This window comes from Bufo bufo, chromosome 3 (assembly GCF_905171765.1).
Source record: "Bufo bufo chromosome 3, aBufBuf1.1, whole genome shotgun sequence".
Classification (NCBI taxonomy): Eukaryota; Metazoa; Chordata; class Amphibia; order Anura; family Bufonidae; genus Bufo; species Bufo bufo.
This window is the reverse complement of record NC_053391.1, coordinates 196,226,383-196,370,561: the sequence shown is the minus strand read 5'-3', so window position 1 is coordinate 196,370,561 and position 144,179 is coordinate 196,226,383.

Here is a 144,179-nt window from a genome sequence, read left to right as displayed (position 1 = left end):
AAATGGAAAATCTCAGAAATTCTACCCGAAGAGGTAAGTGATCTCCTACGTACATAACATACATGTTCTGGTACCTACCAATCACCGGCCTCAGGTGAGATTCTTGGGGAGGTATTTGGACTTTTTAGTCATTTATATGATGTTTTGTTATTAGGACACAGATCGGGAAGATCAGCCCCAGAAGGTGCCGCTCGTACCCGCGGTCTTCCTGGAGGCCAGAATTCCAGAGCACGTCAGGCTCGACCGGCGCCATATGGACAGCGGACAGCCATGACTGGAGAAGAGCGGGCGTCCACTCCAGGGAGACGCAGAAGAACATCTACTGCCCCCAATAACACCACTGGCTGGAGGAGGACACGGCAGGCAGTGCGCCAGTTACACCAGGCGCTGGAGGAGCTGCCCATTAACATCATGGGCACAGCCGGCTCCAGAGGAGGTTGTGTCATCTGCCTCCTGGAGTTCGAGGTGGGAGAGTCGGTCACCACTCTCCCCTGCTCCCATGATTTCCATGGAGCCTGTATAAGACCTTGGCTCCTGGAGAATCCAGTCTGCCCCCTGTGTCGCTCCCCGCTGCTGACCAGATAATGGAGGACTGATATGGTATGTGGATTGTGTACCCTGTATAGAATAAGCCCCTTACACAGAAGTCACCTCATCAGCCGTCAACCAAGGAGCTGGAGGGTTGTCAGGTGAAGCATTCGCAGAATGCACGGCCGGGCGCTCTATTTCGCTTCCTTGTGTATTGGCCCCTGGACCAGTTATTGGGGTCTTTTCCCTGATCTGGTAGCGCTGGTTCTGATCCTTGATTTTGTATTTGATTTTAGTTATGATCCGATCTGTTTTGACTATGATTTTGGATGATCCCTCTGTACCGCGCACTCGGCTCTGATTGACCCTGGACCGTACGACTATTCTTCTGCCTCCTGATTCTGTACCACGCACTCGGCTCTGCTTGATCCTCGTTGATGACCACTAAACCGTACGACTATTCTTCTGCCTCCTGATTCTGTACTGCATACTCAGCCCTACTACATCTTCATTGTTCCTCTTCGGGTTGTCTGACCATCCTCCTGATCATTGCACCTGTTCTACGATCTCAGCCTGCTAGTCCTATACATCATAGTAGGTGAATAGACTTTCCATTCGGTGTCCCTCATTGTACTCGTACCTCTAATCCTCCTAATGAACCAGCGGGCAAGTGACAAGAACCAAGTCCTGGCCCCAACACAGAGCCTTACACCCCAAACTCAGTCATGAGAAGGGGGTGCACGGGAATTGTGCCATCCTGGAGGAGATTTCTCTAGACATGGGAGACGCAGATGGTGACAATTCTGCATCTTCCATCTTCATTTCAGCAGGTTCTGAAGTTCAGATCTGGAGGATCCTGTAAATGCAGACGTTACTCCCAGGAGATGTTGTCGCGTCTATAATGTTGTCTTTTCTATTTTTCAGATTCTTTGGGGATGATTCGTGGCTTCAAGGGGAAGATCATCTCCAGTTTTCACCAGTCCCTGCTGTGGACACAACGCGTTCAGCTCGGCCACATCCAGTGACTTCTGCGCCATCTTGCTATCTGCTCCATGTCGGCAGCTGCTCCAAAAAAGAGCAAATATAAATGTGGACTTTGTAATGTACTATAAAGACATTCTAGGCAAATACGTCACATATAATATATTTATATCACTGGTCTGAGTGAATAATGGGTGTTGACACTTTTCGGTGCTTGACGGGGAAACATGGGCGACAATCATAAGTAAGGGCAATAAAGTCCATGGCAAGTAATAAAGAGTCCCAATAAGTATTGGCATATATCAAAGTGCAAATATAGTATTTTAGCATATAAAACGTTTGAGAGATAATCACAGAAAATGTCCTTCTGGGCATATGGCTTAAAACATTATAAAACATCCCAAATCAACCTGAAAAAAGGGTTAAAGGGAAAACATGTGCAAAAACAGGCACAAACGTGATGAAGAAAGTCTTGTCCGACAGAAGATAATAGGTCCAATGAACGAAGCTTTCTCCTGGTAGGTGGTTCGGATGGGCTCCAGTGGGACCTCTTGTTCAGTCTCTGGGAGACAAGTTTCATCTGAGTCCTCCCAATTTTCTGACTTAGGCTGCAGCCTGGTCACCGCTGTAGCGTACGGACCTCTCAGGCCCTCAGCAGGGGTGAATTCCACTTGTTCCCCCTCCCAGAGTTTATGCATGTACCCAGGTAAGTAATTCCGCTTGACGGACCTTCGATTAACATATAGGTCCCGGCCTGTAGTGTGATCTTTGATGAATCCAAAACCCCGGTTCTTATCAAAAGTGACGACCGTGCCCGACCTCCGTTCCAAGCGGGGCTGACAGTCTCTAGGGTCCTCATGGATGGTTTTAACGACCTCCTCAAAGTAAATTTTTGTTTCAGTCGTCTTGAGCACCGCAGCGGCGCCTATCTCTTCCATGAGAGCAGGCCACAAGGAACTCAGCCTGAGAAAACTCTCACATGGCTGCCGGCAGGGGTAGGGCGACATCTCCGATCCCGGAGAGTAGGCAGGTGGCTCACCCATCTCTTGTCCTGTCCCGGGCTGTGGCCCCCTAAGCGCAGAAGTCTCTCTTGTTGCTCCGCTCGCTGACATGTCCGGCAAAGCAGTCACTTCCAGTATCTCCGAAGGCAGACTCCGCCTTGTCTCTAGCACGCCCCCTAGGTACTCCAGTATAGGGGTGGCGGCGCGTATATTGTCCATGCAAATTAGGTTATGGCACAGCAGAAATACCATTCCCGCTTCTCAGCACAGTGGCGCCAATATTTTCACGCTTTGAGGGGGCTGTGACTTAGTTTTTACCGCCAAGCTTCTCTGTGATGGCGCAGCAAACAACCACAAGTACTTCAGGCGGCAATTTTAAGTGTAAAACAGTCCATTCAAATAAAGCAAGCAGCGCTATTGACTTTTGAAAAATCCACAATTTTGCAGTTTTAAAGATGCGGTTTTGTAGTAGAAGTGTAGCGCAATACATGCAGACAGTCTCTAAACAGCCTAAACAGGTTTTTTTGGGCCCAATAAAAGCAATCCAACAGTTGGGGCTCATTCACAATAGGCAGTCTGTAATGGCGCAGGGGTTTTCAAATCCTGTTCACACAGTTCAGTAAAGGCACAAAGGAATGAATCCTGTTCGCGGTGACGCCAAGATTAATTATGCGGTATGTCAGATAGAGATGGCCTTGCGGTTCGCCCGGTGGTCGTTTTGCGGCGAACTTTGCGTGTTCGCAATTCGTCGAACATATGGAGAAATTTGCGACCGCCATATTCTTTTACATTATGAAGAACTTTGACCCATGACACATCCATCAGGTGGTACAGGACAGCCAATTGAGACCTTTTAAGCACATGGACATACCCCTTACCTTATAAATAAATCTGATCTGGCTGCCATTTTACATTCAGTGTTTTGCCAGTGTAGGGAGAGGTTGCTGTGTGGAGCAGGGACAGGCTGTTAGGGACACCAAACGCTAGCTAATAGGGCCACAAAAGTCTTTTTAAGTACTAGTATAGGTGTGCTATCAATAGGTGTGATACACAGAGGGGTGCGATATACTTATAATATACTTTAATAATGAGTCAAAAACACATAGATCTATATAGTGATCACCTGGAAGTCAGGGGCTAGGGTCTTACTCCTTTTTTATATAGGGTAAGGTTCCAGACAGGGTCGCTCTTATTAGGGCGGGTGGTCTCTGGTTAGGCTATCAGGGCCAGAATACCACCCCCCTGTAGGGCAATATCAGGGACAGTTCTTTGCCCACCCTGTCCTTCAATACCACATCATTATCTAACCCAGGGATGGATGTTTTTTGCTTTCCCTCCGGGATTCATGGATGTGCACTGGAACCCCCCGGATTGTGGTAGGACATATGGTTTCTGATTTGATGCAGCCGAGCACTTGTTATTGCCTACCACATCTATGCTTTTTGCTTAACTTTAATAATTAAATTTATTTTCATTTTGAGGGATATCTTTTCCATTCACACGTCCGCAAAATGGGTCCGCATCCGTTCCGCAATTTTGTGGAACGGGTGCAGACCCATTCATTTTCAATGGAGCCGGAATGTGATGTCCGCATACGCATTTGAGGATCCGCATCCGTGCTTCCGTTTCCGCAAAAAAAATAGAACATGTCCTATTCTTGTCTGCAATTGCAGACAAGATTAGGCATTTTGTATTATAGTGCCGGCAATGTGCGGTCCCCAAATTGTGGAATGCACATTGCCGATGTCTGTGTTTTGCAGATCCGCAAAACACTTACATTATTAAAGGTTATGTTTTATCTTCATGTATATTCTAATGGATTGCCTTCCATGTACAATGTTATAATATACTTTCTATGTTAGAAAGTATATTATAGTGCATTTGTATTGTGCGGCAGTTGTGTGCGGTTCTGCTGCGATACTGCAGGTATATAGAGGGACAAGAGTTATTGGAACAAATCATTTCTACTGGTGTGATATACCAGTCGCCCCCCCAAAACTGATTGAAGCGGGGTGTTATATACCAATATAGTTTCTTTATAGTGCATTTCGGTACTGTATAGTGCATTTGCGCATGCGCGTACGCGAAAATTATATTGCCGATATTTCGCACTGAAAAAAATAATAAATGGAGATTGCAAATTTGAATAATACATCTGGTATGTCACTGTCCATGTTGTGGGACTATTTGTGCACTTCTAGTAATTATTTCTTGGCTGCAAATATGAGCTGAAGGTTTTTCAGGTTTGCCTGCCATTAAAATGAATGGGACCCGCCGTGAACTTGCGGTTCGCGAACATTTGATGGCGTTCGCGAACCGTCCCGGCAGATTAATGATGCCAGACCAACAGGGGAATTATAAGTGAGGTACGGTGTGAGCAATAGGTGGGCCGAGGTAAATACAGTTCTGGTTACTCACAGTTATGTCGTCCCTGGGCAGGTCTGCACAAGTGATGAGGAGAACTGCACAAGAATTCTCTGGGGCACACTCTGGTGTAAGGGACACAGGCCAGATGGTGGTTCATGGTGCCCTTGTTGTTCTGTATTAACCACCTCCGGACCGCTGTACGCACAGACGCGTCCTGGAGGTGGTTGATTCATTCCTCCTGGACGCGCCGGCGCGTCCTCTCGCGAGACGCGAGATTTCCTGTGAACGCGCGCACACAGGCGCGCGCGCTCACAGGAACGGAAGGTAAGAGAGTTGATCTCCAGCCTGCCAGCGGCGATCGTTCGCTGGCAGGCTGGAGATGTGTTTTTTTTAACCCCTAACAGGTATATTAGACGCTGTTTTGATAACAGCGTCTAATATACCTGCTACCTGGTCCTCTGGTGGTCCCATTTGTTTGGATCGACCACCAGAGGACACAGGTAGCTCAGTAAAGTCCCACCAAGCACCACTACACTACACTACACCCCCCCCCCGTCACTTATTAACCCCTTATTAGCCCCTGATCACCCCTAATCACCCCTGATCACCCCATATAGACTCCCTGATCACCCCCCTGTCATTGATTACCCCCCTGTCATTGATCAACCCCCTGTAAAGCTCCATTCAGATGTCCGCATGATTTTTACGGATCCACTGATAGATGGATCGGATCCGCAAAACGCATCCGGACGTCTGAATGAAGCCTTACAGGGGCATGATCAATGACTGTGGTAATCACCCCATATAGACTCCCTGATCACCCCCCTGTCATTGATTACCCCCCTGTCATTGATCACCCCCCTGTAAAGCTCCATTCAGACGTCCGCATGATTTTTACGGATCCACTGATAGATGGATCGGATCCGCAAAACGCATCCGGACGTCTGAATGAAGCCTTACAGGGGCATGATCAATGACTGTGGTTATCACCCCATATAGACTCCCTGATCACCCCCCTGTCATTGATTACCCCCCTGTAAAGCTCCATTCAGACGTCCGCATGATTTTTACGGATCCACTGATAGATGGATCGGATCCGCAAAACGCATCCGGACGTCTGAATGAAGCCTTACAGGGGCATGATCAATGACTGTGGTGATCACCCCATATAGACTCCCTGATCACCCCCCTGTCATTGATCACCCCCCCTGTCATTGATCACCCCCCCTGTCATTGATCACCCCCCCTGTCATTGATCACCCCCCTGTCATTGATCAACCCCCCCTGTCATTGATCAACCCCCCTGTCATTGATCAACCCCCCTGTCATTGATCAACCCCCCTGTCATTGATCACCCCCCCTGTCATTGATCACCCCCCTGTAAGGCTCCATTCAGACATTTTTTTGGCCCAAGTTAGCGGAATTATTATTTTTTTTTCTTACAAAGTCTCATATTCCACTAACTTGTGACAAAAAATTAAATCTCACATGAACTCACCATACCCCTCACGGAATCCAAATGCGTAAAATTTTTTAGACATTTATATTCCAGACTTCTTCTCACGCTTTAGGGCCCCTAGAATGCCAGGGCAGTATAAATACCCCACATGTGACCCCATTTCGGAAAGAAGACACCCCCAGGTATTCCGTGAGGGGCATATTGAGTCCATGAAAGATTGAAATTTTTGTCCCAAGTTAGCGGAACGGGAGACTTTGTGAGAAAAAAATAAAAAATATCAATTTCCGCTAACTTGTGCCAAAAAAAATAAATTTCTATGAACTCGCCATGCCCCTCATTGAATACCTTGGGGTGTCTTCTTTCCAAAATGGGGTCACATGTGGGGTATTTATACTACCCTGGCATTCTAGGGGCCCCAAAGCGTGAGAAGAAGTCTGGTATCCAAATGTCTAAAAATGCCCTCCTAAAAGGAATTTGGGCCCCTTTGCGCATCTAGGCTGCAAAAAAGTGTCACACATCTGGTATCTCCGTACTCAGGAGAAGGTGGGGAATGTGTTTTGGGGTGTCATTTTACATATACCCATGCTGGGTGAGATAAATATCTTGGTCAAATGCCAACTTTGTATAAAAAAATGGGAAAAGTTGTCTTTTGCCAAGATATTTCTCTCACCCAGCATGGGTATATGTAAAAAGACACCCCAAAACACATTCCCCAACTTCTCCTGAGTACGGAGATACCACATGTGTGGCACTTTTTTGCAGCCTAGGTGGGCAAAGGGGCCCATATTCCAAAGAGCACCTTTTGGATTTCACTGGTCATTTACCTACTTACCACACATTAGGACCCCTGGAAAATGCCAGGGCAGTATAACTACCCCACAAGTGACCCCATTTTGGAAAGAAGACACCCCAAGGTATTCCGTGAGGGGCATGGCGAGTTCCTAGAATTTTTTATTTTTTGTCACAAGTTAGTGGAAAATGATGATTTTTTTTATATTTTTTTTTTTTCATACAAAGTCTCATATTCCACTAACTTGTGACAAAAAATAAAAACTTCCATGAACTCACTATGCCCATCAGCGAATACGTTGGGGTCTCTTCTTTCCAAAATGGGGTCACTTGTGGGGTAGTTATACTGCCCTGGCATTCTAGGGGCCCAAATGTGTGGTAAGGAGTTTGAAATCAAATTCTGTAAAAAATGACGAGTGAAATCCGAAAGGTGCTCTTTGGAATATGGGCCCCTTTGCCCACCTAGGCTGCAAAAAAGTGTCACACATCTGGTATCTCCGTATTCAGGAGAAGTTGGGGAATGTGTTTTGGGGTGTCTTTTTACATATACCCATGCTGGGTGAGAGAAATATCTTGGCAAAAGACAACTTTTCCCATTTTTTTATACAAAGTTGGCATTTGACCAAGATATTTATCTCACCCAGCATGGGTATATGTAAAATGACACCCCAAAACACATTCCCCAACTTCTACTGAATACGGAGATACCAGATGTGTGACACTTTTTTGCAGCCTAGGTGGGCAAAGGGGCCCACATTCCAAAGAGCACCTTTCGGATTTCACTGGTCAGTTTTTACAGAATTTGATTTCGAACTCCTTACCACACATTTGGGCCCCTAGAATGCCAGGGCAGTATAACTACCCCACAAGTGACCCCATTTTGGAAAGAAGAGACCCCAAGGTATTTCGTGATGGGCATAGTGAGTTCATGGAAGTTTTTATTTTTTGTCACAAGTTAGTGGAATATGAGACTTTGTAAGAAAAAAAAAAAAAAAATCATCATTTTCCGCTAACTTGTGACAAAAAATAAAAAGTTCTATGAACTCACTATGCCCATCAGCGAATACCTTAGGGTGTGTACTTTCCGAAATGGGGTCATTTGTGGGGTGTTTGTACTGTCTGGGCATTGTAGAACCTCAGGAAACATGACAGGTGCTCAGAAAGTCAGAGCTGCTTCAAAAAGCGGAAATTCACATTTTTGTACCATAGTTTGTAAACGCTATAACTTTTACCCAAACCATTTTTTTTTTACCCAAACATTTTTTTTTTATCAAAGACATGTAGAACAATAAATTTAGAGCAAAATTTATATATGGATGTCATTTTTTTTGCAAAATTTTACAACTGAAAGTGAAAAATGTCATTTTTTTGCAAAAATATAGGATTACACTTACCGGTAATCATTTTTCCTTGAGCCTATGACAGCACCCATGGATAGCATCCGCCCCCTTCCTCAGGACAGGAAACAGGAAGCACAGCTTCTTCAAAAGGGAGGTACAACCCCCAACATGCCAGTCCTATTCCAAGAACTAAGGAGACAAAAAACCAGACTACACCGCAACAAATCTACAACAGAACAAATGCTTATATCCGTGTGCATATAGAAGTATATGTAAACACACACGTACATATATAAATATATATATATATTTTTTTTTTTTTTTTTTTTTATTTGGGAGGGAATTAGGCGGGTGCTGTCATAGGCTCAAGGAAAAATGATTACCGGTAAGTGTAATCCTATATTTCCCCCCTCGCCTATGACAGCACCCATGGATATCTAGGCGAGATTATCTAGGGTGGGACAACTGCTTGGAGGACTTTACGCCCAAACCCTAAACCTTCCTGTGAAGGAAGCTGCAGTCTATAGTGCTTAAAGAAGGTATGAGAAGAGCTCCACGTAGCAGCTCTACAAATCTGGTCAATAGAAGCGGAAGCTCTTTCTGCCCAGGTTGTAGACACCGCTCTTGTTGAGTGTGCTCCAAACCCGGCAGGAGGAGGAACCCCTTTAGAGGAATATGCAAGATAAATGGCTTGCTTTATATATCTGGCAATGGACTGAGAGGAAGCAGGGGAGCCCTTCTTCTGTCCCTGAAAGGAAACCACCAGTTTAGAGGACGACCTCCAATCCCGAGTGGCAGAAAGGTATTGAATTAGACACCTTCTAACATCAAGGCAGTGGAATTCCTTTTCCTTCTGATTCCTGGGTGAGGAACAGAAGGAAGGTAAAACTATATCTTGAGACCGGTGAAAGGATGATGAAACCTTTGGAAGGAAGGCAGGGTCAGGAGATAAAATAACCCTATCTTCTAAAATATTAAGATATGGTCTCTCGATTGAGAAGGCCGATATCTCACTCACTCTTCTAGCTGAAGTAATGGCTAGCAAAAAAACTAATTTATAGGTTAGGATCTTCATTGAGATATCCTCAATAGGCTCAAAGGGATCCCTGGTTAAGGCAGACAAGACTAAATTTAGATCCCAGGGGGGAACTCTAGACTTCTGGACGGGAGCAAGTTTAGAAATTGCAATTACAAATCTTTTAATCCAGGGGTGGTCTGCTAACTTATACTCAAAGAGAGCACTTAAGGCAGAGATATGAACCTTCAAAGTACTAGGCCTTAGTTTTTTATTCCAGCCCTCCTGGAGGAAGTTAAGGACTAGAGGTAATTCAGGGGGTTCCAAGACATTAACTGGCCTATCTGCAAATCTAAGGAAGGCCCTCCAAACCCTCAAATAGATTTTAGAAGTGACAGCTTTCCTACTGGACAAGAGGGTGTTTATCACTTCCCCAGAGAGACCCTTCATCTCTAGGATCCGCCTCTCAACAGCCAGGCTGTCAAGTGCAGGCTCTCTAATTCTGGATGAAGTATCGGCCCCTGCACTAGTAGCCCCGGGAAGACAGGAAGTACCCAGGGATCCGCTACTGACATCCTCCTTAGCCAGGAAAACCAGACCCTCCTGGGCCAAAAGGGGGCTATAGTAATTACTAGGGCCTTCTCCTCCCGAATCTTCCTCAGGACCCTTGGGAGTAGTTTTATAGGAGGGAAGGCGTACAGGAGGCCTACTCTCCATGATTGGGCCAATGCGTCCACTGCCGTGGGCCGCTCTGATGGGGACAGAGAGAAGAAACTTTTCACTTTTCTGTTCCCCCTTGTGGCAAAGAGATCTACCACCGGGAGACCCCAAAGAGCCACAATGTCGCTGAAGACCTGTTGATTCAGGGACCATTCCCCCTGTCGAACACAATGCCTGCTCAAAAAATCCGCCGTCACATTCTCCTTTCCCTTTAAGTGTACTGCTCTGATTGATGGAAGGAAAATCTCTGCTAACCCGAAAATCTCTTTGGAGAGGGACATTAGGTCTGGAGATCTGGTCCCCCCCTGACGATTGATATGAGCTACTGCCGTCATGTTGTCTGAGTAGACCAAAATATTTCTGCCTTTTAAGAGGTGGAGGCTCCTCTTCAAGGCCATGAGGATCGCTAGAAGCTCCTTGAAATTGTGAGATTTGGGAGGCTATAGCGGGCCTGAATGAGCCAGCTGTTGCCTCCCAGTTCTTTTTTAAATAAACCTCGGCTCTTCTGTCCATTGGATCCTTCAGAGTACCTGAGTCTTCAAACGGGAGTGCTGCTTTCTTAGAGATTTTTGCTACCGGAGCATCTAGCTTCGGGGCTCTATCCCAGTCAGCTGAGGCTTTGTCTTCGAAGGGATACTTTCTTTTTAAGGCAGACGGCACAAAAATTTTTCTATCTGGCCTACTCCATTCACTCTTAATTACTGAAGTTATGTTTTCATGTAGATCAAAACACTTCAGCCTCCTAGGCCCTAAGCCCTCAAACATGGAATCTCTCATGGACTGGGGTTCTGCCTGATCGTCAAGCCCCATAGTTGCCCTGACAATCCCAACTAGGGAATTAATGTTCTCTGGAAGGAACAGAGGTCTCCCTGCCAGTTGCTCATCCTGGGAGTGATCCGAGGACGGAAGTTCTCCTTCCTCCTCTAATCCCGATAACAACTCCTGATCACTTGAAGCGGGATTAGAGACAGCAGTGGAAGTGCAAGGGCGATCTTCAAGTAGATTACTCAAGGACTTCCTCACTGATTCTTTAACCTCATCCTTGATAATCTTTTTCAGGCTTGACAAGAGAGAAGGGGCCTCATCCTCCAGCAATTTGCTTACGCAGGCCTGGCAGGCAGGTTTACCCCAACCGGACGGTAGCTTTCCTTTGCAAATAGCACAGCCCCGTTCCTTGGACCTTGACCCCCTTTTCTCTTTGGAAGTCTAAACATATAAAATAAACAAAAGACTCCCATCAAGATCTGAAATGAATGAAAGAAAACAGGGCATTCACCCCTCTTACCCCCACCGGTACCAAGGAATCGTTGGTGGTTTCAGTGGGTTCTGCGCGCTGTGTGGGCTCCATTTTCTGCCACTGGCTTTCATCTATGGAGGTCACTGCAGGCCAAAACACCAGCCTGTAGTGAGAGCTGGCTGGATTTGAACTTGCCGGGCGCGAACCGGCACCCTCCTCTTCCGGCCCAAGGCCACGCCTCCTCCCACTGCAGAATCCGGAGGCCAGGATCCGGCGCCAACTAATGACGTCAGCGCCGGCCTGACCTACCCGGAAGTGATGGCGTCGCGCTCCACGCGAACGCCAACCGCAGCCGAACATACAGCACGGCCGCAGCGGTTCGCCGCGCTGGGGACACACAGGGCGGCCCCGACGGGGGGAGTGACCGGAACGAGGGGGGAGTCCAGAGGTCCAGGCTTCAGCAGCGGCTTCCAAGGAAGGCTTACGCCGCTCGGGTAGGCCCTCCTCCCACGGGTAACAAAACCAAGGGGCTCCCGCAGCTCCGTCTCTTAATGCTGTGCATCCACCCTGTCCCTTAGGACAGGAAACAGAACTGGCATGTTGGGGGTTGTACCTCCCTTTTGAAGAAGCTGTGCTTCCTGTTTCCTGTCCTGAGGAAGGGGGCGGATGCTATCCATGGGTGCTGTCATAGGCGAGGGGGGAAAAATCGTTAAATTTCGATTAATAACAAAAAAAGTAAAAATGTCAGCAGATATGAAATACCACCAAATGAAAGCTCTATTAGTGAGAAGAAAAGGAGGTAAAATTCATTTGGGTGGTAAGTTGCATGACCGAGCAATAAATGGTGAAAGTAGTGTAGGTCAGAAGTGTAAAAAGTGGCCTGGTCTTTCAGGGTGTTTAAGCACTGGGGGCTGAGGTGGTTAATGTGCCTATGGCAATGTCCCTTGTAGTTGTGATGCCAGTAACTTTTGTGGTGGTACAACCATTTACTGTAGTGTTAATTGAGGAACCGAAGACTGAGACAAGGATGGTGCAATCCAACTTATAACTTTTACTGAACTTTGCTCCTGGTAACATTACATCTAAGTAATAAAGAGTCTGTTGGTACATCCAAGTATGAAATACAGTCTCATGCATACATGTCCTCAGAAGAAACAGGCTCTTAGTCCTATATATATATATATATATATATATATATATATATATATATATACAGTACAGACCAAAAGTTTGGACACACCTTCTCATTCAAAGAGTTTTCTTTATTTTCATGACTATGGAAATTGTAGATTCACACTGAAGGCATCAAAACTATGAATTAACACATGTGGAATTATATACATAACAAACAAGTGTGAAACAACTGAAAATATGTCATATTCTAGGTTCTTCAAAGTAGCCACCTTTTGCTTTGATTACTGCTTTGCACACTCTTGGCATTCTCTTGATGAGCTTCAAGAGGTAGTCCCCTGAAATGGTTTTCACTTTACAGGTGTGCCCTGTCAGGTTTAATAAGTGGGATTTTTTGCGTTATAAATGGGGTTGGGACCATCAGTTGCGTTGAGGGGAAGTCAGGTGGATACACAGCTGATAGTCCTACTGAATAGACTGTTAGAATTTGTATTATGGCAAGAAAAAAGCAGCTAAGTAAAGAAAAACGAGTGGCCATCATTACTTTAAGAAATAAAGGTCAGTCAGCCGAAAAATTGGGAAAACTTTGAAAGTAAGGGCTATTTGACCATGAAGGAGAGTGATGGGGTGCTGCGCCAGATGACCTGGCCTCCACAGTCACCGGACCTGAACCCAATCAAGATGGTTTGAGGTGAGCTGAACCGCAGAGTGAAGGCAAAAGGGCCAACAAGTACTAAGCATCTCTGGGAACTCCTTCTGGGGACTGTTGGAAGACCATTTCAGGGGACTACCTCTTGAAGCTCATCAAGAGAATGCCAAGAGTGTGCAAAGCAGTAATCAAAGCAAAAGGTGGCTACTTTGAAGAACCTAGAATATGACGAATTTTCAGTTGTTTCACACTTGTTTGTTATGTATATAATTCCACATGTGTTAATTCATAGTTTTGATGCCTCCATAGTCATGAAAATAAAGAAAACTCTTTGAATGAGAAGGTGTGTCCAAACTTTTGGTCTGTACTGTATATATATATATATAAAAGCTACTGCTTCAGAACAGGCTTTGAAGTAATAAAAGTCTTTGGCTGGTAATAACTCTCGTCTGATTCTAACCTGACTTGAAGGTGGTTTTCTGAATCTTTGAACTTCTATTTTCCAGTGTTTTTCTGACAGATGGCCTATCTGTCCTCAGGGATTTGTCACGGCCTATGGTGTGCGCTGTGACACTGTTGCTACACTTGTGGTTGCCCGTGGCAACGTGTTGCTGTGTGAGCATGCGGTGGCAGTGTCTCGGCCATCTGCGTGATTGCCGTGACATGGTTGCCACGCATGTTGTTGCCTGTGGCAATGTGTAGCTTTCTATGCTTGTGTGTGAACTTCCCCTTTAAGTGGCTTCCTTCCTTTGTCTGGCGTTGGAAGGGTTAACTCCCTTCCTAGTGTTTTGTTAACACTGGGTTTATGTTTGTGTGGGTGTGGCTGCTTGGGCTATTTAGCCTCTGCTGGATGCCTGAAGCTGTGGGTTACTCCAGCCATGGTGTATGCTGGAGCTATCCTCCTGGTCTTCATATTCCATCTGTCCAGTGAGGGCCACCCTTGTGGTCATAGATGTTCTTGTGGTGTCTCACGTTATTGCAGCTATGGTGTCCTGGGTTCCTGTGTGGTTTGTGGTGTGTGCTGTGTCCTTTTATGTTGGTGTGGACATCATCACTTGTGCACGGGTTCCAGTCAGTGTGTCTGTGGCAGGTAAGTGTGTTATGGGTGTCGCTTACCTGCCATCTCCATATGCTGTATGTGTTCCCCTCTCCTTGCAGCCTGGCCTTAGATAGAGACTCCCTGTTCCTCCATTACTGCGATGAACAGGTCGTCTCTCCCCTGCTCCTAAGTGAGGGATTTCCAGGGAGACTCAGGATATTAGGTATCCAGGGTATGAGCCGTCCCACCATCGGGGTCCGCTCATACGGTGAGAGGATTAGGGATGTTGTAGGAAGTGACCTGCTCCCTTATTACTCCTTTTTGGCCTGGCTGATCCCCTTTACCCTTTGACACCGCATGGTGGGGGGTTTTCCCCACTCCCCACCGTGACAGGTTTAAACTGGAAGGTGTGGATGCCAGAAGCTTTGTCCTACACCTGCTTGCAAAGGTGCCTGGGAAGCCTTTAAGTATGGCCGTCTGCTATGCTTTGACTTTAAGACAATATAAAAATCCCCTTGAATACTTGCTTTAGTAGCTGGACACTGGTCACCCCGGAGGAGTGAGCTGTAGAAGTGGACTTCTCACCTCTGGGTGGAATCTTGTAGGCTTTAACCCTGGACTGTGGAGCCAACAGGGAGAGAGTAGAGAGGCAGGAGGACGCCCTACAGCAGGCAGCTACATCATGGCTGCACACTGACTAAACTTCAGGGAGACCTAACTAGGCCAGAGCTAAGCTATATATATACTGTAACACTGCCCCATCTAGTGGAGAAACTAGTGTAGTGCACCCTAACTAGGCCTGTGTAAAGGTTCTTACACATAGAATCACATAGTGACATGGGAGAATATGACATGAGATGAAGTGCAGCATACAGGCATAATATATGACAATAAAAAAACAATAAAACAAGTTTTCGGTGCCCACAATCACGTCGTGGGACACTGCACATGTGAGGGGGTGAGTTGGATCTCAGCTCTTCTTACTGGACCTCCACAGCGGACAGAAATGTCGCCAAATATTTGTGTGGATTTGTAAACCCGGTAACAGCAAAGTGGATGAGATTTTACTGAATTCCCTCCACGCTGCAGATATTTTCCTCCTGGACATTGAGGGCAGGTTTATAATTATTTTCCTCATTGAATTCAATGGAAATGAAGAAATCTGTGGTCAGGTGGTAGAGCGGAGTATTTATCTGTAGATTACCTGCAGACACTGTTTTACAATCACTAAACCCGATTCCTTAAGTTCCCAGGGTGACTCTTGCCCGATGCTTTCTGTATTCTGGCCCCCATAAGTGTTTTACTTAAAAATGTTTTTTTTTTTTTTTTTTTTTTTTTTAAGCTAAATAAAGGCTAAAGAAGACATTCTATAAAGGTAACCAAGGTATCGATACATCAACATCTATTCAGCTATGCTGGTGATTTCATAAGCATAACATATATGACAGATGCACTTTATTTGTTGCGTTTTTATTTTCTATAAAAAGGCCCATTAAAATCTTCAGCACCAGGCCCACGATGCTCTTAATCCGGCCCTGCCTCTCCTGACATGTCTGTTTTCGTGACTATTTGTATTCCCATAATCTAATTCCAGAGAATATTTCTAAGAATTCTGTATTGTTCTGTTACTCTTTTATTCCTGCTAGAAATGTATAAAAAAATAGGCATTTATAAGGCTGTTACCAGGTGGAGTTTACAATTGCACAGTCTGACACTGGGAGCTGTGCAATCAGTGCTGACAGTATCAGACTGTGGGGACACGCACCTTTGGCATGAAACATGGTAGCATCCAGTTTGTCATTTATTAATACGTTTCTAGGTGGAATAGCAGAGGAATGACACAACATAGGGATAAAGAAAAGATTCTCCAGATAAGTTACTTCATGGGGACATGTCAGGAGGGGTGAGGGCTCCTCTGTGATGTGCTGTGGGTGTATCTGTACTTGGCCATATAAGACACTCAGTTTATAGAACTCAGTTTCTAGTATTTATTATTGGAGTAAATCTCCAAAAAGCTGATGAGGGAGCGGCCGCCAGAGATTTAGAGGAAGGAGCGGAGTGGGATGGAGAAGGGCAGGGACCATTTCATCCCCCAGATCTCCGGCTCTGGTGTTAATTTCCCAAGACAATTAGGAACAGGCTGACAGCAAATGTGGGGGTGTTCCAGTGGTGGGACCTCCATGAATTAGACCCCTATGCTGTATCTTGTGGATAGGCCATAAATGTCTGACATGGAAAGACCCCTTTAATCCTTGGGACTGTCAAATGAATGCATTTGGAGGCGTGGTCTTATAAATGGGAGTGGTCTGTGTGAGTTTTGTCTCGCGGTGGGCAGGGCCGTCTTTAATATTGATTGTACCCTGGGCAAGAATTTACTTGGGCCCCCTGGATCCCCCCTTCCCACACCCTAGCAGGCAATCACACCCTCCACCACAACACACATACAACTGTAACGGTCGCGTACACACACACACAGGGGGGAGGGAAGTGACCACTGCGCTCCACCCTTACCCCTGGCCCTGCCTACTTGCCTCGCGAGTCCTAATGACAGGGGACAACTGGACGGCAATCCCTAACTTGGAGTAAGTGCAGGGATGACAGACAGACAAACAACAGGACGTGAACGGACCGAGTCAATACCAGGAAAGCTACAAATGGAGCAAGCAGAGAATTGTCAGGAGAAGCCGGGGTCATAAATACCAGGAGAGCAGAGAAGTACAAGAGGAGTCCTAAGAGAGTAGTCAGGTGGGAGCCGAGGTCACAATACCAGGACGGATGCGCAGTACAGGAGGATCAGGCAAAAGGATGGTCAAGGAACAGGATCAGGTAAGTATTCAGCAGTCCAACAAATACCAGGAACCTAGAAATTAACAGGCAACCTGTAGCCAGCAGGCTGCCTGTATTTATAGTGGGGAGTGAGGGTCATGTGACGTGGCCAGCGTCACATGACCGACAGACCAACCAGTCGAGCACCGAGTGATCAGCTCGGCGCTCAAGGCAGACTTAGGAGCAAGGAGCCACCCAGCTAGTAAAGCCGCCCTGGGAATGAGGTCAAACACAGAACCTCATTCCAAAAGCTAAGCAACAGTTCTGCGGGCAATGGGGGACCGAGTGCACCTTCGGAACCCCGTGACAACAACCTCATCAATACAATGCACAGGAATGTGCAGTGTGTGAGTATATCATTGCCAACCCACTGCTTTCCCATAGGGAAGCATTGGGAGGCTAATGCGCATGCGCGGCTTCATAGAGATGCTTTGAAGCAATGCATTTCTATGAGGAGTGTTTAGCGTGAATGCCAGTGTTGGACGTTGTGCAGCACTGGGCTAGGAAGCACCTCTAGTGTCCGTCTGATGAGTGGCCACTAGATGTGTTCCTTGGCAGTAATGTAAATAATGCCTTTTTTTCTGAAAAGGCAGTGTTTACATTAAAAAGCTTGCAGAGACATGCTATAGCCACCAGAACTACTACGTTTAGCTGTTGTGGTTCTGGTGACTATAGTGTCCCTTAATATAGAGGGGGAAAAGAATCAGCACAAAAGTATCAAATAATATGGCTGTATCATTATTCTAAAAATTAAAAAAGCACAACTTTTGACACAAATATATAGTATTTTTTTTTTTACAATGTGCAGATAATACTGTACTACTAACCCCTCCATCCACTCCTCCACCCACCATCTCCAACCACCCAGCACCCTTACTCACATAATACAAGTAATATCTATAATATAGCTTACAGTGAATGACTGTAAATACTCACAGTTCTGAAGACTCCAGCGGCTCCGGATCAGTGCTCTGGGCAGCTGGGCTCAGGGCTGGAAGAGGGCACCGCTCTGCAGTTCAGGAAGGAGACCGGGGCTCGGGTCACCCTAGCGTTGCAGTGCCTCTGTGCAGTGTGGGACTGGGGTACTTAGGGCCCACCAGTGTAACTGATTCTTGGGGCCCACCTTAGGGCTCCTGAACACTAACTTATTTTTTTTTCCGACATGTCTGTACAGTTCAATTGACTTCAATGGGGCTGAAAAAAATAAATAAAATAAAGACTCAGTGTGCATTCTGTGTCTGTATGTCTTTTCCATCACATTATACACAGCACATATTCGTGGTTATTATCACCGTGTAATCCAGCAGCGGTGGCCGTGCTTGCACACTATAGGTAAAGGTGTTGGCCTATGAGCACTTCCAGCCTTTCCCTATAGTATGTAAGCACGGCCACCACTGACGGATTACATGATGGTAACAACCACGGATACGTGCTGTGTATAATGTGATGGAAAGGAGGCAATATGGAGTATCACAATACATTAGTAAGTGCCTTTTATTAACTGCATGATAAATGCCATTTACTGAAGTGAGACAAACCCTTTAACCCATTTAAAGAGGACCTTTTATGGGTCCAGACATTATAAAATAAGTGGCACGTTAGGTAGGGCATCAAACAGGGATCTAATAGAGCTTACTATTATTCCTGGGTGCGGCTCCGTTCGCCCGCTGTGCCCCTGTTTAATTATCGCACCTGGTATGCAAATTACTAGCATCGGAACAGGGAGCAGATGCCAGGGTTTCTCAATTTGCGTCTCCTTCTCCCTGGCTGTAGCGATGTCCAATCACAGCCAGAGCGTCACAGCCAGGGAAAAAGAAACCTTCAGAAACATTACATCATATGTGACCGATATCAGCCGCTCCTCTTATAACGCTCCAGTACTGATATAACTTCCAGGGACATTACATCATATATTGGGCAGACTAGATGGGCCAAATGGTTCTTATCTGCCGACACATTCTATGTTTCTATGTCTGATATAAGCCGCTCCTCTTATAATGCTCCAGCGCTGATATAACCTCCAGAGACATTACATCATATGTGACCGATATCAGCCGCTCCTCTTATAACGCTCCAGTACTGATATAACCTCCAGAGACATTACATCATATATTGGGCAGACTAGATGTGCCAAATGGTTCTTATCTGCCGACACATTCTATGTTTCTATGTCTGATATCAGCCGCTCCTCTTATAACGCTCCAGTACTGATATAACCTCCAGAGACATTACATCACATGTGACTGATATCGGTCACTCCTCTTATAATGCTCCATTACTGATATAACCTCCAGAGACATTACATCCTATGTGACCGATATCAGCCGCTCCTCTTATAACGCTCCAGTGCTGATATAACCTCCAGAGACATTACATCACATGTGACTGATAACGGTCACTCCTCTTATAATGCTCCATTACTGATATAACCTCCAGAGACATTACATCATATGTGACTGATATCAGCCGCTCCTCGATATCGGCCGCTCCTCTTATAACGCTCCAGTACTGATATAACTTCCAGAGACATTACATCACATGTGACTGATATCAGCCACTTCTCTTATAATGCTCCAGTACTGGTATAACCTCCAGAGACATTACATCCTATGTGACCGATATCAGCCGCTCCTCTTATAACGCTCCAGTGCTGATATAACCTCTAGAGACATTACATCATATGTGACTGATATCGGCCGCTCCTCTTATAACGCTCCAGAGTGGATATAACTTCCAGAGACATTACATCCTATGTGACCGATATCAGCCGCTCCTCTTATAATGCTCAAGCACTGATATAAACTCCAGAGGGCAGGGGGTGATGTCAGAAGGTGAGATGGTTGGTGGGCAGGGATCTGTGATGGGGCAAGGGACACAGGGGAACACTAGAGTTGCAGGGGCTCTGTAAGGTCAGGGGGGCACAGAATTGGACTTGAACACGGGTTATAGGTAGCACCTTCAGGACTGACTGCTAGGGTGACCACATTTCCAAACTGCCATTCAGGGACACCCGCCCCGGCCCCCCCGCACCCATGTCCACTCCCCAAAAAATATGATTTTTGATACTTTTTAAAAAAAATTAAGTCACTTAGTGATCAGTTGATGCTACTGTGCCCCATCAGATGCTGCCAGTGTGCCAATCAGTTGATGCTACTGTGCCCCATCAGATGCTGCCAGTGTGCCGATCAATTGATGCTACTGTGCCCCATCAGATGCTGCCAGTGTGCCGATCAATTGATGCTACTGTGCCCCATCAGATGCTGCCAGTGTGCCGATCAATTGATGCTACTGTGCCCCATCAGATGCTGCCAGTGTGCCCATGATTTGTCGCAAACTGTGCCTCATCAGATCCTGCCAGTGTGCCTATCAATTGCCGCTACTGTGCCCATCAGATCAGATGCTGCTAGTGTGTCAATTAATTGTCACTACTGTGCCCCATCAAATGCTGCCAGTGTGCTAATGAATTGTCGCTACTGTGCCCCCATCAGATGCTGCCAGTGTGCCCATGAATTGTCGCTACTGTGCCCCATCAAATGCCAGTGTGCCCATAAATTGTTGCTAGGCACAGTAGCAACAATTCATGGGCACACTGGCATTTGATGGGGCACAGTAGTGACAATTTACGTGCACACTGGCATTTGATGGGGCACAGTAGCGACAATTCATGGGAACACTGGCAGCATCTGATGGGGGCACAGTAGCGACAATTCATTAGCACACTGGCAGCATCTGATGGGGGGCACAGTAGCGACAATTCATGGCACACTGCATTTGATGGGGCACAGTAGTGACAATTTACGTGCACACTGGCATTTGATGGGGCACAGTAGCGACAATTCATGGGAACACTGCAGCATCTGATGGGGGCACAGTAGCGACAATTCATTAGCACACTGGCAGCATTTGATGGGGCACAGTAGTGACAATTAATTGACACACTGGCAGCATCTGATCTGATGGGCACAGTAGCGGCAATTGATAGGCACACTGGCAGCATCTGATGAGGCACAGTTTGCGACAATTCATGGGCACACTGGCATTTGATGGGGCACAGTAGCGACAATTTATGGGCACACTGGCATTTGATGGGGCACAGTCCATCAAATGCCAGTGTGCCCATGAATTGTCGCTACTGTGCCCCCATCAGATGCTGCCAGTGTGCCCATGAATTGTCGCTATTGTGCCCCAAATGCCAGTGTGCCCATAAATTGTCGCTACTGTGCGCCATCAAATGCCAGTGTGCCCAATACAGCCCGCATCCTGCTGGGGGTTGTAGTTCCACAACAGCTGGAGTCCATGTATCATTGCTGGCACTGCACATGGAGTCTATAGATAGAAGTTTCTCTCCGGTAGTATTAGGACACTGGAGCAGCACTGTCTTCTCGGTGGGCTCAGTATCAGAACACAAGGTCCTTACCTCGGGGCCGCAGCGTCTTTCTGCCGTGCAGTGTGGATGACAGAGTCGGGTGACAGAACCGGGCTGCTTGTAACGTCAGTGTGGAGAGTGGCGGCACTGCGCATGCGCATTCCATTCAAACTCCAGAGGCGGCGAATAGTAAAAGTTCTTTTCGAAAGTAATCACCCGGGGCCGCCAGTGAGAGCAGCCCGGCCTGGTAACCGCTGCCTGACGCTGGGCCGGGAGCAGACAGCCTGTAAACGCCTCATGTAGTCTGTGGACTGCTGAAATACCTCTCCGGCCTGGGTGAGGAGGGAACGGCTCACATGGCAATTCCCCCGTTATACTGCAACTCCCTATCTGCACAGCTACCTGCATCTGTAGGGGCTGCACTGGGAGGTGGGGGTGGAGTCGGAGCCGCAGAGAGAGCGGGACATGGTGACGTCACTGGTTGCTACACGCCAAGCGGGGCAGCCGTAGCAACCAGTGATTTAGGATGAATTAATTACAACAGCACTGCGGCAGCAGCGGCAGTGAATGTTGCAGACTGGCAGGCAGTTGATTCCGGGACTCTCTATTGTCCCGGTTTGAAGGCTCCCGGGACACGGGACAAAAACGTAAATTACGGGACGATCCCGGGCAAACCGGGACACGTGGTCACCCTACTGACTGCCCCCTACAGTAACTTACCCTCCTGCTGCTGTATGTAAGAAGGAAGCAGGGGCCAGTGAGGGGACTTCATACGTGAACTTCCAGCACCACACAGTGACATGAGGCGCACTAACGTTACCTGAGGTGAAGTCTCTGCAGGCCAGCTCTCATCTTTTCCTGCAGTCACTGAAGGTCTGGAGGAGTCCCCGCCCCCTCCTCACACGGACTATCACACTGCAGAGAGGAGGGGGAGCTGCCTTCTCTTGGGGTCAGTAAACTTTAAAATGGGCTGCCGATGGGGGCAGCTGTGAGTGGCCCCTATTTTGCCTCTTTGCAGCAGCCAGCAGGGTCCCTGACAGCGCTCAATTACTGCCCTGATGGTGACCCTGCTGCGCTGCTGACATCCACTTGATGATAATGTGGACCTGTCTGCACTGACTACACAGACATCGCGAGCCGCCTGCCCCCCCCCCCCCCCCCCCCCCCCGCACTTTCTCATTATTATGGTGACATTGGTTGGTGAGACTAGCGCAACAGTGCCGGAAGCTTGTGATGTCAGTGTCACATAAGAAAGATGTCCTTCACTATGCGAGCCATGCCGCTCTGCTCGCATAGTGAAGGATAGGGTTAGGATCGGGACGGGACAGGGAGCTGCCTTGGGCCCCCCAGGAGCAACTGGGCCCAGGGCAGCTGCCCCTTTTGCCCCGCGTTAAAGACGGCCCTGGCGGTGGGCGACCCCGCTACAGGAGCATGTGATTGGTCCATTATAGGAGAACATGTGTGCAGATTACTGATCTCTGAAGACGTTATGAAAAATATTATGTTATATATTATTTAATATTTATTTATTTTTTACTATATTATTTATCAATTTATTTGTATTTATTTTAATCACTTTGCACATTGTCTATAAGGTCAGTCACATGACTTCCTAGCCCCGGGCCCTGCATAACACATATCATTCAGATAGAACACCCAGAGGTTGGGGCTATGCTGGGAGGAGTAATTCCTTAGAAGGTAGAACATCATTGGTTGCTGTATGTTATAAATCCAGAGGTACGAGCTCTGCTAGGAGTTGTAGTTAGAATGTACTGGTTTATAAAAATAAAAATATTTTTTTTTTTTATATTGTTTAAAAACTTCCATTAACTGGACTGAGCCATTGGCTGCCGATACTTGTGATGTCATCACCTTCTAGAATGGCTCCGCCCCCAAGTGACTGTGACATCACTCAGGAGTTCTATGTCTGGCATTGGAACCATCATTTCTGTGCAGTTGTATTGGTATGCTCAGGAGACTGCAGCATATTATTGACTGCTCCCCATTTTGGAGAATCTCATCGCGCATATTTTGCATCCAGAGTCTTTAAAAATGGAAAATCTCAGAAATTCTACCCGAAGAGGTAAGTGATCTCCTACGTACATAACATAAATGTTCTGGTACCTACCAATCACCGGCCTCAGGTGAGATTCTTGGGGGGGGTTATATGGACTTATTAGTCATTTATATGATGTTTTGTTATTAGGACACAGATCGGGAAGATCAGCCCTGGAAGGTGCGGCTCGTACCCGCGGTCTTCCTGGAGGCCAGACTTCCAGAGCACGTCATGCTCGACCGGCGCCATATGGACAGCAGACAGCCATGACTGGAGAAGAGCGGGCGTCCACTCCAGGGAGACGCAGAAGAACATCTACTGCCCCCAATAACACCACTGGCTGGAGGAGGACACGGCAGTCTGTGCGCCAGTTACACCAGGCGCTGGAGGAGCTGCCCATTAACATCATGGGCACAGCCGGCTCCAGAGGAGGTTGTGTCATCTGCCTCCTGGAGTTCGAGGTGGGAGAGTCGGTCACCACTCTCCCCTGCTCCCATGATTTCCATGGAGCCTGTATAAGACCTTGGCTCCTGGAGAATCCAGTCTGCCCCCTGTGTCGCTCCCCGCTGCTGACCAGATAATGGAGGACTGATATGGTATGTGGATTGTGTACCCTGTATAGAATAAGCCCCTTACACAGATGTCACCTCATCAGCCGACTACCAAGAAGCTGGAGGGTTGTCAGGTGAAGCATTCGCAGAATGCACGGCCGGGCGCTCTATTTCACTTCCTTGTGTATTGGCCCCAGGACCAGTTATTGGGGTCTTTTCCCTGACCTTGTAGCACTGGTTCTGATCCTGGATTTTGTATTTGATTTTAGTTATGATCCGATCTGATTTGACTATGATTTTGGATGATCCCTCTGTACCGCGCACTCGGCTCTGATTGACCCCCGTTGCTGACCCTGGACCGTACGACTATTCTTCTGCCTCCTGATTCTGTACCGCGCACTCGGCTCTGCTTGATCCTCGATGATGACCCCTGGACCGTACGACTATTCTTCTGCCTCCTGATTCTGTACTGCATACTCAGCCCTACTACATCTTCATTGTTCCTCTTCGGGTTGTCTGACCATCCTCCTGATCACTGCACCTGTTCTACAATCTCAGCTCTGCTAGTCCTATACATCATGGTAGGTGAATAGACTTTCCATTCGGTGTCCCTCATTTTACTCGTACCTCTAATCCTCCTAATAATCCAGCGGGCAAGTGATGAGCACCAAGTCCTGGCCCCAACACAGAGCCTTACACCCCAAACTCATGAGAAGGGGGTGCAGGGGAATTGTGCCGTCCTGGAGGAGATTTCTCTAGATATGGGAGACATAGATGGTGACAATTCTGCATCTTCCATCTTCATTTCAGCAGCTTCTGAAGTTCAGATCTGGAGGATCCTGTAAATGCAGACGTTACTCCCAGGAGATTATGTCACGTCTATAATGTTGTCTTTTCTATTTTTCAGATTCTTTGCGGATGATTCGTGGCTTCAAGGGGAAGATCATCTCCAGTTTTGTCCAGTCCCTGCTGTGGACACAACGCGTTCAGCTCGGCCACATCCAGTGACTTCTGCTCCATCTTGCTATTTGCTCCATGTCGGCAGCTGCTCCAAAAAAGAGCAAATATAAATGTGGACTTTGTAATGTACTATAAAGACATTCTAGGCAAATACGTCACATATAATATATATATATATATCACTGGTCTTGGTGAATAATGGGTGTTGACACTTTTCGGTGCTTGACGGGGAAACATGGGCGACAATCATAAGTAAGGGCAATAAAGTCCATGGCAAGTAATAAAGAGTCCCAATAAGTATTGGCATATATCAAAGTGCAAATATAGTATTTTAGCATATAAAACTTTTAAGAGATGATCACAGAAAATGTCCTTCTGGGCATATGGCTTAAAACATTATAAAACATGTCCATAGCAAAATCCCAAATCAACCTGAAAAAAGGGTTAAAGGGAAAACATGTGCAAAAACAGGCACAAACGTGATGAAGAAAGTGTTGTCCGACAGAAGATAATAGGTCCAATGAACGCAGCTTTCTCCTGGTAGGTGGTTCGGATGGGCTCCAGTGGGACCTCTTGTTCAGTCTCTGGGAGACAAGTTTCATCTGAGTCCTCCCAATTTTCTGACTTAGGCCGCAGGCTGGTCACCGCTGTAGCGTACGGACCTCTCAGGCCCTCAGCAGGGGTGAATTCCACTTGTTCCCCCTCCCGGAGGTTATGCATGTACCCCAATAAGTAATTCCGCTTGACGGACCTTCGATTAACATATAGGTCCCGGCCTGTAGTGTGGTCTTTGATGAATCAAAAACCCCGGTCCTTATCAAAGGTGACGACCGTGCCCGACCTCCGTTCCAAGCTTGGCTGACAGTCTCTAGGGTCCTCATGGATGGCTTTGGCAACCTTTTCAAAGTAAATTTTTGTTTGAGTCGTCTTGAGCACCGCAGCAGCTCCTATCTCTTCCATGAGAGCAGGCCACAAGGGACTCAGCCTGAGAAAACTCTCACATGGCTGCCGAAAGGGGTAGGGCGACATCTCCGATCCCGGAGAGTAGGCAGGTGGCTCACCCATCTCTTGTGCTGTCCCAGGCTGTGGCCCCCTAAGCTCAGAAGTCTCTCTTGTTGCTCCGCTCGCTGACATGTCTGGCAAAGCAGTCACTTCCAGTATCTCTGAAGGCAGACTCCGCCTTGTCTCTAGCACGCCCCCTAGGTACTCCAGTATAGGGGTGGCGGCCAGGGGCGTAGCTAAAGGCTTATGGGCCCTGGTGCAAGATTTCAGCTTCGGCCCCCCCTTCTCTCAGTGCTTTGTGGCCAGGGAGGCAAAAATTGAAACAGCACCCCCCCCCAAGTTCTCTCCATGCCAAATTCTTGACCTAACCCCTTCCCTCCAGCCAGGGGCGTAACTTGACCAGCATGCACTTTCTATAATACCGGTGTCTTCTTATGTGGCACAAGGGTCTTTGGGCCCTCTCAGGCTCCTGGGCCCGGTAGCGACTGCTACCTCGGCACCCCCTATAGCTACGTTCCTAGTGGCGGCGCGTATATTGTCCATGCAAATTAGGTTATGGCACAGCAGAAATACCATTCCCGCTTCTCTGCACAGTGGCGCCAATATTTTCACCTTTGAGGGGGCTGTGACTTAGTTTTTACCGCCAAGCTGCTCTGTGATGGTGCAGCAAACAACCACAAGTACTTCAGGCGGCAATTTTAAGTGTTAAACAGTCCATTCAAATAAAGCAAGCAGCGCTATTGACTTTTGAAAAATCCATAATTTTGCAGTTTTAAAGATGCGGTTTTGTAGTAGAAGTGTACCGCAATACATGCAGACAGTCTCTAAACAGCCTAAACAGTTTTTTTTTGGCCCAATAAAAGCAATCCAACAGTTGGGGCTCATTCACAATAGGCAGTCTGTAATGGCGCAGGGGTTTGCAAAGGAATGAATCCTGTTCGTGGTGACGCCAAGATTAATTATGCGGTATGCCAGATAGAGATGGCCTTGCAGTTCGCCCGGTGGTCGTTTTGCGGCGAACTTTGAGTGTTCGCGATTCGCCGAACATGTGAACATATGGAGAAATTCGCACCCGCCATATTCTTTTACATTATGAAGAACTTTGACCCATGACACATTGATCAGGTGGTACAGGACAGCCAATTGAGACATTTCAGCACATGGACATACCCCCTACCTTATAAATAAACCTGATCTGGCTGCCATTTTACATTCAGTGTTTTGCCAGTGTAGGGAGAGGTTGCTGTGTGGAGCAGGGACAGGCTGTTAGGGACACCAAAGGCTAGCTAGTAGGGCCACAAAAGTCTTTTTAAGGACTGGTATAGGTGTGTTATCGATAGGCGTGATAGGGGCCTAGGGGCTAGGGGCTTACTAGGGCCATTTTTATATAGGGTGAGGTTCCGGACGGGGTCGCTCTTATTAGGGCGGGTGGTCTCTGGTTAGGCTATCAGGGCCAGAATAGCACCCCCCTGTAAAGCAATATCAGGGACAGTTCTTTGCCCACCCTGTCCTTCAATACCACATCATCATCTAGCCCAGGGATAGATGTTTTTTGCTTTCCCTCCGGGATTCATGGATGTGCACTGGAACCCCCCGGATTGTGGTAGGACATATGGTTTCTGATTTGATGCATCCGAGCACTTGTTATTGCCTACCACATCTATGCTTTTTGCTTAACTTTAATAATTTTATTTATTTTCATTTTGAGGGATATCTTTTCTATTCACACGTCCGCAAAATTTTACGGAACGGGTGCAGACCCATTCATTTTCAATGGGGCCGGAATGTGATGTCCGCATACGCATTTGCGGATCCGCATCCGTGCTTCCGTTTCCACAAAAAAATAGAACATGTCCTATTCTTGCAGACAAGATTAGGCATTTTGTATTATAGTGCCGGCGTTGTGCGGTTCCCAAATTGCGGAATGCACATTGCCGATGTCTGTGTTTTGCAGATCCGCAAAACACGTACATTATTAAAGGTTACGTTTTATCTTCATGTATATTCTAATGGATTGCCTTCCATGTACAATGTTATAATATACTTTCTATGTTAGAAAGTATATTATAGTGCATTTGTATTGTGCGGCAGTTGTGTGCGGTTCTGCTGCGATACTGCAGCTAGATAGAGGGACAAGCATTATTGGAACAAATAATTTCTACTGGTGTGATATACCAGTCGTCCCCCCAAAAACTGATTGAAGCGGGGTGTTATATACCAATATACTTTCTTTATAGTTCATCTGGGTACTGTATAGTGAATTTGCGCATGCGCGTATGTGAAAATTATATTGCCGATATTTCGCACTGAAAAAAATAATGAATGCAGATCGCAAATTCGAATAATACATCTGGTATGTCACTGTCCATGTTGTGGGACTATTTGTGCACTTCTAGTAATTATTTCTTGGCTGCAAATATGAGCTGAAGGTTTTTCAGGTTTGCCTGCAATTAAAATGAATGGGACCCGCCGCGAACTTGCGGTTTGCGAACATTTTTCATCGCGTTTGCGAACCGTCCCGGCAGATTAATAATGCCAGACCAACAGGGGAATTATACGTGAGGTCACGGTGTGAGCAATAGGTGGGCCGAGGTAAATACAGTTCTGGTTACTCACGGTTATGTCGTCCCTGGGCAGGTCTGCACAAGTGATGAGGAGAACGGCACAAGAATTCTCTGGGGCACACTCTGGTGTAAGGGACACAGGCCAGATGGTGGTTTGTGGTGCCCTTGTTGTTCTGTATTAATGTGCCTATGGCAATGTCCCTTGTAGTTGTGACGCCACTACCTTTTGTGGTGGTACAACCATTTACTGTAGTGTTAACTGAGGAACCGAAGACTGAGACAAGGATGGTGCAATCCAGCTTATAACTTTTACTGAACTTTGCTCCTGGTACATCTAAGTATGAAATACAGTCTCATGCATACAGGGGTAGGGTAATGTAAGTCCTCAGAAGAAACAGGCTCTTAGTCATATATATATATATATATATATATATATATACAGTACAGACCAAAAGTTTGGACACACCTTCTCATTTAAAGAGTTTTCTTTATTTTCATGACTATGAAGGCATCAAAACTATGAATTAACACATGTGGAATTATATACAGTACAGACCAAAAGTTTGGACACACCTTCTCATTCAAAGAGTTCTCTTTATTTTCATGACTATGAAAATTGTAGATTCACACTGAAGGCATCAAAACTATGAATCAACACATGTTGAATTATATACATAACAAACAAGTGTGAAACAACTGAAAATATGTCATATTCTAGGTACTTCAAAGTAGCCACCTTTTGCTTTGATTACTGCTTTGCACACTCTTGGCATTCTCTTGATGAGCTTCAAGAGGTAGTCCCCTGAAATGGTTTTCACTTCACAGGTGTGCCCTGTCAGGTTTAATAAGTGGGATTTCTTGCCTTATAAATGGGGTTGGGACCATCAGTTGCGTTGAGGAGAAGTCAGGTGGATACACAGCTGATAGTCCTACTGAATACTGAATAGACTGTTAGAATTTGTATTATGGCAAGAAAAAAGCAGCTAAGTAAAGAAAAACAAGTGGCCATCATTACTTTAAGAAATGAAGGTCAGTCAGTCAGCCGAAAAATTGGAAAAAGTTTGAAAGTAAGGGCTATTTGACCATGAAGGAGAGTAATGGGGTGCTGCGCCAGATGACCTGGCCTCCACAGTCACCGGACCTGAACACAATCGAGATGGTTTGGGGTGAGCTGGAACGCAGAGTGAAGGCAAAAGGGCCAACAGCATCTGTTGAGCCTGTTTCTTCTGAGGACTTACATTACCCTACCCCTGTATGCATGAGACTGTATTTCATACTTAACAGTGCTAAGCATCTCTGGGAACTCCTTCAAGACTGTTGGAAGACCATTTCAGGGGACTACCTCTTGAAGCTCATCAAGAGAATGCCAAGAGTGTGCAAAGCAGTAATCAAAGCAAAAGGTGGCTACTTTGAAGAACCTAGAATATGACATATTTTCAGTTGTTTCACACTTGTTTGTTATGTATATAATTCCACATGTATTAATTCATAGTTTTGATGCCTTCATAGTCATGAAAATAAAGAAAACTCTTTGAATGAGAAGGTGTGTCCAAACTTTTGGTCTGTACTGTATATATATATAAAAAAAAAAAAAAAAGCAGACTGATGTACCAGCCCTAAAAAGGGCTTTTTGGGGTGCTGTCAGGACGCTGTCCTTACAGCAGATGAGTCTGTGGACACAGAACACTGCCCTAGCTAATGCTTTCCCTATTAAATCAGCAGCAGCAGCAGCACTGTCCCTCCTCTCACTAAGAATGCAGCTTTCGAATGAATCTAAAATGGATGCTGTCCAGGAGGTGGGAGGGTCTGGGAGGGAGGGTCTGCTGCTGATTGGCTGGAATGTGTCTGCTGACTGTGAGGTACAGGGTCAAAGTTTGCTCAATGATGATGTATAGGGGTGGACCGAACATCGCATATGTTCGCCCGCCGCGGCGAACGCGAACAAGCCATGTTCGCCGTGAACTGTTTGCCAGCGAATAGTTCGGGACGGCACTACTGGAGATGTGGCGCCTACATCTCATGGCCACATAAGCCCTGTGGGGGCTGAACTGGTGGAGAAGGAGGAGGACATTGGAGCACAAGCAATGTGTAGTGAAATGGGTGGTTTTTCTACACAGGTCACAGGAGAGGAGGAGCAGGAGCATCTGGAGGAGCAAGAGGGAGATGAGGAGGAAGAAGAGGCAGATGAGCCAGGCACACAGTGGCAGTATGCAGTAGTGATGGAGGCAGGGAGTCCCTCCAAGTCACTTGCGCAAATGGCCGCTGCATGCTCACTTGCTTGGGTAGTGACAGTCGAATTGTCAGCTTTCAGCAGAGGGATATGCAGCATACGGGTAGGTTACCCGACACTGCTAGATTATATGTGTATTTCCCCTTTAAACCAGTTAGGCCTGTTGCAAGCAATTCTTGTTCCTGTCAGCAGAGGGAGCTCCCAGTTGAGTATAAATAGGCTAGGGCCTAGCCTAGGAAGGGAGTTCAGAAGTTTCTAGAGTCAGTGCTGGGAGAGACAGAGGCAAGTCCAGAAAAGCAAGAGGTACTAAAGATAACAGAGGAGGTACTTGATCATTATAAAACCAAGGATATAAGCCAGAGCTAGGGCATTGGGCCTTGGAGAAGAGTTTCTATGTTCCAGGATCAGTCAGGAATAGAGTGCAAGCCGCCTGTACTACAAATCCTGTGTCTAACACTCTGAATGTCACCTTGCTATATATATTGCCTGCATCAAATGTACTGCAACCAACTGTCTGCAAAGGAACTGCGCTTCCATCTATGTCCATGCATGATGACTACTAAAGTTTGAGTACTGTTTTAACATCACGTGGTTCCTCAGTTATTCCTGCTATCAGCAAACGGCGTGCCACCGTTTAATTGGCACTGGCGTCACGAACATTACTTATCATCACCTGCCCTTGCAGAGAGTCAGCTGTCTCAGGTTAGTGTCACAATTGCACTACAACACCCAGGAACATTTCTACACCTAACTTGAGTATGCTGCACCTCTCTTTTGGCGTCACGAACAGGATACACACGCTTTCTAGTGCAAGAAGCGTGAACTTTGTGCCTTATACAGTTGCCCTGTGACCAAAGTGACATATTGCCTGTTTTATTAAAGTGGACTTTGTGGACAGAAAAACATACCAAAAGTGTCCCTAAAACCTCCAAAAAAGCGCTGTGCAGTGTTGCGCTATCAAGAGGAAAGAAATCGCCACATCGGAGTGTGGTTTATTGGACTTTTTACAACCCTGCTTGCTGTCAGGGAATGGTGACCAAGATGGCCACCGGCCGCCTGGAGTAAAGTTTCCCGCGCTGCTGAGGACCTTCGTGGGCGGATCCCTTCAAAGACACAGAAAATCCCGCCCCTCGTCATCATCGCACCGCCGCGGCCCGTTTTCTTCTACGTCACCGCGTACTCAGGACATCCGGGATCTCTCGAGACTTGGCCTGCGCAAGCCCGGCGATACCGGTAAGAACTTGTAACCGGAGGGAAGGGGATTGTTCCGGCCCCTTTAGTCACCAGCGGCCACATCTCAATAAGCTAACATGTCAGAACCGGGAGTGCCTGAGCAGCCGGCCCCGGGAGAGCTTGCGGCTCTGAATCATCCTATAGCCCCCAGCATGATGCCCTTTACCATGCCTTACTATTTTGGGGCCCCATGGTTTCCCCGCTATAAAGGAGAGACCCATACCCTAAGAGACTTTAAAGAAAAGTTGCTGGCATTATTCAAACTGTACCCCATAAATGCCGATCAGCAAATGGAAATCCTGCTAGCGCAGCTGGAGGGAGCTGCCCGCAGGGAGGTATTATCCTGGCCTGCTACTGAGCGGAGTACTCTAGAACAGATATTCACCCGCCTCAGGGCCACTTTTGAAACCAATACTGCCTCAGAGATAAAGATGCACTTCTTTGGCAAGAAACAGAAGTCCGGTGAGTCCCTCCGTGACTATGCCCTATCACTTCAGGAGGCTTTAGGGGCTGTAATTCAGATAGATCCCAAAGAGGCTGATAATCAGGACCAGACCCTAAGAGAACAATTTATCACTGGGGTGTCTAGTGAGCAAATAAGGACCCAATTAAAGATGCTGTCCGCCCAGCACCCTAACAGTACCTTTCTGGACTTTAAAGAACTGGCTATAAAAATTCTGGGGTCAGCAGTATCTGCGGAGTTGAGCACCCCACCTGAGTCATCAGCCTGCAGGCCAAAACCGCTTATCACTAACCAAGCTCAGGCCGGTCAAGCTGTTCAAGCTTCAGCTACCGATACTATCGCCATGCTGACAGAGCAAGTAAATCACCTCACTAAAAGTCTAGAGAGAGTGTGCAGAAAAATAGAGGAATGGGAAAAACCCATAATGTCAGAAGAAGAGTTCCTGTCACCTCTTTGACCGTTCCCACCTCCATACCAAGAGACTCACCCCAGGGATCCTGGGAGGCGTAATAGAGGTCGCAAGAGGCCCGTGTGTACATGCTGCAAAAAGCTGGGACACACTGAATCCACGTGCTGGCAGTTAAACGGGCAACCCCTGAGGCTGAGGACCACCCCTCGGGAGGTAGAACACTAGGTCCAAAAGATCCAAATTGAATGCCACGGTATGTAGGATCCCATCCTAAAATCAATATAGAGATCAATGGGGTCCCCTTTGAAGCCCTATTAGATACTGGGTCCCAGGTCACTACCATTCAGCTGCCTGCATTTGAAAAGTTCTGGGACACCGACCAATTGATCCAGCCGCCTGAATCCTGGGTAGAGATTATCGCCAGCAATGGCAAACCAGTAAAGATTCACGGATACTGGGAACCCACCCTGCAGGTGGGAGAAGTAACCTTACCGCAACAGGGCGTGATAGTAGTACAGGCCGGCGACAGAGGAGGACACCCTGTCATCCTAGGCACCAATGTCTTCAAAAACTGTTATTCAGAAATACTTGCCGTATTACATCAGACTTTGCCCACTGCTTCCTCTGCATCCAAGAGGGTAATTCAAAAGACTATTACTGTGTTTAGTGCCCAGCAGAGGTTTGCTAATGGGAAAGGAGAAATTTGTACTGCCAGGATTCGTGATATTAAGCCTGTGACTTTGCCTCCTAATTCTCAAACTCTTTTATGGTGTCGTGCTGTCCTGGGAGTCCAAGGCCGAGATTATCCAGCCCTGGTGGAACCAATCCAGATGGAGGATTACCCTTATGTGAGAGCTGCCAAGTGCCTGGTGAACGTCTCCCAAGGTAAAGTACCTGTCCGTCTGATTAACCTGAGTGATCATCCTGTGGCGCTTACTAAGCATTGCCGTGTTGCCCAGCTCTCTCAGGTGTCCTTCCAAGACATCATTCGTCTTCCAGTGACAGAAAAGCCGCCAGCTGCAGGCAGTGGACGCCCGTCAGTGACCCAGCCACAAGTGCCCTGGTGGGAAGAGCTCCATGTAGGGGACGAGACTACCCCCCAACATCAACAAGAAGGGATCCTACAGCTTGTCAAAGAGCACCACCAGGCCTTCAGTAAGCATGCTACTGATTATGGAGAGGTTAGTGCCATACAACACACCATACCTACTGGCTCTCATCCTCCTATCAAGGAGAGATACAGACCCTTACCGCCTACTTCATATCAGACTGTAAAGGAAATGATCCAAGAGATGAAAGACTCTAATGTAATCCGGGACAGTCGTAGCCCGTGGGCGGCACCCCTGGTCCTTGTAAAGAAGAAGGATGGTGGTATCCGTTTCTGTGTGGATTATAGGAAAATTAATCAAATAACCCACAAAGATGCATACCCACTGCCCCGCATTGAGGAGTCACTAACTGCTCAGGGCTCCTCCGCCTATTTCTCCACATTGGACTTGACCAGTGGCTACTGGCAAGTACCCATGGCCCCTGCAGATAGGGAAAAGACTGCTTTCACCACTCCCATGGGCCTGTTCGAATTCAATTGTATGCCGTTCGGGTTATGTAATGCCCCAGGAACTTTCCAGAGCCTAATGGAGCGGTGTTTGGGTCACAAAAACTTCGAAACAGTGCTGCTGTATCTAGATGACGTCATTGTGTACTCAAAAACATATGAAGACCATCTGAAACATTTAGCAGAAGTATTTGAAATCCTTATCAAATATGGCTTGAAGGTAAAGCCATCCAAGTGTCACTTGCTCAAACCTGCAGTAAAATACCTGGGGCATGTGGTAAGCGGAGAGGGCGTGCAACCTGACCCTGATAAGCTAGCAGCTGTCCGTAATTGGCCGGTTCCTACTACCGTCAAGGAAGTGAGGGGTTTCCTTGGTTTTGCAGGCTATTATAGACGGTTTATCCCCCATTTTGCTCAAATAGCTGATCCTATCCAGGAACTCTTGAGGGGGCAACCCAAGAAAAGTCCTAGAACTCCTGTGCCCATTGAGTGGAATGAGGAAAGAGAGATAGCGTTCCAATTGCTAAAAAAGAAACTGACTGAGCCTCCTGTGTTAGGTTATCCAGATTATAGCAAGCCTTTCCATCTTTATACCGATGCTAGCAAGCGAGGCCTGGGAGCTGTGTTAGCCCAAATCCAAGAGGGAAAAGAGAGAGTGATAGCATATGCAAGCCGCTCCCTGAAAGGAGCTGAGAAAAATGACCAGAATTATAGTTCCTTCTAACTGGAGTTCCTTGCATTAGTGTGGGCAGTGACGGAAAAATTCTAAGATTATCTAGCCGCCACCCCGTTCATTGCATTCACTGACAATAACCCTCTGGCACATCTAAATACAGCTAAATTAGGGGCCTTGGAGCAGAGATGGGCCTCTCGCCTCGCCAACTATGATTTCTCTGTAAAATATCGTGCTGGACGTACTAATGATAATGCTGATGCTTTATCCAGGCTTCCCACAGAGACAGCTCCTGATGATGTGCGAGATGCTTGGGAAGATGTAAAGATGCCGGCCTTCTATAACAAATTTGCTCAACAGGATCAGGCTCGAGCTACCAATGACAGAGCTGCAGTTCCTTCACCCTCCAGTAGGCCTGAACCTAAAGAAGAAAGGTGGGTGAAACTACAGTCTGAAAGTAGAGTGCTGGGTGAGTTGTTGGACTTCATTACTAGTGGCAGAGCCCCTGAGAGGATTCGGCGTAAGAGTGCAGATCCTGAGCTCATCAAACTGTGGAGACAGCGCCATCAACTCTTCATACAAAAGGGCCTATTGCTACGGAGAAGCCTAGACCCAGTGTCCAACGAAAGAGTGCACCAGATTCTCATACCCCGACGAGATGCAGGTATGGTGTTGGAGATGTACCACAATGAATCCGGTCACTTTGGGGTCCAAAAGACTGAGGCTAATATCCGCCAGCGGTTTTACTGGGTGGGCATGAGAGAAGACATTGAGAAGTGGTGTCGGGAGTGTGTAGCCTGTGCCTTAAAACGAAGTGAGCACCATGATCAGAGGGCACCACTGAGACCCATTGTAAGTACCTGTCCTCTTGAACTTGTCGCCATCGACCATGTGAAACTGGAGCCTAGTCGCTCAGGGTATGCTTATGCCATGACTATTATTGACCATTTCACTAAGTTTGTTGTAGCGGTGCCTGTGAGAGACCAGACAGCCAAGACTACAGCCGAACTGTTCTGGAAGCATTTCCTTCTGCCCTACGGATGTCCAGAAAAGATCCTCACCGATCAAGGACCTGCTTTTGAGTCCCATCTGTTCCATGAACTGTGCCGCTTACACAACTGTAAGAAGATCCGGACAACGGCCTACCATCCTCAAGGTAATGGATTATGTGAAAAAATGAATCAGACCTTGATAGAGATGCTGAGGGCCGTACCTCCTGAAACCAGAGGAGATTGGCCTAATCTGTTGCCACAGCTCATGTTCACGTACAATCATACCATCCATTGTTCCACTGGGTATACCCCTTTTTATTTGATGTTTGGGCGCCAAGGGACATTGCCTGCTGATCACTCCTTGGACATACATGTACCTGATTGCATCAACCCATTACCTAATACCGACTGGGTTGCTGAGCACCAAAGGCGATTGAATGCAGCCAAAGCCATTGTTCAGGAACGGATGGACAATGTTAGAGACCGACAGCAGAGAGACTATGATCAGGCAGCCCATGCAGAACCCTTGACAATAGGGGCTGTGGTATGGTTAAAAAATAACCGTCGTACAAGTAAACTGGACAGTAAATGGGAGCAAAGTCCCTATGTTGTCACTGCAATCCCAAATGTTGGGACTCATACTTATGAGATCACCCGGGAAGACAAGGGATCCCAAATTGTACACAGAAACCGGTTAAAACTCTGCCTGACACCAGAACCCAGTGCCGAGAGTTCTAGATCTGAATCCCCTGTGTCAGAGTCATCAATACAGCCCGAGGATCCTATGCAGGCTGTCAGTAATCTAAGGTATGACGCTGATCCCATGCATTGGCTTCTGACACCATGGTTGAACTTGCTGGTGCCTGCTCCGGCACCTACTGTATCTTCACCTCCAGAAGAGCCGGTTCAAGATGCCCCGGATCCAGTTTCCCCTCTAGTGGATCTAGTTGTTCCTGTTGTTCCTGTTGTTCCTGTTGTTCCTGACCAAGGTCTCACTGATGGAGACCCTCCTGTTGCTCCTCTCTCTTCTACCTCTTTGCTAAGGGAGGAGGAGACCCCTGTGTTGAGAAGGTCCACCCGGATGACCAGGGGACGTCCGCCAGTCCGTTTAGGAGACTTTGACTATACTGGTGGTGTCTCCTCCCGGGCAGATGCTACTGGTAATACTTTACTTGACATTTGTGCGCAAGAATGGACTCCTCCACGTGAGCCCTTGCCTGTGATACACCCACAGGATACTCCTGGGTAGTTCCGTTATTATACTGCCACCAAAGAAAATGGATTAACTTGGTTCACCCTAAATCCGCTGTGCCAGGTCAGCGGCAGTGCCTAAGAAGCAAGAAGACGCCCCTTTTCCTTACGTCATTTGTTCATGAAGTTACCAATGTTATGTTTTCTGTGTGAAATAATTATTTATTATATTTATAATGTAATGCTTATGTTATGTACCATGTCATGCCGGTTCAGGAAGGTGTGTGTGAGTACGAGGCCTTACTCACGTTACAGTCTGGGGGTGTGCAGCATACGGGTAGGTTACCCGACACTGCTAGATTATATGTGTATTTCCCCTTTAAACCAGTTAGGCCTGTTGCAAGCAATTCTTGTTCCTGTCAGCAGAGGGAGCTCCCAGTTGAGTATAAATAGGCTAGGGCCTAGCCTAGGAAGGGAGTTCAGAAGTTTCTAGAGTCAGTGCTGGGAGAGACAGAGGCAAGTCCAGAAAAGCAAGAGGTACTAAAGATAACAGAGGAGGTACTTGATCATTATAAAACCAAGGATATAAGCCAGAGCTAGGGCATTGGGCCTTGGAGAAGAGTTTCTATGTTCCAGGATCAGTCAGGAATAGAGTGCAAGCCGCCTGTACTACAAATCCTGTGTCTAACACTCTGAATGTCACCTTGCTATATATATTGCCTGCATCAAATGTACTGCAACCAACTGTCTGCAAAGGAACTGCGCTTCCATCTATGTCCATGCATGATGACTACTAAAGTTTGAGTACTGTTTTAACATCACGTGGTTCCTCAGTTATTCCTGCTATCAGCAAACGGCGTGCCACCGTTTAATTGGCACTGGCGTCACGAACATTACTTATCATCACCTGCCCTTGCAGAGAGTCAGCTGTTTCAGGTTAGTGTCACAATTGCACTACAACACCCAGGAACATTTCTACACCTAACTTGAGTATGCTGCAGATAACTTCTGGCTCTCCACCTTGTTTGGGTGGCCTTTTTTACACCCGTTGAGAGGGAGGACAAACTAAACTACTATAGAGACATCCTATGCAGTCAATTGGCCACTGCCTATCTGCGCCATCATCCATCCTCTCGCAGGTCTGACTGAGGGGCCCTCTGCGCTCTCGTTCCACTTTCATGGCTGCTGTGGGGGGTTTAGTAAGAGCAGTACTAGCTCCAACAGCAGCAACTTGAGTCTAGAGTCGATGATGAGCAGCTTTCTTAACCTACCTAGTGAAGATACTACTCACCAGCAGCAGCAGCTACACCTGGAGCAGAACCTGACCCAGCAATGCAGCCACTACTGGGAAGCCAAACTGGATTTCTGGCCGCAACTGGCAGAGATTGGAAAAGCTGTCTTGCCCGTCCAATTGTTTGGCATCAGGGCAGGTGTTTAGTTCAGTGGGGGCCATAGTTACCCCAAGGAGAACTTGCCTGTCCACCCAAAATGTGGAGAGACTGACTTTTGTGAAGATGAATCAGGCGTGGATCAGCCAGGAGTTCAGCCCACCAATGCCTGATGCATCGGATTAGTTCATCCCTGTTGCCAAACCTTGACAAAAGAGACCAGTGTCATGGTCTTACCTTCTTGCTGTTCTCCTTCGTTTGACATGTGCTGGCGGCCATCTTGGTTTCTGGGTTTCTTGTAGCCTCCCACCCTGCGGCTTCTCCTTCCCACTGGGAGGAGCTGGATGCCTAGCTCATATATATAGGAGGTCTGTGGCTTCAGTTCCTTGCTTGGTCCTCCTGTGTTCACATGCTTCTAGACTGCTGCTGCTTCTGGTTCCTGATCCTGGTTTCGTCCGACTACCCTGCTGGTTCCTGATCCTGGTTTCGTCCGACTACCCTGCTGGTTCCTGATCCTGGCTTCGTCTGACTACCCTGCTGGTTCCTGATCCTGGCTTCGTCTGACTACCCTTCTGGTTCCTGACCTCTGGCTTCGCAAAGACTCTGCTTCGGTTTCGCCATCCGTTTGGACTTTTGCTTTACAGCTTTATTTTCAATAAAGCCTTCTTATTTTCACTTATCCCTTGTTGTACGTCTGGTTCATGGTTCCGTGACATTAGGACCAAGCCATGAATTCTGACGGTACAGGGCCATCCTCGCTACCCACGCTGGTTGCCAGACTTGATCAGCAGGATCACCTGTTGGGTCGGTTCGCTGTGGCGTTGCAAACCCTGCTTGAACGCACGGCTCATTTCGCTCCCGTTGCCGATGGGTCGGTTGTCGCTCCTGGGCCCGCTCCTACTGCCGCTCCGGTTGTTGCGCCAGAGTCTACCCCGACACCTGTTGTTGCACCTGCGGTGTTTCGGGGTATGACCGGTTCTGCCCCTCTTCCACAGCGCTTTGGGGGAGAGCCAACTCAGTGCCGAGGTTTCCTTAACCAGGTGGGCATTTATTTCGAGTTGCTGCCACATGCCTTTCCCACTGAGAGATCAAAGGTGGGCTTCTTGATCTCGCTGCTCTCGGACAAGGCCTTGGCCTGGGCCAGCCCTTTATGGGAGAACAACAATCCGGTGGTTGCCGAGTTTTCCGGTTTTGTTGCTTCTCTTCGGAAGGTATTCGATGTGGCGGCTCGTGCTGCCTCTGCTGCGAAGCTCCTTATGTCCATCAGACAGGGTTCACGATCCGTAGCTGAATACGCCATTGAGTTTCGTACCCTGGCAGCAGAGGTGGGCTGGAATAATGAGGCTCTGGTCGCTGCTTTCTCTCATGGTCTCTCGGATGCCTTGAAGGATGAGGTTGCAGCTAAGGACCTACCAGTGGAGCTCGAGTCTCTTATTTCTTTCCTGATTTTGATTGACACCAGACTCAGGGAGAGACCTTCCTTTAAGGAGAGCCTGCGGAGGTTTTCTAACAGATTGGCGCCTTTGTTTGCTGTCCCACCCGTGCCTCCCTTTCCTCCCACGCCTCCTGGGGATGACTCGTCTGGGGGTGAACCCATGCAGCTGGGGTTTGCTCGCCTGTCCGAGGGGGAGAGGGTACTCCGGAGACGCGAGGGCCGATGCATGAACTGTGGTCTCGGTGGGCATTTTCGGTTGGCATGTCCGAACCGTCCGGGAAACGCTCGCACCTGAGATCCTGTCGGGGGCAGATCTTGGGTGGAGTCTCCTCGTCCGCGGTTTCCCGTGTTGACAAACCACTGATCACTGTTGTCCTCTCCTGGGTCGGGGGCTCGGTGACGACCCAGGCGTTGGTGGACTCTGGTGCTGGTGGTTTGTTCATTGATAATGTGTTCGCTGCCGCCAATTCCATTCCTCTGCAGGCTCGAGGTTCCCCACTGGCTCTTGAGGCGATAGACGGCAGACCCCTTCTGCCGCCACACGTGACTCATGAGACCCTTCCAGTGGGGATAGCCATTGGTGCCGTTCACAGAGAGTCGGTCTGCCTCCAGGTTATTTCGTCTCCACACTACTCGGTGGTCTTGGGGTACCCCTGGCTCCGGAAGCATAATCCGACTTTCGATTGGAGATCGGCCGAGATCCTCTCGTGGTCACCGCAGTGTGGGGCTAGTTGCATCCATGGGTCTGTCAAGTTGCTGTGTACTTCCTCGGACTCTCTGTTGCCTCCTGAATACGAGGAGTACCGGGATGTATTCGATAAGGTGCGCGCGGTTGCCCTACCTCCGCACCGCCCATACGATTGTGCCATAGAGTTACAATCTGGTGCCGTTCCTCCTCGTGGCAAAGTCTATCCACTGTCGGTAGCGGAGAATGAGGCCATGGAGGAGTACGTGAGGGAGGCGCTTTCACGCGGACACATTCGCAAATCCTCGTCCCCGGCAGGGGCTGGATTTTTCTTTGTGAAAAAGAAGGGCGGTGAGTTGAGGCCTTGCATCGATTACAGGGGTCTCAATCGCATCACGATCAAGAACGCTTACCCGATACCCTTGATTTCCGAGCTGTTCGATCGCCTTAAAGGGGCCACGGTCTTTACCAAACTCGACCTGAGGGCGGCATATAACCTGGTAAGGATCAAGGCGGGCGATGAGTGGAAGACCGCGTTTAACACCAGGACCGGTCATTATGAATCCTTGGTTATGCCCTTTGGGTTGTGCAATGCGCCCGCAGTCTTTCAGGAATTCATCAACGATGTTTTCCGTGACCTGTTGCAGCAGTGTGTGGTGGTCTATTTGGATGACATCTTGGTATATTCTGAATCCATGGAGGCCCACATTCTGGATGTCAGACGAGTGTTGCAACGGTTACGAGAGAACAAGCTGTTCGGTAAGCTTGAGAAATGCGAATTTCACCGATCCCAGGTAACCTTCTTAGGTTACATCATTTCCGCTGAGGGGTTCTCCATGGATCCTGAGAAGGTTTCGGCTGTCTTACAGTGGCCCCAGCCCAGTGGTCTTCGTTCCCTGCAGCGCTTTTTGGGCTTCGCCAATTATTATCGGAAGTTCATCAGGGACTTTTCCATGCTAGCCAAGCCTCTCACGGATCTGACCAGGAAGGGCAGTAATTCCCAGGTCTGGCCGCTCGAGGCCATCCGAGCTTTTGAGGCTCTAAAGTCCGCCTTTGTGTCGGCTCCGATTCTGTCGCATCCCAACCCTGGGTTGCCGTTTGTCCTCGAGGTGGACGCGTCTGAGACGGGAGTAGGCGCCCTTCTGTCTCAGCGTAGAACACCAGAGGGTCCTCTGCTTCCTTGTGGGTTTTACTCCCGGAAACTGTCTTCCGCGGAGTGCAACTATCAGATTGGTGACAGGGAGTTATTGGCCATCGTGCAGGCCCTTAAAGAATGGAGGCACTTGCTCGAGGGTTCGGTGGTTCCGGTCCTCATCCTGACGGACCACAAGAATCTGACCTACCTTTCTGAGGCCAAGAGATTGACACCACGTCAGGCCAGATGGGCTCTGTTCTTGTCACGTTTTAATTACGTGGTCTCCTACCTACCCGGTTCCAAGAACATCAGGGCGGATGCCTTATCACGGCAGTACTCCGAGCTGTCCAGGGAGGAGTCGATTCCGACTTCGGTCATACCTCCGAATCAGATCTTGGCCGCCATTCGCACCAGCCTGACCTCTCCCCTGGGTGAGCAGATTTTGGCGGCTCAATCTGGTGCTCCCTCTGGGAGACCCAACGGCAGATGTTTTGTGCCTGAGGAGTTGCGCACTCGGTTGTTGCGAACCTACCATAACTCCAAGACCGCGGGGCATCCTGGAAAGAATCAGCTGTCCTGGGCTGTTTCACGTCTGTTCTGGTGGCCTTCCCTACGTTCCGACATCGCCGCATATGTAGCGGCATGCTCCGTTTGTGCCCAGAGTAAGTCCCCTCGGCACCTTCCGTTGGGCCTTCTGCAACCCATAGCCACCGGGGAGCGCCCATGGTCACACCTGGGGATGGATTTCATTGTGGACCTCCCTGCATCCCGAGGCCATACGGTCATTCTCATGATTGTGGATCGGTTTTCCAAAATGTGCCACTGTGTTCCTCTCAAGAAGTTACCCTCTGCACAAGAGTTGGCCACGATTTTTGCCAGGGAGGTCTTCCGGTTGCACGGTTTGCCCAAGGAGATTGTGTCGGATCGGGGGAGTCAGTTTGTGTCCAGGTTCTGGCGCGCCTTTTGCTCCCAGTTGGGGATTCATCTCTCCTTCTCCTCGGCCTACCACCCTCAGTCCAATGGGGCCGCAGAACGATCCAATCAGGCCTTGGAGCAATTCCTTCGTTGCTATGTCTCCGATCACCAAGACAATTGGGTTGACCTCCTGCCTTGGGCTGAGTTTGCCAGGAACACGGCGGTGAACTCTTCCTCTGGGACGTCTCCCTTCATGGCCAATTATGGGTTCCAACCTGCCGTGTTACCGGAGGTATTCTCTCCCCAGGATATTCCGGCTGTGGAGGATCACCTTTCCGTCCTACGTGCTTCTTGGGTACTGATCCAGAAGTCCCTTGAGGTCTCTGCGCAGCGCCAGAGACTCCAGGCTGATCGCAGACGAGCGCCTGCTCCTTCCTACCAGGTCGGAGACCGTGTATGGTTGTCCACCCGCAACCTCAACCTTCGAGTGCCCACTCCCAAGCTGGCGCCTCGCTTTGTTGGTCCCTTCCGAGTGCTTCGCAGGGTAAACCCGGTAGCCTATGCCCTTGCGCTTCCTCCTGGCATGCGGATCTCCAACGTGTTTCATGTCTCCCTGTTGAAGCCACTGGTGTGTAATCGTTTCACTTCCTCGGTTCCTCGGCCTCGTCCGGTCCAAGTGGGTAATCGTGAGGAGTATAAGGTGAGCAATATCCTGGACTCACGCCTGGTCCGCGGTCGGGTGCAGTTTTTGGTCCATTGGCGTGGTTATGGTCCAGAGGAGCGTTCCTGGGTTCCCTCCGCAGATGTCCATGCTCCTGCCTTGCTCCGAGCCTTCCACGCACGCTTCCCTCAGAAACCGTTCTTTACTCCGCGGAGGAGGGGCCCTTGAGGGGGAGGTACTGTCATGGTCTTACCTTCTTGCTGTTCTCCTTCGTTTGACATGTGCTGGCGGCCATCTTGGTTTCTGGGTTTCTTGTAGCCTCCCACCCTGCGGCTTCTCCTTCCCACTGGGAGGAGCTGGATGCCTAGCTCATATATATAGGAGGTCTGTGGCTTCAGTTCCTTGCTTGGTCCTCCTGTGTTCACATGCTTCTAGACTGCTGCTGCTTCTGGTTCCTGATCCTGGTTTCGTCCGACTACCCTGCTGGTTCCTGATCCTGGTTTCGTCCGACTACCCTGCTGGTTCCTGATCCTGGCTTCGTCTGACTACCCTGCTGGTTCCTGATCCTGGCTTCGTCTGACTACCCTTCTGGTTTCTGACCTCTGGCTTCGCAAAGACTCTGCTTCGGTTTCGCCATCCGTTTGGACTTTTGCTTTACAGCTTTATTTTCAATAAAGCCTTCTTATTTTCACTTATCCCTTGTTGTACGTCTGGTTCATGGTTCCGTGACAACCAGTTTCTTCTGGCTACCTGCCTCAGCTACTATTCTGATGCTGCCACCTGCCTGATGCCACATATCTGATGCCAAGTGCTCCTTCTTACACCCACCATCGTCAGCGGATATTGTTATTGCCACACACCTCCCCACTCTGTCACCAGGTCATTTTGTGGTCTCCTGATGCTGCTGCCACTTCACCACTCAGGTCTCCTCATGCTGCTGCTGCCACCTCCACACTCTGTCACCTTACCACTCTGTGACCTCCTCATGCTGCTGCTAACTCAACACTACCGTATATTACTAGGCCACTCTGTGGTCTCCTCATGCTGCTGCTAAATCAACACTATATCACTGGGCCACTGTGTTACCTCCTCATGCTGCTGCTAACTCAACACTATGTCACTGGGGCAACCTGTGGCCTAATCATGCTGCTCCTGCTGCTGCCACCTCCACACTATGTCACCTTGCCACTCTGTGGTCTCCTCATGCCTTTGCCAACTCACAACTCTGTCTCTGGGCCAATCTGTGGTCTCCTCATGCTGCTGCCACCTCCACACTCTGTCACTGTGTCACTCTGTAGCCTTCTCATGCTGCTGCCACCTCCACACTATGTCACCTTGCCAGTCTGTGGCTTCCTCATGCTGCTGCTACTGCCACCTCCACACTATGTCACCTTGCCACTCTGTGGCCTCTTCATGCTGCTGCTGCCACCTCCACACTATGTCACCTTGCCACTTTGTGACCTCTTCATGCTGCTGCCACCTCCACACTATGTCACCTTGCCACTCTGTGGCCTCCTCATACTGCTTTTGCCACCTTCACACTGTGTCACTTTGCCACTCTGTGGTCTCCTCATGCTGCTGCTAAATCAACACTATGTCACTGGCTACTCTGTGGCTACCTCATGCTGCTGCTGCCACCTCCACACTATGTAAGTGGGCCACTTTGTGGTCTCCTCATGCTGCTGCTGCTGCCACCTCCCTACTATGTCACTGGGCCACTCTGTGGTCTTCTCATGCTGCTGCTACTTCAACACTATGTTATTGGGCCACTCTGTGGACTTCTCAAGCTGTTCTCCAACCCTCCTCACTCCATGACTGGGCCCCTATTTTGGCTTTTTGGCATGACTGACATCATTATTTATTTGACACTTCTTCTGATCTGTTAAATGGAAGGAAAAATGAGACGCACAACGGATCCTGTCTGTGTAGCAGCTGTAAGGCCTGTATGGTCCCATTAGAATTGGCTTATGATTTGGTAGCCAAAAGCAGGAGTGGTTACAAAAACAGAAGACATGCAAATATTCCATTCACGTGTCATCTCTGTTTTGGATCCACTCCTTTTTTTTGGCTTTAGCAATACTGATGGATTACTGACCAAATGCTGACTGAGTGAAGGCGGACACCCTCTCCACTCTGTAAGGGGAGGCTCTACTTGTTTAAAGGGGACCTGTCACCTCCAAAAACCATCCCAAGCCTCCAGCAGTACCTGACAGTAGCCAGCAGCGTGTTTCCGATGATAATTTTCTTCCTCAAGGCAGATGCGGCTAAAGCTCAGAAAACGTTCTCTAGTCATGCTTGAAGTCAAGGGGGCAGCGGCCTCCTTGCTTCAAGTCAAGATAACCACGCCCCCTTCCCTGCCCCTTCGCTGTGACTGACAGCGCTTGTGCAGAGAGTTCGGCAATGTCAGCCGAACTGCCGTCTGTCAGTCACAGCGAAGGGGCAGCAAAGGGGGCGTTTTAAAAGAACGTTTTCTGAGATTTAGCTGCTTCGGCTGAAGAAAATCATCATTGGAAACACGCTGCTGGCTACTGTCAGGTACTGCTGGCAGCTTGGGATTGTTTTTGGAGGTGACAGGTTCCCTTTTAAGCATTTAATAGAACAGGTTCTGTAGACATCTATGTGAAATCAGCTGACGACGGTGTAAAAGGAATGTGCTTTTTCACATTACAGTAGGATCTTGGGCCTCTGCATGGTTCTTTATACCTGGCTGTAACATCGACCTGTAAGGCTGAGTTCACACTTGAGTTATTTGGTCAGTTTTGGCCCCCGTAAGTGCCCAACTAAGTGAAGTGCAGTGATTCTAAGAGTGACGCCTGTCATGTGCATGTAATAGTGACACACAGTATTGTTTCACTACCACATCAGACTACCTATGCATGTTACTACAAGGCACAGTGTTTTACACCCCTATACAGGCTCTCTGCAGCCAGGAAATAGCAGTTTTTTTTAACGCGATTCGCCGCAAATAAATTTGGATCAAATCTTTTCGGACTGGCCGAATCAAATTTTTGAGAAATCCTCTCATCTCTAATAGCTACTAACAAATGTAATGACCTATGCCTGTTAAACAATGAAGGTGATATTATATAAATTCTAGTCCTGGAAAACCCCTATTTGTTTAAATACGCACTATACTTTCAATAAATATGCATACATCAATGGTATAAGCAAATGTAAGAAACCTAGGGAATTTACACTCACCTAAAGAATTATTATGAACACCTATTCTATTTCTCATTAATGCAATTATCTAGTCAACCAATCACATGGCAGTTGCTTCAATGCATTTAGGGGTGTGGTCCTGGTCAAGACAATCTCCTTAACTCCAAACTGAATGTCAGAATGGGAAAGAAAGGTGATTTAAGCAATTTTGAGCGTGGCATGGTTGTTGGTGCCAGACGGGCCGGTCTGAGTATTTCACAATCTGCTCAGTTACTGTGATTTTCACGCACAACCATTTCTAGGGTTTACAAAGAATGGTGTGAAAAGGGAAAAAACATCCAGTATGCGGCAGTCCTGTGGGCGAAAATGCCTTGTGGATGCTAGAGGTCGGAGGAGAATGGGCCGACTGATTCAAGCTGATAGAAGAGCAACGTTGACTGAAATAACCACTCGTTACAACCGAGGTATGCAGCAAAGCATTTGTGAAGCCACAACGCGCACAACCTTGAGGCGGATGGGCTACAACAGCAGAAGACCCCACCGGGTACCACTCATCTCCACTACAAATAGGAAAAAGAGGCTACAATTTGAACAAGCTCACCAAAATTGGACTGTTGAAGACTGAAAAAATGTTGCCTGGTCTGATGAGTCTCGATTTCTGTTGAGACATTCAAATGGTAGAGTCAGAATTTGGCGTAAACAGAATGAGAACATGTATCCATCATGCCTTGTTACCACTGTGCAGGCTGGTGGTGGTGGTGTAATGGTGAGGGGGATGTTTTCTGGGCACACTTTAGGCCCCTTAGTGCCAATTGGGCATCGTTTAAATGCCATGGGCTACCTGAGCATTGTTTCTGACCATGTCCATCCCTTCATGACCACCATGTACCCATCCTCTGATGGCTACTTCCAGCAGGATAATGCACCATGTCACAAAGCTCGAATCATTTCAAATTGGTTTCTTGAACATGACAATGAGTTCACTGTACTAAAATGGCCCCCACAGTCACCAGATCTCAACCCAATAGAGCATCTTTGGGATGTGGTGGAACAGGAGCTTCGTGCCCTAGATGTGCATCCCTCAAATCTCCATCAACTGCAAGATGCTATCCTATCAATATGGGCCAACATTTAAAGAATGCTATCAGCACCTTGTTGAATCAATGCCACGTAGAATTAAGGCAGTTCTGAAGGCAAAAGGGGGTCCAACATCGTATTAGTATGGTGTTCCTAATAATTCTTTAGGTGAGTGTATATAATTACTTGTCATTATTTATAAAATCTGTCTTGAGAGACAAAATGGATTATCAAAGAGAGATCAATAGGTTACCTGCTGTTTATAGAAGTCGATCGAGAGGGTAGGGGGAAGTGGAGGAGTGAGATAGAAGAAGGATACAGAGGCCCAGCTAAACAGAGATGCTGCTGTTTTCTCTAGTAAGTTATTATCTCACCTGAGTGCTGGATTCACTGCAACATTGATCAGTACGGTCCTAGATTCTGCTGCTTATGAGAGTGTGTTATAGAAAGTGTGGCAATGTGAACATTGAGGTGTGGTTTCCCCAGGTTCCAGTCCAGGACTTGAGACATGCTCATGTCCAGGGATCCTATTTAATCCTGCTACTGGATCTTGGGTGTGGCTCACTCTGGAGTGTCTTGTGAAGCAGAGTCCTAGTGAGGCTCTGTGTGAGTGGTCTCAGTCGGGTGGGCTGAGGGGCCACGAGGCTAGGCGATAGCCTGAACTTTGGGGGACGCGGTGACACCTGTGAAACAAGGATCACGAGGCCAGAGTTTGGAGGACTACTGGGCCACAATCCACCAAAAGGTATTGAAGTGTCACAGCCTGGAGGTTGCTGGACTGAATGGCTGGGGAAAGACGCATTTGTGTTCCATGTGTGAACAGGGCTCTCTAGGTGAGTCAGGGATACGCTTATGTGTTTAGTTAGAGCCTAGGCGGGCAAGGGTTTGTTATTTTGTGTGGATGTCACACGTGATAAGTTGAAGCTGCGACTTCTTAACCTGTGCTTTGCTAAAGTGTCTGAAATAAAGCAAGAGTTTGGACATTATAATCGTGTCTGCGAAGAAATCTGTGAGTGTGACCCCCTGAAAAGAGACAATCCCTTACAAAAGATAGAGAAGATCTTATGTGTGCACTGTATAGGAGATATCATAACAGTATGATCAGCATTGTAAATCAATGGTTATCACTGTTACTTTGCAGCCCTGGGGCTCTGGATTTGAACTCAACCAAGGGCTACATTTTCATGGCGTTTGCATTGGTGTTCTCTGGATGCTCTGGTTTACTCCCAAATGTTTATCAAATCAGATATGTCTGTTTGTGGCTTTTTTTGTGGCATTTTGGTCACATTTTGTGACATTTGTTCTTCTTCTCTACTTTTCAAAATGTACTATGTTTAAGAGCTAAAAATGAGATTAGACTTGGATTATGGCACATTTATGTGTGACTTTTGCAAAAGTCATAAAACAGTTGCAACCTATACCAGGCACCCCCCTGATGCACTTTATCATATATACGTGTAATTGCTGATTCATATATACGTGTAATCGATTTTTCATGCGGACACAAAACATTTATTTTATGGATAGCGGCTCACCCCACTCAACTAGTGGACCTAGGTGCTCATGTTCCAGGACTGCCCAACAGTCCTCTTAAAGAATAAAATGTAATAAATTTGTGGTGAAACAGGTACTCTATCACCTGGAGTTGTTAGTACAAATTTAATATTTTATTACCAGTTAAAATTACCCCAAAATTTTCAGTAAGTTAAAAAACATATAATATACAATATGTTAAAACATATGTATGGGATATGCTCCAACAGACACCTCCCGGTAAGGGCTGTGTCTGTAGGGATAGAGACAGCAAATTGATTTGTTTAGTTGTTGCAGATAATATCCTCAGTGGACATAGAAAATAAAAAATAAAAAAATAGAAGGGGATAAGGAAATCAAAAATAAAATAAAAAAGTAAAAATTAGATAAAATTACAGGATACAATAGACAACTATAATGGGTTAACAGTCCTGCAAACTCCTGGGATCATAAGATATTGTGACAACTATACCCCCATTGGGGATATAAAAAAGACGCATCTATGTGGGATAATGTTGATAGCCACTGATGAAGAAGCAGGCAGCTTTGAAACGCGTATGGCCAATTGCGTTATCCTGAGAAACTTTGACATTTAATGTAAACACTGTGACCAAGTAGCTACCAGCCGGCAACAGCTCGCTGAAAAATTTGAACCCCGGCACACAAACCTGTCACATGGGACGCCACGTGACCCGTCGGACTACACGTGATCTGCCACTTGGAAGAGACTCGCAGACTGTGAGACAAGCCTTTTGCAGGGAGTAGAGCCATAGCAGACTGGCCGATATCTGCTGAAAGAGAAGCAGAGGACACCGTAAAAGCGAACCAATTAATCAATGTTGTAATCATTCCTATAAACGTTAACCTTGTTGGACAAGGAGGAATATCTACACAACCGCATATTGTACTAAACGGTACTAACCAATGGACTATGTGAAACCGCTAATACTATAAAAATAGACATACTGAGACACATTGGGCCATAGGAGATTTGACTGATTAACTAACTCCACATTGCCCTTGGTACCCTACAATCTGATGTATCTTCATCTTATCCCCTGTGCCAGACAGATAAGTGGCTTGATATAACTTTCATTTAAAGGAAGACCACTGGGACATAATACAACTCGGCCTATAGTTGTCAAAATTATCTTTGCAGCAGATCGTGCTGTGTAAACAACACTCTGCTGACGACATGAGTCAGTATGTGTACGTGCGATGGCATTAGCGATTGCTCCTCCCCATACCATGGAGGAGATCACTGCATTAACATGCAGTGGTCTCCTCCACTGACAAGCAGGTGCTTGTTGGGAAGGAACGTTTCATTCCCAACAATCACCTACTGTATTGTCCCGTGTATAGGGGCATCTCAACTCATTTTTGGTACTTGCACTAATATTATATTGCTCCGTATTGCGACCAACTCCTCCATTATGGGGCTAAGTACCCAAATTATAGTCCGGCTCTGTAATGTTACTTCTGCTTGTGGTAACTCTTTGTTGTCCCCTCTACAGTGCTTTCACTCACTGCATTGAGCAGGACACACTTGGTGGCCTGTTTTCCCCACCTTACTATGCAGACAGATCTCCTATACAGGTCTCTCTCAGGAAAATACTGCTTTGTGTCCTTCAGTCCATTCTGAGACAGCTTCCCCAGCAGTCCTCAAACTTTTGTTTCAGCTCCCTCTGCTGGACATTGTAGATGCAAAGGACTTAGAAACCTGATTGGCTCATCATACCCAGTGAGTGTTACATCAATGAAACTATCAGTAATGCTTCATTAGTAGCCCTGATCTCCTCATCATATGGGACCAAGCGAGCTTTTGCGCCCCAATCAGGATCTGGATGTGACCACAAACAAGCAACAGTTTTAGGATTCTAAGACAATAAGGCCCACTATTTGCTGCTGTTTTGTTACAATTACAAACCTCTATTGGATCCTCATGTAAAAAAGTTTTATTACTGTATAAAATTGTCTATTACCGTATGAAAAATATGCTGCTACAAGAGAATGGATAAATTATAGAATAAAAATAAAATGTAGGCTACTGTAATTATCAAATTGTCCATAAAGAAGAATTAGGTTAAACAAAGCCAAAATGCCGGAGTACTGTGATTTGTTAATTACCAGCAATATTGCTGTTAATTGTGATGTTTAAGCAGAATCTATTGAAACGTTTGCACCAAAAAAAAAAGTATGGTGAATTAAACAGCAATTAGGTTTATGCCCAACATTCTTATCTCTCATTGACAAGCATTTTATATCGATTAATTGATGTTAGAACAGTAAACTTTACCGCTGTACTCAAACGACCTATTTAATCAACAAGCTTAAATGCTGCAAGGCTTTTTCCTATCAAAACAGAATTACTGCAAGACGCTTACTCTAGAAATATGGGCAGAAATTAATGGTCAAACAGTACATTAATCATAAAAATGATTGGGCAACTCAGTAGAACAAGAAAATAATATTTAGAGATGGTCTTGCGGTTCGCGGAGAACTTTGCTCGTTCGCTGTTTGCCGAACGGGCGAACATATGGCGATATTCGCGCCTGCCATATTATTTTACATTGTTAAGAACGTTGACCCATGACACATCCATCAGGTGGTACAGGACAGCCAATTGAGACGTTTCAGCACATGGACATACCTCCTACCTTATAAATAAACCTGATCTGGGTGCCATTTTACAGGGAGAGGTTGCTGTGTGGAGCAGGGACAGACTGTTAGGGACACAAAATGCTAGATAATAGGGCCACAAAAGTCCTGCTATCGATAGATGTGCAGTACAGAGGGGTGTAATATACTTATAATTTACTTTCTAAATTAGAAAGTATAAATGTTACGGATGGTGTTGCAGAAAACTAGAAGTTATAAATAAACATCTGACTGACTTGATCCCAAACTAAGGAACATATGGGTGAGCCCTATAAAACCCATAGAGCTCTCCCTGACTGCTTTGCCCATGCAAAGATCTTTATGATAGATAATTGCATGCCCTTGTACCTAGACTGAGTGACACCTGAAAACCCTATAATAGTGAGGGGACACAACCACCGGCTCCCTGCACTTAATACGGAGGGAGTCAGGGTCACCTAGAATCAAGCCAGAACGGAAACACAAATAAAGGAAAAGACTTATCTGAGGAACCAGCAGTTGCAGCCTCTTGCAGTGAACACAATCCAGGAAGTAGTATAAACCGCAAAGTGAGGCAGTATGGGAGGGGATGTAAAGGGAGGCAATCAGTGTAAACAGATGACAGCTGGGAGAAGGAAAAGAGGTGACAAAGTGAAACCAAAACAAAGAACATCATGCAAGAGGTACAGAAGAACGTCTGCCACAGCTTCTCAGAGAGCTGACGGTGACAATATTATAGAGCAATTGTATTGTGCAGCAGTTGTGTGCGGTTCTGCTGCGATACTGCAGCTATACAGAGTGCCAAATGCTATTGGAACAAATAATTTCTACTGGTGTGATATGCCAGTTGCCCCCCCAAAAAACTGATTGAAGCAGGGGTACTATATACCAATAATATAGTGCATTTAGGTAGTGCAGCATTTGTCTGCCGTTTTTCTGCCTTACCGCATCTACACAGAGTGAAAAACACTATTTGAAGAAATTATTTCTACTGGTGTGATTTACCGGTTGCCACCCAAAAAACTGATTGAGACAGGGGTGTGATATACCTTCTTCCACAAATACTATAGGGACTTTTGTCACAGGGTCATTTTGAAAATGACAGGCAGAGGAAGAGGCAGGCCATTCCGCAGGGGTGGTAGGGTTCGGGCAGGTGCACCAGGCCGCAGCCTAAGTGGGAAGTTGCAGAAGGTGCGTGCGATTACGTCAAATGGCGCACCAGACTTGGTTGAGTGGCTCACTCAACCTTCCGCTTCTGCACCCTCTTCATCCTCTCTATCTGCACCCTCTTCACTCTCTGCTGTGTGCACCCCCAAAGACACCACCACCACCATATCCCCTCCACTCGAGTCAGAGGAATTATTTTCCCATCCATTACAAGACCTTACCGATGCGCAGCCATTCTTGGCATCGGATCAGGAAGAGAAGGTGTCAATGGTCGCCACCCAGCAGTCTGATGACAGTACCCAAATCAGCCCAAGGAGGGTGGTCCCTGCTGTTGCTGCCTACTCTGAGATCTTTAATATCAGTGGTGGTGAAGGTGACAAATCCGATGATGACGTGTTGATGGACGTCACGTGGGTGCCCACAAGAGAGGAAGATGAGGGGAGTTCAGAGGGAGAGACAGAGCAGCAGATGGGGAGGAGAAGCAGGCAGAACTTACAGTGCACAGGAGGCAAAAAGGAGACTGCTAATGTATCTGGAACGAGCAATCCACCATGCACGGTCACATCTGGCGTTCCCAGGACACCGGCACATGGCTCCGCAGTGTGGGCTTTTTTTAACGTGTCCGCTGCTGACAATAGTGTTGCCATCTGCAGCCTCTACTGTCAATGCATAAGTTGCGGTAAGCCCAACACTCACCTAGGGACGACTATCTTAAGAAGTCACCTGTCCTCCCATCACTGAGCCCAGTGGGAGCAACACCGTCAGAAACCACAAAGCCACACTCCTGGACTCTCCTGGTCCTGCCTCTTCTCCTTCTCCTCTCTCCTCCCAGTTGTCCTCCACTCCACCTTCCACCGTGCCGTCGTCGCATTCGTGTGGCAAAAGGCAGGCCTCCTTGCCCCAAATGTTAGAGCGAAAAAAGATGATGATGCCAGATAACCCTCTTGCCCAACGGCTGACCGCTGGCTTGTCAGAACTGCTAGCCCGCCAAATACTACCATATAAACTGGTGGACTCGAAGGCCTTTAGAAAATTTGTGGCCATAGGACCACCGCAATGGAAGGTCCCCGGAAGGAAATATTTCTCTTAGAGGGGCATTTAAGAGCTATATGGCCACGTTCAGCGGCAAGTGAATGTATCTCTGGCACACAGTGCCGGTGCCAAGATACATCTGACCACAGACACGTGGTCTAGCAAACGCGGGCAGGGAAGGTACATAACTTTTACTGCCCATTGGGTGAACCTTCTGACGGCCGTCAAGCATGTAACCCGTGGCACCCGTGTGGATTTGGTCTTACCGCCACGGATTGCACGCAGGCCTGCCTCTTCTTCTCCTCCTCCTCCTACTCCATCCTCTGTATCCTCCTCGGCTGACTCCTCCTTTTCCGCTGCTACTGTCTCTTCCACTGCGCCCCACAAGCTCCCCAGAACCTTTTCGACGTGCCAGGTGAGACGTTGCCATGCTGTGCTGCGGCTGTTGTGCCTGGAAGCTTAGAGCCACACCAGTCCTGCACTGCTTTTAGCTCTGCGGTCACAGGCCGATAAGTGGCTAGCCCAGCTCAATTTGACAGCTGGTAAAGTTGTGTGCGACAACGGTGCCAATCTGCTGAGCGCGCTGAAACAAGGCAAAATGACACACATGCCGTGCATGGCACACGTCCTGAACTTAGTCGTGCAGCAATTCGTTGCCAAATACCCCGGGGTCCAGGACGTCTTGCAGCAGGCCAGTAAAATCTCTGGCCATTTTAGAAGATCTTACACGGCCATGGCTTGCCTTGCTGACATTCAGCGGCGACACCACCTGCCCGTCAGATGTATGATTTGTGACTGCCCGATGCGATGGAACTCCACCTTGTATATGCTTGATAGGCTGCTCCCATCAGAAACGTGCAGTTAGTGACTACCTGTACGAACTCTGCGGCAGGACAGGTTCTGGGGAGATTGTTTTCACATTGCCAGTGGCTTCTCATGCGCGACACATGCAGACTTCTGCAGCCATTTGATGAGATCACCAAACTGGTCAGTCTCAGCCAGGGCACCATCAGTGACATCGTACCTTACGCCTTCTTTCTGGAGCGTGCATTGTGTTGTGTCATTGATCAAGCTGTCGAGGAGTAGGAAGATGAGGAAGTCGTAATGCTGGATGAATTCCCAGGGGGGGCTACTCCATCTGAGACAAGTCAACAGGAGTCTGAAGAGGAGTCAGAGGAGGATGGTTCCGGGGCGGAGAAGGAGCAAGAAGAGCATGCTTTAAACGTTTCTGGGATCCCTGGTGTTGTCTGTGGCTGGGGGGAGGAGAACAAGGACGACATTATCCTGAATGATGAGCAGGAGCCAGGCCACTCCACCGCTGCCAGTTTAGTGCAAATGGGGGTCTTCATGCTCCAGTGTTTCAAGAGGGACCCCCGTATAAAAAGCATAAAGGGCAAGGACCAGTACTGGGCTGCAATGTACTTAGACTTCCGGTACAAACACAAAATGGCGGAAATGTTACCACCATCAGAGAGGGCTGACAGAATGCAGCATTTCCAGGCCTTGCTTCGAGAAATGCTGCATTCTGCTTTTGAGGGCACTGGCAGAGGAATTTCCACTCACAGAGAAACAGTTGCGGGTACCAATCCAACAGCGCATGCAAGAGGGTGTTTTGAAATGTGTTGGTGACTTCGGATATGAGATCATTCTTGCAACCAACCCATCGACAGCCATCCTCCAGATCCAGCCTCGGGGAACGCCTAGACCGACAGGTGTACGACTACATTGGGTTAACGGCCGATGTGGACGTTCTGAGAAGCGAGGATCCCCTTGACTACTGGGTGTGCAGGCTTGACCTGTGGCCAGACCTGGCACAATTTGCCATGGAACTCTTGGTTTGCCCCTCGTCTAGTGTCCTGTCCGAAAGGACGTTCAATGCAGCAGGGGGGATCGTGACCGATAAGTGCACTCACCTAGCTCACAACAGTGTGGACTACCTCACATTTCTAAAAATGAATGAGGCATGGATCTCGGAGGAATTCAACATATGTGACGAGTTGACCACGTTTGATTGAATTTCCTCATAACAGCCCACAAATATCCGCCACCACCCAGAACAAATCATGGTCCCTGTCTTAGGTAAATCCACGGCATAAAAGGCCTTTTATGTCCGTTGAATGCCTAACTTTTGTGGCCTGTACTGGCCAACAGTTACATATTTATCCTGTGACCGCCTAATGTACCTCCATCTACAGAATCCAAAGTTCTTTGCTGTCAGGTGAATCCTATTGGCTAATTTTTGGGGCCTGTACTGGCCGACAGTTACATTTTTATCCTGTGACCGCCTAATGTACCTCCAGCCACAGAATCCAAAGTTCTTTGCTGTCAGGTGAATGCCTATTGGCTAATTTTTGGGGCCTGTACTGGCCGACAGTTACATTTTTATCCTGTGACCGCCTAATGTACCTCCAGCCACAGAATCTAAGGTTCTTTGCTATCATGCACACAAACGTATTTTTTTTCCGTGTCCGTTCTGTTATATTTGCAGACCGTATGCGGAACCATTCACTTCAATGGGTCCGCAAAAAAACTGCAAGTTGCTCTGTGTGCATTCCATTTTCGTATGTCCGTATTTTCGTTCTGCAAAAAAATAGAACATGTCTTATTATTGTCCGCATTACAGACACAGGTAGTATATTTCTATGAAGGGCCAGCTGTTCCGTTCCGCAAAATACGGAATGCACACGGATTTTATGCGGATCCGATTTTTGCTGACTGCAAAATACATACGGTTGTGTGCATGAGCCCTTATCTTGAGACTCCTCGCTAGTTTGCAAAGCGGCAAATAGTGTTGTACTCTCTGTGAGTAACCAATCCAGAGTTTTTCTAGGATGGTAATCCTGGGCCAGAATAAATTTGATTTTATTGGGCAGAGCGTCATAGAATAATTGGATGAAATCATGGCTTTCATAATTAGGTTCTTTCTCAGCCAGGCTATAAGCATTTTTGAGGACTGACAAAAATTATATGGCCTACACTTCAGGGTAAACATGGCCCAAACTCTGTCTTAATCTCTGACACCACCCCTGACCAAGTATCTTTGCCCATTTATCTGATGGAATTAAAGAAATAGCTGTGCTTAGGTTCAAATACATAGGAAATAAATTCAATTTTCTGTTGATCATTTTCTAAATGTAGGTTTTCATCGCCTCTTCATAGGTTTCTATATTATTTATTACAGAAGGCGATCCCTTCTTTGAACACAACCCCACAGTCTCTTTTAAAAATCTTATCTCTTTGGTCGTATCGACCATAGGTTGTTAGATCTTCCTATCACTCTCCTGAGACAACCTTTTTGGATAACTTGGGAGAAGAAATGGGTTTTAAGTTATGAAGAGAACGTTCCTTTGTAAAGAATTGTTCTTCTTCATAAGGGTTACCATCATCACTTTCTAGTAAAATAAATCTATAGTGGCTCTCCCTCTCTTTTAAACGTGGTGACGGTGCTTTAAGTGACTCACCCTGTCACAACCAAAAATTCATATAAAAAGGAGGAAGAAAAACAGGCACTCACCATCTGGATTTTGAGTTAAAATGTACAGATATCTTTATTATACTTTTCCACATAAAATGAAAATATAGAGCTACTGCTTCTTTTTGTGAACACTGGTGGGAGTAATAGCTCGTCCCTGGACTGAAGATCACTATTTCATATATACAGTACAGACCAAAAGTTTGGACACACCTTCTCATTCAAAGAGTTTTCTTTATTTTCATGACTATGAAAATAGTAGATTCACACTGAAGGCATCAAAACTATGAATTAACACATGTGGAAATACAGGGAGTGCAGAATTATTAGGCAAGTTGTATTTTTGAGGATTAATTTTATTATTGAACAACAACCATGTTCTCAATGAACCCAAAAAACTCATTAATATCAAAGCTGAATATTTTTGGAAGTAGTTTTTAGTTTGTTTTTAGTTTTAGCTATTTTAGGGGGATATCTGTGTGTGCAGGTGACTATTACTGTGCATAATTATTAGGCAACTTAACAAAAAACTAATATATACCCATTTCAATTATTTATTTTTACCAGTGAAACCAATATAACATCTCAACATTCACAAATATACATTTCTGACATTCAAAAACAAAACAAAAACAAATCAGTGACCAATATAGCCACCTTTCTTTGCAAGTACACTCAAAAGCCTGCCATCCATGGATTCTGTCATTGTTTTGATCTGTTCACCATCAACATTGCGTGCAGCAGCAACCACAGCCTCCCAGACACTGTTCAGAGAGGTGTACTGTTTTCCCTCCTTGTAAATCTCACATTTGATGATGGACCACAGGTTCTCAATGGGGTTCAGATCAGGTGAACAAGGAGGCCATGTCATTAGATTTTCTTCTTTTATACCCTTTCTTGCCAGCCACGCTGTGGAGTACTTGGACGCGTGTGATGGAGCATTGTCCTGCATGAAAATCATGTTTTTCTTGAAGGATGCAGACTTCTTCCTGTACCACTACTTGAAGAAGGTGTCTTCCAGAAACTGGCAGTAGGACTTGGAGTTGAGCTTGACTCCATCCTCAACCCGAAAAGGCCCCACAAGCTCATCTTTGATGATACCAGCCCAAACCAGTACTCCACCTCCACCTTGCTGGCGTCTGAGTCGGACTGGAGCTCTCTGCCCTTTATCAATCCAGCCACGGGCCCATCCATCTGGCCCATCAAAACTCACTCTCATTTCATCAGTCCATAAAACCTTAGAAAAATCAGTCTTGAGATATTTCTTGGCCCAGTCTTGACGTTTCAGCTTGTGTGTCTTGTTCAGTGGTGGTCGTCTTTCAGCCTTTCTTACCTTGGCCATGTCTCTGAGTATTGCATACCTTGTGCTTTTGGGCACTCCAGTGATGTTGCAGCTCTGAAATATGGCCAAACTGGTGGCAAGTGGCATCTTGGCAGCTGCACGCTTGACTTTTCTCAGTTCATGGGCAGTTATTTTGCGCCTTGGTTTTTCCACACGCTTCTTGCGACCCTGTTGATTATTTTGAATGAAACGCTTGATTGTTCGATGATCACGCTTCAGAAGCTTTGCAATTTTAAGAGTGCTGCATCCCTCTGCAAGATATCTCACTATTTTTGACTTTTCTGAGCCTGTCAAGTCCTTCTTTTGACCCATTTTGCCAAAGGAAAGGAAGTTGCCTAATAATTATGCACACCTAATATAGGGTGTTGATGTCTTTAGACCACACCCCTTCTCATTACAGAGATGCACATCACCTAATATGCTTAATTGGTAGTAGGCTTTCGAGCCTATACAGCTTGGAGTAAGACAACATGCATAAAGAGGATGATGTGGTCAAAATACTCATTTGCCTAATAATTCTGCACGCAGTATATATACATAACAAACAAGTGTGAAACAACTGAAAATATGTCATATTCTAGGTTCTTCAAAGTAGCCACCTTTTGCTTTGATTACTGCTTTGCACACTCTTGGCATTCTCTTGATGAGCTTCAAGAGGTAGTCCCCTGAAATGGTTTACAGGTGTGCCCTGTCAGGTTTAATAAGTGGGATTTCTTGCCTTATAAATGGGGTTGGGACCATCAGTTGCGTTGAGGAGAAGTCAGGTGGATACACAGCTGATAGTCCTACTGAATAGACTTTTAGCTGCTTTTTTCTTGCCATAATACAAATTCTAACAGTCTATTCAGTAGGACTATCAGCTGTGTATCCACCTGACTTCTCCTCAACGCAACTGATGGTCCCAACCCCATTTATAAGGCAAGAAATCCCACTTATTAAACCTGACAGGGCACACCTGTGAAGTGAAAACCATTTCAGGGGACTACCTCTTGAAGCTCATCAAGAGAATGCCAAGAGTGTGCAAAGCAGTAATCAAAGCAAAAGGTGGCTACTTTGAAGAACCTAGAATATGACATATTTTCAGTTGTTTCACACTTGTTTGTTATGTATATAATTCCACATGGGCTAATTCATAGTTTTGATGCCTTCATAGTCATGAAAATAAAGAAAACTCTTTGAATGAGAAGGTGTGTCCAAACTTTTGGTACTGTATATTGTAATACAATTATGTATATTACCAATATACTCTTAGGAGAATATATCTCAATGAATTGTGAATGCTTAATGGCTGAGTACATAGTAAAAAGCTGAATACATATAGTTTAGTGCATAAAAGGTTAAGTAAATTCACCGTGAATTATGAGTGCTAAATAGCGTATAGAGTACATAGTTAAAAAACTGAAATAGGAATAATATGTGCAAAAACTGCTGAGTACTTACACCATAAATTAGTAGTATTTGATAGCTGGCTACATTATTGAAAGCTATTTGCTTATATTGTGCATAAGGTAACGGCTGAATACATAGAATAAATACATAAATTGTATATTCACAAAAAGGTAAAAAAAAGTAAAAGAGTTTGTCCCGAAAAACAGAAAAATGTCACTTTAATCCACCGTACGTTAGTACAGCCTTCCCTTTGTTAAAAGAGGTAGGGTTATAATTAGGGTTGAGTTTGGTATTCGGCGAGTTAATGGCACTTTTTGAAAGGCTGCAGAGCAGCCAATCAACAAGCGTTTAACTCATGTGCCCTTAAAAGCCATTACTGCCATGCCTACTAATGGCATGGCTGTGATTGGTCAGTGCAGCATGTGACCCAGTCTCTATATAAGCTGGAGTCACATAGCGCTGCACGTCACTCTGCTCTTACTAGTGTAGGGATAGGATGCTGCTGCTGTGAGGGAGAGAATAGGAAAGAATATGTTATCAGAAGTGCTTATTAATAGTGTTGAGACGCAAATATTCGAATAGCGAATTTTAATCGCGAATATCGGCACTTCGCTAATTCGTGAATATTTAGAATATAGTGCTATATATTCGTTAATTCGAATATTCATTTTTTTTTGGCTTTTGTTTTTTTAAGTTGTTCCACTTCCCAAAAGCAGTTCTTCTTACATGTCCGGGGGACTCCATGCTCCTTGCCCGCTCCAGTCAGTGCCCGTTGCCGAGTCTGCCGAGTGCCAACTTCCCGTGCGCCTGGAGCGTCCCCATCACCATGGGAACGCCTCCATGCTAGAATGTACTGTCGGATATGAGAATCACGGTTATCTAGAACATGGTAAAAGTAGGATGCGCAATGCGACTAAACTTACTTAAATTACTTGCATTGCGCATCCAACTTTATTTTGTGTAATAGGCAACGTTCCCAATGGTTGGCTTGTTAGAATTAACGAATATAGAGAATATAGCGCTATATTCGTATTCGTCATATTCGTTAATTCTAGCAAGCCAACCATTATTAGGAAAACTTTGCCTATACACAGAACTAAGTTGTATGTGCAATGCGAGTAATTTTAAGTAAGTTTACTCGCATTGCGCATCCAACTTACAGCGGGGTATATTCTCAATAATCATTCATTCCATCAAGGCAACCAATAGGAAGTTGCCTAAGTTGCACTCGCAATATGCACATGGTGTTTCTATCGCAAGAATTCTTCATTGAAATATTCGTGTGAGCCTATACGGGCGTGGCTTTGTCTTCCGAGTTTGTTGACAGGTGGAAGTTTGAAGCGCAGTGCATTACTCGTGTGTGACTCGCTTGAAAATGGTCTTGAGCTATTTTAAAGAAGTCGAGGAAGATCTCCTGATCACTGTAAGTAATTCCACATTACAGCACTGTATTACATATGACATGCTTGTTATTTCAATGTATTTATAAAAATTCACATGTTATCTAGCTTCAGTGCAAATTAACCCTGTCAAAGCCAGAGGTTTATTTGTTAGCCCTTTATTTCGCTCACTGCCTTCAAAGAGCCATAACTTTTTTATTTGTCTGTTCACATAGCCATATGAGGGCTTGTTTTTTGCGGGACAAGTTGTACTTTCTAATTCCGCCATTTAATATTGCATTTAATGTATTGGGAAGCCAAACAAAATGCAAAATGGACAAAAAATGCTAAATAAAAGCAATGCCACCCCAGTTTTACGGGTTTTTAACCCCTTAAGGACACATGACGTACCGGTACGTCATGTGCAGTTCCGATCACCGCTGCGCGGCGGGCGGTGATCGGAACTGGGTGCCTGCTGAAATCAATCAGGTCAATTCAGACCTGCAGTTTGCGGCGTTTCCAGGTGATCGGGCGGCATCTGCAGTGGCTATCGGGTGCTGCTGTGACGGGGACCCGATAGCAGGGAAGGCATCGGGGCTGCCTTCCAGTGAAGAGCCTGTGAGATCCAGCCCTCTGGATCTCACAGGCAGGAAGCTGTATGAGTAAGGCTACTTTCACACTAGCGTCGGGGTTCCGCTTGTGAGCTCCGTTTGAAGAGTCTCACAAGCGGCCCCGAACGCATCCGTCCAGCTACCAATGCATTCTGGTACCAGAGCGGATCCGCTCAAAATGCATCAGTCTGGCAGCGTTCAGCCTCCGCTCAGCAAGCGGACACCTGAACGCTGCTTGCAGCGTTCGGGTGTCCGCCTGGCCGTGCGGAGGCAAACGGATCCGTCCAGACTTACAATGTAAGTCAATGGGGACGGATCCGTTTGAATTTGACACTATATGGCTCAATTTTCAAACGGATCCGTCCCCCATTGACTTTCAATGTAAAGTCTGGACGGATCCGTCTGAAGCTACTTTCACACTTAGAATTTTTTCTACAATATAATGCAGACGAATCCGTTCTGAACGGATCCCAAGTCTGCATTATATGAGCGGATCCGTCTGGGCAGACCCCAGACGGATCCGCTCTGAACGCAAGTGTGAAAGTAGCCTTATGCACACTGTATTACTCATACAGCCAATGCATTCCAATACAGAAGTATTGGAATGCATTGTAAAGGGGATCAGACCCACAAAAGTGTGACAAAAATGTAAGTGAAAAAATTAAGTTTCCCCCCAAAGAATTTTAATAGTTTCAAGTAAAAAAAATATGTAAAACATTATTTTCCCCAAATAAAGTAAAAAAGTTAAAAAAAATTGGTAAAAAATAAGTAGACATATTAGGTATTGCCGCGTCCGTAATAACCTGCTCTCAGAATCAGAATTAGCTTTATTCGCCAAACACGACACATTCGATCGTGCTCGGAATTGGGTTAGGCACAGGTACAGGCATAATACTAGGGGGAGGGGGGATAGGGTTATGCAATGGGCACATCAGGGGCGAGGGATTATGGGCGGGAGATGGGCCGTGGTGAGTTCAGCAGTCTGACGGCCGTTAGGAAGAAAGTGTTCAGCCTCCTCGATGTCCCTGCAGGGATGGCCTGATACCTGCGGCCGGACTTTAGACGCCTGAAGAGATGATGGCCCGGATGGGAGTGGTCATTGGATAGTTTCAGAGCCCTGGAGTGCAGTCTGTTGGAGAAGATAGATACAAGGGGTGGTAGTGGCAGTCGAGTAGTTCTCTCCACCGAGCTGATGACTCTTTTTAGTTTGCGCTTGTCACTGGCTGATGAGCCGGCATACCAAACCAGAAGAGACGAGCACAGTACCGACTCGATGGTACAGGAGTAGAAGGACTTCAGTAGGTCCTGTGCCATGCCGAGCTTCCTCAGTTGTCGAAGGAAGTAGAGCCGCTGGTGAGCCTTCTTTATGATGGACGAGATGTTGGGACGCCAGGATAGGTCCTCAGAGATTGTCGTGCCTAGGAGACGGGCACTGGGTACCCTTGCGACTTCAGATCCGTCGATGTAGGTTGGGGGGGGAACTACCCTTCTCTTCCTGAAGTCGATGATCAGCTTGACCGTCTTTGTGGTGTTTAGGACCAGATTGTGCGCGCCACACCAGTTGCTGACCCTTTCGATTTCCTTACGCGTATGTGTTGGGTTTGTTACGCGTATGTGTTGGGTTTGTCAAGGTGTTCAGTGACGTATTCTAGACACATGTTAATCGCATCGTCAGTGGATCTGTTTACCCTGTAGGCAAATTGCAGAGGGTCCAGCCGGTCCAGAGTGGCGGGCTTCAGGATGGAGAGGACCACCTTCTCTAGGGTTTTCATGACCACCGAAGTCAGAGCCACGGGTCGGAAGTTGTTTAGATCAGAAACGCCCTGTTTCTTCGGCACAGGGATGATAGTTGAGTTCTTAAAGCAGGCGGGGACATGTCCCTCCTTAAGGGATCTGTCAAAGATTGGGGTGAGGGCCGGGGCCAGTTGGACTGAGCAGTATTTCAGGCACGCAGGAGTGACACCATCGGGACCGGGGGCTTTCCTCGCATTTAGCTTGGACAGCAGGGTGCGAACTGTAGTCACATTCACTGTAGGGGGGTCAGCGAAGTCAGCGAACGGGCAAGATAATGTGTTAGCAGGGACTGGGGTGCCCACTCTAGGGGGCATTGGCCGAGTTACATCCACCTCAGTCGAGGTCTCGAATCTGCAGTAGAACCTGCCCAGCTCCTCTGCCAGTGCCTGACAAGGGGTAGTGAGCGCCGGGGGGGGTTTGTAGTTAGTCGCGGACCTAAGGCCCTTCCAGACCGCCCACCGGTCGTTCGAGCGTAGAGAATGGTGGATGCGTTCCGCGTATGCCCGTTTCGCCGCACGCAATTCCCGATTAAGGCAGTTTTTAGCCAGTCTGTACTCCAATTGATTACCGGATTTATGCGCGGTTTCCTTGCGCCTGCGTAGTTGTTTGAGCTTGTTCGTGAACCACGGTTTGTCATTTGGGTAAATTGTGTATGATCTTGAGGGGACGCAGGAGTCTTCGCAGAAACTGATGTACTGGGAGACAACATCCGCCCAGGTGTCCAGGTCATTCTCTTCTAGGGCTCCCCAGACTGTGCAGTCAAAACAGGCGTGTAGTTGTATCTTGGCCTCCTCGGACCACACTCTGGAAGTTCTACGGATCAGTTTTGATGACTCTAGGCGACGTCTGTAGGAGGGGACCAGATGGACAAGGCAGTGGTCGGATGAGCCTAATGCGGCTCTCGGGACGGCTTTGTACGCTTTCCTTAGAGGCGTGTAACAGTGATCCAAGGTGTTCGAGAGTCTCGTGGGACAGTCAATGTGCTGTGAGTAGAGTGGTAGGACACGACGGAGGTCCACTTTATTGAAATCACCCAACACGATGAACAGTGAGCCAGGAAGGGCCGACTCCCAGTGTGCGATGGTATCGCTGAGGGCCTGTAGGGCATTACCGCTGTCAGCATCGGGGGGATGTAAACACCCACCAGCACGTACGAAGAGAACTCCCTAGGCGAGTAGGCCGGCCTGAAGTTGATGAGGAGTGCCTCAAGGTTCGCAGTGCACATCCGTTCTAAGAGGGAGACATTAGGGCACCAGGTGCATGTATTGGGAAGCCAAACAAAATGCAAAATGGACAAAAAATGCTAAATAAAGCAATGCCACCCCAGTTTTACGGGTTTTTAACCCCTTAAGGAAACATGACGTACCGGTTCGTCATGTGTAGTTCCGATCACCGCTGCGCGGCGGGCGGTGATCGGAACTGGGTGCCTGCTGAAATCAATCAACAGGCACCCTGGGACAATGCGCGGGGGGGTCGTGTGACCCCCCCCCCCCATATCAGCAATCGCCGCAAACTGCAGGTCAATTTAGACCTGCAGTTTGCGGCGTTTCCAGGTGATCGGGCGGCATCAGCAGTGGCTATCGGGTGCTGCTTTGACGGGGACCCGATAGCAGGGAAGGCATCGGGGCTGCCTTCCAGTGAAGAGCCTGTGAGATCCAGCCCTCTGGATCTCACAGGCAGGAAGCTGTATGAGTAATGCACACTGTATTACTCATACAGCCAATGCATTCCAATACAGAAGTATTGGAATGCATTGTAAAGGGGATTAGACCCACAAAAGTTGAAGTCCCAAAGTGTAACAAAAATTAAAGTGAAAAAAAAGTTGAAAAAAATTAAGTTTCCCCCCCCAAAAAATGTAGTTTCAAGTAAAAAAAAAAAGTAAAACATCATTTTCCCCAAATAAAGTAAAAAAGTTAAAAAGTAGACATATTAGGTATTGCCGCGTCCGTAATAACCTGCTCTCTAATATATCCCATGACCTAACCCCTCAAGTGAATACCGTAAAAAAATTAAAATAAAAACAGTGTTAAAAAAAAGCCATTTTTTGTCGCCTTACATCACAAAAAGTGTAATAGCAAGCGATCAAAAAGTCATACGCACCCCAAAATAGTGCCAATCAAACCGTCATATCATCCCTAAAAAAATGAGCCCCTACACAAGACAATCGCTCAAAAAATATGTAAAACTGAAACAAACAACCAAAAAAAGTAGTCATATTTAGTATTGTTGCGTCCGTGACAACCTGCTCTATAAAAATACCACATGATCTAACCTGTCAGATAAATGTTGTAAATAACAAAAATTAAAAACTGTGCCAAAACAGCTATTTCTTGTTACCTTGCCTCACAAAAAGTGTAATATAGAGCAACTAAAAATCATATTTACCCTAAAATGGTACCAACAAAACTGCCACCCTATCCAAGGGACCGAGCACACCAAAGCCAGCTCCAAGGCGTTCCGTGGCGTGGCAGTTCTTCAGACAATGTGCTGACGACAAGACACAAGTGGTTTGCACGCTGTGCAATCAGAGCCTGAAGCGAGGCATAAATATTCTCAACCTGAGCACAACCTGCATGACCAGGCATTTAAGTGCAAAGCACGAGCTGCAGTGGAGTAGACACCTCAAAAACCAAGAAAGGTCTCTGGCTCCTCCTGCTTCCTCTTCTGCTGCAGTCTCGGCCTCTTCATCCCCCTCTGGAGTGACAGTGCCACCTGCCACCCCGCAAACAGAGGATCTGCCAGCAACACCACCACCTGGGTCACCAAGCATCTCCACAATGTCCAATGGAAGACTTCAGCTGTCTATCTTACAAACACTGGAGCGAAAGAGGAAGTACCCCTCTACCCACCCGCGATCCCTGGCCCTGAATGACAGCATTTCAAAATTACTGGCCTTTGAAATGCTGTCATTCCGTCTGGTGGAGATGGAGAGTTTTAAAAACCTATGGCAGTGGCTGTCTCAAAGTACATTGTGCCCAGCCGCCACTACTTTTCCAGGCGAGCCATCCCTTCCCTGCACAACCAAGTGGGGGACAAAATCAGAAGTACACTGCGCAACGCTATTTGTGGCAAGGTCCACCTAACTACGGATATGTGGACCAGTTAGCACAGTCAGGGATGTTATATCTCCCTAACAGAACGCCGGGTAAATGCAGTGGCGGCTGGGCCTGAGGCGGATAGCAGTTTGGCGCATGTACTTCCACCACCGAGGATTTCAGGGCGTTTCTCTTTGCCTCCTGTTGCTTCCTCATTCTACTCCACTTCCTCATCCTCTACCGCCTCCTCATCTGGTCAGTGTAACACCTTCACCACCAACTTCAGCACAGCCAGGGGTATACAACAGCAGGCAGTTTTAAAATTTATCTGTTTGGGGGACAAACCCCACACCATGCAGGAGCTGTGGACGGGCATGAAACAACAGACCGATAAGTGGTTGGTGCCTTTGAGACTCAAGCCCGGCCTGGTGGTGTGTGATAATGAGCGAAATCTCGTAGCAGCTCTGGGCCTAGCCTGTTTAAAGCACATCCCTTGCCTGGCGCATTTGGTGGTGCAGAGGTTCCTTAAAAATTACCCCGATATGTCAGAGCTGCTGCAGAAAGTGCGGGACGTCTGTGCGCGCTTTCGGTGTTCTCACCCTGCTGCTGCTCGCCTGTCAGCGCTGCAGCGTAACTTCGGCCTTCCCGCTCACCGACTCATATGCGACATGCTGGCCAGACTGTGCGAGCAGCAGCAGGCGATAGTGGAGTTTCAGCTGCAACAACCACGGGTGAGTCGCTCTGTGGAACAGCACCACTTCACCACAAATGACTGGGCCTCCATGCGAGACCTGTGTGCCTTGTTGCGCTGTTTCGAGTACAAACGCTTCGGGTGATGATGGAAGAGGATGAGGGATCATTTCCAAGGGTTTCAGGCCAGTCATTCACAAGTAGCTCCGAGGGTGGGTTCCTGCACCCACAAACAGGTACGCAATTGTCCAGCCACGGCACAGTTCTGGAGGATGAGGAGGCGGAGATGGAGGAAGAGGAACCGTGTTCACAGCAGGGTGGCACCCAAACCAGCTCATGGCCATCACTTGTGCGTGGCTGTGGGGATACAGAGGACACAGACGATACACCTCCCACAGAGGACGTCTTGTAATTGCCTCAGGGCAGCCTGGCACACATGAGCAATTACATGCTGCAGTGTCTCCGCAACGACCGCAGAGTTGGCCGGTGGCCACATTCTAACTAGTGCTGATTACTGGGTGGCCACGCTGCAAGATCCCCGTTACAAGGATATCTTACCGTCCTTAATTCCGTCACTAAAGCGTGATCGTAAGATGCGCGAGTACAAGCGCACGCTGGTAGACGCGCTGCTGATGGCATTCCCACCTGACAGCGGGGGCACAGTGGAAGCACAAGGCAAAGGCAGGGGAGGAGGAAGAGGTAGCCAACACAGCTGGGGCACCGCCAGCACCTCAGAAGACAGGGTTAGCATGGCCAAAATGTGGAAAAGTTTTGACAGCACACCACAACAACCAGCACCACCAGCTGATATGGAACGTCATAGCAGGAGGCAGCATTTCAGCAACATGGTGGAGCAGTATGTGTGTACACGCCTACACGTACTGAATGATGGGTCTGCCCCCTTCAAATTCTGGGTCTCCAAATTGGGCACATGACCTGAGCTTGCCCTTTACGCCTTGGAGGTGCTGGGCTGCCCTGCAGCCAGTGTATAGTCTAAACGTGTGTTTAGCACGACAGGGGGCGTTATCACAGACAAGCTGTCACGGTTGATGTTGTAGAAAGCCTAAACGTATAAATAAACATCCGACTGGCTTGATCCCAAACTAAGGAGCATATGGGTGAGCCCTATAAAACCCCTAGAGCTCTCCCTGACTGCTATGCTCATGCAAGGGTCTCTATGGTAGACGATTGAATGCCCACGTACCTAATACTGTGTGACACCTGAAAACCCTATAATAGTGAGGGGACACGACCACCGGCTCCCTGCACTTAATACGGACGGAGTCAGGGTCACCTAGAATCAAGCCAGCAAGGAAACACAAATAAAGGAAAAAGACTTATCTGAGGAAACAGCAGCCTCCAGCAGTGAACACCTTATCCAGGAAGTACTATAAACCGCAAAGTGAGGCAGTATGGGAGGGAATATAAAGGGAGACAATTAGTCTAAATAGGTGACACCTGGGAGAAGGAAAGGAAATGACAAAGTGAAACCAAAACAAAGAACGTCATGCAAGAGGTAGAGAAGAACATCTGCCAGACCTTCTCACAGAACTAGCGGTGACACAAGCGCAGCCGCCCGTCCACAGCCAATGTGGACAAGCTCACATTCATTAAAATGAACCAGGCATGGATCCCACAGGACTTGTCCGTACCTTGTGCAGAATGGACATGCATACCGGCCTTACCCAGCCATTGTTATACTCCAGCGCAATTGCTCATTGTTGTATTTTTGATATTTCACACTCTTTTGGAGTGTACCCTAATTTAAACAAAAAAATATGTGTATTAGGTACTGCGCGACATGTACCCCCTCTATTTTCCCTGCCTGTCGGCACTTTGAAGGTCCGCAGTATACAATAATACAGAAACTCACAGATTTTAGAATACCTTATCCTGGGTGTTCATCTGTGAGGTGCCGTTCGGGATGAGGAAAGGTGTAGGGGGCTGGACCCTAATGATTATTTATCATTTTTTGCAAAATACAGAGCTTGCCCCGGCCGGTGGCACAGCTCGTTGTTTGAAAAAGCCGCTTGTTCGCACTCTCACGGAGCGCTGCGTGACGTCACGGCAGAAGCTAATCTTCATCAGGGATGCTTCTTCTGGCTCCTGGTGCTACTTTTAAAGGTCCGTATCTCCTCCATAGTAGATTGGGGGGGCTGACAGTGCCTCCAGTTCCTTAACATTGTCTCCCACCCAGTCCCCTGCTGAAAGATCAGAGTTGGCACCTACAGCCCATGGCCATCTGTCTTTCAGCTCACCCCCTTGCAAATCAGGCAAGCAGTCTGAGCCCCAAGTCATGCAGCAGTCTGTTATGCTTTTTAATGACTCTGCTGGCAGGGTTTCCGTGGGCCATCCACATAGCCCCGCACCAGAATTGGAAGAGATTGAGTGCACTGATACCCAACCATTTATGTTTCAGGATGAGGACATTAGAAGACCACCGCAGCATGTCTCTGATGATGACAAAACACAGGTGCCAACTGCTGAGGCTTTCTGCAGTCTGCAGACCGACAAGAAGGGCAGGGGTAAAGAGTGGGTGGAAGATTATGTGGATGATGATGAGATGCTAGACCCTACATGGAATCAAGGTCATGCGAGTGACCTGTCTAGTTCAGAGGAAGAGGCAGTGGTTGCACAGAGGCACCAGCACAGCAAAAGAGGGAGCAGGGTGCAAAATCCTCTGTTATATTCTTGGGTGACATTTTACAATTTTTGCCATGAATAAACCCCTGCTCTGCATAGTTGACAGGGACCTACATTTCAAAAAAAATATCTGTTAGATTGTCAGGTGACATTTTACCAATTTTGCCGTATACAATCCCCTGCTCTGCATAGGTGACCTAATTTTTGTAAAATAGTCTGTTCAATTGGTATGTGATATGAACATAGTTTTTCCGTTAATAAACCCCTGCTCTGCATAGTTGACAGGGACCGAAATTTAAAAAAATCGACTGTTCCGTTGGTGGGTGACATTAATCCATTTTTGCAGATGAAAAAACCCTGCTCTGCATAGGTGACAGGGACTTAAACTTCTAAAATTCGTCTTTAATTGACGAGCGCCACCTCCTTTCATTCGATCCTTCTGCTTTAACAACTTGTCCCACATTTCCGCTCAATCACATTTCAGCCATTGACCTCCCTTGGATGTGGTATCCCTTTCTTACGCTCCCTCTCCGGCATGGAACCCTGATTTGCCGCTAACCATGATCAACATTGTAGGCGCAGAAAAGAACATTGAAAGTTGATAGAGCAGATATCCAAATGGATCGTGGACGTCACGGGGACGTGCGATCAGGCAGAAGTTATCTAGAGTCAGCAGGGCCTCTCCTGTCTAACGTTTCCAAATCCAAAATACCGCGGTGACATTCCCTGTAATATTTTATTAATCATTCCAATAACAGGGCATCTTAAGAGTCCTGTATTGTTATTTATCGTCACTAACTCCCTGAGTCGGGAGTGGGTAATTGCCTGCGCCCCCTTCTTTACTTGGAAGCTTCTGCTTCAATAATTTGTCCCACATTTCTGCTCGATCACATCTAATTTCATCAATTGACCTCCCTTGGATGTGGTATCCCTTTCTCAGGCTCCCTCTCCGGCCTGGAACCCTGATTCCCCGCTACCAATGATCATAGAGCAGATATCCAAATGGATTGTGGACATCACGGGGATGTGCGACATGGTGGAGCAGTATGTGTGCACACGTCTACGCGTACTGACTGATGGGTCTGCCCCCTTCAACTTCTGGGTCTCCAAATAGGGCACATGGCCTGAGCTTGCCCTTTACGCCTTGGAGGTGCTGGCCTGCCCTGTCTGAACATTTGTTTAGCACGGCTGGAGGGGGTTATCACAGGTTATATTTCCCAATGTTTTGGGGTCTACCCAAATTTAAACCAAAATAAATAATAATAATAAAATAAAATAAAAACCAAAACCAAAAACCAGAGTTGGCTACCTCCTCCTCATTCACCGCCGCTTCCACCTACACCGCCACATCCACCGCCTCCTCAACCTCCTACTCCATATGGACCTCCTCCTCCTAGATCAAGATTATTATCTTTTATTTTTACGTATTTTATGTTATTTTAAGTAATTTCCCTATCCACATTTGTTTGCAGAGCACTTGCTGTCACATTTTTCTGCCATTTGCAGCCCTCAAGCCCTTTCCATGACTTTTTAGAGCCATTTTAGTGCTCAAAAGTTCGAGCACAAATTTTTTAGACATCGGCCGAAACCGTCAAACCCGAAAATCCAGGTGTCCGCTCAACTGTAGTTATAATCTCTGTGTTATACAGTGTGAACTAAATTTTCCACAGAATTTTCCACAAAATGTGGACTGGATTTCTTTTAATTAATATCCATCTTTTCAGCTGATAAATATATAGACCCATTGTTATCTTATATTCATATAGTATTGCTTCTCTACTATACATAAAGGCAAAGAAAGAAAAAAAAAAAAGGGCACCAAAAAATCTGTTGCGTTTCTGTTGCGATTTAGATGCGTTTTTTGGGTTAAATGCGTTTTTTGGTAATTGGTTGCTAAAATACATAAATTATATTCTGTATAAAGGATAAACTTTATTCTCCCCAACTTAACTATTATATTTCATTTATTTTCTGAGAACATTATTTTCATGAATAGGCTTCTAATTTAATCCAAGAGTTTTTCTTTTGGTATTCTTCTGTTATGTTCTTATAAGTTTAAAGAGGAGTGCTGGTCTTACCCCGAGTGGAGATCCTGGCGGCAAGAAATTGGCCAGGCACACGATGTCCCATTAGTGAAAGACCCCCTTGCCTGTCATCATAAGAAACCGAAGGTCTCAAATTCTGAATTGAGACCTCCGGGTATCAGAGTATCGAAATCATAAATACGTCTCGATTCCTGTCTTGACGTTTTTTAAATATGGTTTCCACCTCTCCACTGTACCTCTACTTTCTCGAGGGCTGTAAATATCAATCCGCTTGGATCTTTATTGTGGTGTTGTTTAAAATGTAGGGATAGTGAGTGTTTGTCGTATCCGTTTTTAATATTGGTGACATGCTCAGAGATTCTTTTTTTCAGAGTTCTCTTGGTTCTTCTTACATATTGTTTTTTGCATGGACACTCTATTATGTATATTACATTGGTGGAATTACAGGATACAATACAATAAGGGTCTAAAATTTGTACCAACGGCTCAACCAAACAAATTTGATATATTTATCGGAGTAGAAAAATTCATCAGAAAGATATGCCTTAAAAAATCCAATAATAAAAAATAAATGAGGACCCCTTTGTACTGTACATATGAATTTAAAACAAAATTTCAATAATGTAACCTAGGCAGGAAATTGGACATGAAATAGCAGCTTTTAAGAAGAATGTTGAAACGGTTATACGCAAACTGAAGGGAAACGTGAAATACAAAAACAATCTAAATACACAAGAAATTCATGCGATCAAACAACTACAAAAACAAGATAATATTGTGATTAGACCCGCAGACAAAGGTGGGTCAATAGTAATTTTTGGGAGCTAAAGAATATGACATGGAATGCCTAAGACAATTATCAGACAGTACATGAAATTGAAAGAAAACCCAACCAGTGAATACAGTCATGCACTTGAGAAATATGCCAGAGATTGTTGGGACAAAAATATCCTACATGAACAAGAATAGTAAATTTATAACAGGTACCCAACAGCGGTTACCAGCCTTTTATTGTATTCCAAAAGTCCACAAAGACCAAACAAATCCTCCTGCAAGACCAATCATCTCAGGCATAGACTCAATAACATCGAATTTATCACAATACATAGATAAATCTATAAAGATCTTACAACCAGCAGTAAAGAAAACATTTTCATATATTAAAGATACAACGCAGATCATAAAAATAGTAGAGGATTTACAATACGAACCACATTGGATTTTAGGCACACTTGATGTTAATTCATTAAATACAATAATAAATCACGAACAAGGGATAGAAGCACTAACCATACAATTAGAGAAAAATAGTCTCCTCCTGAGAAAGCAAGATGGTGAAACGTACGTCGAGGAGCCAGCGACCACTCACTCAGTCATCACTTTGATATGATTTGTTTTATTATTAGATTGGAACTTCCAGTTACTCTGTCACTTTACGGTTATAGCCTTTGGGAAGGTACTTAGATCAGTGCAGGCAGTCATTTATTTGCGAGGATGGATTTCCCTATATACTAGCTGAGTGTGCACAGATAACATTCCACCTTTTAGTGCCTTTTCACTGGCTATAAAATAATCAGTAGATGATTTGGGTTGGGTGGCGCTGTTAAATAAACATTATATTTTTTAACCTATGGGAAGTTATATTACTCTTCTTTTGTGGTGTATAGTTAAGGCCTTTTAAGCAGCAGCAGCAGCATGGTGATAAAAATGAGTGGCAAGGTGACGGTGTGGAGATGGCAGCATGAGGAGGCCACATAGTGGCACAATTACTAAGTCTGGATAAAGGACTAAGGCCACAGATTGCTTAGAAAGATACAGATGGAAACAATCTGTGGAGCTGTATCACCGTCACATGCAGATTAATGCAGCCATCAAATTCAAGTTGTGTTTGTCGGTTCCACCTCAGCTCACCAGCAGGCCCGCACCTAAAATATTTTACTGGTTCAGCTCACATGCAGGCCCGCGACTTAAATCTTTTACAGGTTCAGCTCACATGCAGGCCCGCAAATCATGCTGCCTTGCTTTGAAGTAGTAGCCATAGCCGTTTATCAGGCTCCCTCTCCGAAATCGAACAATGATTCCCTGTTATCGGTGATTGCCATGGTAGGCGCATAAAAGAACATCGAAAGTTGATAGGGAAGATATCCAAATGGATCGTGGACGTCACGGGGACGTGCAATCAGGCAGAAGTTATCTAGAGTCAACAAAGTGGCATCAGGGCCTCTCCTTTATAACGTTTCCTCATCCAAAATACTGCAGTGACATTCCCTGTAATTTTTTATTACTCATTTCAATAACAGGGCATCTTAAGAGTCCCGTATTGTTATTTATCGTCACTACCTCCCCGAGTCCGAAGTGGGTAATTGCTGGCGCCTGCTGCCTTCCTTGGATGTTTCTGCTTTAATAACTTGACCTACCCTCTCCATCCATTCATATTTCATCCATTGACCTCCCTTGGATGTGGTATCCCATTCTCAAGCTCCCTCTCCGGCATCGAACCCTGATTCCCTGATCACTATGGTAGGCACAGAAAAGAACATCGAAAGTTGATAGGGCAGACATCCAAATGGATTGTCGCCGTCACGGGTATGTGCAATAGCCCAGAGGTTATCTAGAGTCACCAATGCGGCAGCAGGCCTTCGCCCCTAAAGTTTGAGATGGTCAGATCAGCAGGCCCTTGCTCGAAATGTTTTTGAGAGTCACCAGCAGGCCATCAATCATAATTTTTCAAGGGTGTGTATGATGCCCTCCTTTGTGTAACAAAGGGTGTTCTGGAGTGCCGGTTCCTTGTAATTTTTGGCAGCCCTTTCACTTAGTGCATAGGCTTTGTGAGTGTAGGAGTGCCACTACCTGAACAATTGTACCACAATGTGAATGAGGCCCTCCTTTATGTGATATACAGGCTGTTTCGCAGTGCCTCTTACTTGTAATTTTATTGCAGCCCTTGCTCTTTATATACAATTGAATATACAGAAAAGGATGTTTCCTAACAATTTTTCCTGTAAAATTGTTTTTTTTGGGGGGGTTTTGTGCGTATTTTTGTCAGTCTGTAAAAGTGGCGTACAACTCGGACAACATGGTTCCCAGCAGTGACCTGGGAGTCCAAGCTGCATCCAGACATCTTCCCCATGGTTTTCCTGATCCATTTTGGTGGTGTTTCTGTCACTTTCTGACCTTTTCCAGTGGACCAGGCACCCTCCCCTCTTCAGAGCAGGGGGTGCCTGGTTGTCTCTTATTGACTTCCATTATACTCGGGTGCTCGGCCGAGCACACAAATATAGCAATGTGTTCGGGCCGAACACTCGAATAGTTTGGTGCTTGATCATCACTAATCCTCAGTGCAGACATAGCGCACCTTTTATGGCAGATATAGGGCAATTAGCCGTCTCATTTGTTTCCATAGTCAGGTGTCTGAGCACATGAAGCGGGAAGAAGGAACGTGTACACCGTTAATAGCAGTACTGTTATTAAGGTTCTTATGGTGTTTCAGTGTCCCCGCTCCATATCTCCGAGCACTCTGGCAACTCTTGCTATTTGAACATCTGTACATATAGTGCTGATACCATCCTATTATAACTCTGTGCTACAGCAGACGTAATAGGTATCAAAGAGTTACAGTGGACTCTGTCTGTGCAGAGTTACAAGCACATACGCTACAGGCCATTATACATGGTAGCCACTGGATCCTGGTACTGGATATTACATAGAGCTGCACACAGGACCAGTCTTTCGGCTATTATTTATATATGTTCAGATTCCAATAATATATATTAACTCCCAATGTACCGTATTTTTCGCCCTATAAGACGCACCGGCCCATAAGATGCACCTAGGTTTTTGAGGAGGAAAATAAGAAAAAAAAAATTTGAACCAATAGGTGTGCTTTTGGTGGGTTTTGAACTAATTGTGGTCTGTGGATGGCGCACTGTTATGGGGGATCTGTGGGTGACGCACTGTTATGGGGGATCTGTGGGTGACGCACTGTTATGGGGGATCTGTGGGTGACGCACTGTTATGGGGGATCTGTGGGTGACACTTATGGGGATCTGTGGGTGACACTTATGGGGGATCTGTGGGTGACACTTATGGGGGATCTGTGGGTGACACTTATGGGGGATCTGTGGGTGGCTCTTATTCGGCTCTCTGGATGGCACTGTTATGGGGATCTGTGTATGACAGTTATTTGTGGGGATCTGTGGATGACACATATATAGCATCTTATGCTATGTGTCATCCACAGATCCCCTCCATAACAGTGTCCCTGTAGTGAATGACCCTCAATACAGGGGGTGGGGGTCGCATCTGATTTTATAATGACAGCGGGGCCCGTGCAGTGACTGTATTCTACTACACGGGCCCCGCTCACTGTATAATCGTAGCTGTAATAGTTAATTATGTATATACCGGTAATCGCATAATCAGTGCCTGTATTACTTACAACTACAAGCGCTCGGTAGGTAGCAGAGAGGAGGGAAGAGGCAGGCCGGGAGGACGGGCGCTGGCAGCGTGAGTCACTACTTCATGCGCCCACGCCGCCTGCTTCATTCATAAAGTGGGCGGCGCAGGTGCATGGGCGGGCCCCGCTGTCATTATAAAAGCAGATGCCGGCCCCCAGCCCCTCCTCCCTCACAGCTGATACACCCTCCGCGCGGCATCGCGGTGGGTGTATCATTAAAAATTCTGCAAAATCAGCAGCATTCGCCCCATAAGACGCACTGCTATTTCCCCCCCCCACACTTTTTTGGGGGGTAAAAGTGCGTCTTATAGGGCGAAAAATACGGTATGTATTTTGAAGACTCATAGGTCCTTCCTACTTTTAATGTATACCAAGTAAAGTTAGAGTTTTATCTCATTCACAACGTTTCTTATGGCTGTGATTACATTATATTAGAGGAACGTAAAATTTTATTACTTTCTTTCAGTGAATACGATCTGATACATTTGCTTTAATGAGAACTCAGAGCCAGTTGGGTTCCATACCCAATAAAAAAAGCCCCACTTCAGGACTGCAATGCATATAATAGTGGGCACAAATATACTGTGTTGACCCCTATCAATGTGCTGATCTATCTGCATCGAATTTAAAGAACATTACCTTTGCCATTGCAGATTTGAAATTGCCTGTATAAATATATTCATATTTTAATATGATAATCCAAATAAATGAAAATAAAACTTGATTATTACTCAATTTCTCATTGGGTCCCATTATTGTTGGAACAAATTAACCATAATTTTATTTCATTTTGCAAGCTATCGAGGTGGCAGAACAGAGTTTAAAAAGACAGTGAAAGCTAGATCTTGCATTTTCAGTGTACTGCATAAAGAAGGAAGTTGTATTTTGTACCAATGCTTACCATGGCATTTATATTCGCAGATCACCAAGATACATTTGCAATCTTTGAACTAATTTGTATGTGTCTGTACACTGACTACAATAGCTAAATAGCTGTAGTTCCTATCTGCCATATGTTGGTTATCCCCTTCCTGCCCACCTCACATAAATTAACAGGCTAATAGCACATTCCCTGTGCCAGAACCCTGTTAATTTACAAGCTGTCTTAGAAGGCTCTGTGCTTCCTGCACAAAGTGCCATCTGCATGTTCGGGTTGTCACATAGGCAGCCTTTAAAAGGGAACTGCAAATATAATTTCCCTGTAACTAAAGACCCCTAAACATAGTGCTCTTATGAGCGTTGTGTTCCTGAATTCATGTATTTGCTAGGGAACACCATGACACCAATAATGATTAGCGTTGAGCGTGAATATTCGAATTACGAATATTTATCGCAAATATCACAACTTCGAGAATTTGTGAATATTTCGAATATAGTGCTATATATTTGTTTTTCGAATATTCGTTTTTTTTTTTACTCGAAAAATCGGCAATGTAATGAACGCGTAATATGCGACTAATACGCGATCAATACAGGCCTGGGTCAAAAAGAAATATATAGCACTATATTCAATATAGTGCTATATATTTGTTTTTTAGAATATTCTGCATTTTTTTCAATTTGAAGTTATGAATGATTCCTCCCTGCTTAAGTTGCTTGTCAAGCAATTTAAGCAGGGAGGAATCATGACTTCCGATGGAAAAAAATGACAAATATTCTAAAAAAAGAATATATAGCTCTATATCGAATATAGTGCTATATATTCCTTTCTGAGCCACGCTTGTATTGATCGCTTAATATTCGCAGATCTTTACATTGCCGATTTTTCTAGTAAAAAATAAAGAAAATAACGAATATTCGAATTCGCGAATATTCGCCAAATATTCAACAAAATATTTGAGAAATATTGCGAATTCGAATATGACCCCTGCCGCTCATTACTTTTTATGATGTCACATATGGATGTAGTAGAGTTAGCACACATGAGACGTTTTATTCAAACTAGATGCGTTAAGCAAACACCTTCAATTGCTTTTCAATGGCTTTTGTTTCAAGATAACGCGATGAGTTAAGAAATTTGAGTTAAGAGTTTGTGTGTTAACCCTGCTACATCTGTATATTTCCTGTGCAGAAGTGGCTGAAAGCATGCAGAGAATATGTAATATGTAATATAAGGGTTCTCTGCATCTCCCTCCGTACAGATCAATGTGCATCTAATTGGCTGCTAACCAATAGATCATTATTATCAGTGCTCTGTATATGGGACAGCAAGGAATGCATAGATAATTTTTACACTATTGTAAGAAAATAGTTATAAAGTAAATAAAAAGTCAAAAAATGAAAAAACTAAGTAAAAAAGCCCTGTCCCCCGCACCACATATCATTTTCAGACTATTTTGCAGTGGGAAGAGTGAATCAGACATTATTATATTCATTTCATCCAGAATTTGCTTTCCCACAAAAAATTTAAATTACTAACCCTGGCCACCAATTTTAGTCTGTTCTATCTTGACCCTACTTGCTTTGTGTCATTAGTAAAAAAAAAAAAAAAAAAACTTTATGTGTAGAAAATAGATCTAAAGATATAGTAGTGTCTTACGTTAAACACATTTGGCTACCATATGCAAGGGAGAATTAGATAATTAATTCTGGAATTTTCCTATTTCTGATCATTATTCCCTAAATATCCACCCCTATTTTAAATATTCGCACCAGCCTATATATCCAACTAAAATAAAAAAACACAAGACTTTGTAGAAAACTAAGAAATAACAAATAGTCAAAGGTATACTTTTGTTATGGGCTTGAAGGTCCAGTTATAAAAGTGCTTACTGACTAAAATATTTAATCATTAATGCTGCCATGCTCTCTCATACTTTGCACCATAATTTACCATTTTGGCAAATGATATGTGACCCATTGTTTAACCTGTGGTATTGCTTATCAGTAGTGTTATTATAGGGTTCTTTAGCTTTAGTTTAATTTATTGGAAAGGGAAAGGCAAGTCTGGAATGTTTCTGGTTTGCAATATTTCTAGTTTGCCATTTTGTCTTCAGATATTTCATGTTTGACAGCTTTGCAAACACAAAAATTTATGCCAGGGGTAAAATAAACACAGAGAACAAACTGAATATTGAGATGAAAAGCCAGCCTCAACATTGATGTCATATGTATTGCAGTGAAAATGATCAGCTTCACAATACTTTTAAGCCGGCCTTAGATAGCTTTGAGATAGCTGTCACATGAATTTTTAGTTGACAGACACCTGTTTCAACTGACTCCACAAAAAACATTAGTCATGTGTCTATTTCAGGTGGGGAGAGGGAAATTAGCCATACTTGTCATAAATGGCAGTGGTGTAACTGCTTAATAAAAAGGTTTGGACTTGCTGAAATTGAACATACCCAGTCCTTCTATCCCTAGATGGCAAAATTAGGTTTTTGAGAGATTCCCATACAGGGCCGTCTTTGCCGCAGGGCAAAAGGGGCAGCTGCCCCGGGCCCAGTTGCTCCTGGGGGCCCAAGGGAGCTCCGTTTCCCGACTAGGATTCACTAGTGGCGTCGCAAGGTTAAAACATTTGGGGCCTGGGCCCCGGATGTTTTGTCCCAGGCCCCGAATGTCTTGCCTCCCTGCTAGATACAACTGTATTGCCGTACACAGAACGGCAATACAATTGAATCTAATACACTGGGAAGATGTGAAGGACCTGTGGTGACATCACAGGTCATGTGATCAGCAAAACAGGCTGTGATAGGATGACCTGGATGATGTCACCATCATGTGACCAGTGCAGGATTGGACCGGAGTGAAGAGGAGAAGGAGCCTAATGCTGATATCTGTATATGAGGAGAGGTAAGTGAAGGGAGAGGCAGAGCAATGCTGGGGGTTGTAGTTATTTAACTAGGATGTATGTTAGGGCTGAAGGGAGGGATGTTATTGACATGGAACTGTGTGCTTGAGGTGGCTGGGGGAGGGAGTGATGTTATTTACATGGGACTGTATGTTGAAAGTGTATGGTGGGGGGGAATGATGTTTATGTACATGGGACTTAATGTTTAGGCTACGTTCACACTTGCGTTTGGGGATCTGCTTGTGAGAACCGTTTCAAGGCTCTCACAAGCAGCCCCAAATGCATCAGTTTAACCCCAATGCATTCTGAATGGATGCGGATCCATTCATAATGCATTCGTTCGGCTCTGTACGGCACCCCGTTCCGTTTTGGAGGCGGACCCCAAAATGCTACAAGCAGCGTTTTTGTGTCCGCATGGCATTGCGGAGCCAAACGGATCCGTCCTGACTTACAATGTAAGTCAATGGGGACGGATCCCTTTGCATTGACACAAAATGGTGCAATTGTAAACAGATCCGTCCCCCATTGACTTTCAATGTAAGTCAGGACGGATCCGTATTGGGACTTAGAAATTCATATCTAATACAAACGAATCGGTCCGGAACGGATGCATTCGTTTGTATTATCGGTGCGGATCCGTCCTGTACAAGTACAGGACAGATCCGCATGAACACAAGTGTGAAAGTAGCCTTAGGGGGTGATGTATACATGGAATTGTGCGATGGAGGCGGCTGGGGAGGAGGTGATGTTATTTACATGGGACTGTATGGTGGAGGGAGGATTATAACTGCAGGGGGCACTGCAGATCCAGGGGACATTATAGGTGGTCTTATTACTACTGGAGGCTCTATAGGAGGGTCTTAAAGAGCTGCCTTTTTTCTACTAAGCGCACTATGGGGGCCTTATTACTACTGAGGGGTCTGTAGGGAGCTTTATTACCACTGGGGCAGCAATAGATGGCCTTATTTCTACTGTGTACTCTGTGAGGGTATTATTAATATGGGAGGGCTCTTCTAATAATGGGGGCATTGTTGAGGAGCATTATCACGGTTGGGGCAGTGTTACTAATGAGGGCATTCTAGAAAGGAATTACTATTGGTGGGACTATGAGGAGCACTATTACTATGGGGGGCAGTAATGTTTCTTCAGGATAGTATTGGGGGGGGGCAGGGGCGTAACTAAAGGCTCATGGGCTCCGGTGCAAGAGTTCAGCTTGGGCCCCCCTTCCCTCAGTGCTTTGTGTGTCTTCTTATGCGGCACAAGTGTCTTTGGGCCCCTTCTGTCACAGCCAGACAGCTGAGAAGCGCTCACAGGAGCTTCTCAGATCCTCCTCCTTGAATTTCTTTGTTTTGGTTTAGTTTCTCATCTCGTTAGTCTATCTCAGCTGTCATGCAGTCAGACTGATCGCTACCCTTTAAGTTCCTCCCCATAATGCAGTAGTGTGCGGCTGATACAACTTCCTGGAGTGTGTGTGCATGCTGTTCCCAGTTCCCAGTTCCCAGTCCTCAGTCCTCAGTCGTCTGCAGATAAGTGCTGTTTATGTATTCATGTTTTTGTCTTTTCTGGATCCAGGTAACCCTGACTCCCTCCGTGTCAGTGTAGGGAGCCGGTGGTCGTGTCCCTTCACTATTGTAGGGTCTTCAGGTAATAGATAGCCGAGGAACGTGGATATGCGGCCATCCACCTTTGGGGTGTTCGCATAGGCTGAGCAGTGAGGGAGAGCGGCAGCTCTATTGCAGGGGTCTCCCTTTGTTCCTTAGTTGTGGATCCAGAGAGACATTGTTTATATGGTATTGTCTTGTTTCCTGTACACCATCCGTGACATTATCAGCCGCCAAAACCGTCTCAAGCATGGATCCGGTTTCACTTTTGGCTGAACGCCTCCGGGGTCTTTCATTGGAGGTAGCTGATCTCCGTAGGATTTTTTCTCAGTTTCAAGTGACCGGTTCAGCTTGCGTTCATGGAGTTTGTGCTGAGCCCAAGATCTCGCTCCCGGATACGTTCTCTGGGGGTAGTGAGAATTTTGTGCGTTTTAAAGAGGCTTGCAAACTCCATTTTCGCCTTCTTCCCCATTCTTCTGGTGATGAAGAACGGAGGGTGGGGATCATTGTATCGCTGCTCAGGGGTAACGCTCAGTCTTGGGCCTTTTCGCTACCGGAGGGGGCACGGCCCCTCCGCTCAGTGGATGAATTCTTTTTAGCCCTGGGTCAGATATATGATGATCTGGATCGTATTGCTCTGGCTGAGTCTAGACTACGTCTGTTATGCCAGGGTAAACAATCCGCAGAGATATACTGCTCCGAATTTCGGAGATGGGCAGCTGATACTGGTTGGAATGATGCTGCACTCCGAAGTCAATTTTGCCATGGTCTTTCAGAGGGATTGAAAGATGCATTTTCCTTTCATGAGAGGCCTATCTCCTTGGACTCTGCTATGTCTCAGGCCGTTCGTATTGACAGGCGTCTTAGAGAGAGACGAGAGAGCTCTCCTTCCTGTCCTACTCAGTCTCGGAACAGTGCAGGAGTCTCAGTCGCTGTCAGCCCCTTCTGAGCAGGAGCCCATGCAGCTGGGGTTGATTGCCTCTGACAATAGAAGATTCAGCCCGCATGGGAGGGTTTTTTGTTGTGGAGGTATAAATCATTTGGCAAATGTTTGTCCCTCAAGGAGATTCAGGCAGTTTTCTGGGAGTAATAAAGAGACGAAAAGGAAAAAATCTTTTAAAAATGTTCCGTCTGTTACTATTGGCAGGGTTGAGGCGGAAATTGAAGGTTTTCCGTTTGCTTGTAGTTCCCGTTTTGTCCTGCCTGCTAGGGTGGCGCTAGAGAGCAAGAGCATTTTTTGTGAGATTTTTGTGGATAGTGGAGCAGCTGTCAACCTCATTGATAATCAATTTGCAATAACTCATGGTTTCCAGGTATGCACTTTGGGAAGGGATATTCCTGTTTTTGCTATTGATTCAGCTCCACTTTCTCAGAAATCATTAAAGGGCATAGTTCACAATATCCGTTTAATTGTGAGTGATGCTCATGTTGAGGATGTGTCATGTTTCGTCCTTAGCGGTTTGCCTACTCCTCTAGTGTTGGGGCTACCCTGGCTCACTAAACATAACCCCACCATTGATTGGCAAGCGAGGCAAATAAATGGTTGGAGTAACTTTTGCAGAGAGAATTGCCTCATAACATCTGTTTCTGAGGTTTCTACTAAGACTGTACCACCTTTCCTCTCTGAATTTTTGGATGTCTTCTCTGAGTGGAGTTCAGGGTATGCCTCCGCACAGGGAGTATGATTGCCCTATTAATCTCATCCCAGGCGCCAAGCTGCCTAAATCTCGTTTATACAATCTCTCCCAACCTGAGAGGGTCGCTATGCGGGCTTATATCTCTGAGAGTTTGAGAAAAGGACACATACGACCCTCGAAGTCACCTGTTGCCGCTGTTTTTTTCTTTGTTAAGAAAAAAGATGGTTCTTTAAGACCTTGTCTGGATTTCAGGGAGCTGAACAGTATCACTATTCGTGATCCTTATCCGCTTCCTCTGATCCCGGACCTGTTTAACCAGGTTGTTGGGGCTAAAGTCTTTTCCAAATTAGACCTAAGAGGGGCATACAACCTGGTTAGGGTCAGAGAAGGAGACGAATGGAAGACGGCTTTCAATACCCCTGAGGGCCATTTTGAGAATTTGGTTATGCCTTTTGGTTTGATGAATGCCCCAGCCGTTTTTCAGCATTTCGTCAACAGCATTTTTTATCATTTAATGGGAAAATTTGTATTAGTGTATTTGGATGACATTTTGATTTTTTCTCCTGATTTCAAGACTCATAAGGAACACTTACGTCAGGTCTTGCTCATTCTGCGGGAGAATAAATTATATGCGAAACTGGAAAAATGTGTGTTTGCGGTTCCAGAAATCCAATTTCTGGGGTTTCTTGTCTCCGCTTCTGGTTTTCGGATGGACCCCGAGAAGGTCCGCGCTGTGCTTGAGTGGGAGCTTCCTGAGAACCAGAAGGCGCTGATGCGTTTTTTTGGGCTTTGCCAATTATTACAGGAAATTTATTTTGAATTATTCCTCTGTTGTTAAACCACTCACTGATATGACCAGAAAGGGGGTAGATTTTTCTTCCTGGTCGGTAAAGGCGCGTAAGGCCTTTTCTAATATCAAGGAGAGTTTTGCTTCCGCTCCCATCCTAGTACAACCTGATATTTCGTTACCCTTCATAGTTGAGGTTGATGCTTCTGAGGTAGGGGTGGGTGCGGTCTTGTCTCAGGGTTCCTCTCCTGCCAAATGGCAACCGTGTGCCTTTTTCTCAAAGAAACTCTCCTCCGCAGAGAGAAATTATGATGTGGGAGATAGAGAATTGTTGGCCATCAAGTTGGCTTTTGAGGAATGGCGACATTGGCTAGAGGGAGCCAGACACCCTATTACCGTGTTTACTGACCATAAAAATCTGGCCTATTTGGAGTCAGCCAAGCGTCTGAACCCGAGACAGGCCAGATGGTCTTTGTTCTTTTCAAGGTTTAATTTTGTTGTTACGTTCCGCCCTGGGGTTAAGAATGTGAAGGCAGATGCCCTGTCACGTTGTTTTCCAGGAGGTGGGAATTTTGAAGACCCGGGTCCCATTTTGGCTGAAGGTGTGGTGGTCTCTGCTCTTTTTCCTGAATTGGAGGCAGAGGTGCAGGCAGCCCAGTCAGAAGCTCCTGATCTTTGTCCTCCTGGGAGGTTGTTTGTGCCTCTCGCTTTGAGACACAAGATTTTTAAAGAACACCACGACACGGTCCTTGCTGGGCACCCGGGGGCAAGAGCCACACTGGATCTCATCGCTCGGAGATTCTGGTGGCCTGCGCTTCGTAAGTCGGTTGAGGGTTTTGTGGCAGCTTGCGAGACTTGCGCTCGTGCCAAGGTCCCTCATTCACGGCCATCAGGTCCTCTCCTTCCTTTGCCCATTCCTTCCCGTCCTTGGACACATCTGTCCATGGACTTCATAATGGACTTGCCTCGTTCCTCGGGGAAGTCTGTGATTCTGGTGGTGGTGGACCGTTTTAGCAAAATGGTGCATTTTATCCCTTTCCCTGGTTTGCCCAATGCTAAGACGCTGGCGCAGGCATTTATTGACCACATTGTCAAATTGCATGGGATTCCTTCAGACATAGTCTCTGATAGGGGCACGCAGTTTGTTTCCAGATACTGGAAGGCTTTCTGTTCTCGCTTGGGGGTTCGGTTGTCATTCTCTTCTGCTTTCCATCCGCAGTCGAATGGCCAGACAGAGCGCGTCAATCAGAATCTGGAGACATATCTGCGCTGTTTTGTGGCGGAGAATCAGGAGGATTGGTGTTCTTTTTTGTCCCTTGCTGAGTTTGCTTTAAATAACCGTCGTCAGGAGTCCTCTGATAAGTCACCATTTTTTTGTGCATATGGGTTCCATCCGCAGTTTGGGACTTTCTCGGGAGAGGGCTCTTCTGGTTTGCCTGATGAGGACAGATTCTCCTCGTCTTTGTCATCTATTTGGCAAAAGATTCAGGATAATCTAAAGAGCATGAGTGAGAGATATAAGCGTGTGGCGGATAAGAGACGTGTGCCTGGTCCGGACCTGAATGTTGGTGATCTGGTGTGGTTGTCTACCAAGAATATCAAATTGTAGGTTCCCTCCTGGAAGTTGGATCCTAGGTTTATTGGGCCTTACAAGATCCTGTCTGTCATCAATCCTGTTGCCTACCGTCTTGATCTTCCACAGACTTGGAAGATCCACAATGTTTTTCATAAGTCCTTATTGAAACCTTATGTTCAACCTATTGTACCCTCGCCTTTGCCTCCTCCTCCGATTATGGTTGATGGAAATCTTGAATTTCAGGTCTCTAGGATTGTGGATTCTCGTCTTGTCCGCGGTTCCCTCCAGTACCTCTTTCATTGGGAGGGTTATGGTCCTGAGGAGAGGATGTGGGTCCCAGTGACAGACATTAAGGCCTCTCGTCTCATCAGGGCTTTCCATAGGTCCCATCCTGAGAAGGTGGGCCCTGAGTGTCCGGATTCCACTCCTAGAGGGAGGGGTACTGTCACAGCCAGACAGCGGAGAAGCGCTCACAGGAGCTTCTCAGATCCTCCTCCTTGAATTTCTTTGTTTTGGTTTAGTTTCTCATCTCGTTAGTCTATCTCAGCTGTCATGCAGTCAGACTGATCGCTACCCTTTAAGTTCCTCCCCATAATGCAGTAGTGTGCGGCTGATACAACTTCCTGGAGTGTGTGTGCATGCTGTTCCCAGTTCCCAGTTCCCAGTCCTCAGTCCTCAGTCGTCAGTCGTCTGCAGATAAGTGCTGTTTATGTATTTATGTTTTTGTCTTTTCTGGATCCAGGTGACCCTGACTCCCTCCGTGTCAGTGTAGGGAGCCGGTGGTCGTGTCCCTTCACTATTGTAGGGTATTCAGGTAATAGATAGCCGAGGAACGTGGATATGCGGCCATCCACCTTTGGGGTGTTCGCATAGGCTGAGCAGTGAGGGAGAGCGGCAGCTCTATTGCAGGGGTCTCCCTTTGTTCCTTAGTTGTGGATCCAGAGAGACATTGTTTATATGGTATTGTCTTGTTTCCTGTACACCATCCGTGACACCTTCATGCTCCTGGGCCTGGTAGCGACCGCTACCTCTGCACCCCCTATAGCTACACCCCTGGGGGTGGGGGGCACATCAAGCAGCAGGATAACACTGTGGGGACTCCAGTTGGGGGATAATGATAGAATGTGAGGAAGCTAAGATGTCTGTGTGTCACACTCTGGAGAGACGAGGCGGCTGAGAGAAGTTGTCCAGACCGAGTGGAGAAGATGAGAGAGAAGATCTACAGAGAAAATGATGACAGAGAGGAGACGTCACCTGGAGGCCCTGGACGTGACAGGTAAGTGCTGCTGTATAGCAAGTACAGCAAAGTGCGGGGGGGGGGGGGGGGGGGGGGGGGCGGGATCCAGGGGGCCCAAGTTAATTCTTGCCCAGGGTCCAATCAATATTAAAGACGGCCCTGTTCCCATACACATGAGATCATTGGCCAATCCTATCCAAATTAAAAGTTTTAACTGACTTTGTCTGAAGTGTATGTCCAACTTTAAATCCTCATACCTTACATTTGTGAGACATTTAATATGCAAGTGTTGCATTGCAGAAAGGTGCAGGCTGGCTATAGACTATAGATGTAAATTTCCCAGATGGACAATGCTCAGGATGGTGATACAATTGAATACTTCAGCAGAGCACGGGTAGCCCATGGCTTCCTGCCCTGACATTCACCCTCATAGGCCACATGTCAATATTAGTGTTGATCGAGCACCAAAGTGCTCGGGTGCTCTGGCTGAGCACCCGAGTATAATAGAAGTCAATGGGAGAACCCGAGCATTAAACCAGGCACCCCCTGCTCTGAAGAAGGGAGGGTGCCTGGTTCTTAGGAAAAGGTCAGAAATTGATGGAAACACCACTGAAATGGTTCGGGAACAGCATGGGGAGGATGTCTGGATGCATCTTGGACTCCCAGGTCGCTGCTGGGAACGATGTTAGCCGAGTAGTACACCACTTTTACAGACTGACAATAATACGCACAAAACCAAAGGAAAAAAATCGATTTCAGAAGGTGGAAAAATTGTTAAAAAACATTCTTTCCTGTATATTTACTTATATATATAGTGCAAGTGCTGTCAAAAATTACAAGGAAGAGGCACTCCGATACAACCTGTATATCACATAAAAGTGGGCCTCATTCACATTGTGGTATAATTGTTCATGTAGTGGGACTCCTACACTCATAAAGCCTATGCACTAAGTGAAAGTGGATATATATAAAAGAAAAAAGGAGGATGCGGTTACCAGAAACTACCTAGCTACAGAGTACACAAAAGGTACAAATGAACCAGAGGCGACAAAGGTGATGGAAAAGGATAATGACGGGGACGGTATAATAGAAAAGGCAGCTAGAGCCAGTGTTAGCGAAGCTACACACTTAATAAACAGGTGAAGGAGAAAAGTTGGGCCGTGAACGGCTGGAACGTCAAGAAGGACGTCTCAAAAAACGGCCCTGCTCACATATATGACAAACAAAGGACAAACAAACAAATGACAGCGCTACCCTCAGCAAAGAAGGGTGATATTAATGGGCCATAAACAAGCTTCAGGGTGAAAAACTATAAAACCCAAGTGAGTAACAATAGAACTAGCGTGCTATTTGTGCTAAGTATTGTCAATATTTAAGAAGAGGAAACAAGCATAAAAAAGTATATAATGATCAAATAAACACTGAAAAACGTGTTGAATAAATTCAAACCAGGGAGACACCCTGAAGCACTCACTTCACAGGGGGTGTACCACCAGGATAAAGCTCAAGACACCTGGAGCACAACCCCCCCGGCCAGGATCGCCTGTAGTATGTAGAAGATTAGATGCCAGCGCTCCGGTCGTACCAGGATGGAGATATACGGCACGTGGGACGGCGACTTGTCATCAATCTTTTTTATTCAAATATAAAATGGCTCAACGCGTTTCGGGGAGAACATAAAATCCCCTTCATCAGGAGCAAAGTTAATAACAGGATAACAGTGGTACACAGATATAAATAATACAAAATTCCCGGTGAGAGACATTACTTCCGGTTTCGGAAACAAACCTGAAGTGATGCGTTTCACTGTGGAACGCATGTAATTACTTGACTAACAATGGCTACCAATAAATGGACCCAATACATACAATTCCAAATATGCTGACAAGCGACAATGCCATATCTATATTAAAACTAAAAATGGAGCGCTGATAGTGAGGAAGAAGGCACAGATGGAAAGCGCCAAATCCCAAGTACGAACCGGAAGTGCACTGACTTCTGGTGGACCGAGATGAAATGCACAGGTGGAACGCACAATGGCCGGAAGTGGGCCTCCTTCCGGTCAGGTGGAACACAAGATGGAACGCATGACTGGATCGCACAATCACCAGTGCGCATGCGCTCTGCCAGAACGTACTCGGAAGTTGAGATAACTATAAAATAATAATAGAATCTGGGCATCAGGTTTGAAATGCAGGATATGTCCATAAATGGAGGATATATAGGGGGACAAATAACCATGTGTATATAATGGGGTTGGGCGAAACTAAGTAAATGGGGAAACATGGACTATATGTAAATAAGGACTAGATGGACTTTGTGTAAATAGGGAAAGGGAAGCTCTCTGCCCAGAGAGTGAAAATATTGATCTAATCATTAAAGTTAAAAAAAAGCATAATATTATTCTGATAATGATCTAATAATAAATGAATCGCTAGTTGGCACTAAATAAAAATATTGGTACAATCTATTATTATAAAAAAAAAAAAATATATATATATATATATATATATATATATATATAATGTATATAAACAAAACATGTTAAAAATTTATATACTAAATACAAAAAAATACATAAATATATATATTAAAATATATATATATTAAAAATATATTATTATTATTATTATTCTTATTATTATTATTGAAAAAATTATTATTAGAAATTGTATGTCATAAGAGCAGGGTAATAATGGTGCATTAAAAGCGGTGCACCGATAATAATAAAACCAAAAATAGAGGAATACTACATATAATCCAATAAAATCCAATACAAGATGAAAAAATATATCATTAATATTTTTAATTATATATTTTATCATCTTGTATTGATATCCATTATGCCTAATGTTCATATGATTTTGTGTTGGTAACACGTATATTCATTGATTATGATTTTAGCTATGATCACTGGGATTCTTTTTCGGATTATATATGATATGATTTTAGCTATGATCACTAGGATTTTATTGGATTATATGTAGTATTCCTCTATTTATGGTTTTATTATTATAGGTGCACCGCTTTTAATGCACCATTATTACCCTGCTCTTATGACATACAATTTCTAATAATAATTTTTTCAATAATAATAATAATAATAATAATAATAGATATTTTATATATATTTTTAATATATATATTTATATATATATCTATTTATGTATTTTTTTGTATTTAGTATATATATATTTTTAACATGTTTGTTTATATAATTTTTTATATATATATCATAATAGATTGTACCAATATTTTCAATATTTTAGTGCCAACTAGCGATTCATTTATTATTAGATTATTATCAGAATAATATTATGCTTATTTTTTAGCTTTAATGATTAGATCAATATATTCACTCTGTGGGCAGAGAGCTTCCCTTTCCCTATTTACACAAAGTCCATCTAGACCATATTTACATATAGTCTATGTTTCCCCATTTACTTAGTTTCGCCCAACCCCATTATGTACACATGGTTATTTGTCCCCCTATATATCCTCCATTTATGGACATATCCTTAATTTCAAACCTGATGCCCCTATTATTACTATTTTATAGTTATCTCAACTTCCGAGTACGTTCTGGCAGAGCGCATGCGCACTGGTGATTGTGCGATCCAGTCATGCGTTCCATCTTGTGTTCCACCTTTCCACCTGACCGGAAGGTGGCCCACTTCCGGCCATTGTGCGTTCCACCTGGGCGTTTCATCTCGGTCCACCGGAAGTCAGTGCACTTCCGGTTCGCACTTGGGATTTGGCGCTTTCCATCTGTGCCTTCTTCCTCACCATCAGCACTCCATTTTTTGTTTTAATATAGATGTGGCATTGTCGCTTGTCAGCATATTTCGAATTGTATGAATTGGGTCCATTTATTGGTGGCCATTGTTAGTCTAGTTATTACATGCGTTCCACAGTGGAACACATCACTTCCGGTTTGTTTCCGAAACCGGAAGTGATGTCTCTCAGGCGGTAATTTAGTATTATTTATATCTGTGTACCACTGTTATCCTGTTATTAACTTTGCTCCTGATGAAGGGGATTTTATGTTCTCCCCGAAACACGTTGAGCCATTTTATATTTGAATAAAAAAGATTGATGACAAGTCACCGTCCCATGTGCCGTATATCTCCATCCTGGTACGACCGGAGCGCTGACATCTAATCTTCTACATACTAAAGGCGATCCTGGCTGGGGATTTGTGCTCCAGGTGTCTTGAGCTTTATCCTGGTGGTACACCCCCTGTGAAGTAAGTGCTTCAGGGTGTCTCCCTGGTTTGAATTTATTCAACACATTTTTCAGTGTTTATTTGATCATTATATACCTTTTTTATGCTTGTTTTCTCTTCTTAAATATTGACAATACTTAGCACAAATAGCACGCTAGTTCTATTGTTACTCACTTGGGTGTTATAGTTATTCACCCTGAGGCTTTGCCCATTAATATCACCCTTCTTTGCTGAGAGTGGCGCTGTCATTTGTTTGTTTGTCCTTTGTTTGTCATATATGTGAGCAGGGCCATTTTTTGAAACGTCCTTCTTGACGTTCCAGCCGTTCACGGCCCAACTTTTCTCCTTCCACTAAGTGAAAAGGCTGCCAAAAATTACAAGGAATCAGCGTTCCAATACACCCTTTATTACACATAAATGAGGGCATCATACACCGCTTTGAAAAATTATGATTGATGGCCTGTTGGTGACCCTCAAAAACATTTGGAGCAAGAGCCTGCTGATCTGACCATCTAAAACTTTATGGGCGAGGGCCTGCTGCCGCTTTGGTGACTCTAGATAACCTGGGGCTGATCGCACGTCCCCGTGATGACGACGATCCATTCGGATGTCTGCCCTATCAACTTTTGATGTTATTTTCAGTGCAAACCATGGTGACCACGGGTAATGGGGAATCATGGTTTGATTCCGGAGAGAGAGCCTGAGAAACAGCTACAGCTACCACATCCAAACAAGGCAGCATGCACGCAAATTACCTATTGGTATAATTCGGTGAGGGCCTGCGGGTGAGCTGACCTTGTAAAAGATTTAAGGTGCAGGCCTGCAGGTGAGCTAACCCTGTAAAATATTTTAGGTGCGGGCCTGCTGGTGAGCTGACCCTCTAATAAATTATATGCAAGGGCCTGCTGGTGAGCTGACCCTATAAAAAAAATTGTAGGTGAGGGCCTGCTGGTGAGCTAACCGTCTAAAAAATTATATGTGAGGGCCTTCAGGTGAGCTAACCCTGTAAAAGATTGTAGGTGAAGGCCTGTTGGTGAGCTGACCCTGTAAAAAATTATATGCAAGGGCCTGCTGGTGAGCTGACCCTGTAAAAGATTGTAGGTGAGGGCCTGCTGGTGAGTTGACCCTGTAAAAGATTTGAGGTGAGGGCCTGCTGGTGAGCTGACCCTGTAAACAATTATATGCAAGGGCCTGCTGGTGAGCTGACACTCTAAAAGGTTGTAGGTGAGGGCCTGCAGGTGAGCTGACCCTCTAAAACATTGTTTGTGAGGTCCATCAGGTGAGCTGACCCTGTAAAAGATTGTAGGTAAAGACCTGCTGGTGAGCTGAACCTCTAAAAAATTATATGTGAAAGCCTGCTGGTGAGCTGACCCTGTAAAAAATTTAGGTGCACGCCTGCAGGTGAGCTGACCCTGTAAAAGATTTTAGGTGAGGGCCTACTGGTGAGATCACCCTCTAAAAAATTATATGCGAAGGCCTGCTGGTAAGCTGACCCTGTAAAAAATTATATGCAAGGGCCTTCTGGTGAGCTGACCCTCTAAAAATGTATATGCGAGGGCATCCAGGTGAGCTGACCCTGTAAAAGATTGTAGGTGAAGGCCTGCTGGTAAGCTGACCCTGTAAAACATTATATGCGAGGGCCTGCTGGTGAGCTAACCTTTTAAAAAATTATATGCGAGGGCATGCTGGTGAGCTGACTCTGTAAAACATTGTAGGTGAGGGCCTGCTGGTGAGCTGACCCTGTAAAAAATTATATGCAAGGGCCTGCTGGTGAGCTGACCCTGTAAAAGATTATATGTGAGGGCCTGCAGTGGAGCTGACCCTGTAAAACATTATAAGTGAAGGGCATATATGAAAGGGCATTATATGCGATGAACAAGAATGTTGATATGATGGAAGAGGAAAAGGAAGATGAGAAAAGGAAGATTCAACCATATACCCTTGTTTGCGGCGGAATGGGTGCATTGGAATACAGTGTATTCAGTACATTATAAACAACACATTGAAAGTGCCTTTATGTTCATCAGCTTTCCTCTGGTGTAGTCGAGAAGTCATGGTCAATCCAGACCTTGTTCATTTTTATAAGAGTCAACCTGTCAGCATTTTCAGTTGACAGGCAGATATGCTTATCTGTTAGAATGCCACCTGCAGCACTAAATACCTGCTCAGACAAAACGCTGGCGGCAGGGCAGGCCAGCACCTCCAAGGCGTAGAGCGCCAGTTCGTGCCACGTGTCCAGCTTGGACAGCCAGTAGTTGTAAGGCACTGAGGGATCATTGAGGATGCTGACACAGTCTGCTATGTACTCCTTTACCATCTTTCAAAATTTTTCACTCCTTGTGACACTAGGCCACGCATCAAGGTGAGGGTGCTGGCGGGGTGTCATGAAACTGTCCCAGGCTTTGGAGAGTTTTGCCCTGCCTCTGTTGGAACTGCTGTGTGTTCCCCTTGTCTCCCCTCCTCGGTTGCCCAAGGAACTACGGACTCTGCCGCCAGCGTTGTCAGATGGAAATGTTTGGAGCAATTTTTCAACAAGGATCTTCTGGTATTGCACCGTTTTGCTCGTCATCTCCACCAGATGAATGAGAGATGAGAAGTTCTATTTGTAGCAGGGGTCAAGAACAACCAGTAATCCATGTTGTCTAAAATGCGTATAAGGCGTGGGTCGTGGGAAAGGCAGCCTAACATGAAGTCAGTCATGTTTGCAAGAGTACCAACAGGCAAGACTTCGCTGTCATCATCAGAAGGATCACTGTCAATCTCCTCATCCTTTTCCTCCTCTTCTGCCAACCACGCTGAACAGATGGAATTAAACTTCCATGGGTACTTCCCTCTGTAGCAGAGGCAACCGTCTTCTGCTCCTCCTCCTCATTATCGTCCAATTCGCGCTGAGAAGACAAACTGAGGGTGGTCTGGCTATCACCCTGTGTAATGTCTTCCCCCATTTCCACCTCTTCCACATGCAAAGCGTTGTCCTTAATTGTGAGCAGCGAGCATTTGAGTAGACACGGAACTGGTATGGTTACGCTGATAATAGCGTTATCACCGCTCACCATCTGTGTTGATACCTCAAAGTTTCTTAAAACCTCACAGAGGTCAGACATCCATGCCCACTCATCACTTGTGAATAGTGGAAGCTGACTGGAAAGGCGACGACCATGTTGCAGCTGGTATTCCACTACTGCCCTCTGCTGCTCACAAAGCCTGGCCAACATGTGGAACGTCGAGTTTCAGGGCGTGCTCACGTCGCACAACAGCCGGTGAGCTGGCAATTTCAAGCGCTGCTGCAGTGTTGACAGACTGGCTGAAGCTGTCGATGACTTGCGGAAATGTGCACACACGTGGCACACCTTCACCAGTAGCTCAGGCAAATTAGGGTAGGTTTTGAGAAACTGCTGAACCACTAAGTTTAAGACACGGGCTAGGCGTGGGATGTATCTGAGTTTGTCGAGCTCCAAAGCTGCCACCAAGTTACGGCCATTATCAGACACAACCATGCCTGGTTCTAGGTTGAGTGGCGAGAGCTACAGCTCAATCTGGTCTCTTATCCCCTGCCACAGCTCGGCAGTGGTGTGCTGTTTGTCCCCTAAGCATATCAGCTTCAGCACAGCCTGTTGCCGCTTCCCCACTGCAGTTCTACACTGCTTCCAGCTACCATAATTTGGAGGTGGAAGTGGAGGAGGAGGCAGAGGAAGAGAAGTGGGTGTTGGAGCCACTAACTTAGGAGCTGGCAGAAACCCTGATCGACGTAGGGCCCGCAATTCTTGGCATCAGTAGCACCTTTGCCATCCCAGGGTATGATTTGCTCCCAGTCTCCACAACATTTACCCAGTGTGCCATCAGGGAAATGTAGCATCCCTGGCCGAATGCACTTGTCCATGTGTCTGTGGTTAAGTGGACCTTCCTAATAACTGCATTGGTCAGGGCACGTGTGATGTTATGGAACACATGTTGGTGTAAGGCGGGCACGGCACACCTTGAAAAATAGTGGCGGCTGGTGACTGCGTAACACGGGACGGCCGCCGAGATCAGGCTACGGAAAGCCTCTGTTTCCCCAAGCCTAAATGGCAACATTTCCAGGGCCAGTAATTTGGAAAGTTTCACATTTAGTACTATGTCCTGTGGGTGGGTGACTGGGTATTTGCACTTGTGTTCAAATGCCTGGGGTAAGGACATTTGTACTCTGCGCTTGGACACGGAAGTGGATGTGGTAGCTGATGGTGCTTGCGAAGGTCCAGGTGCAGGGCGGGAGGCATCTGGGCTTGCGCCTTCGACAGGGGATTGGCCAGCACGTAACACAGGGAAAGAGGAGGCAGTGGTGTGACCAGCAGACACAGATTGTGGACCCAGGCGTTCGGCCCACCTATTACGGTGCTTTGATGCCATGTGGCGGATCATGCTGGTGTTGGTGAGGTTGCTAGTGTTCACGCCCTTGCTCATTTTTGTATGGCACAGGTTGCAAATTACAATTCTTTTGTCATCCGCACTTTCCTCAAAAAAACGACAGACTGCGGAACACCTACCCCTTGGCAAGGGAGATTTCCACAAGGGAGTGCTCCGTGTTACAGTTGCGGGCCTGTTTGGTGTGGCCTGCCTTCTCCCTTTTGCCACCCCACTGCCTCTTCCAGCCTGTTGCGGTGCAGCAGATCCCTCCCCCTCTGTACTGCTGTCCTCGCTCAGCTTTCCACCTTCCCAGGTTGGGTCAGTGACTTCATCATCCACCACCTCCTCTTCCAATTCCTCACTCTGCTCATCCTCCTGACTTGTTGACCTAACCACTATCTCAGTGTCTCATCCTCTTCATCATCCTCTTGAGACAGTAATTGCCGTTGAGTTATTTTCAACTGTGTCTCATTATCATCCACCTCATTAAACAGTAATTGCCATTCCCCACCGTCATCCTTATGTGATTGTGGATGCTCAAGAGTTTGGGATTTAGGGGACAAAGAGCTCCTCGGAAAGTGTGGGATCACTTGTTTGCCGAGACTCTCCATGGTGGGAGGAAGGAGGATCAGGGTGAGGATTGGGTTTAGCAGACTCTTGGCTACTGAGACTGGACTTGGTGGAAGACAGGGTGGTGCTTAACCAACTAGAAGCATTATCTGCTGCAATCCAACCGACCACCTGGTCGCACTGGTCTGACTTCAAGTGTGGTGTCCTGCGCCGCCCTGCAAACTGGGACATGAAGCTATTGTGGATGATTGTTTTCCTTGTGCTCTGGCAGCAGGCACACTTTCAACGCACCCAGGGCCACAGCCTCTGCGTGCACCATCAGCATCACAGGCACTGCCCCGTCCCTTACTGCTCGCCTTCTTCATATTAAATGTTATATATGATTGAAAGTCTGTTACACACACAGTAGCGTATGATTTAGAAGTGTATGCACAACTAACCTTACCGTAAAAAGGTATTTTGGATGTGGAAACGTCACACAGCAGATATCCCACAGATAATGTCAATGCTCTCACCAGCGGTTAATAAAAAATGACAGGGAATGTCACAGGTATTTGGTATGAGGAAACGTTATACAGGAGAGGTAACACCGGTATTGTCACTGTCTGCAGCATCTACGCAAAAAAGTACACTGTATGTCACAGATAAATTTTTTCATCGCACACGTTACACTTTAGGTGTGGCCCTAGTAATGTCACTGTCAGAAGCGGACACTGTCTATTGACAAAGTACACTCTATGTCACAGATATTTTTTGGATGTGCACACTTTACACTGGAGATGTGGCGCAGCTAATGTCACTATTCGCAGCAGATACCGTCTTCGAAAAAAGTACACTGGATGTCACCGATATTTTTTGGATGCGCACACTTTACACTGGAGATGTGGTGCAGCTAATGTCACTGTCCGCAGCGGACACCATCTACGGAAAAAAATACACTATATGTCACAGATATTTTTGGGATGCGCACACTATACACTGGAGATGTGGTGCAGCAAATGTCACTGTCCGCAGCGGACACCGTCTACGGAAAAGTACACTGGATGTCACAAATCTTTTTTAGATGCGCACACTTTACACTGGAGATGTGGCGCAGCTAATGTCGCTGTCTGCAGCAGCCTAATTATTGTACGCTAAAATAGATATTGATGCGCTAAAAATAGATATTGCTGCCACACACAATAGTCCTTAGAAGGACTTTTGGGTCTCTAAAGATTTAGCTATTTAGCGCAGTTTGCGCTAAAAAAAGATTTTGCTGCTGCCACACACAATAGTCATTAAAAGGACTTTTAGCTCTGTTAACTTTTGGCAATTTAAAAGGACTTTTGGGTCTCTGAAAAGTTTTTCTAATAAAATTATTCCTTTTTCACTCCCTACACTGTCTGTCCCTTCCTCAGCACAGCTCCCCCTGACTAAGACTCAGCCGAACAAGCCTCATTATGTGCTATATAGCACCTGATGACGCGTTCCGACCAGCCAATCACTGTAATGTCAGCAGCCAACATGGCTACGGCATTACAGTGAGGGCAGTACTTACCTGCACGTTTATTGGCTGCGCAGCAGCCAAGAAATGTGCAGGGCGGAGACTCGAGCATTGTGCTCGAGCAACATGCGGTATTCGGCCGAATACCGCCATGTGCCTAGCATCAAGATGCTTGAGCTGAACAGGTGTAAAGCCGAGCATGCTCAATCACTAGTCACTATATGAGGCAGTGTACAAATTATGAATGGATGAAAGCATCTGAGGCCACAGACTGGAAGAGGCCTGGGGCCTGCATCTCAGAAGGCAGCTTGGGACAGGACTATTTCCTTGGCCACTTTGGAAGCTACTGGGGCTACTATAGTGGTCTTTACTAGGGGCAGTCAAGGCAGAATATGAAAGGTGGGGCTGGCTTAGTGCTGTGGTTCGCATCTCACCTCTTAAGCCTTCTGCTCCATATCTTAATTAAAGATAATTGGAGGAAGATGAGGACAGAATGTGGCTACCAGAAACAACCCCAACAAGTTTGCAAGGTTGGAAGATAAGGGGGATGTCAGTTCAGGGATAGGACTGCTGCAGCAAGACACTTCCTCTGCCAGTCAGGGGAATGTTAGCTCGAGTTAACAGAGGACCAGGAGAGCAGGGAAGGCCGGACAAGTGCTGGTAGTGGGAGATTTAATTATTAGGGCTACAGATAGGGCGATTTTTCACAAAGACCGGGATCATCGAATGGTGTGTTGTCTTCCTGGCGCCGGAGTTCAGCGTATCACGGATCGAGTTGACAAATTACTGGGAGGGACTGGCCAAGAACTAGCAGTCATAGTCCACATTGGAACCAATGACAAAGTTAGCGGTAGAAGGAGGGTCCTTAAAAAATATTTAGGTCACAAGCTTAGGGCAAGGACCTCAAAGGTAATGTTTTCTGAAATACTACCTGTACCAGGAGAAAGGAAGCAGGAGATTAGGGAGGCTAACAAGTGACTCAAGAACTGGTATAGGAAGGAGGGGTTCCTGGACAACTGGGATGACTTCTCTGTTGGCTACAGGATCTATTGTAGGGAAGGGCTGCACCTCAATTGAGAAGGTGCAGCAGTTTTTTTTTGGGACAAGATGGCTAAAAGGTTGGAGGAGTGTTTAAACTAGGGACTGAGGGGGAGGATAATTACATCATAGGAGGGAAAGAGCAGATAAAGTCCTGGGACGAGGTAATGAAACTGGGGGAGGAATGGAAGGAGGAACTAGAACAGTTCATGAGGAAAGGTGTAGGGTAAGAAATATACAAAACCCTCTTAATTGCATGTATACTAATGCCAGAAGCCTGACTAATAAAACTGGTGAACTGGAAGTAGTAATGTGTGAGGAGGACTATGACATAGTGGGAATAACTGAGAAATGACTGGATGATAGCTATGACTCAGCAGTTAATGTACAGGGTCACAGACTGTTTAGAAAAGATTTTCGAAACCAGAGAGGGGGAGGAGTTTGCCTTTATGTAAAGTCCTGTCTAAAGCCCACACTCTGGGAAGATATAAGTGAGCAAAATTAACATGTGTAGCCACTGTGGGTAGAAGAACTTAGAGGCAAAAACAATAATAAAATACTGAGGATCAATGTAGTGTCTTGTTATTAGGGTTGAATTTTGTGCCCACCACCAATTTTGACCCATTTTCCACTATCCTGCATGTCAATGAGTTTATAAGAAACCTAACGCTGAAAAGGTTTTTTTTCTGTCTCACCTCCACCCTCTGTGGTTCCTGACATCAATGGGGACATACCAGTCAGTAATATGTACACTGAATTAACATTCAGAGAGCAACAATCCCTGCTATGTCTTGAGGATCTTCAGAGGGAGGGTCTTGAGTCTCAGGAAATTTTTGACCAGCATGATTCCAATACAATTGACAAACAGCATTTCAATATAACTAACAACAAATATTATCCCATAAAGTTCCGTACACCAGGCATAGACGTATTCCAAGAGGTTGTGGAAAGGGAATTGTCATTAATATCTGATTCGGATTTGGTGAAAGATAAACAAAAACATAAACACAATTTAAATAAAAAACAACAACTTGCCCTTAAGGAATTGGGGAACAACAAGGAGCTAATATTGAAGATGTCGGACAAGGGAGGTTCAGTGGTGGTGCTAGACAGGACATGTTATCATCAACTTATGTTGGAGGTCTTGTCTGACAACACCACCTACAAGATCTTACAACACGATCCCTTGTCTGAATACAAAAAAGAGTTGAGGGAGATTTTAGACAAAGGGAAGGACAGAGGTTTCATTAACCATAAACAATACACATTTCTTAAAGTTGGATCACCGGTCACCCCGATCATACATGCCCTCCCCAAGGTCCACAAAGGTGTTAATCCTCCACCATTACGACCTATAGTATCAGGTATTGGTTCTTTGACAGAGAAAGTGTCACGGATGGTGTTGCCGAAAGCTGGAACTTATAAATAAACATCCAACTGGCTTGATCCCAAACTAAGGAGCATATGGGTGAGCCCTATAAAACCTCTAGAGCTCTCCCTGACTGCTATGCCCATGCAAAGGTCTGTATGGTAGACAATTGCATGCCCTCGTACCTTATACAATGTGACACCTGAAAACCCTATAATAGTGAGGGGACACGACCACCGGCTCCTTGCACTTAATACGGACGGAGTAAGGGTCACCTACAATCAAGCCAGCAAGGAAACACAAATAAAGGAAACATACTTATCTGAGCAATCAGGAGAAGCAGCCTCCAGCAGTGAACACAATCCAGGAAGAAGTATAAACCGCAAAGTGAGGCAGTATGGGAGGGAATATAAAGGGAGACAATCAGTGCAAATAGGTAACAGCTGGGAGAAGGAAAGGAGATGAGAAAGTGAAACCAAAACAAAGAACATCATACAACAGGTAGAGAAGAACGTCTGCCAGATCATCTCACAGAGCTGGCGGTGACAGTACCCCTCCCTCTACGGCTGGACTCCGGACAATCAGAGCCCACCTTCTCAGGATGAGACCTATGGAAAGCCCTGATGAGACGAGTGGCCTTGATGTCCGCCACTGGGACCCACATCCTCTCCTCAGGACCATAACCCTCCCAATGAACCGCGAATAATGCGAGAATCCACAATCCTAGAGACCTGAAATTCAAGATTACCATCAAGAACAATCGGAGGAGGAGGCAAAGAGGAAGGTACAGTGGGTTGGACATAAGGTTTTAATAGGGACCTGTGAAAAACATGATGGATCTTCCAGGGTGGTGCTTAACTGACTGGAATCATTATCTGCTGCAATCCAACTGACCACCTGGTCGCACTGGTCTGACTTCCAGAGTGGTGTCCTGCGCCGCCCTGCAAACTGGGACATGAAGTGTGTTTCTTGTGCCCTGGCAGCAGGCACAGTTTAATCGTGCCCAGGGCCACGGCCTCTGCATGCACCATCAGCATCACGGGCACTTCCCCGTCCCCTACTGCTCGCCTTGAGTATATTAAATGGTATATATGCTTGCAAGTATGTCACACGTACAGTAGAGCAGGTTTTGTAAGTGTATGCGCAAATAAAGTACAAAAAATGGCTCCTCCTCCTTGAATTTCTTTGTTTTGGTTTAGTTTCTCATCTCGTTAGTCTATCTCAGCTGTCATGCAGTTGGACTGATTGCTACCCTTTAAGTTCCTCCCCATAATGCAGTAGTGTGCGGCTGATACAACTTCCTGGAGTGTGTGTGCATGCTGTTCCCAGTTCCCAGTTCCCAGTCCTCAGTCGTCAGTCGTCTGCAAGATAAGTGCTGTTTATGTATTTATGATTTTGTCTTTTCTGGATCCAGGTGACCCTGACTCCCTCCGTGTCAGTGTAGGGAGCCGGTGGTCGTGTCCCTTCACTATTGTAGGGTCTTCAGGTAATAGATAACCGAGGAACGTGGATATGCGGCCATCCACCTTTGGGGTGTTCGCATAGGCTGAGCAGTGAGGGAGAGCGGCAGGTCTATTGCAGGGGTCTCCCTTTGATCCTTAGTTGTGGATCCAGAGAGACATTGTTTATATGGTATTGTCTTGTTTCCTGTACACCATCCGTGACACACCACCGCCTAATAAAAAATTACACTGAATTAATGTCACGGATATTTTGGATGGGCAAACGTTTTATACAGGAGATGTAGCGCAGGTAATGTTACTGTGCGCAGCGAACACCGTCTACGGAAAAAGTACACTGGATGTCACAGATATTTTTAGTCTGCGCACACGTTATGCAGGAGATGTAGCGCAGGAAATGTCGCTGTCAGCAGCGGCCAAACAATTACGCTGAATGACACAGATATTTAGGATGCGCAAATGTAACATAACAGATGTAGCAGAGGTTGTCTCACTGTCAGCAGCCGCCAAACATTTGCACGCAATTTAGTGCAGGTTGCGCTAAAAATATATATTGCTGCCACACACAATAGTCCTTAAAAGAACTTTTGGGTCTATAAAAGCATAAAAACTAAAATATTGCTTTTTCAATCCTTACACTATCTCTTCCTCCTGCTCTCCAGCTTTCCCTGACTAATACTGATCCGAACACGTTTCATTGGGTGCTATATAGCCAACATGGCTACGGCATTACAGTGAATGGTAGCACTTACCTGCATGTTTAGTGTGGGGAGGAGACTCGAGCATCGCACTCAAGCACAAGCGGTATTCGGCCGAACACCGCGATGTGCCGAGCTTTGTGATGCTCGAGCCAAACTAGTGTTCAGCCAAGCATGCTCGCCTAACACTAGTCAATATTCAAAAAAGGGTAAAAAACTGAGCCCCGAAACTATAGGCCGGTAAGTTTAACATCTGTTGTGGATAAACTGTTTCAAGGTTTTCTAAGAGATGCTATCTTGGAATACCTCAATGAAAATAAGCAAATAACGTTGTATCAACATGGCTTCATGATCATCAATGTATTTATTAATAATCTTGTAGAAGGCTTGCACAGTAAAATATTTTTTTTTACAGATGACACTAAACTGTGTAAAGTAATTAACATGGAAGAGGACATTATACTGCTACAGATGGATCTGGCTATGTTGGAGGCTTCGACAGAGAAGTGGCGCATGAGGTTTAACACTGACAAAGGTTATGCACATGGGAAGGAAAATACAAGTCACCATTACATACTAAAAGGGAAAACACTAGGTAACACTGACATGAAAATTTTAGTGAACAGCAAACTTAACTGTAGAAACCAGTGTCAGGCATCTGCTGCCAAGGTAAATAAGATAATGGGTTGCATCAAAAAAGGCATAAATGCCCGTGATGAGAACATAGTCCTACCACTTTACAAATCACTGGTCAGACCACACATGGAGTACTGTGTACAGTTCTGGGCTCCTGTGAACAAGGCAGACATAGCAGAGCTGGAGAGGGTTCAGAAGAGGGCAACTGAAGTAATAACTGGACTGGGTGGACTACAGTCCCCAGAAAGATTATCAAATTAGGGTTAATCAGTTTAGAAAAAAGATGACTCAGGGGAGATCTAATAACCATGTATACATGTAAATATATCAGGAGTCAGTACAGAGATCTCTCCCATCATCTATTTATTCCCAGGACTGCGACAAGGCATCTGGAGGAAAGAAGATTTATTTACAAACATAGAAGAGGAGTCTTTACGGTTAGAGCAGTGAGACTATGGAACTCTCTTCCTGAGGAGGTGGCAATGAATTTACTAAAAGAGTTCAAGAGGGGCCAGGGTGTATTTCTGGTGTGTAAAGATATTATAGGTTAAAGTTATTAGATTTCTGGAGAGGTCATTGATCCAGTGAGATGTTCTGATTGCCTTATTGGAGTTGGGAAGGATTTTTTCCCCTAAAATGAGTAAAATTGGCTTCTACCTCACATTTTTTTTTGTTAGTTTTTTTGCTTCCTCTGGATCAACTTGCAGGACAATAGGCTGAACCAGATGGACAGATGTATTTTTTTAGCCATACAATTGATGCTACCATGTTAGTATTTTGTACTGCACTGTGGGATTTGGTTCTGCTTGGAGAATATTTTGTACAGCACTAGAGTATTTAGTTCTTCCTGGGCAATACTGTATGTTGTGCTGCACTTAAGGTATCCCTGAATAGGGCACTTGCAAATTGTTATTGTTATTTAATGGTATGGATTAGTCAAAATTAACAATCCTGACTCTGGTCCTAGGAGAAAGTTAGGAGATGGACTTTGATTCTACCCTAGCTCAGTAGTGTGTTGGCCCAGGAAGTGAGAGAAGCTACATGTGTTCACTCCTCATAGTACTAGGCCTGAAACTCTAGAGCCACTATCACTGAGAGATCCACAGAGAGAAAACCAACCATATCTACCTCACAGTACTCCAGGAAAAGAGAAAGGAAAGAAATAGAAGGTACAGAATCTGTATGACTGAGCATTGGAGTCAGTCACTAAGCTATTGCTCCCCTAAGCGGGAAATTACAGTTAAGCTTACAAGAACGCTTTTTCCAGGCTTGATTACACCGCGCAACAATGATTTTGCTAGAGAGAAAAACTAAAATGAGCACGCTGATTCCAAATATGAACTTGGAATTTGCCTGACACGTCTAGATTTTAAGTACATGCAAAGCCTATTAAGTTATAATATTAATGCATTATATTGGATATATTCCATTGGACATGTCCATACCTGTCCGGATGCACTCAGGCTGATGTCAGCAGTAAGTATATAAGGCAATATGGACAGATTTTGATAAAGTGATCTGTTATAGTGCTATCACTTTTGAAACTTAAGATGGATAAAAACAAATGTGTTAACGATCCAGACAATTTTGGCTACATATGTGGCAAATACACTACTTATGATTAGCGCAAGAATCTGACAAAGCGAGTGCGTCTTGCAGCTTGGGATGCATTTGTGCTAGTAGTGCAGAACTTCCTTGGGAACAGACAAGCTGCAAACAGCAGCAAGCTGAATTAGTAGACAACATGCTTACAGCATATGAACAACTTGGCTGCTGAATGTCATTGAAAGTGCATTTCTTACATTCCCATCTTGACTTTTTCCCACCCAATTTGGGACACATAAGTGACGAACATTGATAGCGGTTCCATAAAGATATTTCTGCAATGAAGAACAGGTATCAAGGCTGCTTGAATCCCAACTTGATGGGGGACTACTGCTGGTTTTTGCAACGGGAAAATATAACCATTCACAAACGCAAAAGCAGATGCCTGAAGCACTTTTAACAGTACTGGGCCTTGCTTAAGTAAGACTTTTAAACTCAAAAACAAGGCTTTTTGATTTTTTTTTATTCCATTACATTTTCATACATATGCAAACTTTGATGTAGATCAGGTAATTGTTGGAGTAAGACTCGTTGTGTTCAAAATTATTCAATGCTTTCCAAGTGCTTAATTCATTTAGGCATACTTATGCATAGCAAAATTTTGTGATGTGTTACAACAATTCTGACTCCGGATTTGGAATCCGCACACTCGATTTAGTATATGACAAATGGTTTTTGCCCAGTAGCAGACAAAAAGTTTTTTTTTGTTGTGTGGTGTTATGCTCAGAAAGAGACTTTGGCCTCTTTTACATGGTCATTATTTTGTCAGTACTTTTGCATCAGTATTTGAAAGCCAAAATTAGGTGTTGGTTCAAAACACAGAAGAGGCACAATTTGTTTCTAATATTAATTTTCTCTGTAAGTTTCATTCCTGGTTTTGGCTTACAAATATTGACTAAATACTGATACAAAATACTGACCGAATTCTGACTGTGTGAAACAGGCCTTTGGTGAAATAGACATTCCCCATTCTTGCCTATATCGATACATAGGAGGATTTGCACTGTGAATAGTTTGGAACTGTTTGATAATGTTGGATGTACTACAACTCCCATTCTGAAAGACTTGTTTATTTTCTACAAATGGCCTGGTTACTGACTCTGGCTCCATTTGCCAGCCACTGCATTAACATATTCAGCCTTGCACCCACACAAAACCCAACTTCAAGGGCACCACAATTACATTAAGGCAGGATCCCCAACATCAGGGTGTGCCTTGAGGGAAGAAAGAGTGAGCCTTCCTTTCACTGCCCTGGTCCTAGGGAGCATTGGTGTGAGAATTGCCCCTGTGAATAATTATTGCAGCCAGAGCCACTAATAATCCCGTCCTCTGCTCCGCTACTCTGGGCTGTGTGCCACACTATGGTATTACTGACCCTGTCTTCTTTTGTTGCCTTTGAATCCAGGAGTTAAAAAAGTAGGCTGGTTTGAGGGCTGCATTTATACAAGCAGGCAAATAACGTGAGTTTGTGAGCTTTCGTGTGTTTGAGTTCAACTGTGTGTTTGTATTAAGTGTGTGACTTTAGATTACGTGAGGGAGTATCTGTGAGAGCTAAATTCTTTGTGTGCATTGCTGAGTGGCTGTGCCTGACTTTATTGTACACTGTGACTTGCTTTTGCTGCCAGGTTTATTGCATAGCAGCTGAGGATATACTGTGATTAAATTTATTTTTTCTCTTCCTTCTCCAGGGTGTTGATCAGGTGAGTAATTAGGGTGAGGCTGTCTAATTAGGAGAAGTTAAATAGCCAGCCTTGAGGGCAGCTCAGTCCTTTGAATCCAGAGGAAAAAAAGCAGGCTGGTTTGAGAGCTGCATTTATACAAGCAGGCAAATAACGCAAGTTTGTGAGTGTTCGCGTTTTTGATTTCCAGTGCGTGTTTGTATTAAGTGTGTGACTTTAGACTACGTGACCTGAGATTCAGGGACTTTAGGAGGGGACTACAGTAAATTATATTCTTATCACTGCACTATATTGTATTTTTCTCTTTTCTTGCGTAATTCCCATTTAGTATGTGTTCCATTACTGACAGTGCAGTCCAGTGCACATCTTGTCTAATGTATGCAGTCCTGGAACAGCCGTTTGAGGGCGCATATCTTTGTTCAAAATGTGAGCAAATTGCCTGTTTGGAATTGCACATCGAGTATCTAAATGAGAGAATTTCAACTCTGAGAAGCGTTGACAATTTGGAAAAGAGTTTGCTGCTCACTAAACAAGAACTATATTGGGTAGATGTGGGGGACAGTGGTAGAGAGGAGGCTCAGGAAAGTGAGGTAGCTAGTTGGGTAACAGTTAGAAAGTGGTGTAGAGGGAAGAGTGCCAGGGAGGCTAGCCCTGATCTGACACACCCCAACAAGTTTGCACGGTTGGTAGATGAGGGGGATGTCAGTTCAAGGAGAGCAGTGCTGCAGCCAGACACTTCCTCTGCCAGTCAGGAAAAAATCAGCTCCAGTAAGCAGGGGACCAGGAGAGCAGGGCAGGCCACACAGGAGCTGGTAGTGGGAGACTAAATTATTAGGGGTACAGATAGGGCAATCTGTCACAAAGACCGGGATCGTCGAATGGTGTGTTGTCTTCCTGGCGCTCGAGTTTGACACATCGCGGATCGGTTGACAGATTACTGGGAGGGGCTGGAGAAGATCCTGCGGTCATGGTCCATATCGGAACCAATGACAAAGTTAGAGGTAGTTGGAGCGTCCTTAAAAATGATTTTTGTGATTTAGGTTAAAAGCTTAGGGCAAGTACCTCAAAGGTAGTATTTTCCGAAATCATTGATTGGACTCCAGTTGGCTGACACCTCACTCCAATTAGCTCTTGAGATGTCATTAGTCTAGGGGTTCACATACTTTTTCCACCTGGACTGTGAATGTTTACATGGTGTGTTCAATAAAAACATGGTAACATTTAATTATTTGTGTGTTATTAGTTTAAGTAGACTGTGATTGTCTATTGTTGTGACTTAGATGAAGATCAGATCACATTTTATGACCAATTTGTGCAGAAATCCATATCATTCCAAAGGGTTCACATGCTTTTTCTTGCAACTGTATATCAGGAGTCAGTACAGAGATCTCTCCCATCATCTATTTATTCCCAGGACTGCGACAAGGCATCTGGAGGAAAGAAGATTTATTTACAAACATAGAAGAGGAGTCTTTACGGTTAGAGCAGTGAGACTATGGAACTCTCTTCCTGAGGAGGTGGCAATGAATTTACTAAAAGAGTTCAAGAGGGGCCAGGGTGTATTTCTGGTGTGTAAAGATATTATAGGTTAAAGTTATTAGATTTCTGGAGAGGTCATTGATCCAGTGAGATGTTCTGATTGCCTTATTGGAGTTGGGAAGGATTTTTTCCCCTAAAATGAGTAAAATTGGCTTCTACCTCACATTTTTTTTTGTTAGTTTTTTTGCTTCCTCTGGATCAACTTGCAGGACAATAGGCTGAACCAGATGGACAGATGTATTTTTTTAGCCATACAATTGATGCTACCATGTTAGTATTTTGTACTGCACTGTGGGATTTGGTTCTGCTTGGAGAATATTTTGTACAGCACTAGAGTATTTAGTTCTTCCTGGGCAATACTGTATGTTGTGCTGCACTTAAGGTATCCCTGAATAGGGCACTTGCAAATTGTTATTGTTATTTAATGGTATGGATTAGTCAAAATTAACAATCCTGACTCTGGTCCTAGGAGAAAGTTAGGAGATGGACTTTGATTCTACCCTAGCTCAGTAGTGTGTTGGCCCAGGAAGTGAGAGAAGCTACATGTGTTCACTCCTCATAGTACTAGGCCTGAAACTCTAGAGCCACTATCACTGAGAGATCCACAGAGAGAAAACCAACCATATCTACCTCACAGTACTCCAGGAAAAGAGAAAGGAAAGAAATAGAAGGTACAGAATCTGTATGACTGAGCATTGGAGTCAGTCACTAAGCTATTGCTCCCCTAAGCGGGAAATTACAGTTAAGCTTACAAGAACGCTTTTTCCAGGCTTGATTACACCGCGCAACAATGATTTTGCTAGAGAGAAAAACTAAAATGAGCACGCTGATTCCAAATATGAACTTGGAATTTGCCTGACACGTCTAGATTTTAAGTACATGCAAAGCCTATTAAGTTTAATATTAATGCATTATATTGGATATATTCCATTGGACATGTCCATACCTGTCCGGATGCACTCAGGCTGATGTCAGCAGTAAGTATATAAGGCAATATGGACAGATTTTGATAAAGTGATCTGTTATAGTGCTATCACTTTTGAAACTTAAGATGGATAAAAACAAATGTGTTAACGATCCAGACAATTTTGGCTACATATGTGGCAAATACACTACTTATGATTAGCGCAAGAATCTGACAAAGCGAGTGCGTCTTGCAGCTTGGGATGCATTTGTGCTAGTAGTGCAGAACTTCCTTGGGAACAGACAAGCTGCAAACAGCAGCAAGCTGAATTAGTAGACAACATGCTTACAGCATATGAACAACTTGGCTGCTGAATGTCATTGAAAGTGCATTTCTTACATTCCCATCTTGACTTTTTCCCACCCAATTTGGGACACATAAGTGACGAACATTGATAGCGGTTCCATAAAGATATTTCTGCAATGAAGAACAGGTATCAAGGCTGCTTGAATCCCAACTTGATGGGGGACTACTGCTGGTTTTTGCAATGGGAAAATATAACCATTCACAAACGCAAAAGCAGATGCCTGAAGCACTTTTAACAGTACTGGGCCTTGCTTAAGTAAGACTTTTAAACTCAAAAACAAGGCTTTTAGATTTTTTTTATTCCATTACATTTTCATACATATGCAAACTTTGATGTAGATCAGGTAATTGTTGGAGTAAGACTCGTTGTGTTCAAAATTATTCAATGCTTTCCAAGTGCTTAATTCATTTAGGCATACTTATGCATAGCAAAATTTTGTGATGTGTTACAACAATTCTGACTCCGGATTTGGAATCCGCACACTCGATTTAGTATATGACAAATGGTTTTTGCCCAGTAGCAGACAAAAAGTTTTTTTTTGTTGTGTGGTGTTATGCTCAGAAAGAGACTTTGGCCTCTTTTACATGGTCATTATTTTGTCAGTACTTTTGCATCAGTATTTGAAAGCCAAAATTAGGTGTTGGTTCAAAACACAGAAGAGGCACAATTTGTTTCTAATATTAATTTTCTCTGTAAGTTTCATTCCTGGTTTTGGCTTACAAATATTGACTAAATACTGATACAAAATACTGACCGAATTCTGACTGTGTGAAACAGGCCTTTGGTGAAATAGACATTCCCCATTCTTGCCTATATCGATACATAGGAGGATTTGCACTGTGAATAGTTTGGAACTGTTTGATAATGTTGGATGTACTACAACTCCCATTCTGAAAGACTTGTTTATTTTCTACAAATGGCCTGGTTACTGACTCTGGCTCCATTTGCCAGCCACTGCATTAACATATTCAGCCTTGCACCCACACAAAACCCAACTTCAAGGGCACCACAATTACATTAAGGCAGGATCCCCAACATCAGGGTGTGCCTTGAGGGAAGAAAGAGTGAGCCTTCCTTTCACTGCCCTGGTCCTAGGGAGCATTGGTGTGAGAATTGCCCCTGTGAATAATTATTGCAGCCAGAGCCACTAATAATCCCGTCCTCTGCTCCGCTACTCTGGGCTGTGTGCCACACTATGGTATTACTTACCCTGTCTTCTTTTGTTGCCTTTGAATCCAGGAGTTAAAAAAGTAGGCTGGTTTGAGGGCTGCATTTATACAAGCAGGCAAATAACGTGAGTTTGTGAGCTTTCGTGTGTTTGAGTTCAACTGTGTGTTTGTATTAAGTGTGTGACTTTAGATTACGTGAGGGAGTATCTGTGAGAGGTAAATTCTTTGTGTGCATTGCTGAGTGGCTGTGCCTGACTTTATTGTACACTGTGACTTGCTTTTGCTGCCAGGTTTATTGCATAGCAGCTGAGGATATACTGTGATTAAATTTATTTTTTCTCTTCCTTCTCCAGGGTGTTGATCAGGTGAGTAATTAGGGTGAGGCTGTCTAATTAGGAGAAGTTAAATAGCCAGCCTTGAGGGCAGCTCAGTCCTTTGAATCCAGAGGAAAAAAAGCAGGCTGGTTTGAGAGCTGCATTTATACAAGCAGGCAAATAACGCAAGTTTGTGAGTGTTCGCGTTTTTGATTTCCAGTGTGTGTTTGTATTAAGTGTGTGACTTTAGACTACGTGACTTGAGATTCAGGGACTTTAGGAGGGGACTACAGTAAATTATATTCTTATCACTGCACTATATTGTATTTTTCTCTTTTCTTGCGTAATTCCCATTTAGTATGTGTTCCATTACTGACAGTGCAGTCCAGTGCACATGTTGTCTAATGTATGCAGTCCTGGAACAGCCATTTGAGGGCGCATATTTTTGTTCAAAATGTGAGAAAATTGCCTGTTTGGAATCGCACATCGAGTATCTAAACGAGAGAATTTCAACTCTGAGAAGCGTTGACAATTTGGAAAAGAGTTTGCTGCTCACTAAACAAGAACTATATTGGGTAGATGTGGGGGACGGTGGTAGAGAGGAGGCTCAGGAAAGTGAGGTAGCTAGTTGGGTAACAGTTAGAAAGCGGTGTAGAGGGAAGAGTGCCAGGGAGGCTTGCCCTGATCTGACACACCCCAACAAGTTTGCACGGTTGGCAGATGAGGGGGATGTCAGTTCAAGGAGAGCACTGCTGCAGCCAGACACTTCCTCTGCCAGTCAGGAAAAAATCAGCTCCAGTAAGCAGGGGACCAGGAGAGCAGGGCAGGCCACACAGGAGCTAGTAGTGGGAGACTAAATTATTAGGGGTACAGATAGGGCAATCTGTCACAAAGACTGGGATCATCGAACGGTGTGTTGTCTTCCTGGCGCTCGAGTTTGACACATCGCGGATTGGGTTGACAGATTACTGGGAGGGGCTGGAGAAGATCCTGTGGTCATGGTCCATATCGGAACCAATGACAAAGTTAGAGGTAGTTGGAGCGTCCTTAAAAATGATTTTAGTGATTTAGTTCAAAAGCTTAGGGCAAGTACCTCAAAGGTAGTATTTTCTACCGGTACCACGAGCCACACAAGAAAGGCAGCAGGAGATTAGGGAGGTTAACAAGTGGCTCATGAACTGGTGTAAGAAGTAGGAATTTGGATTCAAGGAGAACTGGGCCAACTTCTCTGTTGGCTACAGGCTCTATTGTAGAGATGGGCTGCACCTCAATGGGGAAGGGGCAGCTGTTTTGGGGGAGAAGATGGCTAGAAGGTTGGAGGAGTGGGGGAGGGTAATTATGTTATAGGAGGGGAAGATAATGCAGCTGGAGACCGGGAGCAAGGTAATGGGACTGGGGGAGAAATGGAAGGACAGCTCAGAAGGAAAAGCGTAGGGTACAAAATATACATAAACCTCTTAAATGTATGTATACTAATGCCAGAAGCCTGACTAATAAAACTGGGGAACTGGAATTAGTGATGTGTGAGGAGGACTATGACATAGTGGGAATAACTGAGACATGGCTGGATTATAGCTATGACTGGGCAGTTAATGTACAGGGTTACAGTCTGTTTAGAAAGGATCGCCAAAACCGGAGAGGGGGAGGGGTCTGTCTTTATGTAAAGTCCTGTCTAAAGCCCACACTCCGTGAAGATATAAGTGAGGGACATGAACATGTGGAGTCACTGTGGGTAGAAATACATGGAGGCAAAAACAATAATAAATTACTAATAGGAGTTTATTATAAACCAGCTAATTTACCAGAGTAAACATAAAATCTGCTACTAAACGAGATATACGAGGCGGCAAATCATAATGAAGTAGTTATTATGGGGGACTTCAACTTCCCAGATATAGACTGGGAAACTCAAACTTGTATATCTCATAAAAGAAACAGGTTCTTGGCAATAACCAAAGACAATTACCTTTCCCAACTGGTTCAGAACCCGACTAGAGGGACGGCCATACTGAACTTAGTATTAACCAATAGACCTGACAGAACAACAGATGTGCAGGTTGGGGGACACCTGGGAAATAGTGACCATAAAGTAATAACCTTTTCTTCAGGGAGGAACAAAAATACCAAACTTCAAAAAAGCTAAATTTAGCCAACTAAGAAAGGCCATAGGCCTAACTAACTGGGACAAAGTCCTCAAAAATAAAAATACAGCCACAAAATGGTATATTTTTAAAAGCATCCTAAAATCTAATTGTGAGAGGTAAATATCTTATGGGAATAAAAGGATAATGAACAAGAAAAAAACAATGTGGATAAATAGAACTGTAAAGAAAGCAATAGAGGACAAAAAGAAAGCATTTAAATCACTAAAACAGGAGAGTAGCAAGGAAGCACTAAAAAACTATAATGAAAAAAATTGAATATGTAAAAAACTAATAAAAGCAGCCAAACCAGAGACCGAGAGATTAATTGCCAAAGAGAGTAAAACTAACCTTAAAATGTTCTTCAATTATATAAATGATAAAAAGTATAAATATGAAGGTGTCGGCCCTCTACAGAGTAATGAGGGGGGAGAGTTGCAGAAAGCGATGAGGAGAAAGTAAAGCTATTAAATATTTTTTTCTCCACTGTATTCACTGAAGAAAATACACTGTCAGATGAAATGCAGAATGTAAAAGTTAATTCTCCATTAAAAGTGCCCTGTCTGACCCAGGAAGAAGTACAGCAGTGTCTTAAAAAGATTAAAATAGACAAATTGCCAGGACCAGATGGCATACACCGCCGTATCCTAAGAGAATTAAGTAATGTCATAGCCAGACCCTTATTTCTGATATTTAAGGACTCTATACTGACAGGGAGTTTTCCACATGATTGGCGCATAGCAAATGTATAGAAAGGAAAAATTTAATGAATTGTGACGGCTCACCTAGTTGTTAATGTGGAACGGGTGCTCCAACCAGTATAGACACACCCTGTCTATAAAATAGATAATATTAATTAAAGAAATATAGATTGGTTGTGCACACCTCATATGGAGTATACCATATGTATCGAGACTTCTTTGAATAGATACTGAATATTTATTGTACATGCAGAATAGTTTAAAAAATATTATGTAAAAACAATGTTAGCTGAAATGGGTGCCACAGGACGTCTTTACATTTATTGACCGTGATGTGATATTAACCTTATAGAGCTTCAATCCCTAGGGTGATATTTACATTAATATAGATATTGTAAAAATAAATACATGAATACAAGTTAATAAGTGTAGTTCACACTAACACCAAAAAGTATTATGAGAACCTGCAAAAAAATGGATTAGGCAGTAGGTCCCCTTGATTTAGTGTATAAGGTGAAAAAGACTAATTCAAATAGAGTGATACTATAAAGCCATCTATACCAGAACCTACGATCGGAGACGACTAACTGTGAGTGGCGGACTTAATAATCAACCTTCCTAAGCGAATTAAGAAGTCGGTCTATAGACTGAAAGTATAGGACTGTACAACGGAACCTATGCTCAGGGGATACTTCAGTTAGCAAGTCCTGACACATTGATACACTTGTATTTTATCTAGAAGAAAGATACATAGTGACTTACTTGAAAGCGATTAACCTCAATATATTGAGATTTTAACAAAGCTGAGCAGACCTGCTGAACGAATTAACCATATCACAGTGCGGTTTTTCATTATTGCTGTCTTGTTGGAGGAATTATATTTTTTATACCAACACTACTGTTGGACAAAAACTCACAATATTGTTGGACAAAACAATGTCCATTACAGTATAGCTGATCACTGTTGATCCACTGCCGCATCACGGTCGGTTATCATTCACTACTGCGGTTTTTAAGTTTTATATATCCATTTTGTACTGCGCATTCTTGGTGTTTTTATTGTTGGATTGAATGCAATTGTTTAGTATGGTGTAGTGTGTCTAACAGCAGACCCGCTGGACACAGTTCACCATAGGAGTCACAACCTCATTGCGGTCAATTTTATTGTTTTTCTATTGCGATTTTGCTACATAGCCGCATATATCTTGTCTTTAACACAAGTCCTATATTTGAATTAGTCTTTTTCACCTTATACACTAAATCAAGGGGACCTACTGCCTAATCCCTTTTTTTGCAGGTTCTCATAATACTTTTTGGTGTTAGTGTGAACTACACTTATTCACTTGTATTCATGTATTTATTTTTACAATATCTATATTAATGTAAATATCACCCTAGGGATTGAACCTCTATAAGGTTAATATCACATCACGGTCACTAAATATAAAGACGTCCTGTGGCACCCATTTCAGCTAACAGTGTTTTTACATAATATTTTTTTAACTATTCTGTATATACAATAAATATTCAGTATCTATTCAAAGAAGTCTTGATACATATGTTATACTCCATATGAGGTGTGCACAACCAATCCATATTTCTGGCATAGCAAATGTAGTGACAATATTCAAAAAGGGTCCAAAAACAGAGCCTGGAAACTATAGGCCGTTAAGCTTAACATCTGTCATGGGTAAACTGTTTGAAGGTTTTCTAAGAGATGCTATCTTGGAGTGCCTCAAGGAAAATAAGCAAATAACGCCATATCAGCATGGCTTTATGAGGGATCGGTCATGTCAAACTAATTTAAGTTTCTAAGAGAAGGTAAGTTCTAGACTTGACAGAGGTGAATCAATGGATTTCAAATATCTGGACTTCTCCAAAGAATTTGACACTGTACCACATAAAAGGTTAGTATATAAAATGAGAATGCTTGGACTGGGAGAAAATGTCTGTATTTGGGTAAGTAACTGGCTCAGTGATAGAAAACAGAGGGTGGTTATTAACTGGACACTCTCAGATTTGGTCATTGTCACTAGTGGGGTACCGCAGGGGTCAGAATTTGGCCCTATTCTCTTCAATATATTTATTAATGATCTTGTAGAAGGCTTGCACAGTAAATTATCAATTTTTGCAGATGACACTAAACTGTGTAAAGTAATTGACATGGAAGAGGACAGTATACTGATACAGATAGATCTGGATAGGTTGGAGGCTTGGGCAGATAAGTGGCAGATGAGGTTTAACACTAACAAATGTAAGGTTATGCACATGGGAAGGAATAATGCAAGTCACCCGTACATACTAAATGGTAAAACACTGGGTAATACTGACATGGAAAAGGACCTAGGAATTTTAGTTAACAGCAAACTAAGCTGTAAAGACCAGTGTCAGGCAGCTGCTGCCAAGGCCAATAAGAAAATGGGTTGCATCAAAGGGGCATAGATGCCCTTGATGAGAACATAGTTCTACCACTTTACAAATCACTAGTCAGACCACACATGGAGTACTGTGTACAGTTAAGGGCTCCTGTGAACAAGGCAGACATAGCAGAGCTGGAGAGGGTACAGAGGAGGGCAACTAAAGTAATAACTGGAATGGGGGGACTATAGTACCCTGAAAGATTATCAACATTAGGGTTATTCACTTTAGAAAAAAGACGACTGAGGGGAGATCTAAGTACTATGTATAAATATATCAGGGGTCAGTACAGAGCTCTCTCCCATCATCTATTTATCCCCAGGACTGTGATTGTGACAAGGGGACATCCTCTGCATCTGGAGGAAAGAAGGTTTGTACACAAACATATAAGAGGATTCTTTACGGTAAGAGCAGTGAGACTATGGAACTCTCTGCCTGAGGAGATGATGATTGTGAGTTTACTAAAAGAGTTCAAGGGGGGCCTGGATGTATTTCTGGAGTGTAATAATATTACAGCTACTAGAGAGGGGTCGTTAATCCAGGGAGTTATCTGGTTGCCTGATTGGAGTCGGGAAGGAATTTTGTTCCCCTTAAGTGGGGAAAATTGGCTTCTACCTCACAGTTTTTTTTTTTTTTGTCTTCCTCTTGAATATTGGGTCCTTGATGTCTGCAGGGATCTGAGGAAAATGGGTTTAGGAGGCCATTAAAATTTTGTTGTCTGATGGGGTCTGGTCTGGTCTGAGATCTAATTTAAGTCATGGGGGATGGAGGTTATAGGGAGCGCCATTAATTTGGGGTCTGATCTGAGTTCTGTATTTAAGGAAAGGAGGTTATAGGGGGCCACATGATCCTTTGGTCTGTATGAATTTGTGGTTTGAATAAATTTGGACTCTTATCTGTGGGTTGTATGGTGTTTGGTGCTAATCTGGGGTCTGTATTAATTTTAGGGTCTGTCAGGAGGTCTGCATTAATTTTGGTGTCTGGCCTGGGGTTTAGTACCTAAAGTTTGCTTTGGGGTCCATCATTTTTCTACTTTATCTGGGTCCTTTGGCTTTTTTATTTTGGCAGTACAGTAATTGTGGGGACATTGGCAGCACTGTCAGTACAGTAATGTGGGCACATGGGGCAGCAGCAGGCACAGTATTGGTGGAAGCTACAAGATGGCAGTGTTAAAGGGGCAGCTAGACAGGGGGATTTTTGCTATAGAGAGTGGGGATGGACTGCAGAAGCAATGAGTGAAGGCAGACGTGTACCCAAATCTCCTTGACCCTAATGTAAAATCTATGTGCCATGTATTAATCCTGGTGTCTTTTTGCAAAATAAACAACTGAAATCTGTGGAAACATCACCTGTAAGTCACTGGATTTCCAATTGACTATACCCATAACTGCTTCTTATAAAATGTGTTTAAATCTCTTTATTAAAAAATAAGGTCAATTTGCCTGCTCTGCCTAGGGCACCAAAATACTTTTCCCGCCCCTGGTCTGGCTTGTAGCCCAGTGTCATGCAAATGCCTTCTGGTGGTTTGTAAAGGCACTGTTTGCTTCCCTAGGTTTGAGATGTGACGTCTAATTTCACTTGCAGTACAGAATGGATTGCTATTCAGCATTCTTCTAATCAGATGATCCATTCATGCAGAGGTTCATCTCCATGAACCACTTGCTTTGCCTTCATTCCATTTCTTCCTGGTTCTCCCAACCACTCGGACACGCAACATTAAACAGTGCTAACATCTCGGCCTAGGAAGGATTCTATCCTTCTCAATTTATGATGAGCAGGAGGCATCATAAAATCATTCCACAGGACTTAATCCAATTTTTGAGGTTTCATGTGGCTAAAAAACTTTGCTTTCAATCTGGCATTTATGTCCCTCCCAAATGCCACAAATAGGAGCAAGGTGCTTGAAAATGTGATCATCTGCAGGTCTTACTGACATCTGCTACTACCTTGATTTGCATAACCTTATGGCTTGTCCTTCTTGGTGATGCAATATCAATGCTGAAGAATTTACAGTAGGTATAATGGGTATATTGATTTTAACAATGAAAACAATGCAAATGCTCCATTCATTCAGATAGCATTTTTTCCTCTAGAACTAAAATACCAGTATATTCCGTATATATTATGTATTCTGTCCATTTATCCCTATGGCATGAACAAAGATTTTTCACAGGTTGAGATGCTATTAATGGGCTATCATGTGTCAGTCTAGGAACACAGTTTTCAATCTTTTATCCCCAGAAAGCACTGTAAATCACGAATGATACCTATGATATGTGTGAGAATAGGGTTGCAGGTGATGACTGGGAATATGCCTCAGTCACAGTCATTTATTTTAACTCCAGCACGTTTTCTCATGCTGAATATATACCTCATTCCATCCCTTGCAATACTGGCCATGTTCCATAAATGCATTGCAGGGAAAGGCTTTGCTGATATGACGATAAGTAATAAAGATCACTTCTTATATGTTCCCCTGTCCACAAGCTATGCATTTATAATTCAGCTCTGTATTATGCTTTCTTGTCTTACTTTCACCTCCAGGTTGGCTCTTAGTATTACTATTCTGTATTATCTTAGATCCATTTATTCTTTTCAGCTAAATAATACAGAACATATTTGTTCTAAAGTGAAATGCTGTTCAGATTCTAATGACTCATAATGATGTTTTCAGCTCCCTGTCTTGAAGCCTATTGTAGAAATGTAAAGCTGAAAAACAGCTTGCATCATCCTTCTACTTAAAACAAAACTGTTCTAATAATTATGGAAATTGTAACGTATGTAGTGGGTGATGAAAGAAAAAATTTAATAATAATTAAAATAATATCAAAAATATTTTTTTGTTTTCTAACACATTCTTGACTTGTAACACAGACTCAACTGTGCATTTACTACATTTAATATCCCTCCATTTTAACCTTTTAAGGACCAGGCTCCTTTATACTTTCTTTCTTCGCACATCTTTATATATTAAACTAAGCAAAGTGTCAGTTAGCGCCAACAGAAACTTTATGGTAAACTGTTAGTTATGTTATCAGAAAACAGTAGTTCAAACACGTTGCCATCTGAAGGGTTAACATTGTAATTTACTGTTTAATAGTTAATACTAAGGTTCGTCACTTTAAAATGTTTGCTCAGAAGGTATTTGTGCACTGTGAATCCCAAAAGTGATATATGAAGTAGACAGTTAGAACTGGCAGTCTAGGTTAGATCTTTGCTGAGAAGGCCAAGAAGAAGGTTGTGCATGTGTGAGCTGCTGATATCTAGGCCTAGTCCAAGGAATCTTCATCCCTGAGATTGAAAGCTGCCAGAGAGCAACTGAACTGAGAGACTTACACCTGAAAGAAATAGAACAGATATTTGAAGATGGTTTGAACCACTTAGAGGCTGTGCTTGGACTGAGACAGTGAAGTAAAAGCACTTTTATAGTAATAGACTTTGTTGCATGTGGAAAGGGTTAATTGCTTCTGGCTACACCTTAAAGTCTGGGCATTGTGAAATGGCATGCTTGTTGTTATTTAAAATGATCCCAAAGATTGCAAAATGTACCCTGAGAGGACTACTAACATCATTGCCACCTCCTTTATGAAACCTTAGGGAGAATCCGGCTGTGTTATATATCTAAGAAAGTATCTACTGTGTGTATGTACTACAACTCCAATAATCTACTCATTAAAGAGGGACTTTATATATTATAACCAAAAGGGCCTGGTCATTGATGCCACCATAATCCATCAGCCTCAATGTCTGCCCTCCTGTGCTTTCCACACAGAGGGCCTGTCCATAAGATGGCTGTTGATGTAGGGTCATGTGACCAGACAAATCACCTCCATGTGATGTCTCCTCTATTCCAACACACTGGGCAGGCCTCTGTGTGGACAGCCCAAAAGACTTGGCAAACAAAGGGACATAGCTAATGAAATATAGTAAATGGTGCAGAATTTCAACAAAGACTATATTATTAAGTGCCATGAAATCATCTCACAAAAACATCGGTCAACAGAAACCAGAAAGGGGTCAAGCCTTTTAAGGTGAGCCTTTAATTGGCTGTTATATAATTCTCTACCCTTACCTACTCAACTCTTGAAAGGTTGTCCAACTATCGGTCCAACTCTATTAAGAGCATGTAGTAGTAATGGAAAAGGCTCTCTGTTGCCGCTGTCAGTCTCTCTCCAGCGAACGCCTGCTCCCACAGAGGAGTTGAATCCAGTAGAATATGGTGTGACAAGACAGCTCACTGGCAAATGAAGAACTCTCAGAGGGATACGTGGATGATCGTTATTTTGCAGGTTTGAGGAATCTCAATTATGCTTTTTTTTAATCTTCTACAGAACATGGGAAAGATTTGCCAAGCTAAATATGCCTCATTTTGTGGCAAGAACTGTCATACACGCTTTGCGCCTTATTTAGCATTTTTATTATGTGTTTTAGGCATTTGGACTTCTATAGGAGAGTGAATTAGCATGAAACCGAGCATGAGAAAATGTCCTTGTTATCACATTGGTGGGCCGAGTGCAATGCTTTAAATAAAACTAAACATCACTCACCTGTTTATTTCCCTGCTGTTTATTCCCATGCCTCTGTAATAGTGATGTCGCGAACATAAAATTTTCAGTTCGCGAACAGCGAACGAGAACTTCCGCAAATGTTCGCGAACTGGCGAACCGGGCGAACCGCCATAGACTTCAATAGACAGGCGAATTTTAAAACCCACAGGGACTCTTTCTGGCCACAATAGTGATGAGAAAGTTGTTTCAAGGGGTCTAACACCTGGACTGTGGCATGCCGGAGGGGGATCTATGGCAAAACTCCCATGGAAAATTACGTAGTGGACGCAGAGTCGGGTTTTAATCCATAAAGGGCATAAATCAACTAACATTCCTAAATTGTTTGGAATAACGTGCTTTAAAACATCCAGTGTGTGTATACGATCAGGTATGATGTTGTATCGATCAGGTAGTGTAAGGGTTACGCCCGCATCACAGACATTGACAGACCAAACTCCCCTTTTAATGCACCGCAAACAGTTCATTTGCACAACCGCAAACTCCCCATTTGCACAAGGTTGGATACCAAGCTAGCCACGTCCCGGTGATGTCATTGAAGGTTTCTTCCTCCACCCAGCCACGTACAACACCAAGGGTCCCCGAAAGGTCAATTGAATTGATTTTTCGAACGGGGAGATGGTTAAAAAAACGCTGGCTCCCTCCCCTTTGTTTTTATCCACGGTGACTGCGTCTGCGCCGTGCAATTTACTGTCACACCCGATATGAGTGGTATTTTCTGTAGTACTATTCTCATCAGTTTAATCCCTCTAACGTCCCCAATCTGGGTGCCATTTATTGAATAGATTTTTCGAACGGGGAGATGGTATCAGTGGTTGGCACTGGCAGTGGGCACACTACAGTCAGTAGAAGCGGGCCTGACACACACTGGCAGCAGGCAAGCAACTGAAATTACACTAAAGTGTAAAAATTAAATGCCTTATTTATCGGCAAGCTACTGTGCCACCCGGTATGAGTGGTTGGCACTGGCAGTGGGCACACTACAGTCAGTGGAAGAGGGCCTGACACACACTGGCAGCAGGCAAGCAACTGAATTTAGACTACTGTCTAAAAATTAAATGCCTTATTTATCGGCAAGCTACTGTGCCACCCGGTATCAGTGGTTGGCACTGGCAGTGGGCACACTACAGTCAGTGGAAGCGGGCCTGACACACACTGGCAGCAGGCAAGCAACTGAATTTAGACTACTGTCTAAAAATTAAATGCCTTATTTATCGGCAAGCTACTGTGCCACCCGGTATCAGTGGTTGGCACTGGCAGTGGGCACACTACAGTCAGTTGAAGTCGGCCTGACACACACTAGCAGCAGGCAAGCAGCTGAAATTACACTAAAGTGTAAAAATTAAATGCCTTTTTTATGCAAAGTCCTGTGCCAGCCGGTATGAGTGGTGGGCACTGGCAGTGGGCACACTACAGTCAGTGGAAGTCAGCCTGACACACACTGGCAGGCAACTAACCTTAGATTAAAGTGTAAAAATTAAGTGCCTATTTTTTAAGCAAAGTCCTGTGCCACTCGGTATGACAGGGGTGGGCACTGGCAGTGGGCACACTACAGTCAGTTGAAGTCGGCCTGACACACACTAGCAGCAGGCAAGCAGCTGAAATTACATTAAAGTGTAAAAATTAAATGCCTTTTTTAAGCAAAGTCCTGTGCCAGCCGGTATGAGTGGTGGGCACTGGCAGTGGGCACACTACAGTCAGTGGAAGTCAGCCTGACACACACTGGCAGGCAACTAACCTTAGATTAAAGTGTAAAAATTAAGTGCCTATTTTTTAAGCAAAGTCCTGTGCCACTCGGTATGACAGGGGTGGGCACTGGCAGTGGGCACACTACAGTCAGTTGAAGTCGGCCTGACACACACTAGCAGCAGGCAAGCAGCTGAAATTACATTAAAGTGTAAAAATTAAATGCCTTTTTTAAGCAAAGTCCTGTGCCAGCCGGTATGAGTGGTGGGCACTGGCAGTGGGCACACTACAGTCAGTGGAAGTCAGCCTGACACACACTGGCAGGCAACTAACCTTAGATTAAAGTGTAAAAATTAAGTGCCTATTTTTTAAGCAAAGTCCTGTGCCACTCGGGATGACAGGGGTGGGCACTGGCAGTGGGCACACTACAGTCAGTTGAAGTCGGCCTGACACACACTGGCAGGCAACTAACCTTAGATTAAAGTGTAAAAATGAAGTGCCTTTTTTTTAAGCAAAGTCCTGTGCCACACGGGATGACAGGGGTGGGCACTGGCAGTGGGCACACTACAGTCAGTTGAAGTCGGCCTGACACACACTAGCAGCAGGCAAGCAGCTGAAATTACACTAAAGTGTAAAAATTAAATGCCTTTTTTATGCAAAGTCCTGTGCCAGCCGGTATGAGTGGTGGGCACTGGCAGTGGGCACACTACAGTCAGTGGAAGTCAGCCTGACACACACTGGCAGGCAACTAACCTTAGATTAAAGTGTAAAAATTAAGTGCCTTTTTTTAAGCAAAGTCCTGTGCCACACGGAATGACAGGGGTGAGCACTGGCAGTGGGCACACTACAGTCTGTGGGCCTGCAGCTCCTCACACACAGGCAGGCCAGGCAACTGCAATATGTATATAAAGGAAAAAAAAAAAGCAGACTAATGTTGCAGCCCTAAAAAGGGCTTTTTGGGGTGCTGTCAGGACGCTGTCCTTACAGCAGAGATCAGATGAGTCTTTCAGGACTGGAGTGGACACTGAATTCACTAGCCTAGCTATCGATTTCCCAATTAAATCAGCAGCAGTTACAGTCTCCCTCCTCTCACTAAGACTGCAGCTTCAGAATGAATCTAAAATGGATGCTGTGCAGGAGGTGGGAGGGTCTGGGAGGGAGGGTATGCTGCTGATTGGCTGGAATGTGTCTGCTGACTGTGAGGTACAGGGTCAAAGTTTGCTCAATGATGATGTATAGGGGGCGGACCGAACATCGCATGTGTTCGCCCGGCAGAGGCGAACGCGAACAAGCTATGTTCGCCGGGAACTGTTCGCCGTCGGATAGTTCGGGCCATCTCTACTCTGTAATCCTCACATCTACATGATTAACATGCCCCTAGGATTAAATAAACCCAACATACTGTAGGACAATATCGTTTCCTTTTGGGCTCAAGCTGTGCAGTACATAATGCACTATAATAATAGATGCAAGCATAACATATGGACTTAGCCCTCACTCTATTGATAAAATCTGTGACACTTGGTCAATACATTTTGATCAAAACACATCTAAGCCCACCTACCAAGCGACCTTGATTAAGGTGGTACATATAATTGTGTGTGCTCCTCCTCCCACCAGTTGCTGCTGCACATGGAGGTAACTAGGAGCAGCATACTATATGTGCGGGGTCTGCGCTCCTGAACATAAATGCATAACGGCATAGGCAGGTTTAGTGTAGGACCCGCCCAAGGGCGGACACAGACAGCAGAGGACCCCTGTGCAAAGAATGTGCATGGGCCCCCCCCCCCAAGCCAAATTCTCAAGATAACCTATTCCGTCCTAACATTGCTTATAGCAATACAAAACATACAGGTTAAGGCTACTTTCACACCTGCAGCACTACACTCCGGCCACCTGATCCAGCAGATAATGCATGGAATTGGCCGGACACAAACTCAGGCATGCAGCGGTTTGTGTCCCGCTGATTCTCTGCATTTTTGCCAGGTTGTGGTTGATCTCTGCCAGACCCCATTATAGTTAACATTCTGTCTGCATTCAGCAGTGCTGGAGCATTCCAGCAGGCTGTTCTCTGCTGGAATAGCCTGCCAGAATCACTAACTCAGAAGGTAGCCTAATACAGGTCCACCTACCTCTTACATCCAGGGATTTCTTTGTTGATGTAGATGTTGTCTATCCTCATCTTCTCCTTTCAGACCACACCGCCATGATGATTTTTTTCAGTCATCTCTTCTCTCTGCAGGGTTTGACAGACAGACATCTTAGTTTCCAAAAAACCCTCTTAGTGCCCTCTTAGGTCCCCATAGTGCTCCTCCCCCTCCATAGTACCCCCATAGGGCTCCTACCCCTCCATAGTACCCCCCCATGTGTGCCAGTAACTAAGATAGGGCCCCCCATAGTGCCCCTCCCCCTCCATAGTGCCCCTCATGTGTGCCAGTATATAAAATAGGGCACCGAATAGTACTCCCCCCTCCATAGTGCCCCCCATGTGTCAGTATTTAAAATAGGGTCCCCATAGTGCTCCTCCCCTCCATAGTGCTCCCCATGTGTGCCAGTATATAAAATTGGGCCCCAATAGTACTCCCCCCCTCCAAAGTGCCCCCCATGTGTGTCAGTATTTAAAATAGGGCCCCCATAGTGCTCCTCCCCCTCCATAGTGCCCCCCATGTGTGCCAGTATATAAAATAGGGCCCAAATAGTACTCCCCCCTCCATAGTGCCCCCCATGTGTTTCAGTATTTAGAATAGGGCCCCCATAGTGCTCCTCCTCCATAGTGCCCCCCATATGTGCCAGTACATAAGATAGGGCCCCCAGTAAATGCCCCCATGAGTGTCAGATAGGGCCCCTAGTTAAGTGTAAAATAAATAAATAAATAAACTCACATACTTACCTCCTTGCCGCTTTCAGCGATGCGATGCAGGCCTCTTCCGGCCTGTGTCCCGCACTGTACGGCTCAGGTGGCATGATGACGTCATTACGCCGCCTGCGCCGCCAACTGATAGGTTGCAGGCATAGTGCCTGTAGCCTATGAGAGGACTGGGGAAGGGAGACGCCAGTATCCTGCCCCGCCGCAGCATCCATCGCAGCGACACAGGACAGCGATACAGATGAATAGAGATGAGCGCTTCCACAATGGAAGCGCTCATCTTCCCCTGCTGCCGGTAAGAAGGGGCCCCCTCCTGCTCTGGGCCCCTGTGTAGCCGCACCGGCTGCACAGGCGGTATGTCCGCCCCTGGACCCGCCTGAACTGAGACAACCTTGTCGCTTGGTAGGTGGGCTTAGATGTGTTTTGATCAAAATGTATTGACCAAGTGTCTCATATTTTATCAATAGAGTGAGGGCTTAGTCCATATGTTATGCTTGCATCTATTATTATAGTGCATTATTTTCTGTGACTGTATAAATGTAGCCATGTACATCCGCAACATTCATTATCATATCGTGCATATTTTTCCGTGATTTGTTTAACTTGTCTTGAATGAGTGGCACATTCATTTGTGAATACTCTCCTATCTTGGGAGTAGCATTCTTGTGCACTTTTGCCCCACCTATCTAATAGGCGACTTTGATTAAGGTGGTACATATACTGTTGCAAGAAAAAGTATGTGAACCCTTTGGAATGATATAGATTTCTGCACAAATTGGTTATAAAATGTGATCCGATCTTCATCTAAGTCACAACAATAGACAATCACAGTCAGCTTAAACTAATAACACACAAAGAATTAAATGTTACCATGTTTTTATTGAACACACCATGTAAACATTCACAGTTCATGTGGAAAAAGTATGTGAACCCCTAGACTAATGACATCTCCAAGAGCTAATTGGAGTGAGGTGTCAGCCAACTGGAGTCCAATCAATGAGATGAGATTGGAGGTGTTGGTTACAGCTGCCCTGCCCTATAAAAAACACACACCAGTTCTGGGTTTGCTTTTCACAAGAAGCATTGCCTGATGTGAATGATGCCTCGCACAAAAGAGCTCTCAGAAGATCTATGATTAAGAATTGTTGACTTGCATAAAGCTGGAAAGGGTTATAAAAGTATCTCCAAAAGCCTTGCTGTTCATCAGTCCACGGTAAGACAAATTGTCTATAAATGGAGAAAGATCAGCACTGCTGCTACTCTCCCTAGGAGTGGCCGTCCTGTAAAGATGACTGCAAGAGCACAGCACAGACTGCTCAATGAGGCGAAGAAGAATCCTAAAGTGTCAGCTAAAGACTTACAAAAGTCTCTGGCATATGCTAACATCCCTGTTAGCGAATCTACGATACGTAAAACGCTAAACAAGAATGGATTTCATGGGAGGATACCACAGAGGAAGCCACTGCTGTCCAAAAAAAACATTGCTGCAAGTTTACAGTTTGCACAAGACCACCTGGATGTTCCACAGCAGTACTGGCAAAATATTCTGTGGACAGATGAAACCAAAGTTGAGTTGTTTGGAAGAAACAACAACACTATGTGTGGAGAAAAAGAGGCACAGCATACCAACATCAAAACATCATCCCAACTGTGAAGTATGGTGGTGGGGGCATCATGGTTTGGGGCTGCTTTGCTGCGTCAGGGCCTGGACGGATTACTATCATCGAAGGAAAAATGAATTCCCAAGACATTTTGCAGGAGAACTTAAGGCCATCTGTCAACAGCTAAAGCTCAACAGAAGATGGGTGTTGCAACAGGACAATGACCCAAAGCATAGAAGTAAATCAACAACAGAATGGCTTAAACAGAAGAAAATACACCTTCTGGAGTGGCCCAGTCAGAGTCCTGACCTCAACCCGATTGAGATGCTGTGGCATGACCTCAAGAAAGCGATTCACACCAGACATCCCAAGAATATTGCTGAACTGAAACAGTTCTGTAAAGCGGAATGGTCAAAAATTACTCCTGACCGTTGTGCATGTCTGATCTGCAACTACAGGAAACGTTTGGTTGAAGTTATTGCTGCCAAAGGAGGTTCAACCAGTTATTAAATCCAAGGGTTCAAATACATTTTCCACCTGCACTGTGAATGTTTACATGGTGTATTCAATAAAAACATGGTAACATTTAATTCTTTGTGTGCTATTAGTTTAAGCAGACTGTGATTGTCTATTGTTGTGACTTAGATGAAGATCAGATCACATTTTATGACCAATTTCTGCAGAAATCCATATCATTCCAAAGGGTTCACATACTTTTTCTTGCAACTGTAGGTGTGTGTGCTCCTCCTCCCACCGGTTGCTGCTGCACATGGAGGTAACTAGGAGCAACACACTATATGTGCGGGGTGTGCGTTCCTGAACATAAATGCATAACGGGGCAGGTTTAGCGTAGGATCCGCCTGAACTGAGACTACCTTGTTGCTTGGTAGGTGGGCTTAGATGTGTTTTGATCAAAATGTATTGACCAAGTGTCTCAGATTTTATCAATAGAGTGAGGGCTTAGTCCATATGTTATGCTTGCATCTACTATTATAGTGCATTATTTTCTGTGATTGCATAAATGTAGCCATGTACATCCGCAACATTTATTATCATATTGTGCAGGATGTTTTATAATTTTTTTTCTGTTATTTGTCAAGATGTGCAGTACACAAATGTAGCAATCATCACATGTACATATGGACAACTACTCAACTATGAACTTTTTAAAACTTTATTTAAAATATATTGTATCCTTGTCTGGTAAACCAAAGTAAGTTTTAATAGTTTTTTTCACATTTTAGAATCAAATATTAAGAAGTTATATCATTTTTATAATTATAAAATATTTCTCATGAAGAATTTCTATTTTCTTCTCTTCTTATTCTATACATTCTATCGGTTTCATTGATTTACAGTTAGGGGAAATGAATAAGAACTTGAAACACTAAGGAAGACCAATTACCATTAGTCACTTTAACAGTACTTATTCAATGTTATACTGATCAATCGGAAGAGCAAGGAAATTACTCTAGCCATTTGCTAAACAGTAGATAAATTCAATGAAGTCCAGAACCAAATGTACATGCAGATCTATGCTCTTCCCAAACCTTTAACTTTCTACAATTGTAGAAGATTGCATTTGTCAAGCAAGAGTAGATTCAGGTGAAAAATTGATTAGGCAGTTATTTATCCCTGCTTCATGTCTTCAAGATTATTTTGGTTCCAATTGCATTTCATCTTTAAAAGTTGACTCAGTGGTGGCATTTGTTCATCTGCAAATCACTGTAGAAATTGTGCATCTACAGTGACACATTTGTGACCACAATGTTTCTCTATAATGTAAAACATTTATTCTGATTCCCCTGATATTAGGATGCTGGCAGTATTATTAAATATCAATTACAGGACAGCACCCTTGACAATTAATTATCTATGCTACCAATTAAGCCAGTAACAATACCATCGACCACTCTAATTACAGAGCAAGGACTATACGGTTGTGATCAAGTTACATATCAGCAATTTTGGCAAAACAAGAAAAGACGCTCATAGGGTAAAAATGTCAGGTGAACCAAAACTCACCCTGATGGGTTGTTTTTACTTTATTGTGTTGTTTTATAGGCACAATGCAATCATAAGGTTGGAAATGAGGTAAAATTGGTTGGCGCTGCCAATGTGAGTCACATCCTCACCAAATGTAGTCAGCCGCAAGGAGGAGGAGAGTACTGTAAAAAACATAAGTGAACTTAACTGGAACTGGAGTCCACATCAAGTCACCAGAGACATCATGTAGAGAGAAACACAACCAGATCAAAGGTAGGTGCAACTTAATAATGGGATCCCTTATGGTGACAATGTGTTTCAGAGTAAAGATTAGTGAACCAGTTAGTGCCGAACTTCACACAGGTTTTTTTTTTTTTTGGGGGGTGGGGGGTTATTTTATGTAATTAAACCAGCATAAAGGTGGTAATTACACAAAAACACAGGGTAAAGCAATAATTTACCTGTGAGTGTTAATGTAAAAATAAGTGTCAGGCCTCAATCATCGGTTTCTGTGTATACTATTTCCTCACAGTTGGAATTTAATTATTTTTTGTGGGTTTAATTTAATTAAATAAGCATACAGGTGATCAGTACACCAATACACAGGGTAAGGCAACTATTTAATTGTGTGTGTTAACATGAAAAAAGTGTCAGGTCTCAATCTTCCATTTCCGCTTACTGTATTTCCACATGGTTGAAATTAGATATTTTTTTAATTGGGTTCAGTTTAATTAAACCAGCATACAGGTTATCAGAACACCAACACATAGAGTAGGACACAACATACCTGTGAGTGTTAATGTGGAAATAAGCACCAGGCCTTAATGGTTTGTTTCTGTTTATTGAATTTTCACATGGCTGGATTATTTTTTAATTTTTTTTTTGTGGGTTCAAGTTAATTAAATAGGTGATCAGTGCACCAAATTATCTGTGAGTGATAACGAATGTAGGCCTAAATCCATTTCTTTCATTATTATTTATTTATTTTTGGGTGGTGGTGTTAAATATACTCAAACCAGCAAATAGATGATTAGTATACCAATTCATAGGGTAGCACACAAAATTATCTGTGAGTGATAACGAATTCAGGCCTGAACCAATTTCCATTTATTTTAGTCTCCACACGTTTCCAATCAATTTTTTTTTTTATGGTTGATAAAATTATTGAAAACAGCATATACTTGATTAATACATCAATGTATAGGATAGCACACAATATTATCTGATAGGCCCAAAAATGTTAGGGCTAACATAGCCATGTTGGTGGTGGTAGTGCTCTCCACCTTGGCTCAGCACAAGCCATCAGTTCTCTGAAATGTGCAGAGTCAGCCACATGCAAAGGAAGGGACTGTAGTACCAGAAACTTGGTTCAGCTTCTGCACTTGGTTCAGCTTCTGCACCATTGGATGAGTGCTGTTTTCTCTTTACAATCTCCTTGGTGATTAATTTGCTGGTGGAATGTAGTGAGAAGTAGGAGGGGCATCAGGAGCAGTATACAATGTGAAGGAAACACAGCTTCCTTCTGCTGAGGTGGTGGAGCCTTGACTGCTGGAGAAGGGGTGCAGGCCACTAGGAGATGCATCAGGCTGTACCACTACATTAGTTTCCTGGTTTTCCCAGGACACTTTATGGTGTTGAGGTAGAGCCGTGGTGCCAACATTGGCACCCTGGCAGCGCTTTATCTTCTGCCCAAATATCCTACATACAGCCACGCTGACGTCCTCAAGCGACTTGATGAAAAATTCCCACACCAGTGAGTATGTCATTTTGCATTCACCACTCCATGCTGCCAGGGCCGTTGCTATAATAAGGCAGACCAAGCAGCTGCCTTAGGGCACAGAGACGGGGGGGGGCGGAAAAAATGAAATACCTGTATTTCTCACCCCTGGGTCTTATGGGGCGAATACTAATGAAGCGCTTCCATTTTGGAAGCGCTTCATTAGTACCGGAGGACCGGGAAGCGCTGAAGGATCGGTACTCACCGCTTCCCGGTCCTCCGCTCGGCACCATGTGACCTCACTGTGCGCAGCCTTCACAGCTGACAGTCCAGAACCAGGAAGAAAAGAGAGAGAGTGCTGGTGGTAAGGAGTGGCGGCGTCCAGGAGAGGTAAGTTATTGTTTTTTTGTTTTATTTGCACTGATGGCTGACATGGGGGGCATGATTGATGACGGGCATGATGGCTGACATGTGGGCATATTGGCTGACATGTGGGCATATTGGCTGACCTGGTAACATGATGGCTGACATGGGGGCATGATGGCTGACATGGGGGCATGATGGCTGACATGGGGGGCTGATCTGAGGCATTGGGGGTCTGATCTGAGGTCTGATTAACATTGGGGTTCTGATTGCTGGTCTGACCTGAGGTGCAATGGAAAATATTTTTTTCTTATTATCCTCCTCTAAAACCTAGGTGTGTCTTATAGGCTGGTGCGTCTTAGAGGGTGAAAAATACGGTCCTCAAACCAGTGATTGTCTGAAGCAGAGAGAAAATACCAGGACAACACAGAGGAGAAGCCAGAAGACGTCTACCCCGGGCACATTTAAAAGCAGATTTCACTAGTTCACTACTTGCATGCCTACAGGAGGAAAAAGCGGACGTCTCCTTCAAATCTGGGCTGAGCAGTAGCTACTCAATAATATCTTCATAGCTGAAAAGCAGAGCAGAGCTGGCAGCATACATTACTTGCCTGGCAGAAGGAGCAGCAAAGGAAAGAGGCAAGTTCAGAACAGGTGAGGACACAGAGCTTGTTTCTGGGCAATGCCAGCTAAGTGTAGTGTCAGAGAAACCCGCCGACTCTTGGCTCTGAGTGTCAGTTGAGATGGTGTTTAACACCAAGTCAACCATTCAAGAACATCGGGATTGGTCGTCAAAACACAACTACTGGATGACAAATGCAGCTCTGGCCTGTTGCTTAGGGTACTGCTACCACCCCCTGCATTCTTCTGCTGCTACTTCTCCAGCAACATTTTTGTTACTGCCGTTTCTTTGGAGGGCCCTTGCAACTTTCTGTTGGACATACTGTACTGCAACACTAACTGTATGTATACAATAAGTTACTCAGTGTCATTGTGAACAACCCACTAACAGTAGAACAAGACAGGTTATTCACCCAAATTTGAGATACAAGGCGTAATAGAATTGTTTCTATAGTTACATAGTTAATACGGTTGAAAAAAGACATAAGTCCATCAAGTTGAACCAAGGGATATCTAAGGATGTGAATCCGAGAAGGAAGTGAGACTTTATCTAGTAAACAATGTGGACTCCAATAATAGTAGAAGTAGACAGGCTATTCACCCCAATTTGAGAATAAAGGCCAAATGGAATTGTTTATCTTTTAAATAAGGTGAACACCTCACTAACAGTAGAACAAGGCACATTAGTCACCCCAATTTGAGAATTAAGGCCTTATAGAATTGTATATGTAATAAACAAGGTGGGACTTCCAGTTCCGGTGCCTGCATGTGAGGCAGCAGTTTTCGGCAGCTCCCGATTCCCCAAACAAACAGCGTGAAACATTGTCTTACTTTGCCAGTAATCTGATCTTTTAGCAGCTCCCTATATTTCAAAGGTCCTGCTGCATTTAATGGACCTATTTGGGGTCAGTATGGGCAAGAAAATCACAAACAAGATACAGACAGAACTTCCCGCCAAACAAGCAGAGGAGACAGACAAAGAAATCACCTTTAGCACCCGATGGAGATGATTTACTTCTCCTGCTGCGTAACCCTGTGGGGATTGACAATAAAATACTGGCAATTGAGGTGATGTCTCAGCTCTCAACAGACCCTTGCGACCTCCATGAAATCCTCCATGCAACGTATTTATGACAGACTTCAGCAACATGGAGCATGCATTGAGGCGGTGGAAAATCGCATATTGAACATCGAAGTCACCACAGATGAAAGTGTATCACAGATCTGAGGTCTTATTCAAGAAAGCAAAAAGCTATGGGATGGAGTGTGGGATCTCGAAAATAAGTCCCGGAGAAACGGTTTGAGGATTGTGGGTTTATCGGAATCGATCCCTGCCAGAGACTTAGATATCATATGTGAACAAGAGATTCCTGAACTGTTGGGTCTATCCTCCATCTGCCAAGTGGAACGTGCACACCGTCTAGGCCCTGGCACCCTCTCTGGTGAGTGGAACAAGGAAAAAGGAGATTGGAGCCAGGGGGGGGGGGGGGGGGCGTGACCGGAAGTCAAGGAGAGAGGTCACATCTCAGCACAGCTCCGCTGAAAATTTGGAATCATAGTACATCTACCCCTTACTTGTGGGATTTAAAACCCAGTTCTCCCCTAAGAAGATTCTTAGAGCTTCAAGCTACATTCCGACCCGACTCGAGAGAGTTTTGACCAACCTAGACCGAAACGCCAGCTCGGGCCTATATTGTTGAGAAGCCACAGTCTGAAGTTCCAGAGCGAACACGCATCTCTGAAGAGCTATACATACAGTGCCGGCTTTCACCTCCTCAGAACTCTCCCTGCTATCGGCTGTGATAATCTCCATCAAGCTGTGCGGCGAAACAACACAAGTGCCGCATCCCAGGTCACTGCTGCAAATTGCACATACAGTACAGACCAAAAGTTTGGACACACCTTCTCATTCAAAGAGTTTTCTTTATTTTCATGACTATGAAGGCATCAAAACTATGAATTAACACATGTGGAATTATATACATAACAAACAAGTGTGAAACAACTGAAAATATGTCATATTCTAGGTTCTTCAAAGTAGCCACCTTTTGCTTTGATTACTGTTTTGCACACTCTTGGCATTCTCTTGATGAGCTTCAAGAGGTAGTCCCTGAAATGGTCTTCCAACAGTCTTGAAGGAGTTCCCAGAGATGCTTAGCACTTGTTGGCCCTTTTGCCTTCACTCTGCAGTCCAGCTCACCCCAAACCATCTCGATGGGGTTCAGGTCCGGTGACTGTGGAGGCCAGGTCATCTGGCGCAGCACCCCATCACTCTCCTTCATGGTCAAATAGCCCTTACTTTCAAAGTTTTCCCAATTTTTCGGCTGACTGACTGACCTTAATTTCTTAAAGTAATGATGGCCACTCGTTTTTCTTTACTTAGCTGCTTTTTTCTTGCCATAATACAAATTCTAACAGTCTATTCAGTAGGACTATCAGCTGTGTATCCACCTGACTTCTCCTCAATGCCACTGATGGTCCCAACCCCATTTATAAGGCAAGAAATCCCACTTATTAAACCTGACAGGGCACACCTGTGAAGTGAAAACCATTTCAGGGGACTACCTCTTGAAGCTCATCAAGAGAATGCCAAGAGTGTGCAAAGCAGTAATCAAAGGAAAAGGTATAAAGCACTTACCTCGCAGCCCCAGGTCATATACATATTAACCGGTTAACCGGTCTGACTTCATCCCTGTGTTCTACTGGCTTGAGGGTCTGGGTGAAGGTAGTGTGACAACCCGGAGACTGGTCTGGAACCGGGTCACACTTTTCTCACTACATACTGTACCGGGCTGAAAACACTGCCTGAAGCATCCCCACGAGACAGAAGTGGTTTTTTTTAACCTCTCAATTTCCTAAGTTGTGCTCCATCCCCCCACTAAAGGCCTTGCCTTAATTTTTTTAGACCTCCACACTCAATACAGGAGGTCTACACTGCGATATTATTTAAAGGGACATTGCTCTCCTGTCTGTGAGAAGCATCAAAGAGCCATAGGCTAAATTTTAAAATCTCTCTGAGATCCTCTCAGAGGCTTATAATGTAGATTAATATACCTGTGAAGGGTATCTATCAGATACTTCCCCCCTTTCTCAATCCAGAGAGTCATGTCATACATGTCAATGTATTAACTCTACATACCAGAAGAGGCATTTAGAAGCTGAAAAAGAGTCCTCACACGTGCACTTATGGTGAAAATAGGTAAATTCAAGAGTCACACTCAGGAGTCTCAAAAGCCCTACAAAAATTCGGCTTTAGCCCAATCTGATCTGGACAAATACATCATGAAAAAATCACAACCACCAGCATTGGTGCGATCAGCCGCACTAAAAGGCACTCTGTCTTACTCAGAAAATGAACACCTTGGAAGAGATAGTGATGATGAAGATCAAGCAGAGTCCCAATCAGACTTACCTATCTCCAGGTCCTTCATCTCTCAGGCTTTGTCAAAGGCCTTAAATCCAGTGATGGAAGAACTTAGTGTAATCAAAAGTGAATGAGACAGATTGGCCACAGAGTAGAAGCTTTGGAAGCTACACAGTCTACTTTAACAAACTATACGAAACAAAACTCAGAAGCTCTAGCTGGCTACAAACTACATATAGACCAGCTCTATGATTACATTGAAGATCAAGACAACAGAGGTAGACGGAATAATATCCGCTTAAGAGGAATTCCAGAATCAGTAGCGACAGACGCAATACCAAAAGCTGTTTCCGAGATCTGTCTATCATTGTTAGGTGAAGACTATTCTGACCCTATAATTATCGAAAGAGCACATAGGGCTTTGAGACCTAAACCAATAATGAATGAACCACCCAGGGACGTCATATGTAAACTCCTTAATTTTGCTCAAAAAGAACAAGTTATGAAGAAATCAAGAGAAGGTACACAAGTTGAATAAGAGGGCTCAACAATCCTAATGTTCCAAGATCTTGCACCAGCCACTCTCAATAAGAGACGCACCCTCAAACCCTTGACGGACTATTTGAGATATAAACGCATCCTTTATCGCTGGTTGTTTCCATTTGGCCTGCTAATAACTTGGCGTGATAAGAAGTTCATCATCAGAACCCCGAAGGACTTACCTGAGATACTTTCTGCCATGAGCATTGAAGATGTGGACACTTCTGATTGGACCACTTCAAATGATGTCATTATCCCCGAGGAGATTCCCCCTTCTACACCGTGGGAGACGGTACCTACAGGCAAAGTTCTAAAGAACAAAAAGAAACATGGGAAAATGACTCCACGCCGTATCATCATGAAAGAGGACTGACAGATACGACCAGTTGAGACTTTGCAGACCTGCAAATAAGCAGGCATTACAACAACACAATCTAGACCTCATATGGCCTTGTTCATGTGAATGCGTTCCCACAGGTTTTCCCTCATGTGTCATGCTCATTTATCAGCTTACAGATAGATCCCTATCTGGAGAGGTGTTATGAGCTTGAAGTGGGTTTGCTTGATCTCATTCTATACACGAATATTCCTTCACCTCCGTTTACTTATTTACTATGTTTATAACTTAGCTTAAATCATTAACAAATTTGCCTCTTCATGGTTTGCTACAACTACTATGCAGCTCTCTAAAATCATAGTGAACTGCTTTCTTCTGATAATTCTCAGAAGGTCAAATTTTTCAAAGTCCCGTTTAGGACTATCGGTTCCTTTTGCAGTTTTAGCAAACAGGAGGACCAACTGTCTTTATGTTCTTGCTAATATTTATTTTTGTTATGTCTTAGATGTTACAGCTCTTCCTCCCCCCCTCTTTCCCGTTTGTGTCCAAGGATATGTAAGTTCCTCAGTCTTCAACCATCCTTTGAAAATGTCAAATACAACGTACCTACTCAGGGGAATGTACGCGTCCTCCATTCACACTTATGCACCTGTTTTATGGCTGAGACACGGATAGCTTCATATAATGTTAGAGGCTTTAAAACTCCAGCTAAACATTGTCAAATCCTAAAACAACTGCATAAAGAGAAAGCTAACATTATATTTATACATGAAACACATTACAAACATAACAAAATCCCCAATTTGTCCCGTTCCTATTATAATCTATGGTTCCATAGCTCATCTCCATATTCAAACAGACTAGGGGTCAGTATAGGCTTTCATAAACACCTTGACTTTGACCTAATAGACTCCAAAGCTGATAATGGGGGTAGATTCATTCTTGTGAAAGGGAAAATTAATAAGCAACTGTACACCTTAGCAAACATTTACGCTCCGAACTCGATGCATAGTCAGTGGTTCAACTTATTTTGGGAACAGCTAGAGGGGTTCAGGGAGGGCATACTGATCCTGGCAGGGGACTTTAACCTAGCCCTTAACCCAAGGATTGACACGTCTTTGGGTAGATCGAATGTACCAAAATCAACATTGGTCAATGTAAAAAAACTACTGCATAAAAGTTCCCTGGCAGATGTGTGGTGCTCTCTTAACCTCACTTCAGCGGACTTCACCCATTTCTCTTCGCCACACAATTCTTATCATAGAATAGATTACATATTTATATCATCAGATAAAATACAGTTATGCACAGAGGCTCATATAGGCTCAATATTACACTCAGAGCATGCCCCAATTTTTATGTCACATAAACAACCAAACCCCTACTCCAAGACCTTCCTATGGAGATTAAATGAAACACTTTTAGACAGTACAGATGTAAAAGTAAAGATCAAAAATAAACTAGAGGAATATTTCTCTATTAATGGAACAGAAGACACTCCCCCTAACATAGTTTGGGAGGCACATAAATCGGTGATAAGAGGGGAATTTGTCTCTGTGGCATCCCACTTGATTAAGAAAAGGAAAGAGACAATAGCAAATCTTTATGCTAAGATATCCAAACTAGAAAATGTGCACAAATGATCACTGAACAGTAAAAAACTAGAGGAGGTTTTGTCAGCTAGAAATAAGTTAAAAAAGATATTAAACACCCAATCAGCTAAAATATACCTTTCACTGAGGCAAATCTTTTTTGCTCATGGGAATAAATCCACAAAATTCATGTTAGCCACTTTATGCCAACGTAAACGCAAACAAAGAATATCAGCTATTAATTGCCCAGGTAACACTTTAGCAAAAGATGACAAACCATCACAGATGCGTTTAGGAAGTTCTATTCTGACCTATATAACATAAATGAGTCTGACTCTGAAAACATTAAAGCGAACCTTCCACCTGGATTTCACTTAATAAACTATCAAAAGTACCTTATAGATCATCCTCATTGTGTTAGCACACGGTCTTGTCCCACTTTTCTGTCATGTATATGCATGGAAAAATCGCCTTATAAAGTACTCTTCTCCAGCTCCACAAGTCACGGTAGAAGTCAAGGAGGTAGCCCTTCCCTCACTCCAGGCTGTAACTCCCCTACCCTAACCCCGCCTCTATGCAGTCTAATTGACACCCGGCTCAGTCGCCGGGACCGCGCTTGTACAGGCGGCGCATGCGCCATCGGACTCAAACGCGATCCTGTAACTGAATCGCGCATGAGGAAGATAAGACAGGCAGGCATCGGGGACGGCGCATGCGCGATTCAGTTACAGGATCACGCTTGAGTCCGACGGCGCATGCACCGCCTGTACAAGCGCGGTCCCGGCGACTGAGCCGGGTGTCAATTAGACTGCATAGAGGCGGGGTTAGGGCAGGGGAGTTACAGCCTGGAGTGAGGGAAGGGCTAGCCCCTTGACTTCTACCGTGACTTGTGGAGCTGGAGAAGAGTACTTTATAAAGCGATTTTTCCATGCATATACATGACAGAAAAGCGGGACAAGACCATGTGCTAACACAATGAGGATGATCTATAGGTGAAAGGTTCGCTTTAAAGCAGATAAACTAGCTCGGACGAGATAATTTCTACAGAAAATTAACTTACCCTCCATCACCAAAGAACAAGCTATCAAACTTACCCTACCTATTACAGAAACAGAAATTACCTCAACTCTATCTCAAATAGCCAAAGGAAAGTCCCCTGGCCCAGATGGTCTTCCTGTCCTTTACGGCATAGCCTTTAGAGACACCTTAACACCATTTATGCTTAAAACATATAATGCGGCTATGTCTGGTAGTCCGTTCTCACCACAAACTCTAAATGCTCATATAAGGGTCCATTCACACGTCCGTTTTGGTGTTCCGCATCCGTCCCGATTAAAAACGGAACGTTATGCGGATCCATTAATTTTCAATGGATTCCGCAAATATTCGGACAGCACTCATGGGGCTCTCCGATTCCGTGATGCCGTTCCGTGGGTTCCGTTATTCGGATCCTGGAAAAAAATATACCCTGTCCTACTAATTGTCCGATTTTTGCGTTCCGTCATCCCATTCTAGTCAATGGATCCGTCAAAAATGTGGAAGACATGCTAAAAGCATCCTCATGTCATCCAGATTTTCGGATCCGTTGACAGGAAATAAAAAAAAAAATAGGCCAGCCCCCTGTGCCATGTGCTTTCAGCACCAGGGAAAGCTGTATCCTGTCTGCTGTGCAGAGTGTCTGCTCAGTGAAAACTTTGTGCAAAAATGGCATATGAGGTGGAACGTTTGATCATCATGATCCAGGAGCGGCCATCCTTGTGGGATACAAGAAAGGACCAATATCAGGACCGTGCATTGAAGGACCGCTGTTGGGAGGAGATTGCCACCGAATTGATGTCTGCAGCCTGGGAGTCGGCTAATATCGCCAAACGTGATAAAATTAGTGAGTATAATATGTAATGTCTAATTTTTTGTGTACAGATTCGATATTAGGTCCGTTTTTTGTGTCCTATCTGTCCTGGAACAGCATAGAAAGTGTACTTTTGAGTGTCAGTGATATTTGGGTGCTCATTAGAACATTTTCTATGCTGCTTCTGGACACGGACAATCACAGCGATTTGTAGTTCAGAGATGTTTAACCTGCGGACCTCTAGTTGTTGTTAAAACTACTACTCCCAGCATGGCCTTCTGTAGGCTGATAGGTGTGGGGTATCCGGCAATGATGGGAGTAGTAGTTTTGCAAAAGCTGGAGGAACACAGGTTGAGCATCCCTGGTTTAGATTTTATTGTACAAGGCCTAGTCTTTATTGCTTTGCATACATTGGTTTTTCCTTTTGTGCAATGCATTAAAACCTGAGGTTGCATAGCAACCATGGTTTTAAATATTTGCTAATCCATTAACTCCTTCATATTGCATACATCTATTATTTTTTGTATTGAATTTAATGTTAATATAGTCACTTTTCAGGATTTATATAGAATGAGGTGTGTGATAGGATTGGTTATTGCTGGCCAACATGCAGCTATCCAGCAGTTGGAAAACTACTACTCCCAGCATGGCCTTATGTAGGCTGATAGCTGCGGGGTATCAGGCAATGATGGGAGTAGTAGTTTCTTACCATCAGGATAGCCACAGGTTGGACATATGTAGTGTAGGTGCTGATAGGGTCATATGGATTGTGTTATTTACTCAGATGGCTCATGGATGCATTTGTGCAAAATTGGTTTTTAATTGATTGTGTTAGCTGCAAGGATTATGCTATTCTCTTATAAAATTATTAATAATAATTTATTTTGTTTGTTTTAAAAAAAAACAGTAAAAGACTTAAAAAAAAACGCTGGTACTCGTGCCGGGACCAATATCGCCGCAAACAGAATCTGAAGGCTCATAGTGGCGATGGCTCCTTAAAAAAAAAATATATATTTGTATACTCGGCAGCTTGAATTTTTTAAACCGATTATGGAATTAAGGAGGTAAGAGTTTTTAATTTTAAATATATATCCAATGTAATAACATTTCTGTGTGATAGCGCTGTGTCCGTGTGTGTGTACCCAGTTTTGCACTGGTCAGGCATGGCCGACGACCTAGACGGACATAGCGCTTTAGACAGGACTTGTTCAGACGTCATTAAATTGATCTTTTATTTTCAATTTTTTTGGTGAGCCAAAACCTGATGTGGAGCCTACTCCGAGATTAGGAATAATAAAAAAAAAATACACCTGTTCTGAGTTTTGGACCCACAACAGGTTTTGGCTCAATATAGAAATAATTGATCAAAAAACTGTAATGTGAACAGGGCCACACAATAGCAGGGGATCAGCAGCCTGACTACACGTATATTTAAAAAAGCCACTATAGCAGTCATGTCCAACCTGCGCCACTCCAACTGCAGCAAAACTACAACTCCAAGCATGCCCTAGTAGCTGTAAGCTATCTATGAAAGCTGGGAGTTGTAGTCTTACTGTAGGGCTGCAGGTTGGACATGAGTGCCCTATAAGAAGATCACTGCTGCAGAGAGGCTGAAATTTTTTTAAAATAGAGCTTCTCTGTTATTTACTTATTGTTAAGATTTTTATTTAAAATCTTTGAATATTTTTTTTCAGGTTTCTTAAGGTTGTTTAGATTATTTCATTGTGCACGCACTATGCACTGTCCAGTCAAGTAGCGGGTCTACTACTATTCAATTTTAGCACGTTAGTTGAAATGATTTATATGTATATTTCTATAGATTTTTTATATTTTTTATTTATTTATAGAACTGTTGATAATCTGTCCACGGAATCAACTCCAAATCGCAACAGGGAATATTTCCCAAGAGGCCTCTCAGGCTCCACTTGAAGAATCCAGAGAAGAAATTCCAGAAATTCGTTGTGAACCAATTATTAGATCTTCTCCAGAAATTCCTGCATATGTGGATACTACTCCTATTCAAGAGCAACCTGTTCGCCCCTCCTCAGGCAGACGACGGCGCAGACACGCGGCCTGATTCTGATTTAGAGGTTAGGTACTTGATTGATTCTCGGGTTCTACAATTTCTAAATCAGAATCGGTCGGACAGTTTAGAAGAGCGAACCATAAGAAGTCTGGCATCAAGTCTTGCTTGTGTGCCTGAGGAACGGCAAACACGTTGTCTCTCCTCACTGTGCTTATTAATTGATCTATACAGACACAGTGAACCATTTGAAATTGTGCATCGCATGGAGCTGTTACGAGATCAGCAACTCAATATAGAAACGCCTGTATACAGGTTAAATAGGCCAGAACCTCCAGTGATACATACACCGGGCCCTTTTACCAGGGATTTATTTGATATATAAAAAATTGGTTTATAAAAAAAAAACTTTATATTTCAAGATTACTTTATTACATTGAAATAATATATGAATAATGTTAAATGTTAATAAAAATTTTTTTACAATGATATTGAACGTCTTTTTTTAATAAAAAAAAAATATAACTTTCACAATGGTGTGAGCAGGACCCGTGTTCCTGCGGGGGATCAGTCTTTACGATCCATAGGTAGATCAATGCGGTGTTATATTTCTGCCCTGGCCCCATTCACTTGTGCACAATTACATTATACAATGAATGGGGCTGGAGTAGAAAACTAGCAGAAAAGTTGTATAGATTCAGCACGGAATTGGCCGGCTGTTCCATCAACGGAACATGCAGATGTTGTTTTTTTTTTTTTTTTTTTATTAAAAAATACATTTTATATTAATGAACTACTATTAGTGTAGGTCAATAAAATAAAATGAAATAATTTTTTTTCAAAAAAAATCTCGGTGAAATTTCTGCTTTAAATTAGACAGTACATGATGGCTTGCATTGTTTAAATCAATAGAATGCATGTACAGAATGTAGCTTACTACAAAAAAAAAAAAACATGTGCTGTCCCCTTTAAATGCTGATGTTCGATACTTACCTAGTATGCATAGAAGTTAATTCTTTGTGGATTGCAGGTCAGATTACGTCATGTGTTGTTTAAATTCAGAGATGAACCCAGACATATCCCATTTAAAAATTATTATATATGGGACATATTTGAGTTCAGCTCTGAACCTGGACAACAAGTAATTTTAACATAAAACTCAAATTTTACATTTAAAATGAGAAGTAATTAAAAATTAGGTATTAGAAGGTATTTTCACCAAAAATTTGGTTTTTACAAAATACCTCAGCCCGCAAGCCCACGTCAAGGGTCCTTAATCTCTTGCGAGTCCCTAATCTAAACTAACAATAGGGGATCTAACTAAACTAAGATTTAAAAAATTTGGGAAAAATTTAAACCAGATTCCAGCTGAAATCAACGTCTTCCACGGATGGCATCCAACTGCCACGACAATGCCCCCTCAGGGCTGCAGAAGTAGTCGGCATAGAGTTCCCGAACAGCTAGTCCAGCTGTTCCAGGTCGTCCAGGCCGGCTCAGGTCTAAACTGACAGGAGAAGTCATATTTAGGCCCAATTCTGCATCTGTGGAGGCATCATGGATCCTGGTGAAGTTGTGTAGTAGTACACAAGCCTGTATCACCAGGGTGGCATTCTCCGGATTCATCTGTATAGATGACAAGAATACTCTCCACTTAGTGGACAGTATTCCAAAAGCACACTCCACATACCGACGGGCGCGAGTCAAGCGATAGTTGAAGATGCGCTTCCTGTCATCTAGATCGCGTCTAGGGAAGGGCCGCATCATGTGGGGTGACAATGCGAATCCTTCGTCTGCCACGATCACAAATGGAGCTGGCGGACCTGCAGATCCGGGTAGTCTACTGGCCTCTGGCAGGGCAAGCTGGTTTGTCTGAAGCCGTTCACCCATTCTGGAAGCACTAAAGATGCGGGCGTCTGAAGTGCTCCCATAGGCCCCGATATCCACAATTACAAACCTGTAGTTACTGTCTGCAAGGGCCATCAGCACTACAGAAAAATATTGCTTGTAATTGAAGTACCGGAACCCTGAGTGAGGCGGCTTCTTCACACGGATATGCTTACCGTCCAGTGCCCCAATGCAGTTAGGAAACTGCGCTGATTGGTAAAATCCCTTGGCGATCCGTAGCCAATCTTACGCCTTGGGGGTGGGCATCACCGCTTCTCTGAGACGCTGCCATATAACTTTACAGGTATGACAGACAATCCCAGAGATTGTAGAGATTCCTAGTAGAAACTCAAAGTGCAGAGAAGCGAATGAGTTCCCAGTAGCAAGGAATCTGAAATCAAAAAATAAATAAATAAATTAGTTTGCAAACAATCATTTGTAAAAATTATTATTAGATATATTATGTATAATAAGAATAATACACTTACCTCAAGGTGACTATCAACCTTTGCTCTGGAGATATACAGCGCCGCATACTTGTGTCCTGGAAACTGAGGTCAGGGTGGAGAGAGACCAGAAGATGGTCAAAAGCCTCCATGGACATACGGCAGTAAGATTTGAACTTATAGGGGTCATGTCGCAGCTCATTAAATAATGTGTGGAATTGACCTTTCTGAAGTCTCTGAGCAATAATCGGATGTACCCAGTGTCGTCTCCTCTTTGTCACCGGCTCTTCGTCCAACATAGCTGATTGCCGTCCGAATCGCCGAGAAATAAGCCAGTGAAGGAGTACATTATTCAAGTCTTCAGACATGACGATCGGTGAGAAAACTGTAGAAAACTAAGCT